Source organism: Carassius carassius, chromosome 21 (assembly GCF_963082965.1).
Source record: "Carassius carassius chromosome 21, fCarCar2.1, whole genome shotgun sequence".
NCBI classification, from domain to species: domain Eukaryota; kingdom Metazoa; phylum Chordata; class Actinopteri; order Cypriniformes; family Cyprinidae; genus Carassius; species Carassius carassius.
The window spans coordinates 19,857,790-19,996,972 of record NC_081775.1 but is presented as its reverse complement, the minus strand read 5'-3'; the positions used below and the strand labels follow the sequence as shown (position 1 = coordinate 19,996,972).

The following is a 139,183-nucleotide window of genomic DNA, read 5'->3' as shown; positions in this document are numbered from 1 at the left end:
CTCGATGACAAGTTTCGTGAGGTTGAGTTTCTACATGGTTTAGAGGATTTTCTTGGGATATTGACCAAACACGTTCAGCCACACCCTGTTCCACACATTGAAATGAATGCTGTATGAATATCATCAATACATGCAGCGGAAACAAGTTACTTCAGACATTAGTGGCTATAAATTGACATTTTAGTTATTCTGCTCTTCTTATTTTATGTCTCTGAGCTGATAAGCCCAGTAAACACGTTTTGAAACAAGTGTGCGAAACGTGATTTTACTCTTTACTGCAATCCCTAAAATCGACTAGCTGAAAAAAAAGTGTGCATTCCGGAAGGGGCTTATAAAAAAAATATTTTGTCTGTCGGTTAGGATAAGATAGTAACATAAGTTGAACTCATCATCAAAAGCGGTAACTAAACTAACTGCATCAGCCTTTTTGTTACTGCATTAAACCAGTCATGCGTTCCTTTTATTCCAGTGTTTTAGGCTGCAGCGCATTTGGCCGTCCACGTCCCTGTGGTCTGCGTAGAACAACACCATATAAATAATCATAAAAATTCCTATTTTTTTTAAGTAGAACCAGTGGCTTCTATTGTCACATCTTGTACATACAAGCCTATGTCTCTTGGAACATGCTAAGCATATTCAGTCACGTAGCACATGTAGGCAGTTGCCAGGTCGTCTGACCAATCAAAAGGCATGAAATATTGCAAAATTTTGATCAGGCAAACGTATTGGTTGGACTGGCATGTAAACACGTTTTCCTCTTAAACCAAACCCATAGATAAGCGACGCAGCAGAACCCTCCTCTTATTGGTTTAACGAACTGTCAATCATTACAAGTATGGCATTTGATTGGTTAATAAGACAGCTTGCGCCCGACCACCGATGCCCTCAGCGAAGCAGTATTAGTTCCCACAGAAGCTATCTAGCACGCTGGGCAAGTACGAATGAAAGAAGTAAACAACTTTGTTAGTATAGTTTAGACATGGCTTGCAAAAAATTAGGCAGTTTAAGTAACGCAATGTGGCAAAGAAGCACCACATGCAGAGTTTCGCTGTGCGCAGGATTGAATGTTCCTGCTTTTGCTTGTGGAAGCTTCGCCTCGGCTGGTGCAACAATGAACGGACAGAACTGCTGCAAAGATGGACACAACTGTGGACCCACGAGAAATTTAGCAGCTAATCATAGCCCTGTTGCAGCCGCGGTCACATCACACAGACACCAGATCGTGGGCAAAAATAGAGGCGAAGAATCTCTTACCAAATCTGGCAGGGCTTTCTCATCCACGGCCCCGCAGATCAACAATAAAACGTACTTGTGGGCGAGATACAATGAGATGAAACGGCTCGTGCACGGTATGTTGATTTAAAATGTGATTTTCTGTAATCTCTGCACTCATGGCAAAACATTCGTGTCCACTTTTCCTCCGCTCCAAAGAGGCGCTGGCCTCTGGACATTTTGTAAACAACTTCCAACTGCCATTTACATGTCCAATGCATGATCGACATTTTGTTCATAACTTTTTCAGGTGTAGAGACATGGTTTTTCATAATTATCTTGTTTGTGCACATAAGAAACAGTATTTAAAACATAACATGCTTATCAAAATGTAATAATAAACCTCAAATCTCCCTTTGCCGCCCCACAGATTTGATTCCTCCTGGGGTGTGCAGTCTTTTGAACCCTTCCACCATCTATGCAAACAATGAGGTGAACCTGGAAGAGGTGGACATCTACGGCTTTGACTATGATTACACGCTCGCGCTCTATTCCAGCGCGCTGGACGAGATGATATACAACAAGGCGCGAGAGTTTCTCGTCCAGCACTACAAGGTCCGAGAAAGACATTCAACTTGATGCCTATATAAAACTGTTGATTTTAATATTTGTTTGTTATTACACCAAATAATTATAATTACCAAGCTTTATTATGAAGTAAAACTCATAACCAGTAAATAAACACTTATGGTCTATTCACACAGAACCCGTTTTTGGCGATTAAAAACGCGAGAGGCGGGGCTGTGGAATGAGGTCATTTAAAGAAAATAAAAAATGTTAGCAAACGTTCAAAGTTGAACTTTTAACAATAGCACGACGATTTTAGAACGCTGAAAAAATGCAACAACAGACAGCGTTTTTGTTTTTAAAAAAGTGAAATTTTTCTTTTTAAGTCAACTTCTTTTAACTTTAGCGTCACGTTTTTAGAGCGCTGTGACGCAACGGTCAAACGGGTCTGTCTAGCCAGCGTGTTTACATCATAGACTGTATAAAAAGGTTTACATAGAAAAAGAATGGAAAGCAGTTGAATGCTAAACGCATTCTGTGTGAACGGTCCCTTAGAACGTCTAAGAGGACATTGTAAGGAATACGGTTTTTGCTTTTAAAATGCGAGATGTAAAGTCCTGGAATATGAAAAAAATTAAACACAAGGTCTCAATCTCTTCTCTTTTTAATAATAATAAAAAAATTAGGGCTGTTATGCTTGAGGCGCTGCAAAAGACGCGAGCGAAACAGTCAAAACATGTCTATCTAGCTCATATTAGTGTAGAAAAACAGTGTTGTGGAACACAAAAACGTTTTTTGTGTGAACGGCCCCTAATGCATCAGATGTATCATGGGCTTTTGGCTCAAGTCTTCAGATTATGTGTAGTTCTGTTATGCTTAATTCTTCTAATGATGGTCATGTGGAGTGGTGAGGGGGTTAAAGGTTGGCATGTTTGAGATAACTCAACTTTTGTTTCTTTCACTAGTATCCCGAGGGAATTAGTAAGTATGACTATATTCCCAACTTTGCAACTCGGGGACTTCACTACGACATCCAAAAGGTGCATTTAGCATTCTTTGTTTGAGTTTTTGCAGTGTTGTTTAATTGTAGTTGTGCAATAAAATGAATACAATTTTTTTATTTATTATTATTATTATTATTGTAATGACACAGGGACTACTGATGAAAATTGATGCCTTCCATTATATCCAGTTGGGCACTGTTTATAGGTACATTGATCCTCATTTGATCAATTTAATCAGTGAGTTTGTATGGAGAATTGTGTTATTTAATTCTCAGGCTTTGTTTCTTGTATTCGCAGGGGTCTGAAGCCTGTCCCTGATGATGAGGTCATGAAACTTTATGGAGGTTCAAATCATGTTCCCCTCCACCAAGTCAGTGGATTTTACGGCAAGGTGATTGTTCCACATTGCATTTTCATTTAATTAAATTTCAGTTCAATTTACACTCGAGAGAGAGCCCATGTTTACATGGTGTTATTGGCATGCTTACATTTTTGTGCCTCATTACAAAGAGGTCAGTAAGGCTAAAGTGGTGCCACCCTGTCAGGAGCTCAGATCTGATTTTGTGTGTCCAGTCACCATGAGTAAGTGGCTGTGCGCTATATATCTACAACAAAAACATTACAGTCCTTTTCTTTATCAGATGGCTATCAGGCACGTTCTTTTCTGCAGGATTTCAATGGTCATGGGAAACACAAATGTATAACGGAATTAATAAAATGTTTTTTTGCATGCTCATAAATATTAATGAGGATTTTCCTTGTTATGCTCTGTTTCTAAATGTTTCATTAGCTAAATATTGCTTTTGGATTCAGTAAAACTTGCTTGCCTGGTATTGTCTGACTTCGGAACAACATATTTTTTTGTCAAACCTTTGAAGTGGTTTGCAAATCTGTATGAATGATTCATTAGAGTAGTGGTTCTGATGAGGTTACAGGAAGTATTGAAAACATAAATAATAAAATGCAAACTTTGTTGTGAAAAAAGGTTCATCCACAACTATCCTGTTAAATTTTTCAAGCTATGATTTTTATGTCAAAGCAATGTAGTTTAAAGTAGTTTAAAATAAATGAATATTTTTTTATATGTTAGATTTTATGGACACACATGGTTAAATTTTTTAACAATACATTTTTAGCAGTCTGTTAGATTGTCATTTAAAGTCAGTCAAGAACTAATTAAATGAATATTCGTTCAGAATTTATTTAATGACTGATATGGTCATGCACATTCATGGCTCTGGAAATGTTTTTGTTAAATACTGGTTAACGTTTTTTGGTTTGTGTGAGGTTTTGCACCAAAATGGTCATTAAAATATATGACCTGCAATTTCCTCGCAATAGACCAACAGTCTTTCAACTTCTCTTAGAGAAGGCATGTCATTTACGTATAAAGAAGCTTCACTTATTCATTACTGTTGTAAAATACATATGACTCATGCTTTTTATTATCATCTGTTCCAGGGCCCCAAAATGAAGCAGTTTATGGATGTGTTCTCCATCCCTGAGATGACTCTCTTGGCTGCTGCGAACGATTACTTCATCTCAAATGACATAGAGTACGACCCAGTGCATCTCTACAAAGATGTCTCAGTACGTATGAAGTCAATATGCCCTTCATGAATCCTGATCAAACCACTTGTGTTCCTGATGATTAATAGCATTTGCACAATAAAGCCAGACTGTTTTTATGGACTGTGGGAATAGTTTACAAACTGCTTTTGTAATTTAAAACTGTGAGAGCTGCTTCTTGTCTGTCGATTTGTAAACTCTGAAGTCAAGCCGAGTGGATCCTTTCTTCTGTCTGTGGTTAAGTGCAGCTGACTGATTTGTTTTCATTCAGCCCAGATCACGGTGGTCCTGAATTGGGTTATAGAGCCAATTCGTTTTTTTCATGCTGTTTTGGGTCAGTTTACTTGGAGAATGTAGTCTTGTCTTTCACTTCTGCTTTTCAGCCCCACTCTAAACTCCTCCTTACTCAAGATTTGGCTAACTAGTAGCAAAGAAAAATCGTAACTGAGCAACAAATGGCCAAAGTCGAAAATTTGTCAGAGCTCCAAAGTTTGTCAACAAGAATCAGATGATTTCTTTTGCAGTATGTGGGTTTGCCGTATTAACACTTTCACCGGAGTGCTTGTCAGGAAGTAAAGCGTCAGCTGCGCTTGTTTATCTTCAAGCGCAGCTTTTCGAACTGTCCGCGCTGGTAGAACAGATTGTACTGTACCCGCAGTGTGACGTGTGGCTACGTAAGCTGTGATAGGGAACAGGAAACCTGGCAGCAGATGTAAATAAAGTTTGTGATTTAGATCTGTTTTAAAATCATTTTTGCAAACAAAGGGGGAAAAAGGAAATAATAAAAAAAGAGAATAGAAAGTGTTACCCACTCCAGGGTAAGGCTAAAATTTGTCTAATGTTAGTTTAATATTATTAACATGCACATCATAACCCTATCTTCTAGGCAAGCACAAATGGTACCCACTAAATAAAAAAATAAAACAATGTAATTGCGACTTTTTATCTCGGAATTTCTACTCTCGCAATAGTGAGTTTATATCTCGTAGCTAATTTTGACTAATATTGTGCAATTACTCTTTTTTTTTTATTTTTTTTTTTTATTTTTTTATTTTATTTATTTATTTATTTTTATTTTATTTTTTTTAATGCTTCCATTTACCAGATAGGCCTATGGGTGTCAAATATAATAATTTAATAAAAACATTGTAAGTTACTAAGTATAACACTTTCATTTCCATGGTTATTCAAACAGCACAAAAATTATACAAAAAAAAAGTTAAAAATACAAGACCATTACATTATCCAAGAACATGATGACTGGCTTCATTCTAGCATGAGTTTAAGCACGCTCAAAAACTCTTAAACACAAATCGACTCGATCTCCATTGACTTTCTATAGCTTTTCAATTCTGACTTAGAACAAAAAAAACAGAACAATGTTTAAAAACTGCTATGTGACTAGGTGTATAGTAAACAAGCTAAAAAACACGAAGATAGAGCGCAAGTGTAATTTTACTCTGAGAACTGAGCCCACTGGAGGGAAACGTTATCTGTGACAAGACCCTTCATTATTTTTAACCCTGTCAGAGGATCATTTCACCACCCTGTGTGAATCTGAGAGGAGGAGATATATTAAGAAACTAAATTTTATTGGTCTGTCAGTGCCCCTTTTCCTAACCTTCCCTTTGTTTGAGAAATTATCCAACTGAATACCCCGACATTTGTGTCCTAAACACTCATTTATTTATTTTTGGACAGCTTATAAAAATGTAGTTCTGGGTTATTCAGATTGTTTACCGTACACTTTGTCACATAGCAGCTTTTAGGCATTGCTCTGTTTTTTGTTTCAAGTCAGAAATGACAAGGAGGCAGCTTCCTGCAATTGAAAGTCAATGGAGAGTGTTGGATTGCACACCCACCTACCCCCCCCCCCCCCCCCCAAATGCGCTCTGTCTCTATATGCCTTCAGGAGGAGTGGCTTTGGATGGCAATTTGCAGGGAGGGTGGGACATTCGCCCTTTAGTGATATATTTTCCAAAATCTCCTATTGCACCTTTTAAGCACTGGTTTGTTAAACTCTTATAGTTTGAGAAATATGAGCACTGAATTAATGGACGAATTCTGTCTTTTCAGGATGCAATTGGAATGGTGCATATCAAAGGTTACATGTACAAGTGGATCATGCAAGATCTCGGTGAGTATGAACATGTGACACAAAAATGGCTTAAAATCTTAAAGTAAGATATGCACTGAGCCAAGTAAAAATCATTTTCTTGAAACCTGAAGCTAATGACAACCAGACTAGAAGTAGACTCTCCCCACCCAGTCTGTGCAGTGCATTTATGTGGTGTGTATATGGGTGGAAAGCAGTTTTTTTTTTTTTTTTTTTTTTTTTTTTTTTTTTTTTGAGCAAACTGTTGCATAATCCTACCTCTATGGAGAATTAGAATTTGAAGCGAGCAGTTCTGCTGGGTTAGCACAGTCTAATCTTTGGTTTTAATGTTTGTTGTATCCCTGTGGACAATCACAGATTTCCCATTGCAGTATAAACACTTTGTAGGCAAACAGTAAAATTGCTTTGATGCGATTCTGTATTCCATTCATCATAGTCTGCAAAAAATGACTGATTTGTTTTAGTCAGAATAGAATAGACTTGGTTTTAAAAGGCACTCTTTTTTTCTTCTTCCTTTTGTGGGCCCTTTTCCTTCCTTATTCTGTCCCCAGAGAAATACATTCTCCGAGGAGACGAAACGTACGCTGTGTTGCACCGGCTGGCCAGTCAGGGGAAGAAGCTTTTCCTTATTACCAACAGCCCATTCAGCTTTGTGTGAGTTTCTTTTCTGTTTCTGTATTTTATATTCAGCAGATTCATTCATAAAGGACATCAAAGTAAAACTCAGAATTTCTTTAACATAGTCATAAGTTTAAACATTAGCTTATTTATTTATATTTATTATTTATATTTATTATTTTTTCACTGTAATTGTTATGTAATTGTTTTTTTTTTCAGTGATAAAGGCATGAAGTACATGGTTGGAAAGGAGTGGAGGGACTTCTTTGACGTTGTCATTGTTCAAGCTGACAAACCTCATTTTTTTAATGACTGCATAAAGTAAGTCTGCTTTATTTATGAAAAATATCTCGTTAACAGTCATTTGAGAGTTCTGCTTTAAATGTTTCATTGTGCACTTTAAATGAGGTGATTCATATTATAATCCTATTCAAACATGTAAGGCTGCATTTATTTGATTAAAAAATGTACAACTGTAATAGTGTAAAATATTAAGTTTTTGTTATAATTCATTTTTAAATTCAATTTATTTCTGTGATGCAAAGCAACCATTACGCTAGTCTTCAGTGTCACATGATCCTTCAGAAATCATTCTGATATGCTGATTTTGTACTTGAGAAGCATTTATTATTATTAGCAATGTTGAAAACCAAAGTGCTTCTTAATATGGTTGTGGAAATTGTGATAAAGTTGCAGTATTCTTTGATTAATGGAAAGCAAATTTGAAAAGTATTTTATGAAATTATAAATATCTGTCGCTTATGATCAACTTACCATCCTTGCAAAATAAAAGTATTTGTTTCTTTCTTTTTTTAAAAACTGACTGACCCCAGACTTTAATGGATAATAAACAGTAATGTACTGGTTCCCAATAACGTTTTATTTTCTCCAGCATGAGTGTTTTTAGTTTTATACTTTGCAGTGATTCAAAGCATCTCTATCTCTTAATTTTCCAGACCATTTAGACGTTTGGACAGCAATGGAGACTTGCAGTGGGATAGAATCAAGAGTTTGGATAAGGGTCAGATCTATAAACAGGTAACAAATTAGTTTTGCCCTGAATCACGTCTGTTATTCTGGTAAGATAATTATGAGCAATATAGGCAGATGAGAAGCTTTCAGTTGGTACATAATTTATGCTGACTCATCTCTGAGTCTGGGTAAAGTCAGAGATTACAAATACATCTGGTAAAAAAAAAATCTAAATTAAAGGGACATTTGAAAGTCCTCAACGTGCAAAAACATGTTATTTTAAAGTTTACATGCTTAACATTTTCCTCTCCCTGTGAGGATAAACCCAAAATCTTTCCAGCTCAGCAGTGAGTGTCTGTTAATTGTAGAATGATTTATCCACTTAAATTGGCTCTTTCATTTGGAAAAAGTAGAAAAGAAAGTGGCTAGGTCAACTTAAAACTGAATGGAAAATCAGTTGAACACAGTTTAATGTTGTCAGACACATACAAACGGATTCGGCTGACGAGAACAGAGTCTGAGCCTGACTACATGTCCACCCTCAGGCAAGATGAAGTTAAAGAAGCATATGTAAACCATCCCAAATTGGGAAAGACTTATGGGAAAGTTCCTTGGCAGGAAACCTAGAGCAAACTGTTCCTGCCATACAAAACAACCAATGAAAAGTCTGTTGACTCGTTGCTTCCAGAAATCCGAATAAGTAAAGAGGGGAAAAAACTGCAGCGCGTTGTCATTTCTAGTTCAAAACCTAGAAACTACAAATCAATCGCAATATTAGCAGCTGGTTAATAAAACTGCCATTGTTTTGCTTTGTTTCAGGGAAACCTTGTGGACTTTCTGAAGCTAACAGGATGGCGAGGATCCAAGGTTTTCTATTTTGGAGATCATCTCTACAGTGACTTGGCAGTGAGTCATCATCACACTTCTGTTTTGTTCACAATTGTTGCGCATATGTCTCTTCCTTTTGTTTTTACTTTTAAAGCTCAGTGATTCCAACGACTCAGCCTGTAGTTTTCATAATCACTGGTTTCCAGAGTCAAACAGGAACAGTAAACGTTAAAATGTTCTTGAAGTGGCTTATAGTCTAAACATCCTGTGTTCTGGCATTTTAGGATCTTATGCTGCGTCATGGGTGGAGGACGGGAGCGATTGTGCCTGAACTGGAGGTGGAGACGAAGGTGGTGAACACAGAGCAGTACGCTCAAAGTCTCACATGGTTGCAGGCGCTCACCGGACTGCTGGAGCGCATGCAGGTACACAGTGTGGCTCTGAACTTCACCAACACTCTTCCTGTTTAGAATAGAAAAATATTCATCCTGATGAATGTCTACTTTTCTATTCAGTTTCATGTTAAAGTAAAATATATATATAATTAATTATTCAAACTTTCCTCGTTTTCTTAACTTTAAAAATATCTCAGTATATCTAAATATTATACTATCTCTGTAAGCGAGTTTCTGGAGGACAAATCAGAGCAAAAGAAACAAGTTTGCATTACATGTGCTTCTACAGTATATGGTTGCATAGGAAAGACCTGATAGGTTTGGCAACGGTCCATTCGCTTTACATTGATCTAAATTGATTGTTCTCAGTGTTCGTATCTAAAGTTAGATCTCGATGTAAGAAAAGTTTGGTGTGATCGGTTTTTCTGTTTACGTAATCCAGAATGCGTTCAACCCCATATTCTGTCAAGGTTTTGGGGGATAATTGTTTTAAATATAGAAAGGTTATAAAAGGAATCAAATGTCAAATTGAAACAGACATTGTTACTATAAAATCCATATCTGTATCACCTTAAGTGATCAGTTTTCATGCTCAGCAAGGTTGTCTCCTTGTTGATCTGCAGAAAAAACATTTTCTTTGGACAAGTGACTTATTTCTGTCTTGGTTTTCAGATGTATCGGGACCCTGAGTCCAAGAAGGTTCTGCAGGAGTGGCTGAAAGAGAGAGAGGAGTTACGGTGAGTGAAACAAGACAAAAAGACAAAATCTTGAACTCACTTGATGAACAGATCAAGGACTATAGCCATTGTAACCGTCTCCCAATTTCCTTTCACAGGGCAGTCACCAAGAACCTCTTCAACCCTCACTTTGGCAGCATATTCCGTACCTGTCACAACCCCACATACTTTTCCCGCCGCCTGTGCCGTTTCTCAGACCTCTACATGGCCTCTATCAGCTGCCTGCTGAACTACGACCTCTCATACACCTTTTACCCTCGCCGAACACCCCTGCAGCACGAAGCCCCCCTCTGGATGGACCAGCTCTGCACTGGCTGCATGAAGACTCCCTTCTTAGAAGAGATGGCCCATATTCGTTAAAACCACCAAAGGTTTAATGTGCAAATATAAACTGGAAATTGAAAGGAGGGGGTGTGTGTTTGTCTCTGTAGCATTGGAGACGTGGCACTTTTTGCTTGAACGCCACATACAATGGGGCCACCTCCTGGATGTTATGTTACAATGCATCTCAGTGTTCTCAAGCCTTGGACAGCTTAAAACAGGCTTGTTAATGAACTTAACCTTGTGTTCTTATCTCTAAATTTTTATACATTGGATGCTATTGCATTACGTCTTACTAATCATAGTTAGATGATAAGTGGTTTACAGTTCTCTCTCTTTTTTTGGTTTTATAGATTAAACCTGTATGTTATGAGTTTTGTAGTTGCAAAAGGGTGATGTTTGTATTCACATGAATCAAGATAGCAGGAGGAATGAAACTATACTTGGGGTACACAGACTTTTTTTTTTAATTCTGGTAGGCCAAAGTGTTAAGCCGCTGGCCAAAAATGCACAATATGAGTTACAAATACAGTAGATCTAATTACAAGTAATATTAGGTCAAATAGCTAAATAGATTTGGTGTTTTAATGTTACTTACCTTCCCCACACTACAGTAATAATGTAGCCAAGCCTCATAAAAAAGTTTAAAGTTTAAACATGCGCAAGTAATACCAGCCTCCACCACTTATTATTTAGTACAGCCATTATTATTATTTTTAATGACAGCTGTATTTACATACATGGAAGATCCTGGAGGGCCAAACCAAATGCTGTTGTTATTTTTGACTTTGCAAGCCCTCACTGTTTGTGGATTTAGACTAAGCTCCTGTACAATCAGAGCATTGTTTGCTTACAGTTAAATCTGTGTATAGCTATGCTGCTAAATTCAGTTTTCCAGGAGCAAGAACAATGTCATCATTTGTATGTACTTGCTCTACAATTTATAAAATCAAATAAAAGGCTTTGTATTAATATTGGTCATGTTGGTTTGTTTAAACTATAAGGAATGAAACGCAGAACCCACATCTTTTAAAAGCTGTGAAATAAAAAAGGCGAGTTATTACTAAAATAATGATTTTCAATGTAAATATTGTTTTATAATGTAATTTATTCATATGATAGAAAAAGCCATTACTCCAGTTTTCAGTGTCACATGATCTTTAAGGAATCATTTTAAAAGATGTAATATTGTCAATGTTACAAAAAGCTTATTAGTTTTGAGAAAAAAAACCTTGATGCACTGCCATTCAGGAGTTTGGGAATTTTTAGGAAATTTATACTTTTATTCAGCTAAGGTAGAAATGGATCAGAATAGAATTTCATCAAAGAATAAAAAAAAAATAATAAGTGTAAGTATATTAACAGGTATAAAGATTTTTTTTTTTATATTTGACCCTCTAACTTTAGCACTCACTATTCTAATTCTATTCTTAAAAAAAACTAAATACCTTTCTAATCTTTTTGTATTCTATTTTCTTTTTCTTTTTATTATATTATTTAAAAGCCTTTGCTACGTGTACTGCGTTTGAGCTAACTGAGACTTGTTATAGCACTTATATATCAATGCTCTTTTGTTGTTTTTGATTGCTTCAATTGTCTTCATTTGTAAGTCGCTTTGGATAAAAGCGTCTGCTAAATGACTAAATGTAAATCAAAGAAACTGGTATGTAAACAGAAGAACTATGTTGCGTTTAATTATATGGTCTACAACTGCGGTGAGTGCGCAGCTTCTGCTAAGTAGCTCGCCGTGATCGTATAGTGGTTAGTACTCTGCGTTGTGGCCGCAGCAACCCCGGTTCGAATCCGGGTCACGGCAACATCATCAAGGCAAAGCTCAGTTGTTTTGACTGTTTGTGCTATGGATGACAAAATGCCTAATGCTACTTCATGATGTAATCCAAGTCAAGTCAAGTGTAGATATATCTGCTTATAAAAATACTTGAGAATATTTTATTTATTACCATATAGCTTAATACTATTTGCCATCGGTAAAATGTAAGACATATAAAACAACCCAATTCAAATAATAGATAAATGTCTGCATTTGTCTGCCCGTAAATCATCGTTGAATATTTTGTTTTCTTTTTGTTCCCCGATGAATCCAATGATGTAATGCCAAAGTGGCGTCATATCCTGTTGCTGTCATCTCACGTAGCAAACGCAATGCCTTTTTACTTATGTCACAATTATTGAGCCAAGGAGACGAAGCTCTGAAACCTACCAGAACTGTCATAAAATACAGTCAAACATTCAAAATTTTAAGACACGAAAGCCTTTTGCTGTCTTGCACCGGGGCTTTTATTTTGAAACGTGTCAGCAGGATATTCAATGTTTTCATTGAACCTGCCTAGCAGTGAGAGAGGGGTAACGGGTAACCGCATCCATTTGTTATTGTACTTTTAATTTTTTTTTATTGGATGACGACAACACATCTCTGAACGGGACCCCCAAAGCGGACTGTCCATCATGTCGGCTGAGGAGGAGAGGGAGGTAGTTCGTGTCAAAGTCAAGGTGAGAAATTGTGTGGGATCGAGCAGCGGCAGGTACAAACCCTAACCACACAAACACACACATACACACACACAGCGAGATGAAAACACAATAACACACACAGTCCAGCCAGGCCAGGAGACACTGTCTGGTTGCGTGTCTGTGTCTGTCGAGGAGCTTTTTTAACAGCCCTGGTCTTCATGTCCATCGCTTGACTTGGCTGGCATCTGTTTACAAATAGTGATCGCATCTTCATCATTCGTTTACTGGGCAGACGTGCATTCTTTAAGGGTGTGTGTAATAATCGTATTGCTTTTATCCTTAGGTGACAGACTTTTTGTAGAAATATGTTCATTTGTTGTTCTATTTCATTTGTTTTAGTTATGTTTTGTTGTTCGTGTCATATAATTGTTTGACATATACACGTCAATCATAGACAGTTACGTCGTTATCTTTCTGTTATTGTAATAGTGTTTATGTTTGTATATTTATTTGTGAAGCCACGTCGTAAAGAGAAAAAAATACACCAATATATCCCGCTGATAGTGAGTCATGTTTGCTCTCAAGTGTCACATGATCAACCTGCCATGAATTCCCTCGCTTGTTTTTCAGTCGTTTCTCAGGTCTGCTGTAATGAATACGAAAAGCAGTGTATCCGCTTTTTGAAAGGTATGTAGGTATTGTTTCAGATACAGACCTAAGACAACCGCCATGAATGATTAAATGGCACTTAACATGTTGGCCCATTTTTAAACAGCACCTCTATTTCTTTAAGAAGTCTGTTTAGACCATAGACTGTATAAAAACAGGTTTAGACGAAAATGTAGGTCACTGGATTTTAGTATAATCACAGTGAACTTTTGATTAATTACTGCCACGACTAATTCTTGAGACATGGGATAAAAATGATCTGCTATTTTAACGGCAAGATTTCCCAATTGCTCAGTTATATAGTTGTAGGCTACATGCATGTTTTTTTTTTCTTGTCAGCTGCCATGCAGCTTGTACATAAGTAAAAAAAAAAAGCAATTTAATACCTATGAAATATTAATATGTAGGAAATATGGTTATGTCAGTGTTTTCAAGATTTTCTGTGCCTGACTGATGACTATCAGTTTGAAACCACCCTGTAACATCAATTTATTAGTTCATGAAAGTGAATACTAGATTTAATATGATGATAGTCATGATTTATGCCAGATAACTTGTTTCTCACAGTGTCGATCCATAATGATACGTAGTTATTGTCAACTAAAACTATTCATTTTCAAAAACTAAAACAAAGCTAAACAACACAAAATAAAAATATTATATAAACATTTTTAGAAATTAACTAAGGTTGTGTAACTATTAAATTATAAAGTAACTATTATCATTTTAAGTACTAAAACTACTAAAACTGAAATAAACACAAAGTAAGGCTTAATAGAAGTATATAAAAACTAATAAAAATGACAAAAAACATACAAATTGACTAAACTTAAAATATAAAAATAAAAGAATTCAAAATATTAATAAATGCTATAAAACTGAAACAACAAGTAAACCACATTTTGGCATGGGAGGGAAAAAAAAAGCTGGAGACCCACTTACACACAAGTGATTATTTCTGAACAATTAGATTTTTTTCCTTGAATAAGTTTCATATCTTGATTTGTCCCAGAACTCAAGAGTCAGTATCAAATGGCAACAGAAGTTACACATTTTGGAATAATAAAATAATTTTGGTTCAGTGTGAACCTGCACAGATGTGCTGCAGTATGGTCTGCTTGGGACAGATGACCTTGTCATGCCGTGTTCTGCAGGTGTTAGTAAAGATCAAACTCAAAGCAGTCTGTACAGCCAGAGTCAGTTTCCCATTGTTGGTTGCAACATCGATAGAAACTCAACAGGCAGTAAATCCACCTGAATAAATAATGTGTCACCTGATTAGGGTTATTTGCATTTCAGAGGATAAAGTGATTAGCCTTTCGGGACCTTGAGATAATTAACAAAGCTGGGTTATGTAAAATAGGTTGTGTTACCAGTTTCCTTTGCTTTTCTAAACTTGTACATTTAAAATGTGTCTGTATGCAGAAGTGTGAAGGGGTGTTACCAGTGGAGTTCCGCTCCTTTGCTGTTGATCCTCAAATAACCTCACTGGAGGTATTGCAGCATATCCTAATACGAGCATTTGAGCTCAATGGGTGAGTGTGAAATTGCGAAATGTATTTGTTTTGTGCTAATTGTCATTTAGATCTATTAAAAAAAATACAGTGGTAACTTTTTATGATTGTTTAATAGCAATGATAAGTCAATGAATTGCAGTTAACAGATGGATTATTATTATAATTTTTTTTTGGTTCCCTGTAGGAAACGCAACTTTGGGATAAGTTACCTGTCCCGTGACCGCGGAGGTGTGGAGGTTTACGTGTCTCTGCTGTCTGACTGGGATTTAGATGCAGCGTTTGTCAGTGCAGCAAAGCCTTTCCTCCAGCTCAAGATGGACATCAAACCATCAGAGGACAGTGAGTGAACTCCACATCCTTCTTTTTTTTGGAGACTATTGAAGGTCTATCAAACTCAGTAGATTGTGAAAATCTTTGACTGCTCTGCCTCCCTTATGATTTCTTCAGTTTAGCTACTCCCTAACCACAAATCAATAATCGATCAATCAAATAAAAAACTGAGTAATTATAAGTTGTTTTTGGTAGTTACTGTTCATTTCAAATGATTGTGTATTTACCTGAGAATATGCTTATTTTTCCACTATGTTTGTTGTCTACATATTGTATTTATTGGTTACAAGAATTATTATTTTAACATTCTGCATTTACCTGTAAATAAAACAAATCCAGTCTCTGATGCTTTAAAGGAGTCATACCCTCGTATTACCTTGGATACCTACTGCTGTATTATAGTCTTTCAGGCCCTTCTAAAAAAGAAAAGTGGAAAAAAAATAAACACAGAGCTCCTCAGAGCCTTATTTCTGTAGGCATTATTGTCTCGCGAGATCTGATGCGATATTTTGGCTGTCGTGGACGGTCATTATAATAATGCAAATGAGGGGCGCGTTGATTGGTTGCAGGAAGGGGGGGGTTGACAATGCAGGTAACGCTTTAGCATATTATTACAAACTGACATCATGGCGCAAGTTGTGAATGAAGGCGCCGTTTAGGGCTTAAATCAAACTTCATTCACGCACACATATGAAACACGCTTGCATATATACTAAGTACTAGTCACACATACATGTATATGAACTCACGCACATAACGTTACTCATATGAGACACGAGCACAGCACACACACACAAATATAAGACGAGCACGGTACACACACACAAACTAGACGGCGCCTCATATATAAGCGTTAGGCAACAAATAAACAATAACCGAATTCATGATGATCTCAGTCATTTGTTTTTTGCAAAGTACGTTAGCAGCCATTCCCCATACCTCGAAGCTAATACTCCTGCCAGTGTTGTGCCTGAACGCGTTCATTGAACGATAGTTCATGAACTCGTTCATATTTTGGGCGAACATGAACTGAACGTACCGCATTACTGCCTGATGAACGTTACTGTGAAGTCGTTCATTCTGGTGTCTGTGAACGCCACGCTCTCTCTCAGTTTAACTTCGTTCAGTAGGATGCCAGATTTCTATAAAGCCTTCTAGGCGAAAACACACCTAAAACACACCGTAAACCGGCCTTAATATGTAGCGGAAAAAACACCCAATCTGGCAACCCCAGACTCTCTTGTTCAAGCTCGTTCATCAAAATGAACAAATCTTTTTTCGAGTCATTTCGTTCACTTAAGGTGCTTTAAATGTTACTATTAACTGGCAAATTCCCCGAACACCTCAACCTACGCAATCTTGATCATATTCTGAATTAAGAAATCATTATAATGCAGTCAAAAGTCCGTTTTTGCAGTCAGTTTACAGGGAACATAAATAATTACTTCACCACGAGTCTTTCGTTTATTTGTCTAGTGACAGACGCAATAGCATAGAATAGCCGCATTAGCAGTTAGATGCTGTTTGTTACACACAGTAGAGCAATAAAAAACACAGTCTTAACATTTCAATTGCATGCAATTTTGTTGGAATGGCGCTTCTCCTGAGCTTCGATGCCAACTTCGCCTGATATAGCCCCACATTTGTAAAGGATTTCAGCGTACAATGTGTTTAGCACAAACACGTAACGATAAGCCAGTGGGAAGGGTTGAAGGAACCGCTTCATTAAAAATGAATTTAATCCACTGGTCTGTGATAGGTAGGTCCGTTCTTGGTAGAGAAAACACATTTACATGTTGATTCTGGCAGTCAACCACAGAGCAACTCATGTGTGCACTAGTTCCAGCGTCTTTCTCGACTGAATATGGGGGGGAGAGGGGAAGGGCGAGCTTCCTGCTGCGGTGTCCATATATGGTATATCCTGCCCCGTCTTGACGTCAAGACGGGGAAGAAATCAAAATCTCGTATTTGAGTGCGCGTGCACGTGGGCTATTTTACAAACCCTGAGGTAAACAAACGCTTCACTTTTAAATATCGGCTTCCCGGCCAGTGTATAATCGTTAGGCAATCATAACATACATTGATTCTCCTGGAAAAGTGCAAATTGTGGGTCATGACTCCTTTAAAAAAAAAAAAAAAAAAAATATATATATATATATATCAGTATTCTTTAATGATTTCCCACCATTTTCTTCCTAAGGTCCTGTTTTGGAGGATTGGGACATAATCAGCCCTAAGGATGTGATTGGCTCAGACCAGTTGCTGGGAGAGAAGAGGTCGTTGGCTTCTGCCGCACTTCCTTTCACACAGTCCCTGCTGTCCCAGGTTACTCATGATGTTCTTCACCCTATCAGCCAGCTGTTTTACCAGCTTGTGTCTGCTACAGTCAGTCAGATTCACAGTCTACTGCCTTGATACTGTAATTAATGGCAATTACCCCCAAACAGGTGAAGTCATTAGATATTTCAGTCCTTGTGCTCAAGACTTGTGCTCTTGTAAGAAGCAGCTTTATGCTGCTTTTGTGCTTACAAAATGATATATAAATTTGAAGATAGAGGGAATATTTTCTGCATTTCACTGATAGCTAATAAATCATGGGCCAGATATCTTATGTGATAGGAGTGTTTGTTTCCACGTGTCTTCCACCTAATACCATAGATTTCTGCTAGAAGTGGTGAACATTTTTATGTCTGTTTCTCAATTTGTAACTACCTTCACATTCAGGTGGGTCGCACTCTATCACGTGTGCAGCAGGCGTTGAGTTGGTCCTATGGGGAGGAGGTGAAACCATTTAAGCCTCCTTTAAGTGATGCTGAATTCCACAGTTACCTGAACAGCCAAGGTCAACTGACCCGACCAGAGGAACTTAGACTTCGTATATATCATGGTGGAGTTGAGCCATCCTTACGCAAGGTAACCAGACTAACTTTTTTAATAATATTTATTTAATTAAAAGCTAATATAACACTCAATCATTTGTTTTCAGGGCTGGAATAATATTTTAGATAATTTATTACCATAATTTAAATTATGGTTGATTTTCTATCATGTGTGCATAAAATAATAAAGTGCGCATTTAAAAAAGCATTTTAAAGAGTCTGATGTATTCAAACTTGAATTCTTCTCTTCCATCTCTGTATTTTTGTGACAGGTTGTTTGGCGATACCTCCTTAATGTTTACCCAGATGGTCTGACAGGACAAGAGAGAATGGACTACATGAAGAGGAAGACAAGAGAGTACGACCAGCTGAAGTGCGAATGGACAGAACGGGTCAGCGCAGAGGACCTGGAGTTCATCAGGGGAAACGTTCTGAAAGATGTTCTTCGAACAGATCGGGCACATCCTTACTACGCAGGCTCAGAGGACAGCCCACATCTCACTGCCTTGACAGACCTCCTCACCACCTTTGCTATTACACACCCACAGGTAAACACGCAGTAATACCCTTCGATAACACTAGGATGTGCCTTTACCTCTGCGGGAAATAATCGATCCTCGCTTACATTCACAGGTGTCTTATTGCCAAGGCATGAGTGACATTGCCTCGCCAATCCTCGCCGTCATGGACAATGAAGCTCATGCCTTTATCTGCTTCTGTGGCATTATGAAACGTCTTGAGGGCAACTTCCGCCCTGACGGACAACTTATGTCCATTAAGTTCCAGCATCTCAAGTTGCTTCTGCAGTACTCAGACCCTGAGTTTTATGCCTACCTAGTCTCAAAAGGTGCAGACGATCTGTTTTTCTGTTACCGCTGGCTGCTTTTGGAGCTGAAGCGTGAATTCGTGTTTGATGATGCCCTGAGAATGCTGGAGGTCACCTGGAGCTCCTTGCCACCTGATCCACCTGAGACAGAGGTGGAGCTTCTGGGGCCAGCGCTTGAGGCAGATCAGTCCAATGGCTCACAGAATCTTCATCAGAATGTGGACATGGAGGAGATAGAAGAGAAGCAGACAGGAAGGCAGAGGAGACGTCACATGCTAAGACCGTCCCGAGAGGAGGCAGATGGGGGACGTAACTTCATCGTAGAGGAGGAGAAGGGGCCTCGGAAGGAAGGTGAAGGAGAGTACAGTATAGATGAAATGGTCAAGAATTATGTCAAAGCTCCAACTCCCTCATTTGAGAAGCAGGCAAGTTTTGGGGAATTCAAGTACTATAGTGGCCGAAGCGAGGACAGCTTTGAGATGAATGAGAACGATTGCTCTGATCATATTTTATCTTCAGTACAGTTTCAGTCTGCACACTCCACATTGCCATTCTCGGTCCGTCAGTCCACAGAGGAAAGTGAGGATGACCCTGGAGAGCAGGAACCTCTTATCTGTAATCATACACCATCTTCTCCAGGGCAAAGAGACTCTCCCAATGGGCAAGCAGCTTCCCCAGCATCATCTCTTCCTTCTGGTCTACCAAATTGGAAGAGTAGCTCAAATCATTCACCGGAAGCATCTAATTCTCCATCCAGCTGGAGAACAGCGTCTCCTGATGCCCTTTCAAAATGCACATCCTCTTCCTCTAGTGAAGACAAATCCGTGTCTCCTGATAAACCTCCTGGGGGGTTCATGTCCTCACAAGCTGTAATAAATGAAACTGGGGTTCAATCCCCATCAGTGGTCCCAGGGAAATCTCGACTGGCGTCTCCGTCGCAGGGTTCCAATCATTCACTTCTCTCTTCTCCTGTTTTATCCTTTGGCAAGTCGCCGTCTTTGCCCAAAGCGTTCTCTAGCAATCTTCCCTCGCCATGCAGACCCACTGGGTCTGGCGTAACCTCTCCAAACACAAACAAACCAGAAGGAAGCACAATTAAACCCTGCTCGCTTCCTCCTCCTCAAGAGTTTGGGAAAGGGAATCCCTTCATGCTTTTCCTTTGCCTGTCTATCCTGCTGGAACATCGTGACCACATTGTTAAAAACAGCCTGGATTACAATGAGCTGGCCATGCACTTTGACCGCTTGGTCCGTCGCCACAACCTTGGGCGTATTCTGCAGCGAGCTAAAGCCCTCTTTGCAGACTACCTGCAGAGTGAGGTATGGGACTCGGAGGAAGGGGATGAAGTAAGCTTAGACTCCCCGACCACAGCGGCAACATCCCCCCAGACACCCACAAGTAGACCTCCTTTCCTCAATGTACAGCCCTCTCAGGGTACCTTCCCGAATTCAACCTATAATCTGGCCAATACCATTCCCTCTCCAGTAACTCCTGTTGCACTCTCTCCATCTGATTCCTGATTCTGTACAGTAGTAGATTATCTTCAGAAACCAGCTCCACACCACAAACGGACCCAGAAGCAAGTTTTACTGTACCTTTCCGAGTCACAGCATACCTTTGTGCTTTACACATGCTTAATAAGACTTGTATTGTTTTATGTTACCAACCAAAACTTAGTGACTTTCTCATATCTCCTTTTTCCTGTCCAACAAGGCAAGCCCCTTTCATTGTACTGTATCTTTTTTTTAATTGCACTTTATTGATTGTCCTTTGGAAGGGCAGGCCAGTTTGTGTCTCGTTTCACTTTGTAAATACTTTCAAAAGGCACATTATGGACTTGCCTAAAACAAAGCAACAAGAATATACTGTTATTTATTTCTCTGTGTGTAATCTTTATTTTGGCAAAAATGGTGTTATCAGCATCCTCTTGAGGTTATCGTGGCTCTGTTGTTGTAGGGAGGAGAATGTTTACTCAAGTAAAGCTTTTGAGATGCTCTCTGAAATGTATTCATGAATTTGTTTGACATTGCCAGCAGCAAAGGTGTATTTGTTATACTGATATGTGTCATTTGTGCTTTGTGAGAACCTTAAGCCTTGACTTTTGTTTGTACGAAACATTTGACCAGAGATGAAGGTGCTGATGCATTATCCAGTATCCCATCAATGTGAAACCACCTGTTGTAGAACAGGTAACATTCAGCCCAATCTTGAATTGATCGCTGAACTACCAGTGGAAAACTTCTCTAGTGTCCAACAGCTATTTGACCTGTCAGCTGTAGGTCTACATGCAGTGGATGTTTTGGTAAAGCAGCACTCAACATGGAGAATGGCTGGTAATTTGGTTTCACTTATCCTCGCCTTGGATGGAGAAGTGCCTCGTTTCACTGAATTAGGCAATTTTGTCTCTCTTTCTTCTGTGTTAAAATATAATTTAATTGCTTTTATCCTTCTTCCACCAAAGGTTTGTCTGTTCATTCGTTGCCATAACAACTTTATCATTAAGAGGCAACAATCAAGGATCGCTGCTTTCAAAAAAAAAAAAGTATCGAGTATTACAAAAGTGTTTAATACCTACAGCAAAATGCATTTCATTGGAGATCTTAGACTCATTCTTCTTGTCTTAATATCTTCTTTTTTCTAAGTGCTAAAATTATAAACCTGCACATGGACTAAAAAATGATTTTCCTGGAAAGTGGAACAGTGATGAGTCCTTGTACTTGTATGTTTGGATTGGTCCTGTATGGTAGTATTTTATTGCTAGATTGAATGCTTGCAATATTCCTATTTGTACAATAAATTCACTGAATATTAATTGATCAGTGACCTTTCTTTAGAAATCCCTGCTGGAACTGCATCTTAATCTGTGAGTGTTGATTTTTTTTGGGGGGGGGGGTCGATACTTTTAGACCAGCAACAAACCTGCAACTGACTTGTCAAGCTTTTTTTTTTAATAGTTTGATAGCTGGTCACTCGGCTAACGACCAGCTACCATGGTCTAAAACACTGCAGTCCATTATAGAAGTGTTCACCGAAAAATGAAAATTATGTCATTAATAACTTACCCTCATGTCGTTCCAAACCCGTAAGACCTCCGTTCATCTTCGGAACACAGTTTAAGATATTTTAGATTTAGTCTGAGAGCTTTCTGACCCTCCATTGAAAACGTATGTACGGTATTCTGTCCGTGTCCAGAAAGGTAATTATTAAGCCATTACGTAGAGCGCAAAAGAACCGGTGAACTGTTTTCTTCAACCGGATTTTTGAATCGAAATGTCTGGAAGAATCAGTTTGCGGAAAAGAACCGAACTTCTCATCACTACTGGTGATCTGAAAGCCGATGCAACCGGTTCTTGACTCGTGAACGAGTCAATCTTTCGTTCGTTAGCTGGTTCAGCTCGGTGTTCATCTTCAGTTCTCTCTTCACAGCAGCTCCAACCTGTCCTCCAACCAATACGCTTGTATAGGTCATTTATCCAAATCCCTGAAATACGACCCATCAGAGCGTATACTACAATTGAGCCCCTATCGGCAAAAGGTCGTTTTCATATTAATGTTTTGTACTCTTTTATTTGCACTCTAACTTGCATTTTGTGTAGCTCAGTTGGTAGATTATTGCGCTATACATTGATAGGTAATCATGCTATCATGGGTTCGATCCCAGGGAACGAACATGCATGAAAATGTATATGCTCAATAAATCATAGTTTAGCATGATTTCTGTGAGGGTTAGGTTTAGGGGTGGGGTTAGGTGTGGTCATTCGAACGAATAAGCCACCTAGTAAAATATGTAGGAAATACTGTGAGATCGGTCTAAAAAGCCCACACATTGCATTTAAATAAACGTGTATTTTGATTGGTAATGACGTTATACCTCATTTCATGACGACAGACGCAACGCGATACTGTCATTATTTTTACACCCGCTAGAGGGCGCTTAACTTTAAAACGTAAATATAGGTTGTTATAAGGTGCTTGCACAAAAGACCTATATGGTCGTTTTTTGTTGGAGGACAGGCTCCAGCCACGTTAAAAAAGTTAACAGCTTAAGTCATTTGTGGATTAATGCTTATTGGAAACGAGAACTGTTTCAAATGATTCAGTTCGATTTGGTGAACTGGTTCAAGAAGATCCGGTTACATCGAGTGATTTGTTCGTGAACCGGATATCAGTAAACTGCTGTTTTGAACTCGCTCACAACAGACATGGAAGAGAAGACAATGATGAATAAAGTAGTAGTTTTTGCTATTTTTGGACCAAAATGTATTTTTGATGCGTCAAAAACTTCTAACTTACCCTCTGATGTCACATGGACTACTTTGAAGATGTTTTTATTACCTTTCTGTGTACAACTTTGAACATGGACAGTATACCATACATATGTTTTCAATGGAGGGACAGAAAGCTATCGGACTAAATCTAAAATATCTTAAACTGTGTTCTGAAGATAAAAGGAGGTCTTACGGGTTTGTAACGACATGAGGGTGAATTATTAATGACATAATTTTCATTTTTGGTGAACTAACCCTTTAACACTGTTTCAGTGTTTCTAATGTAATTGTGTGACCTAATCGTATTTTATTAGATGTGTGATTTCCAGCTTCCACTATTGTGCAAAAATTTCAATCGGGGCAATGCTGTAGTTTTCTACTAGCTGGCATGATTCTACTGGGATGGTCATAAGAATTAACCACGGCGCTAATGTCGGAAACGTGCGTCTCTAAAATGAGGGCTGGGTTTGTAATTCATACATATGTTCTTGTTAGAAATGGAGTTTGATTGACAGACGATCTAACCAATCATAAAGCCGAATCTGCTATTTTTGTCCGATTAACAAACTAGGCCGGTCTGGAAAATAGATTTGACTTTGGTGGATTTGAAATTGAAAACTTGTCTATATTGGCGGTTGAAACAAGAAACCTTTATTATGATCATTCATGTTTATTTCATGCTGTAACAAGTAAAGAGGAAGAGATGATCGTAACGCTTTATCTGAGACGCTTCAGCGATGTTTCGCTACACATTAAAGAGCCATGATGTATTATTATTAATGTATATCATAAAGAGCCGGCATGTATTGTTTGAATTTTCTTTAAAAAAATGACAACATTTGAGAGTGGAGGCTTTGTTTCATACCAAGAGTTTTGTTTGTCGCCACGCTGTCAGTTTCCTCTTTGCACCGCGATGTCAGTCTATGTTTTTGACCGAATGAAAACATGATGTAGGCTTTGGCGAGAGAGCCATGACTTTGTTGGACATAGCAACAGTAAGGGGCGGACCTTTGCGACGGGTTTACGTTATGTGAAGAAAAAAAAACTAAATCAACAACCATCAACTTAAACTCAAAGAAAACAATTTAATTTGGGATGTTTATTGCACAAAATAATATACACATCCATTCTGTTCTCTCGTTTCATATTACAAGGAACAGGTTTATTTCTTGAGACGATTGGAGGTTCAAAATGCCGAAACCCGGGATCGAACCAGGGACCTTTAGATCTTCAGTCTAACGCTCTCCCAACTGAGCTATTTCGGCTTATTATGTGTCTGTGGGATAGTCGTCCAAAAAATAAAAGTGTCTTCCGAAAGTATATAGCGTTAGTCAATTTGATTTCAATTTAAAAGTACTTTATTGGCTACTTTAGTGGCGCTCCTGTGTATTGACAATATTGTCAAAGCATTACACATTAAACAAGTCGCTGTCTCATTTCGAAGAGCGCTGCGACCTCCTGTGGTCGCAGACTTAATCGAAGAAGTGTCACTTCAGAAAAGTAACCGTTATAAAATTGGTTGTTATTTGACTTGGGACATAAATAATACTTTATTTAGGGCCCGAGCACCGAGGTGCGAGGACCCTCTTGTATCTGCTTTGTTTATTATTATTATTATTATTATTATTATTATTCTCCCGAATGAATCGCATTTTTGAGGGCTTAAACATGCTCAAAAAGTCATGAAACTTTGCACACGCGTCAAACCTGGTGAAAATTTTCGTCTGATATAGGATTCAGAAGAGGGTGTGGCAAAATGGCTCGACAGCGCCACCTATACTAAGAAAATCAACAGCCTTCCAGCTATGTTTCACGTACATGCACGAAAATTGGCACACATATGTAACACACCAATACCTACAAAAAAGACTCTTGGAGCAAAATTCTAAACCCAACAGGAAGTCGGTTATTTTTAATATTATGAGCAAATTTTGTGTAATTTTGGTCATTTCCATGTGTTGTATTTTAACGAACTCCTCCTAGAGATTTCTTCAAATCAACACCAAATTTGGTATGCCTAATCTAAAGGCCTTTGCGATGTTAAATTGCGAAGATATTGAGTTTTCGTTGAAGGGCATGTCCGTGGCGGCCTGGCGAATTTCGATGATTCGCCATGAAAAATGAAGTTGCTATAACACACACATACAATGTCCAATCTGCCCCAAACTTCACATGTTTGATGAGACTCCGAACCTGAACAGATTGACATGCTCATATTCAGTTATAGTCATAGCACCACCTATAGGCAACAGGAAGTGACATATTTTACACTGCGACTAACTACTCCTAGAAATTTTATGACATCAATGTCTTTTTTGTGGTCAGTCTAATCTAAAGGCCTGTGCGATGTTAAGTTGTGAAGATCTTGAGTTTTCGTTAAGGGGCGTGTCCATGGCGCCGTGACGAAGTTCGATGTCTCGCCATGGGAATAAAAGATGTTATAACTCAGGCATAAAATGTCCGATCTTCCCCAAACTTCACATGTGTGATAAGAGTCCTGGCCTGAACACATCTGTAGGCCAATATTCCATCGGGTGTGGCAAAATGGCTCGATAGCGCCACCTATACACTTTCAACATAGCGCGCCTCGAGCTCCGTTTCACGTACATGTACAAAAATCGGTACACACATGTAACACACCAATACTTACAAAAAAGTCTCTTGGTACGAAATCCTAATCCCAACAGGAAGTCGGTTATTTTGAATTTCCCCTGCAAAATTGGCGTTGTTTTTGCCATTTTCAGGGGTTGTACTTTAACGAACTCCTCCTAGAGATTTATTCAGATCAACATCAAACTTGGTCAGTTAAATCTAAAGGCCTTTGCGAAGTAAAATTGGGAAGATCTTGAGGTTTCGTTAAAGGGAGTGTCCATGGCGGCTTGACAAATTTCGATGTTTCGCCATGAAAAAGGAAGTTGCTGTAACTCAGACATACAAAGTCCAATCTGCCCCAAACTTTGCATGTTAGATAAGACTTCTGCCCTTAACAGATCTACATGCCCATATTCAATTATAGTCATAGCGCCACCTGCTGGCAACAGGAAGTGACATATTTTACGCTGAGACAAACTACTCCTAGAGATTTTTTGACATTAATGTATTTTTGTGGTCAGTCTAATCTAAAGGCCAGTGTAATGTTAAATTGTGGCAATCTTGAGTTTTTGTTAAAGAGCGTGTCCATGGCAAAAATGACCAAATTTGATGTCTCGCCACAGCAAGAGAAGTTGTTGTAACTCAGGCATATGTGTGATCTTCCCCAAACTTCACATGTTCGATAAGAGTGCAGCCCTGAACACATCTGAAGGCCAATATTCCATTATAATGATAGCGCCACCTGCTGGCAACAGGAAGATTGGCACATATATGGAATAAACATTGATATATTCTACTTATATTTATGAGTTTAAACGCATATTTCTCACCGTTCACCTATTTACTAGAGCCACTCGCTGCCGGTGAGCCCGGGTGCGAGGGCCCGTTCATCGCTGCTTGCAGCTTTAATTTGGAATGTAATTGTTACTTTTGTAAAATGAGGCAGTCTTTATAGTTGCGACCATTTAATGCGACCACAGGAGGGCGCAGCAGCCTTCGAAATGAAAGCTAGTAGCTAGTAGTGTCATACTACTAAGAGTCACGTAGTCATTTAGTGTACTTTTTTTTTTTTTTTTTTTTTTTTTATTCGAAAAAATTATAACATACAACATGTTATCAAGAAACAAAAAAGTTAAAAAAGAAACAGAAAAAAATGGAAATACAAATTACAACAAACAAAACAATTGCCAGGGGGAGGAAAGTATTATACACGCATATATAGAATCAAATAAACAAATTGTAAAATTTACAAATTTTCAAAGTTCTTACAGCTTTTTTGTTCACAGAGTCTCTGATACTGTCAATATAAATACATATTTCAGTTAACAAAACCATAAAATTGGGTTTTTTATTGCTAAATTTACATTTATGTATGTGAAATTTGGTCAACAGAATAAGTAAATTAATTAAATAAAAGCACTGTTCTTTTTCGTCAGGATAGTCAGTTAAACCAAAAAGTATATTTTCCCATAAGAGTGAAAAATGTTTTAAACACTGAATATTCTCCCTAATAAACTTTTGGACCTCACCCCATAGTGTAACTGAATATGCACAGTGCCAAAATAAGTGCAAGGCAGTTTCCTCATATTCATTACAAAAAGTACAATTTACATTTATACCTTTTTTAAATTTTTGTAAGTAATGACTTGCTGGATAAAATCTGTGAATAAGTTTATAAGAAATTTCTTTAATCTTATTTCTAAGATGATACTTTTGTGGTAATAACCACACTTTCCTCCAGCAAATACAATTTCCATTTAATAAGGAGGCCCAGCGAGACAAGATATAAGGCACAGTAACAATTTCTTTTTGGAAAAGAGTACGAATAGCTCTATTATTACTCTTGAGGTATGATGCAAAACAAATTTTACCAACATAAGATTTAGTAACATCAAAAGATACTGAACCGGGAGAATGGTCTTTATCAATACCTCTAAATAGCATCTGTGTACCAGAAGGGATTGAACCAAAAACCATTGCAAATTCTTTTTGAGTGACTGGTATTTTATAATAAGAAAGGAATTCATCATAAGAAAAGAGTGTTCCTTCTTTATTATATAACTGACTTATCAATTTAATATCGTTGTCAAACCAGTTATTTAAAAAAAGAGATTTGCGTTTATAAAGAATGTTTCTGTCATTCCAGATGAAACAGCGATGCGGAGAAAAATTGTGCTTATATATTAGTGACCAAGATAGGAGCACTTGTTTGTGGAAAGCAGATAACTTAGCTGGAATTTTATCTATATTATAATTACACAACAAAACAAAACTAAGACCACCAATATTTGAAAAAGCATAGTGAGGGATAAAATTCCAAACAGAAGTGGGGTTTTTTAAGTGATGCTTAATCCAATTAATCTTAAAGGTATGGTTCATTGTGGTGAAATCTAGAAAATTAAGGCCACCATTCTCATATGAGTTCATAATTACAGTCTTTTTTACATAGTGTGTGCGATTTTTCCATAAGAAATCAAATAGCATTTTATCAATATTTTTACTAGTAAGGTTATCAAGATACAAAGATAAGGATGCATATGTTAGTCGGGCTATACCTTCAGCTTTCGTAAGAAGAACTCTTCCCTTTAAGGAGAGATCTCTTTGAAGCCAGAAATTAAATTTTTTTTTGGTTTTGTCTATTATGGGGTTGAAATTCAAAGAACATCTTTTCAGCTGGTCTTTAACAATAATGATACCCAAGTATGTAACACTCTCCTTGACAGGAATGTTACTAATACTTGTTAAATCACAGTCTTTAACAGCCATTAGCTCACACTGTCATTTAGTGTACTTGTCGGGCCAGTGGCGCTCCATGTCACCTGTAGGTCGTGGTTATTCTTTGTTATGACAGCCAATCACGTTCCCGGCTGCAACCATGAAATTTATGTTTTAGCCAATCGGCGCTCGTATCGCAACCGCGAATTGGCCAATCACCGCTCGTATCGTAACCGCGAATTAGCCAATCAGCGCTCGTATCGCAACCGTGATTCGGCCCGGTAACAACAAGAAATTGACCAATCAGCGCTCGTTCCTCAACCGTGATTCTTCATAGTAACAAGTTATCAACAACAATTGATAACGTCAAGAACCCCCGGAGACTTGCGGATCACGGCTGAAGAAGAAGATAACGGTCATCGATTAATTTCTAACCAACATTTGCAATGTAAGTGAATCTTTTATCAATAAAAAAGTAACACTTACAATACTGGTGCACAAATATCCATTAATTTATACTTAACGAATGCACAGATAATCATGAGTTAATGTTAACGAATGAAGGACTAACTTAAACCATTAATTAATGATTACTACATCAGCAACTAATAAACATTCTATATGTTTCATAGATAAATTAATAAATACAATTGTATAAGTTAAATTTACTTTAATGTATTAGTTCCTTAATAACATTATATTAACTAATGACGTAAATGTATATTTTAATTACTACAGTGGCCAAAGCTATTTACTTCAACTTCCAGTTGTCAGCTTTAATTAATCATTAGCTAATGATTTTCAAAGGAATCATTTTATGACTTTACATGTTGAGGTAAAGAGCTATTAACCAATTGTTAATATGTTATTGTGGTTATGGATTTTTTTAAAATTAGTCATGTACCTCAACAAGTTAAGTTAAAGTAATAACATAATGATATCTTTACAAATTATTATCTAATGATTCATTAATGATATAATTTTACACTGTTAGTTAATATAATATGTTATTAAGGAATGGATACATTATGACACATTTAACTAATAACAACAATTTATTGATTTCTTTATCTATGAATCATGTGAATATTTGTATTCACTGATGCTATCAAAAGTTCCTAAATTATCTTTCATTTTTTATTATTTTTTTCATTTTTAATTATTAGCTGAAATATCACCTACAACTTTTTTTGTTTAGTAACCTGACACCTTCATGACTAGCTTATCTTGGTTATAACATAAATTATTAGTTGTGATTTACGTTTAATTCTGAATATATATTAGGTTGCTAAGTATGTTACATTCTTAAATCGGTAAAATCATTTTGTATCAATATGTTGTGTCAAATAATTTGTCTTTTACTGTACTTTAGTAAGTAGCCATGTAATAAGCGGGATAATATGCAGTCATTATTGTGAATAAAATCTGACAGGCTGACTAACAACACCCTGTAATAATTCCACAACACAGTAATCCAGTAGAGACCTGATTTATTGATATGACATTTTAACATCAATCCAAAAACAAAACAAGGAAAGAAAACATAACTATGGGCAGATATTATCAATGAACATTTAGACAACACAAAGCAAAACAGACTAGGAAAGGGAAAATAAAAATAAGATCACACAATGAAAACAATCTTACATTAATAATATGTATCCTGTTGTAATTTGCAGGTGTTTCGTTGGGGCTCATAGTCCTGCACAGTGGCCTGACTTCAACCGAGTGGAGGCCATTTTCACAAGGCTCTGTGCTCTCTACCCAAACGTGGTGCGCTGTGACGGAGTGAGGGTGTCCCGCTTCACTGTGGTAGCATGTGCTCACAAGTACATCCAAGAGTGCATCCTCACCAATGCTAAGGTGATGAGTGAGACCACCATCCAGCTCCCAGAAGTGAACGCTGCAACAGTCACACAATGGTGAGTAAATAAGCATTGTCACCGCTAAGCCTAAACTTAAAGCAGCTAAGGGCTGATGTTACACGGCAACTTTTTTTGATCAATGCTGCTGGGCAACTTTGGTTAATATTGCCATCAACAGGCAACCAGGTAAGACACAGAGCGCAAGATTGATCTGAAGTATCCAGATTGAAATTTGTTACCCATTCTCAGTGGGGAACGTACCCAAAAAACACTTCTCAAATTTTTTTGTATCATCAGCCTTAATGTAACCATGGCTGCTTTGCAGGTCTAGAAACAAATCAACAAGAGTTCAACTTCTGTTTTCTTCTTCATTATGAAAGATAAGATTTATGACATGGATCAGCTGTCTTCAGCAGACTGCAAGAATCAATAATTCATAATACAATGTTAATCTCAATAAAGTAGCCATTTCACAAAAGCAGTAATACATTAGACGACTGCTGTGTGATCTCAGCTGTGTCATGCTGCTGCGTCATAGTCATGACAAATAGTAGTTGATCTTTTGTATTGCTTAAATGTTTATTAATATCTGTTGTTTTATGTTTCCCAGGTTCAGCAGGCGTGGCAAGTCACTGGAACAGGAGATTTTGAAGCAGGGTATCCAAGCCCCAGACGCACCCATGGCAGGACCTGATATGCTTCCTGCAGCTATGCAGAAAGGACCAACTCTGTATCCAGGCAATTTGGCTGAGCCTCACCTTTTTATCCTGCCACCAAACACTGCTGGGAAGGCAAAACTTAAGGGGAGGTCGCAACCCCAGGCCATCTCCCAGGCTCCAACATCACATCAAGGCCTTCCTGTCATTGCATCAGCACTACTCATCTCTCTCCCTTTCATTTTACCATCTGTGCAGCTTCCTACAGTGAAAGGCACTTAAGCGCCATCCTCTACAGGTACCTCACAGGTGATGTTCTTCAACCTCCCATTACCTTCAGCTTTGCAACCATCAGCTCAGACACAGACATCCGGTCAAGATGTTCCTTACTCCACTCAGCAATACAGAAAGAGAAAACTGGAGAGGGAGCGCACTGGAACTGTCACAAGAAAATATGTGAAGAAGACAGACATCATTCTTTGCAGAAAGTGTAACAAAGAGAGAAAGCCACCATCACATCTTCAGTACTTTGGCAACTGGTTCTGCAAAGAGTCTGAGACTCAATTATATGGTGACTGGAGGGCTGTGCTGCAGGAACGAGGTTATAGATGAACTATTTATTATTTTCTTAGTCTGATGTCAAAATTGCACTGCAAATGTTTGTTTTGGTTTGATATTTATTATATTTTTTACACTGATATGTAAACATTTTACTACTGTGGTAAACATTTTTGGTTTACTGTTTATTATTTTTAATTGATGTGTCAAAATTGCACTACTGTTCTAAATGTTTTATTGGCTTTAAAATATATATGGAGATTAAAAGGATTGTTAATATTTGCCCTCACACTATTGTTATTGTGCCTTTTTGTATTCTCACAATATTTGTAAATGCATATATATTTGCACTGCTGTTATAATTTTTTTATTGACTTTATATTTGCAAATTAAAAGGGTTGTTAATCTTAATCTTTGCACTAGTAATGTTTTTGTGCCTATTTCTCACTGAAGTTGCAAATTTTTTTAAGTATTCCAGTATTACATAACAATAAAACACACACACACAAAACAGGGACTTTCAGAATAAGTCAGAAAATATAATAATATAATGTTATACTGTAAAAAATAATATATTATACTGTAAAAAATGAGTTAGTTAGCGCTGCGTTATTCATGTATTTTGTTGTGAAAATGCACAAAAACACAAATCATGTATTTGTTGCAATGAATATTCACGTTTTGTCTGTCAAATCATTTCGACTTTTTTTATCCAGTGACAGCTTGATGCTTTTGTCCATATAAGGTATTTCCTGTAGCGTGCGTCACATAGTGGTCACGAGCTGGTACTTTTACGAGTCTGTTTTGGACTTTGTGCGAGAGAGCGCCCTCCGGCGTCCGGTATGAATGAAACATACACAACGTGAGAGTGTTTACTTTGGACAGTTCCCAAATTAAAGTGGGGGGGACGAATTTACGTTCGATTAAATTACGGGGGAGAATGATGATTACGTACGCGTGCATCAGCAGCGTCAAAGCGGACACATTCCAGGAATTCCATCACTGTTCGGAGTGGGCCGCGAACTCGCGTCCCTATGCGTCTTTTAGGATCTTTACCTCGACTAATGGGCGCCGGCCTTGGCGCAATGGATAACGCGTCTGACTACGGATCAGAAGATTCTAGGTTCGACTCCTGGCTGGCTCGTAGCTTTTCTTCTTTAGAATAACCAGTAATTTATTGTTATGTTTATTTTTGCAACAATTTTTTCTTTATTGTGGCAGCAAAGCAGTTTACAAAGATGTGCATCAATCAACACTCAATCCAATCCACATCACAAAGGCCAATAAAGCAAGTAATTCTCTGTTAGTAGCACATTTCCTAATAGAACAGCTTGGCATGTTGAGGTCCTTCCAGTTGCGGGTGAGGTTACTGTGTAAGGCAGCTGGTCCTCTGGTCTTCAACAGCTACTCTGGAGACTGCTCATTCATCCAGGAAAACAGTAAGAATATGTTGTTAAAATGTATTCATTTTAATAAAAATAAAAAAATTATATACATAAATTCTGAACATAAAATTACATCCTCATCCTCGCACTCAGGAACATTTGTACATCGTCTTCTCTCTGTTTGTGTTTCCAAACCCTCACAGTTAACATCTGGATCCCCTGCAAAAATACTACGGTCTTGGGAACTATAGGAGATAAATAAAAAATAAAAAAGGAAGAAAACTGATTATTAAACAAAACACAACCTACAGTATGTATGTAAAGAAATTGCACACCTATGATGTATTATAGACAATGTCTTATGTTAAGAGCATTCTTTTTTTTTTTCTCCTACCGGTATTTAGAGATGTCGGCAACACACTTTCTTTCTCGTGTTTGTTTAGAGTCTTGCCCACAGTCAGGTTTGCAGTTACTCCACTCACTCCACTCAGACAAGACGCCCTTCACTGGACACAGTCAGGGAGTTATTTGTTACTTTATACCTACAATACCTTACACCTGCGATGGTTTGGAAAATGCTAATTTTGTCTGAAGCTAGGAACAACCAGCCTCTAATATTATCATTAACAATATGTAGAGAATATAACATTAGTTTGAAGTGCTTTAAGAAATAATCTTAAACACTCACTTTACAAAATGTAACACAATTTAATGCAAAACAATAAACATGAATATGCCCACTTCAATACTATTTATAGTATGTGGAAAAACAGTACAGCAAAAGAAGAATGTCCAAATCCATAGCATGCAATAAACGGTGGGCAAAAAGTATCTCTCTTGAGATTCTGAAGAAGGCATCCAATGAACACTTTACTGTCCCATGAAACCACAAAAAAGGATTTGTGAATGGCAGTGAAGGCTGGTAGGTCACGTGCAGAGATAGTATGTCCTAATTTCATTCATACTACCCCGTATTTATTCTATACAGTGCATACTTTTTTAATGTCATAAAAGTAAGCTTTAAACTAAATCTATTTCCTACTAGACGGAATGCAATTTCGGACACAGCTATGATTTTTCTTTGCACTTACTGTCACAGTTGCTAATGTCATAGCAGTTGCCATGTTGAATAATTTCTCCTTCACAGGCACTTCCATTGTGTTTTCTATCAACACAGTCCCTCTCTCTCCTTCGGATTCCCAACCTGGTATTGCATGTAATTTTTCTAGTGGATGGAGCTCTACATGGACTCCACTCATTCCATTCAGTCCACATCCCATTTACTGATGAAAAAAAAAAAAAATACAAAAAAAAACACAAAGAGAAAAATTTTAAACTTTAAACAATCGATTATTTTTTATTGGTTTAGATAAACCATGTCACTGTACTTACTTGGACAGGGTACAGCAATGATGCAGATACCAGTTTTTTGCTCTTCACCTTGGCACTGTCTTCCACCATATGCTGGTTTAGGAGAATCACACATCCGTCTTTGAGTCTGCTTGCCCACTCCACATGTCACAGAGCAGGGTGTTGAACTCGTCCAAGCGCCCCAGTTTCCATCAACTGTAGAGCAGAGACATAAATCTGTGGTTTCTAAAAACCACTTGTTTGTTTGGCTGTTTTATATAAAACAACAAAGTATATTACCTAGGCAGAAAGGTAGTCCGCTGCAAGGACGGCCATCTGTGTCAGAGCCTTTGCAGTCATTGCCAGGTGGAACCAAAGATGGAGGAGGGTTGGTGCATGTCCTTGTACGGAGCTCTTTTTCAGGTTTGCGTCCTTCATAAAGACAAGTAACTGGACAGGGACCCCAACTTCCCCAACTGGACCACCCGCCATGAGCTAGACATCAAATGAGAACGTTTTTCATTTTCTATATCTTTAGTAAGTAAAAAAAAAGAGAGAAAACTATACTTACTTGGACAGATTACTTTAGTGTAGCAACTGGTGGTTTCTTCCTCAGCACCGCTACAGGAGCCCCCACATTGTGGAATTGGTTCAGAGCATGTTCTTCTTCTCTTTCTTATTCCATTGCCACATGTGACTGAACATAGCTGCCAATTCCCCCACTTTGACCAGCCACCTTCAACTGGACAATATATATATATATATATATATATATATATATATATATATATATATATACAGAAACATGAGAAAAGACATGGAAAACTTTATGTTGAAATGTAACAATTGCTCTACAATTTTCCTTTCTACCTGGACAGCAAACTTTTTTCACACATGGCTTAGTTTGAACGGGTCCTATTCTTTCAGGGTCTGCGCAATCACCAATTCCATAACAAGACCTTCGCCTTTGGCTGACTCCCTCTGAACAACTCACCGAGCACTCACTCCAGCGAGTCCATTCAGACCACGTTGGCCGCCTGGAGGTCAACAATAAACATGCGAGACATTTTTAAGGGTTATGCTCTGCACATCATTTGATCTCATTCATTTCAGTTCAGCTAATTCAGCAGCCTGAAGAGTTACATTATCTGAAAGGTCAAATGGTGACTTGCGAAAGACTCCAATGTATTTTCTTTTCATAAATAATGCAATACTGTTTAGGTATAATTGAAGTAGCATCAGATCGTCTCTGCCATATTGTGACATACATCAGAATGTAACGGACTATAGAAAAAGGGAAAATGTAGACATTTAAAAAATAAAAAAGATTTTTTCAAGACCTATAACATGCATTTACCAATAACAGATGAATTTTAAATGCATGCTAATTTATTTAAAGTGAAAATGTCTACATGTTATCAGCTTTAAGGAAAACTTAAAATTTATTAAGAAATAGTAAATAGTAAGTAGTTCTCCCATTTTAAAATTAAAATCTGTTTTTTTTGTTTTTTTTTGTTCTAATAAAGAATAGTTAAACTCGATGTGACATTTATCTGTTTTTGGACATGACCATTATAAGCATCACATCATTGAAACTCACCCACAGGACCTACAAACTCCATCTGCTTCTTTGTAGCCATAGCTGGGGTTCAAGCAACACTCATCTTTTTTAACTTGACCCAAAAGATCACTACATTTCCCAGTGGACAGGGTAAATGATGCAAAACAGTCCGCTAGCTGTGAAACTTCAGAAACACCACATTTATTAAAAAATTAAATACTTCTTCTGTTATTACTACCATGGCACAGATGATCAGGATGCATTAATATAAATATATATATATATATTTGCATGATTCAGTTGTTTAAGGGATTTACTAACTGATTATAATTTACAAAAACAGATAATTTAAACATGCAAAAAAAAAAAAGTCGGTACAAAAAGTATTTGAGAAAAAAGTCAGTCAGCTATTAATATTTTTGCTTATAGTAATATTCATGTAGATATGACTGAATATTTATATGTAATCACAAAACATTTCCAACCTGATTGCTGGACATAAATCCCAAGGAGCACAATCCCCCAAACGATCAGATTCATGGCTGAATCAGTGTGACAGAAAAGCTTTCTGAAATAGAAGGACTTGTAAATAAATAAGTTAAATAAGTAAACACTTTAAAATTATGAATAGTCAAACAGTACATAATGTAGGTGTGGGTTATTGAGTAATACAAATTAATTGATAAATTGGTCATACAAATTAAAGGTTCAAATTCTAATGAAGGTAGTTCATACATTATGAATTAAATATTTTAACCAATATAAGATTAGACCACTTACCTTACACACTTCCCTTTATTGAGACAGTTTAAGAGACAAGAGGTTTTGTTACACCCTGCCTAGGTTCCTCAAATGTGACTTTACAAAAACCTTAGAGAGATGTTTATGAAAAAAAATTATTAATTGTGTAACAGGTTAACCAGCTTCCCTTATTTGAAAATGATTTAGCAGATTCATCAGCATTACATGCTGGTTTGTAAAAGAATAAAATAGTTTCAGTTCCACCCCTTCAGCAGGTCAGGGGTGCACTTCTCAATTGGTAACGACAGAACTTGCAACCATTTGCTTTTGGGAAAAGAACCCCAGAGCAGTTGTTGAGCACAGTCTTGTACAGTCAAAGAGTATCTCTTTGCTAAATTCTTTAAAGTGTCCTAACCAACCAACAAGCATATAACATTATTTCAAATAAAAGCTGCATAAGTTGCGTGGAAGTCACCTAATGGTTAGAGTTTGACTCCTAACCGTAAGGTTGCGGGTTCGAGTCTCAGGCAGGTAATACCACGACTGAGGTGCCCTTGAGCAAGGTACCAAACCCCCAACTGCTCTCTCGGGCACCGCAGCATAAATTTTTATTGCTCTGTGTGTGCACTTTGGATGGGTTAAATGCAGAGCATGAATTCTGAGTATGGGTCACCATAAGAGTCAAGAGGCATTTATTTGTCATTAGCATAGTTAACACTGGGGAAAACTGGGCTTTGAAATGCTTGTGACAAGGCTCAGACATGCAGTGACAATAACAAGACATAAGACATAGACGTACGTGGAGAGCACTGAGGTTCTTGAGTGACTACAGTGCCCATAGACAGAAAGACATGGACAGAGCATTATATGCCCATAAGTGGGAGTAACAGATACAATAAAGGTAATCGGTGTTAAGAGTTATAGTGTTGATAAGTAGTCCTGAGGTAATATTATGATCACTGGGGTAGAACGGTGTCTAAAATGTCATTGTAGGGTGACGTAGAGCTACATGGAGGAAATTAAAGTGGCAGTGCAGATCCAATAAATAAACTTAAGAGCAGCACACATTCAGATGTATTCCTGAGTAGAGCAATGTCCAAAAGGTCATTATAGAGTGTCACAGAGAAACATGAAGGAATTTAAAAAAAGTGGCAGTGCAAGTACAATGAAAGTAAACATAAGAGCAGCATGTATTCCGTTTTTTTTAGATGGAGGACAGCTGATTGTTAAATAGTCTGATGGCTTGAAGATAGAACCTGTTCTTCAGTCTGGTTGTCCGTGATCGGATGGATCGGAAACGTCTGCCAGATGGCAGTGTGGCAAACAGGTGATGAGCAGGGTGAGTGCGGTGCTTGATGATGCTGCGAGCCTTTCTCAAGCAGCGAGTCTGATAGATGTCCTGTAAGACTGGGAGTTTATGTTCAATGATGAGCTCTGCTGTTCTCACCACTCGCTGAAGAGCTTTGCGGTCCAAAGAAAAGCAGTTGCCGTACCATACAGTGATGCAGCTGGTCAGAATGCTCTCAATAGTGCAGCGGTAGAAGTTTGACACTTCAATCTCCGCAGGAAGTAGAGACGCTGACGGGCTGTTCTCACTATGGTCTCTGAGTGAAGGCTCCAGGAAAGATCCTCAGAGATGTGAATGCCAAGGAACTTGTAGTTCTTAACTGTCTCTACTAACTGTCTCTACTATCTCTCCATTGATGTGAATGGGAACGTGACCCTCTCTCTGTGACTTCCTGTAGTCCACAATCATCTCCTAGGTCTTGCTGACCACCATCATCCCTGTTCCCAAAAAAACAATGGTCTCCTGCCTGAACGACTACCACCCTGTAGCACTGACATCAGTCATCATGAAGTGCTTCGAATGGCTAGTCAAATATTATAAGATATCTGTAAAATAATGAAGACAAACTGAGATCGTCTTGATATGAGAAAGGGGAAATTATTTAATGAGATAAAAAAACAAATCTTTATCATTATAAGGTGGCTGTGTAAAACACACTGCCAACACACATTTCAGTTGAAACAACTTGTAAAAGTGCATGTAGCATTCGATGACCCCGTTAAGTGACTTAGATTTTAGACACAGTAGCCTGTTGTCTGTTTTGCTCTATATCTCCAGTGAAAATAGTTCAAAAGCAAGTAACGTTAAGCAGAAGCATTGCGTATCTCCAAGCAACACAGATATTCGCTTCACATCCCACTTAAGATGTTTATTTGAAATATCTTAAATGGCAGTTTGCATTGTCATGCTTGCAGGCCCATGGGTCGGCACTGACAACTCAGCACAGCCAAAAAAGGAAAAAGACTGCTACATGAAATGAGAGCGTTGGGGTTTTTCGAGCTGCATATTGCACATATATTTATGTATGGCGCAATCACATTAAGGTTCTTACTTCTTAGCGGTTATGCACTAAATATCTATATATGTATGGTTATAAAGAATCTGAGAGCAGATTTCTGCTGGATTGTACGCTTGTGACTCACAACTACATCATGATACATGCATGATATTGTGTTAAATATTTGAGCTAATTTGATTATGCTATATTTTACCAATAGGTGCCAATAACATATTTCACCTGTTACAAAAATAGCATTGCAAGCTATGGAACAGGTTACATGTTTCTGATGCAGAAAAGCTAGTTCATGCATTCATGACCTGAAGACAGGACTAATGTGTTGATATAATGTACTGCTAGGTGGTAGTCCTGCATCTTCAATATACAAGCAACAGGTAGTCCAAAATGCAGCTGCTATATTCCTTACCAGGTTAAGAACATTATCAAGAAAAATATGTATCAGATGCAAAACATTATTACTTAGAATTATTTAAATCCTGTGTATCTAACTAGTCGTCTATCATGCTACCTTCCATCAGGTTGCAAAACTTGGGAATTTTGGTAGGACCTACAATAGCAAAGTCTACTAAAAGAGGTAGAGCTTTTTCGCATTTGGCTCCCAAACTCTTGGAATAGACTTCCTGATAATGTTTGGGATTCAGACACACTCTCTCTGTTTAAATCTAGATTAAAGACACATCTATTTAGCCAAGCATTCACATAATGTATCTCACATTCTTGTACTCCAGTTATATCTGATCAAATGCACAATATCATTCTTTGTTTGGGTTGAACAGCAGCTACACTAATTGTTCTGTGTTTGCTTCTCTTTTTCTGCTATGGGATTGGTATCCTGAGGTAACTAGGAATTACACAAGCTTCGGTATGGATCCAACTCTTGCAGAGATCTGAGATGACCGAACACCTGAGAAGAGATGACCCCAACCCCTCAGAGGAACTCAGATGATGCCAACCCTGAACCAACATACAAAACTACCAAATAGCTATAAGTTTGATCTCAACATATAATCATTGTTGTTAATAGTGTTCACTGTCTGTTTGAATACGTCATTAACTAACTGCATGATTTTTACTGTACATTTCTGCCATATAGTCACTACTGACGGGCTGATAAGTGGTAACTTTAATTTCCTGTGAAGCTGCTTTGCAACGATGTGTATCGTGAAAAGTGCTATACAAATAAACATGAGTTGAACTGAATTGGAGTGTATGTTTAAATGCATTTAGTCCCACAAAACATGCTATGTGGATGTGGCATATGGCCAACATCTGTATTTATTGTCAATATTTCATGTTCATTAATTGCTCTGTAGTCTTTTTATTTACTAAAAATCCTTATACAAGCAATAGTATAACACCATAGAAGAAAAGACATTAACACAAACTAGCCCTCAAATGCTTTGAAATCAATATACAAGATGAGACTTGAGAAATAAAACACAAGACAAGATCATAAATGAATGACTTGTTCGATCTATTCAATATCTATCACTGCTGTTTTGTTGTATAGAGCAGGACTGTCACGCTGTCTAGTCTCTGTTTCCCTGGGTGTCCACTAGTGGGCTCACTTCCCCTTAGGCACTTCACCGTAGGCACTAGAATTCCTCTAGTCTTGTCCTGTCATCACAGTAATTGCATTCTTGTTAATTGCACCAGGTGCAGTCACTTTATTGTCATTAGCCTCCCTATAAATACCAGTCTTTTCCTGTTGTTTGTATGGAGTCCTTACCCTTCATATATCCAGCCTTCTCGTTCCCCGAGAGTCATCCCAGTCTGCTCGTCCTCCGAGTCCTCTCGTTTCCTGAGTTCCCTTTCCTGTTCCTTCCCTTTTGTTTGTTTATTTTGGACTGTCTTTTGGTATTGACCTTTGCTTGTTCTGACTACGATTTGGATTACCCTTGATGAATAAATATCTGCAATTGGATCTTGCTATCTCCCTGTGTCTCTCTGGGTACACGAACGTCACAGAAGGACTCCGTCCAAAAAGAGATCCAGCGCTATGTCTGTTCATATTTGCTCCCCAGTCATCGAGCGGGAGAGGAATGGCTTCGAGGGTACCCGCCTGGTCGTGTTTCGTGGGACCAGGGGAGGTCGCTCAGGAGAGAGTGGTCGAGAGGAGGTCCGACATCACTCTCCACTATGGCCGCCTGTCGACCCTGGGTTCAGGAGGAACGGATGGGAGCCGCCGTCTCACCATTGTGGACGGAGACGGGAAAGAAGGCGCAAGTCTGCCAAGCCAGCGCCACTGCACAAGATGGCCGCCAGCCCAGTGCCGCTGCACAAGATGGCCGCCAGCCCAGCGCCGCTGCGCAGAATGGCCGCAGACCCAGCGCCATTGCACAGGATGGCCACCAACCCAGCACCACGAGGCAAGATGGCCACCAGCCCAGCACCACGAGGCAAGATGGACGCCAGCCCAGCGCCACAGAACAAGATGGCCCCCAGCCCAGAGCCACTGCGCAGAATGGCCGCCGGTCCCGCACCACTGCCCATGATGGCCGCAGGTCCAGCGACACTGCACAAGATGGCCATCAGCCCAGCGCCATGAGGCAAGATGGACGCCAGCACAGAGCCACAGCACAAAGTGGTCACCAGCCCAGCGCCACGGTGCAAGATGGCCACCAGCTCAGCGCCAACGCCCAAGATGGCCGCTGAGACGTTTTTGGATTATTTCTCCATGCTGTCAAAGATCCTAGAGATTCCCAGGAGTGTTCACGTCCCGTCTGCTGATCCAGAGACTGTTCACATCACGTCTGCTGAGCCAGCACCACAGTACAAAATGGCCACCAACCCAGCGCCACTGCACAAGGTGGCCGCCAGCCCGGAGCCATTGCAGAGGATGGCAGCTACAGTGGGCTTTCCTGAGTTGAGTTAAGTTCCCGTTGACTCTCCAGAGTTGAGTCAGGTTCCGGTTGACCTTCCAGAGTCGAGTCATATTCCCGTTGACCCTCCAGAGTTGAGTCAGGTTCCCGTTGACCCTCCAGAGCTGAGTCAAGTTCCTGTTGACCTTCCAGAGTTGAGTCAGGTGCCCGTTGACTTTCCAGAGTTGAGTCAGGTGCTCGTGGACCCTCCAGAGTCGAGTCAGGTGCTCATGGACCCTCCAGAGTCAGGGTTAGTCACTGTCGACCTTCCAGAGTCAGGGTTAGTCACCGTCGACCTTCCAGAGTTGAGTCAGGTGCCCATTGAATTTCCAGGGTTGAGTCAGTTTCCGGTTGACCCTCCAGAGTCGAGTCAGAGGCTCGTGGACCCTCCAGAGTCGAGTCAGGTGCTCGTGGACCCTTCAGAGTCAGGGTTAGTCACTGTCGACCTTCCAGAGTCAGGGCTAGTCACCATCGACTTTCCAGAGTCAGGGTTAGTTCCTGTTGACCTTCCAGTCAAGTCACCGGTGATCTTCAGGGACAGAGTCAAGTCACCGGTGCTCTTCAGGGACAGAGTCAAGTCACCGGTGCTCTTCAGGGACAGAGTCAAGTCACCGGTGCTCTTCAGGGACAGAGTCAAGTCACCGGTGCTCTTCAGGGACAGAGTCAAGTCACCGGTGATCTTCAGGGACAGAGTCCAGTCACCGGTGATCCTCATGAACAAAGGCAAGTCACCATTGATCTTCATGAACGAGGAAACACCATGGGAGTACCAGAGTCTCGTCACTTCCCTGTGGAACTACCAGAGCCTCTCAACGTCTCTGATGAACTACCAGAGTCTCTCCACATATCTGATGATCTACCAGAGTCTCTCCTCGCTTCTGCGGAACTTCCAGACCTTCGTCACGTCTCAGTTGAACTCTCTGAGCACCCGACTGATCCTGCTGTGTCCACGGAGGCTACCCTTAACTTGTGCATGTTTTTTGTTTCAGACTTGCCCAATCAGACTTGTCCTCCTGTTTGTCCAGCTGCACGGAGGTGGTGGTCTTCCGCACCACCCTGGGGGTCTTCCGTCCAGACCACACGGTTGTGGTGGTCTTCTGCTCCACCCTGGGGGACTCCGGTCTCGACCACACGAACGTGGTGGTCTTCTGCTCCGCCCTGGGGGGCGTCTGGTTCGGACGCACGGATGTGGTGGTCTTCTGCTCCACCCTGGGGGGGGGCATCTGCTTCGGCCGCACGGATGTGGTGGTCTTCTGCTCCGCCCTGGTGGGCGTCACGTGATGTCCTTCTTGGACTTGTGTTTTTGTGTTTGTTTATTTTTTTTGTTCTTCTGTCTGTGTCTTTTTTTCTGTTTCCTCCTATGGCCCTCCATCCCTCCCCCTGATCCTCCGCCGGTCCACCTCCCTCCTGGGTTTCCTGTCTGTGTCTTTCGTTCTGTTTCCCTCTAAGGACCTGGCCCTCCATCCCTCCCCCTGATCCTCCGCCAGTCCACCACCCTCCTGGACTCCTTGTTTTGTGTTGCACTTCTCTTGTCTCTGTTTTCCCATTTTACCTGGTCGTCTTGTCTTGTCTCTGTTTCCCCATTCTACGCGGTCCTCTTGTCTCTGTTTTCTCCATTTCACCTGGCCCTCCGTCCCTCCCCCTGGTCCTCCACCGCTCCACCTCCCTCCTGGACTCTTTGTGTTTTTGGTCTTCCCTTGGGTTTGGGTGGAGCATCTGGCAGCTGCTCCGTGGAGGAGGGGGTAATGTCACGCTGTCTAGTCTCTGTTTCCCTGGGTGTCCACTAGTGGGCTCACTTTCCCTTAGGCACTTCACCGTAGGCACTAGAATTCCTCTAGTCTTGTCCTGTCATCACAGTAATTGCACTCCTGTTAATTGCACCAGGTGCAGTCACTTTATTGTCATTAGCCTGCCTATAAATACCAGTCTTTTCCTGTTGTTTGTATGGAGTCCTTACCCTTCATGTATCCAGCCTTCTCGTTCCCAGAGATTCAAAAAATCCTTATGCAACACTGATAGGAACACTAAGATAAAAAAATCAGGAACATTTGAATTTTTCACTTAGTGCAATATTTTGTCATTGCAACATTTTATTGATATTTTCACTAGCAACTGCAATTGGATTTATATTCTATAGCTAAGTTCACTGTTATGCCACCGGTCACTATCGTGACCATCAACATGTTTACTCATTGTACGACCACACTCAACAAAACTAAATCTATGTGAATGCATATATTAATACTAGACACCCTAAAGATCATGTGTACCAAAAATCTTTGTCATATATTTATGTTAGGACATTTTACAAGCCTTTAGTTTTAGCGCTTTGAAGCAACCATCATCTTCTCAAGGCACTTGAGAACTGTTTGTAAGGTGCTCCGCTCATGTGACAATTTGCACTAATCATGTGAAACTGCCACTGATCCATATGTGACCTATTATATATGTATTATAGATCGGTGGGGACTACACATAATTGAGACCCTTTTCCATATTTGCAGGAAGTGCACTACAACATCAGTCAGTAAGGTTTTAGTTAGTTTAGTTTAGTTAGTTAGAGCTTTATAAATGAAAACCTTTTTTACGGTCACTATTGTGACCGGTGGGATTAAACGGGGTAATGTATTAAAATTAGCTTGTTTTTTATCATTTAACAATATTTATTAACATACATGGAATTTCCCAGGAGATCGGAGCACAGAGTAACTAGCCCGTTTCGGAACGCTTTCAACCCTCGCGGGAAATAACATTTATGATTCATACAGGAGTATTAATATTCATCTATTTCCTACTGGCTGAATCTAGACACCTTGTTTTACATAACATTCATGCCACGCTTTTAGATGTCAACCAAACAACTGCCTGTAAAACCTAGAAAAGAAAACAAACCCCTCTGCTCGAGCTGTCATTGGACAACCGCCTATCACGTGATTTGGTCATACATCAAACCGCGGTGAGGGACATTTATTACACTCAAGCAGAAAAATCGACTATAGAGGTGAATTGTTCTACGCGTATTTTAGTTATATTCACATTTTTATACATTTTGAATACTGCTGTACTTAATGTTATGGTAAAGTTGAGTTTGATTATTTGTTTTGCTTAGGGATATCATGGACTTTGGGCCAAAGAGCGACCCCTTCAGGATAAATTATAAAGAATACGCGCATCTTTTCTAGTTCCTTCACTTCTGTCATCCCTGACAACCGAGTAATCAAAGTGAAGGGAATTACTAGAACAGATTGAGCAAAAGTTGGTGTAGGAATAACAGCGCGATGGTCATCGCTTGATCCGTTTTCTGATTGGATTTTAAAACATAATGGATATAACAGAAATCTGAAATGAACAATCCCGTATTTGGTATCTTAAACCTATTTAACTTAGCCGTAGTTATTTTGTCGGGAGAAACCTGAAAGCGTATACAACCAAATAAAAACAAAAACATGTTAGCGTTAAGCTAGCTTGTGCCAACCTCGGACTAGCATGTGTGGAATAAGAGACACAAGGACGCAGTGATGACAAAACCGATGTAAACCGACGGACTATGAGCTCAGTTGAGTCTCAAAACAACTTCACTTCACGTACGAAGAGTATATTTATATTTTATCGCCCGTTGGGAAACTTCGAAGCTGGCCCGTAAACACCAAGGTAACGTAAACCAGAACAGCTACGTTAGCCAAAACTCGCTCTTTTGCTTAAAGTGTCATATCTACTTCATCCGATTACTAACAAAGTAAACGTGTCTGTATCAGAATAAGTGTATGTTGTATGTCTGTTAAACAGTTGATGTCACCGTTTTGAACTCATGTTTTTGTCAGCTAGCTAGATTTGTTTATCTGTCAGGTTGATGTGCCACTTAGTCTGCCTAGCTTTTTTATTTTATGTTATTTGTCAACGTATAATCGTTAAAATGAATCAGCAATGGTCTTCATGTCAGTCACGGTTTCTTAATTAGCTATGTTAATGTTAACTTCAAGTTAGATTTTCAACAGCTATCTTATTAACAATATAAGGAACGAGGGATATAACGTTACAAGGAATACATTAGTAGGTACATTTTACAAATATTTTGACTTCATCTTATTGAAACGTTTTAGTTCTAAATATATATATAAAAAATTGTGACAAGGCAATTAAAACAACATTATTATAAAACATTTAATTAAATGTCAATTTAAGCAATTGTGTGACTAGTAAATTAGTTTTATGAAACAAACAGATGGTATAATTTTTAAGAGAAAGAAGCTTTGAAATGTACATTGTATTGCTAAAAATGTTAAATGTTTGTTTTGTGGATTTGAATGGCTTCATGTTGAAGTATCAAGTGTGACCTTGAGTACAAAGACGGCCAACTGCTTTCACTCTGATTACAAGGTTAAAGTTTTAACAAATAATGTGAAGATTAACTGTGTATATAATTTTCAGCAGTTGTTTTGTAAAAGCTCAGTATTAATTTTGTAGTGAATAGAGACATCACAGGTGAAAAAGGTCACTTGAATAATTTGTTTTAGGTTTTTAAAGAGGGGACATTGGATCTCTCTTTTTGTCACTCAAAAAATCAGAAAATATATAAATTAGGGAATACTGTCAAGAGTCAGAAAAAAAATCATGTTTTCAGGCAAACAGTGTTATATAAAATAAATAAATTATATATGAACAAACCCCTCTGTAAAAACTTATAAAGGATAAAGTTAAGTAGTACTTAAGTGAAGTTATTTAGGATAATATCAATGGTTTTTCCTGTGATGTCTTGCCTTAAAATTAAGGATGAAGCAACTGAGAGGTCCAGACACTGGAATGCGTGTCTGTCAAAACCTCCACACACTGACTCATTTAGTTCCTCTGTGCGGGTCGCCTCTAGCATGCAGCCTCAGTACAATGCAGATAGGTTGAGAACCAGAACGACTGGTGGCTGACAAGTCTGAACACTGGCTCAAAGCATTTCTGATCGCTTCATTTACTGTGCGTGTGAATAAGTTAACATAAAGCCTGCACATATATGGTAGTGCTGTTTTATTCATGTATTCCAGTGTGGTTCAGTAAAGTTTTTATTCTTTATTTTTTTTAGTGTATTGTCTTAGTTTGTCACATTGATGTGGCTACTGCATAATCCTCTTGTCAGAATCCACGGATTACAAACGCAGTCTGTCTGGTAGGGGTCTCTATCCTCCATATGACCAAACACTCACATCTGTTATCAATGTTCTCCATGCTGAGAGCTATGATGGATGTGACCTTATTCAGCCAATGTCTAATAGTTTTCTCCCTCATGTTGTTCCAAAACTGTATGCTTTTCATACACTGTACAACTATTAATAAATGTTATTTTTATTTATTTTTTGGTCTGTAAAAGAAAAGTCGTTGTAATTCAATGTTGTTAGGACTCCAGATTTCTTTAATATATATCTTTGTGTGTGTGTGTGTTCCCCAGAAGGTGTGGAAAGACAGGAGGGTGAATAAACGATGACAGGATTTTCATTTTTAGGTAAACTATCCCTTTAAGACATTCTCTAAACACCTTGCAGTCTGAGGAAGTACACCGCTTAGTAGATGAAACACAATATGTCTTGACCTTTGTGTTGAAAGATTGTTTTTTTTTTTTGTTTGCTCATGCAATTGGGTCATCATGAGTGAGAGCATGGATTTCTTCAGTATTTTACAAATAGCATTTATTCAGGTCTTAGTGTTTGACATGGTTCATTGCCCAGCTGTTGTTCTCTGTTAGGATGTAAGTTATGTGACCTGTGCTTAACATATATGTGCACAGTCAGTTCTGTGTCTCTTGAGGAAGGAAGATCACAATTATTCTTTCTCTTTTCATTCTGTTTTGATACACTAACACCAAAGTCTTTTGCTAGATCTTTTTCTATTGGTCATACAATCTTCCCACAGCTGCTTTCTTTTCAGGGTTATCTTATCTTTTTCAGTAAACAACCTAGCAGCGTCTCGTAAAGGATTTATCACCTTTCATCCTGTATGTGTAGGCTAAATATACCACAGACCTGTAATTGCTGACGGCATAGTTTGCTGTGATCTGACTCCCTCAAAAAGATAAAGGTCACGTAATCGGAAGTGGTAATTGAATGAAAGGCCAAAAAAGACAAAAGCTACTTTCTGTTTTTTCTCTACATTTGAAATCATTTGAAAAACATTTGAACCAGGCTTGAAAAAAGATTCACATTTCATGTGGCTAACCGAGTGCAACGGTAACCTCCCACTTTTTCTATAGGCAGTATTTTCACATTCATTTTCTTCATAGATATTTCAAAAAAGAGAACAACCAGCTCTGGAGTCTAGACATCATAAACTGGAAGCACAAAAGAAGGCATTTAATAGTCTTTTATAAGGGTATGAACTACTCATCAATGGAAGCACTGCAATTGATGTAATTTACTGCAATATAAAACTTGCATTTTTAATTTTTACATCTTTACATACACTACTGTTCAGAACTGTCAATTTAATGTGTTTGAATGTCTCACCAAGGCTGGATTTATTTAATAAAAAAAATATAGTAATTATTCTAATATGCTGATGTGGTGATTAAGAAACATTTCTTATTAGAGGTGTTGAAATTGCTTGTATGTTATTGCTTAAAATTTTAGTGGAAACTATGATGCATCAGGATGCTTTATTAACTGAAAAACTGCTTAAAAAAATCTTTTGTAATAATTTGAATGTTTTTACCGTTTCTTGATCAATTAAATGTGATTAAATGTGTCTTGATAAAAAAAAAAAGTTTTGTTTATTGTTAAAATCTTTGAGGAAAATTATTATTATTTTTACTTAAACCACTTTTTCAGTATATGTTTTGAAATATCAGACTCTGCACAAGATTTTTTTTTGACACACACAGTACTGGATCTCAGGTCAAACTCAGGTCATCCGTGTAATCCCTAGAGCATGTGCACTGCACCCCGGGTCACTTCACCAGCGATGATGGTTATATTCTGATATCGTGTTGTATTGCATTGCTCTTTTGTTGATTTTGATTGCTTCCAATGTCCTCATTTCTAAGTTGCTTTGGATAAAAGTGTCTGCTAAATGTATTGAAGCACCATTGCAATAATTCACACCTGTTTACTGGTCTTTTGTCTTCTCAGAGGCAATGTCACGTGATGGATGGTTATGAGATTTAGCAACCATACAGGAGAACCATGGAACAGGTTGAGCAACCTACCTCAAAAACTAAATGTGATGGTCCAATAGACGTTGTGGCAGCCCAGGAGCCCCTCGTGCTCACAGGAGTTACAGAGGGCCAGTCGTCTCCACGGACAGACTTGAACCCTGTCAAGGTTCTTGAAGACTCAACATGGATGGCAGTGCAGGAGGGTGAGTCTGCATCCTCAGACTGTGGAGGGATGTCAGACCTACAGGAGCCAAGCTCAGCATCGGGTGAGGAGGTGGAGGGTAGCGAGACGTCTGATGCCACAGGATTAGAGGTCTCACCCAGTAGCAAGGGATCGTGGGGGGGCACTCTACAGAATGGAGATGGGACACCGCAGGAGAGTCCTCAACAGAATAGTGACACTCCTGGAAAAGCTCAAATGTTTCCAGGTTAAACTGCGCTTCTACGTCAAAGCCAAGTATTATGGCATCCTGACAGACATATTTTTAGGACTGGGGGAAGGGGATTCTGAATGTATCAAATTTGATACATAGCTTTCAAAGGCTTCTATATCATTAATACAGTTAATGTATTTCTAAAAAACATATTTATGTTATTATTGATATTGAATATTTACTGAATTTATGCAACTATGCAAACTTGTACTTTATATTTCATCATGTTTATATATATATATATATATATATATATATGTGTGTGTGTGTGTGTGTGTGTGTGTGTGCGGGCGCGTGTGTGCATATGAATGGCAGTTTAAAATAGCAAAACATAAATATGTTTTATTACTAATAATAAAAGTATTTATTATTATTATTATTATTATATGTTATATTAATGTAATTATTGTTTATATAGTATTTTTTATGACTTATTCATGACCTGGTTTTATCCTTCAATGGATTTGAAACTTAAAACAACATTAATAGGAGATTAAAATCAATATATCAATAGTAACATATAGAAGATAATTGTTTTCTAACATTTCAATAGACATTCATTGTCAGGCTTTCTGATGTTAAAATAAATAGTAATATTTTATAAAATATATACTTTTGCAGTGCTCTGATAAGATAAGATTCTGTGTCTGTCTCATGTTTATAGATCCGTCACAGACACCCCCTCTCTCGCTGTCAGACCAGTTACGGCTGGGTCGGGAGGACCCCAGTAGTATGGGCCTGAACGTTGAGTGCCGCATATGTGGAGATAAAGCCTCAGGATTTCATTATGGAGTTCATGCTTGTGAAGGCTGCAAGGTAATTTTGCTGAACTTGTCCAAGCTACTACAGCCAAGGCTTTTCACAAACCTTGGGTGCATTTGTGGCCTAAAATAAAAAAACATCTATAATATACTAATATTAAAGGTGCCGTAAGCGATACTATCTGACATATCACTGAAATAGATGTCCTGAAAATTCATATCTGGCTCTGTAAACGGCCAATGTTTGTTTTTCAACCAATTAGAAACCCAATCTGCATGTGAATTGACATGAATTTTGGAGGGTTTTTGTGTTTGAAGGGATGAGGTATCCTAATTCAAGACTGTAATTTTTACGAAATTACTGAAATCGAAATTACTGAAATCATTTGAATAAAACCACTGTTGGCTTCCAAATGCATAAAGTTGCATTTCTGTGGTGAAATAATTCAGCAATCCAAGCACATATTTGCCCCTCTGCTTTTCAACGAGGAAGTGTCATCTTTTTTTTTTTTAAAGGGGTTTTTCAGACGCACCATTCGTATGAAGCTGGAGTATGAGCGGTGTGAGCGTGCCTGTAAAGTCCAGAAAAAGAGTCGGAACAAATGCCAGTACTGTCGCTTCCAGAAGTGTCTGGCATTGGGAATGTCACATGATGGTAAGCAGCCTGCATACATAACCACAATTTAAAGCATTCAGAATTTTGACTCATTTTCCATCCACTTAATATCCAAACCGATTATAGAGGAATAATTCACCCAAAAATGAAAAACTTTACTCACCCTCAGGCCATATAGATGAGTTGCAAACAGCTGATAAAAACATCCAATAACCCATAAGTACAGTAATCCACAGGATGCCAGTTCATCAGTCCTGTGAAGTGAAAAGTTGTAATCCACAGGATGCCAGTTCATCAGTTCATCAGTCCTGTGAAGTGAAAAGTTGTCTGTTTGTTAGAAATATATCCATCATTAGTGTGCTCTACTTTACACCACTGTTTAATGAGCTGTTTGAATTATTATTCTGACGGCACCCATTCAAATCATCTTTTCTGATGATGAAACAAACTCATCAGCATGTGGGGTCTGAGGAGGGGTATATTTTCAGAATATTTTCAGCTATTCCTTTAATAGTCATGCTTAATAAAACTAATATACCAGTGTTTATTAATTGTTGCTTCATTTTAAAATGTGTGCTGGGTTATGTTGTGATAAATTGAGCTTGTTTTGGTTTCTTTTCCTCAGCGATCAGGTACGGACGTATGCCAGAGGTGGAGAAGAAGAAGCTAGTGGCAGGGCTCCTCGCTGGGGAGAAACTGCAAAGCTCTAGTGGAGCTGACCTCAAAACACTGGCCAAGCATGTCAACACATCCTACCTGAGGAACCTCAACATGACCAAGAAAAAAGCACGGAGCATCCTCACGGGCAAGACGAGTTGCACATCGGTATGCGCTCTGCTTCCAGTGAGATGCCACTAACAATTACAGTTTTCTTAAATGGTCTATTTTAGAAAGTTTAAGGATGCATGTTATTGACGTTCCAGCAGATACGATAAGCCAACAGATATTTAGATGTTAAAACTGATTTTATAATGATGTTCTTGTTGGTTTGTTTGTTTATTTATTTTTACACAAAATAGGACATGATTGATTTGTAGTTATTCCAGATGTTTTTAATTGTTCTCATTTCATCTCCAGCCTTTTGTGATCCATGATATGGACTCACTGTGGCAGGCAGAAAACGGGCTGGTCTGGAATCAGCTTAATGGAGCACCACCCAACAAAGAGATCGGTGTCCATGTCTTCTACCGCTGCCAGTGCACTACAGTTGAAACTGTACGAGAGCTCACAGAGTTTGCCAAAAACATCCCTGGCTTTGTGGATCTCTTCCTTAATGATCAGGTGAGAGTGATAAATGTTACTTTACTACCTTGTAACCTGTTAAATCTACTGTTAGTGGTTTATTAAAGGGTCATATGATGTGATTTCAAGTTTTTCTTTCTCTTTGGGGTGTTACAAGCTGTTCGTGAATAGATAAGATCCCTAAAGTTGCAAAGACTAAAGTCTTAAACCTGAAGAGATATTCTGTATAAAAGTTAAGACTTGACCACGCCCTCCTAAAATGTCTCGTTTAAACATGCCCCCACATGTCTACATCACTATGTGGGAAGATTTGCATAACACCTCCCAAATATTCATGCAAAGAATTGAGTAACGTTTGATTCTCGCTGTAGTATTGTTGCTGCCGCCGCCATGTCATGGTGATGCTGTGTTTCGTTGTAAAAGCGGAACTACTTTGTTTGGTCTTCCAAAAGAGGACATGACTAGAAATCACTGTTCCACAACAGTTCAACCCAAATATCCTTTAATGGATTTGCCACTGGTGATTAAAAACGTGAGTGTAGTTTGATCGCTTGTTTGTCATTTCTCTGATCTAAGATGCAGACATGGATTTATGTTTATGTGGCGCGATGCAACGCAACACGTAAAAACACATAAGTTATTATAATCAGTTATTATGTCCCCACTGGATGCTACAAATGTCTCATTCATAATGGTTTATTGTTTTTGTCTTGTCGTGCCGGGACACGGCACCACAGTATGGTGAGGGGCATAACATTTCAATCACACGCTTGAGGTATGTGGCCAATCACAACGCAAGGGATAGCTGGCCATTCAGAGCACACCTCGCTCTTCCGACTGATAAGCTTTGTACAAATCTACGTGTTTCAGAAAGGCTCCGCCTAGAGAAGCAACAATAATGTACATTGTTGAATATGTGCTTTTTGAACCTTAAACTGCATAAACCCATTTCATTACACCAAATACACAAAATAATGTTCTTTTTTAACAACATCATATGACCCCTTTAATTTCAGGCTGTGACTGCTAGGATTGATGTTTTTTTTTCCCCTCATTAGTTAAAAAATATTTATTAGAATTTATTATACATTAATTAAATATTGATGCATATTCAGCCACTAAATTCATCACCCACTTTTCCTCTCAGGTAACGCTGTTAAAATATGGAGTCCATGAGGCCATATTTGCCATGCTCCCATCACTCATGAATAAAGACGGGCTGCTGGTGGCCAATGGGAAGGGCTTTGTGACGAGAGAATTCCTGCGTAGTCTACGCAAACCTTTCAGCGAGATCATGGAGCCCAAATTTGAGTTTGCGGTGAAATTCAATGCCCTGGAGCTGGATGACAGTGACCTGGCTCTGTTTGTGGCAGCCATCATACTGTGTGGAGGTAAGGCCGTGGTTTGTTTGACCAGTATGTTTTCAAATGTCCTTTGTTTTTGTTTATACACTTTACATCCACAAATGAGAACCAAACATTAGAAGATATCTAAAGCTTATTTATCATAACTAGAAAAAGCACACTTTATACTGGATGTAAACCAATTAACTGTAATGTGCTCCAATGTGTCAGGGCTCCAGACTGTGACTAAAACATGGTTAAATGGAGGTGTTCACTTGCAAATTAATTAAAGCAGTGTCTATCAGAAAAGTTGAAAGATGAGACATAAATACGACAGTATGACTGTGTTAAAAATAAATAAAACGTGTTTATTCTGTGGCACCTAAGAAAATAATGTTTTTTCTTTGCTCTAGATCGTCCTGGGCTGATGAACGTGAAGCAGGTTGAACAGATCCAGGATGGCATCTTGCAAGCTCTGGACCAACATCTTCGGGTGCACCACCCTGACTCCCCTCATCTCTTCCCCAAACTGCTCCAGAAGATGGCCGACCTCAGACAGCTGGTCACAGAGAACGCCCATCTGGTTCAGATGATCAAAAAGACTGAATCTGAGACCTCCCTCCACCCACTTCTACAGGAGATCTATAAAGACATGTACTGACGTGCAAGGACCTGACTGAAAAATGGACTTTTCTAACTTTTCAGTTTCCCTCCTGAATGGAGAGAGTGCACAAATCTTAATGGCGCTGCGCTCCTGTTGTTTTTTTTTAATTAAATTTTTGAAAAAGGACTTTTACAATTATTGACTTTGAATACTGACATTCTCTCTGATTTTTGCGGAGTGTTTTTTTTATTTAAACTCAAGGATGCAGAACATCTAGTCACCGTTTACTACTACTACTACCGTCATGTTATTCTTAATTCGCTTCATGAGGGCTAACACCTTTACAAATGGTCTTTTCCATCATGGTTTATGGTTTGCAAGTGATAGCTAGTATGTTTCTTTGAGGAGAACGGAGCACAGTCAAGCTCTTGTAATGCCACTTACTGTATGTGTTTGTAGGGCTTTTATTTTGTAGTTCTTCTTTCCTCCTGATTCTGTTTGATTAGGCACTTTTGCTAAAGTAAAAGGTAGACTAAACACAAAAGTGTACAGCAGTCAGTTATATTATTTTGGAATTATGTTACTTTGTTGAGGGTGTTGTTTTCAGCGTCAGCTTCTAAAAAAATATATTTATATATATTGGTATTGAAACTGAAGACAAATGTTTAATAATTCACTCTTTGGGATAAACCTACAACAGTGTGATAATTTCTGCTGTATGGAAGGAAATGTTTGTTCACATGATATACGTTTATATAATTCTTCTGTATTGATCTCTTTAGATCTGGTACCTTGATGGTACTTGTATTTTAACATACTGTCCGGTACCAGTCTTAAAGTCATATTTACTGATTTGAGACAGGAAATCATTTAGATCTCAATGTCTCCTTTATAAGCAGTTGTATTAAATTAGGTCTTCCATTATATATTGATTGAACATGTTTTTATGAATATATATTGAGTGATTGAAAGCAAGCAGGTTGTGGTTACATTCAAACTAGAATATTATGGTCAAATTGATGTGGAGTACACATCTAAACTTAAATTCATTCTTTAAATCAGATGCATTAATTACTGAATGACCATGTCATGATAGTTGTATTTACGTGGATGGCATGGATTTTGAGTAAATACTTGCATTGTCCTCTATTGAAGTAACTTGGACACCACTGAAGTTTAGAACGGGTCTTGTCAAAAACAGCGCTGAATAATTTGGGAATTCAGTGTTTCCGCGTTATAAAGCAGTTTTGATGTTGAATTACATTAATTGGTATTGTTATGATGTGCAACACATCTACCATTTCACATCCAGAAGTCTCTCAGAAATATCTGAAATTTGCTTTTCTGATCTGTTTATTCAAGATGGAACGTGATGTCTGTGATCATGCAGAAACCTGTTACTGTGAAACTAGAGAGCACAATAATATGAAATTATAAGATTTTTTTTCTTTCCTTCTTATTTTAGAAATACTTTTTGTCATCTATTTTCACACCACATGGTTACCAATATTGTTCTACCTTTCCAGTCTGGCCCATTTCAGCAATGTCTTGCTTCATTGACAAGAGCGGACAAGATGCACAAGTTTTGTGATTTGTGGGATATTCTTTTGATCACAGTAAAACAATTCCAGACATCTCTCAAGTCTTTTGTGATTTATGAAAAGCTCCATATACCAATATTTCACAATCATTTTGAAAATATAATATATATGTCAATGTAATCATTTTAATAACTTATGGTTTACCTAATTAACTTTTTTTTATTAATTTAACTAATTAAGTGTGTGAAAAATTATTAAACATTTTAATAATAAACTGTTGGCGTCAATGAATAACTGTTTAATGAGTGGCTAAACCTTCCGTTTTATCGGGTTCAATATTTGATTTCACGATTAATTTAAACTCATTTGTGAGTCGAATCGGTCCGTTCGGATCTCGAGTCATATTGAACAGAGAACCGACTGATCAGAGCTGATTTTAGCAAATTGTATTAAGTTATGTTCATCATTATATTGTATTCATTATTTAGGTTCAGGGGCATATAAAATTACAACAGGCACTAATAATACAATTTAATATGAAAGAAAGGAAAGTATCGCGTTATGACCTGTTTTTTATGACGCAATTTGCACTATAGAAGAATCGCTAAAATGATAATCTGAACCGATTGTGTTCGAAAGAACCGTTTGCTTGAATTGATTCAGACCCTCATTGGGCATTGCGTTTTAAGATGTCCATCACACGTCCAAATGGGAAGGCCCCGCCCAACAATTATAAAAGCGTGCATGCCATTAGCCATCCATCAGGCACAGAGGGACAAGCGCGAGATGGAAAGGCACGCACAGTCATCCAAAGGCCCAGGAGACAACGGTGCAGTTTGTAGGTGGGTAAATACACCCTTCAGATCTTAACATTTTGCACTATTGGGCAGATTACTTGTTGTTGGATTGTTGCAGTGCCACCAAGCAAACAATTAGAAGAAGAATTATGTTATGACAAAGATCTGAAAGTTTATACGAACTGTGAGACTCAAGTCTCGTTTGTATAGATGTCTCTCACCAAACTCGCTGTTTATTCTGTAAAAAAAGACACGGGCGTTCCTGGTTGGTCAGCGCGCGTTCTGCGTGACGTGGGTCTCCAGCGCTTCACTCTCTCTCTCACCAACTCCTCAATCCGTTTACTTACTCTAACAACTGCATTAAATCAAGTTTTTGGAGGATCTAAAAATGGATCGGTATCGCACACCGTGTAGACAGTCGAGAAAAGGCAGCTCAAACGTGGAAAGAGAAGTCTGCAGGTAGTTTCGTGTTTTTGATTGGACGAAAAGTTCGTTTTAGCCCCGATCATCTGTTTGAAAGAGTGGCTTTTTCCTGCTTTAACGTTTCTCGGCGCATATGTTTACATCCGGTTTTGGCAGCGAGCGATTTGTTTGTTTTTGTAGAAAGATTAGTGCAGTTACAACAAACATCGTGACTTATTATACTTTAAACTAAACTACAACGTAGTTCGAAATGACCGTTGCAAGATTTTTTTAATTCTTTAAAGTCCTACGGATTCCGTGTACTGCCGTAGTAATTAACATTAACTAATAATGCTCGAGGGGTTAAACCTGCTACGGTTTCCTTCTCTTTTAATTATGTTGCAGGTTTTCAAAAACTTGTGAAAGTCGTGCTGCAGTTGTCAGCAGATGTATGTGATTAGTATGTTGTGTTTTGCAGGCAGTTCATCAATGGATCTTGTCGCTATGGTCCGAGCTGTTACTATCTACACGAGTTTCCTGCAGCACCGTCGTTTCAGGTTCAGTGTAGGTACTTCCAGAAAGGTGGCTGCTGGTTTGGTGACCGCTGCAGGTAAGGAGCCAGCTGGCCCGTTTTGGACACCTCTAACGTTATATGGAAAAGAGGTTTACGAGTTGCGTGTCTTGCAGGTATCTCCATGTTCCTCAAGCGGGTGAAGGTTCTTCAGGGAGCAGCAGACGCGGTTCAGCACCTGCAGTGTTCCCCTCTGCACTGGCGGGACATTCTCTGGCTGACCGTCGAGGATCTGAACCCTCTCTTCTCCCACAAGGAGCCTACAGCCTGACTCGAAGGGGTTCAGAGCCTCTGGTCACAAGTACGAGCGTGCTGCAGCAGAACTTTGAACACTTGACTACAGGCATTGCAGAGGAGGAAGAGTTGGGTGTTGGGGAAGATGGACCTCCCCAGCAGGGTATTCTTGCTTATTCAGGCTCTTCTTTGAAACTACACCTCACATTGTCCTTTTATGAATTTAATTGAATTGTCCTTTTCAGATGCAACAAGACCAATACAACAAATCAGTGCTACAGACTCCAGATCTTCAGATAACTACAGTTCTGCAGCTTTTGTACATGGCGCAGCACCTGCCGAAGTCCAAAAAGTAACTATCTGAAGCCAGACATTTCTGTAGCTGATAGATTAAGTTATCTGGGTTTAATGAAGTGTTATTGGATTACAGGTGACTGGTTCACCAGAGACACCACATCGGGGTGGTGCTGCAGTATCGACGGAGCAGCAGCATTCAAGGGCCTTTGACCAAAGCAAAGATGTGGCCTGTGGCATTTGCATGGACAAAATTTCTGAGAAATCCACCTCTCAGGAACGGCGTTATGGCATCCTACCCAACTGCAATCATGCTTTCTGCATCAGCTGCATTGTTACATGGCGGAAAACAAAGGACTTCCAGGAGGATGTCATCAAGTGATTTATTTTTCTCCACTTTGCATATACAAAGCCGAATTGTTGTTGTATATATTCATTGTTAAATTACTATTTTTTTTTTTTTTTTTTTTTTTTTTTTTTAAATAGGGGCTGTCCGCAGTGCAGAGTGAAATCCTCCTTTTACATTCCCAGCAAGCACTGGGTCTGTGATGGAGAGGAAAAGGCATCTTTGATTGCTGCTTTCAAAGAAAGAAGCAGGTTATAATGTTTCCCATTCATGCTGTCAAATCTCTTGTAATGGTTTTTGATCCTTTACATTTGATTCTGGAATTATTTTGTTTATCTCTAGTAAGTTAAAGTGCACTTTCTTCATGCGTCATGGATGCTGCCCCTTTAAATCTGAGTGTATCTACAGCCATGACATGCCCCCTAATCACACACACCGTCGCAGGCGCTCGGCACCCAGGGTAATGTTTGTATTATAACAAATTTTACTTTTTGTGTCCCATGTTTGGAAACTGCAGTTTTATTTCAAATAAGTGTGAAAATGTTCTTTATTCTGCATTGCAGTGTTAAGCTTGTTGTATTGAACAACATCAGTTAGCCATTTCAATCTGATTTGTTTTTAGGACACTGCTGAGATGTTGGAGGATTTGGGCATTGATGGCATCCAACTTTGGAGCTACATTTTTGCCCTAACTCTCTTGGATGAAGATGACGATGACCTTCTGGATTTTCTTGATGACTAAGGACCTTCTAGTCCTGTATATGTTGGCTTAGCCTTGAGTGAGCTTTGCTTTATCTTCTGCACTGAAATCTAATGGTCCCTTTTTAGGGTTGGCTTTACTTTAGCTAGCCCTAAATGTTTGGCTAATTCTTTAGCCGTGTAGATTTACTACTCAAGTTTTTGTAGGAGCGTGAAAGTCTTTTTGCCTTGAGTTTAAGGGAGTGGTGGGAGTGGGTGGGAGAGGAAAAAGTTTGAATGCTCTAATCTCAAATTGAGTGGCTCTTCAGGTTATGTTTTGGGAGAAACTAGGGCAAAAAGTTAATGTTAACAGAATGCCTGGTCACTTATTCAGCTTGCTCTTCACTTGTTGATCGTTTAGTACCTCCATCTGTGCCTATTCCTGATTGTTGCACCCTTGTCTGATACCTTTATATGAAATCATTTTAATTTTGTATACTTCGTGTAGTAGTTTATTATATTGCCAGTATTTTGTAAAACACTAAATGTGCAACCTGTCAGCAGGCTTTTGTATTGTTCTCCTCAGCAGTGTTAACAGGTTATACCAGGACTTGAAGTCACATTTTTATTACTTTTTAGTACATTTATATTCAAAGAAGAGTGAAAATAAAAAAATGTTCCACTGTTTGCCTTACCTGATCCTGTCTCTTTCATTTGTATGTGGGCTGCCAGTAATTTAGCCACCGCTGCTTTGAGATGGGTTGGGGGGGCATTTCAGAGAAGTTCATCTTCCGTATCTTACCCAAACCCCCCTAAAAATTATTTGTGACAATTAAGAAAACTCTTTAAAAATTTGGTTCAGAAAATCAAGAGGGTTCCTCGATTGCAATTCCGCTCCAAACCTGCAGGGGACTTCAGTGTACAATAAGCGTTTGTTTAGAGCCACAAAGAACTGAATCGAAACTTGGTACACACAACTTCCTCTAGTTCCTACATGAGCTGTCATTGTTTTGATAATCTATATTTTTACCGTTTCTGGGAACCGCTACGACTACCATTTTGAAGTGACCGTAGTAGCAGGCGTCGTTGATATTTGTGACTGAGGTCCAGTGATGGATCTGAAAGCTCTGTTGCAGCGTTTTGACGGACGGTCGCGGTTGCTGCTTCATTCGCTGCATTCAGGAGCAGCCGGGGCGAGCAATGCACAGAACGTTTTCAATAAACAGCGCAGATCGGATCCAGATTTCACGCTAAATCCGTTTTTAAAAACTTTGTGCAAACAAGAAGCATGTGTGCACGAGGACGCCCACGTTCTGTAAGTAGACAGTCAAAAATGATCCTAATTCTGTTGAGAATAACATTCACCTCACCTGGCAAACAGTCATAATCATGAAAAATTTTAATTATTCACAATAGTGCTTTTTATATTCGTTTTGGACAAGTAACTGTCTTGTGTTAAAAAGCTGTCTGAGATTTAGTGTAAATGACTTAACTCGATTGTTCTGCTGTCACATGTCATAATTCTAAAATAACGTGATTTTTTTTTTTGTAAGTGCATATTAAAAACCAGTTCATTTAGAAATTGCCGTTTACATATAATTCATTATATATATATATATATATATATACATACACACACACACACACACACTGTATATTATGTTGATTATGCAATCATATTTTAAAGAGTAAAATGACAAATAGCACCACTATTTTGAATTCAAAAGTAATTTTTAATGAGTCCTCGTTTTTGGAAAACAGAAATACATTCATTATGTTCCTTGCCTTTTAAGATCGATCTAAAGATCTGTCCATTGTTAAACGATACACTGAAATCGTTTAATTCGTCTGTTTTTTTTTTTGTTTTTTTTACAGTAAACCTTTGGTGTGCCTGTTTTCTGAAGGCTTTAAACGAAAGCTGCTGTGTTTTCTACATCTGCTTCACCCTGGACTGCCCAAAGACCATGTTCTCCATCTGCTTCAGTGTCTGACTCAGGATGACGTGGAAAATCAGTGGACTTGTGTCTTAATCAAGCAGCTCCAAAGAGATATTGAGGGCACTAGGAAAGGGACCCTCCTCACCTCCGATGGTACAGGGAAACTAAAGAGTCTCTGTGAGAGATTAAGGAATACTAATGCAAAAGGAAAATGGGCTTATTGTTTTGAGGATCTTGAAGCAGAGGATAAAGAGACCAACATGCCTGTTTTATCTCAGAAAAAGAGAAAAAGTGACAACATGGATCATGATGGAGATGACCAAGAAGATCACCAAAGTAAAAGGGTAAAGATGGATTTCTGTCCAAGTGAAGAAGAAGAGAGGTTGACTGAAGAGGAGGAACCTAAAATCAGAACGTCACAGCTGCAACAGAGTGTTGCTGCTGTATCACAGGCTCGCTCTGATGTGTTGGGGTCTTCAACAAATCTGCCAGACCACATGAAGGTTAAGTGGAATTCAATGCAGTTAAACTGATTTTCATTCAGACATATAGCCTATTTGACATAATTTGACAGTTAAAAGTTCATAGACAGATAAGTTATTAAAGTCTCTTCATCTATTAACCTCGGAAAAGATACTGTTCTTTCTGGATAAATCCAATTCTAACATTTGAACATTCCCTTTTTAGGCTGCTGTTCCTGTGATCAAAGAACTACTAGATACAGAGTCAGCAGTAAGAATTCTTCTTTATTATGCCAGTGTAATTGCTTTTATTTTTAAAATTTGTTTAATTTTTACATCTTTTTCCTTCACAGTGGGATGAGAGTTCTGTGTCTGCTCTGAAAGTATTTCATGAATGTGACCCCAATGAGGTTTGTGGGTTTGCCTTGAAAATGAATTGCTTTTTGGATTCATTGCTCCAGAAACGTTTCCATTAGTATGGATTTGTTGCATCTGATCACAGGTGGAGGTATTGTGTTCGATGCTGTGTTTGTCTGAAGCGACTGAACAGAGTTTACCTCAGTTCTGTAGCTGCCTGCTGGAACTGTCTCCAGACCTCAGTCACAGCACTGCTTCTGCTGTGATCACACACCTTCTGCTGCCAAAAGTTAGTATGTTCACAAACTTCACACTTGTCACAGGTTACCTTCTTAAAAAGATTTTAATCATATTAGACCACAGGGGGCGGGGGACGGTTTATGTTATTAAATTAAATAAATTTTTGAGTAGTAGTGTAATCGCACTTATATATATGTATTTCTTTGCCTTAGATTCTGTCCCTTGCAGAACCTGCCTCTCGCTGTTTGGTAACAGCAGTAATGTCTCTTTGCACTCGTTACCCCAGGCCGACCTGTCAGGCTCTGATAGAGCCAGTTTTACGGAAGGGTCAAACTGGTATGAGTATGTTTTTTTTTTTACCTGATTTAATTAGCAAGATTGTATTTACCATTTTTATTTCTTATATGCTTAATTTCTGGCATCTTTTCGGTAAACTCCTATTCTATATATCTTTAGAAAGCGCCCAGGCAGAGGTACTCTGTAGACTGGTAGTGGACTGCCTTGAGCCACATCACAGACTGCTTGTATTTCGGTCAGTCTAAAGATCACAATTCAGCTTTCAGAAAGAAATGGGTCTTGGTCCTTTCTGGAATATATTATGTTTGAGTAATCGGTTTAGCTGATCACAGAAATTGACTTTTAAATCTTAGAACAATACTTGGAGTGTCCTGGGATGAGGAAGTGTTATCAGTCATCCATGCACTGCTGGATTCAGAGGTACTTCAGAAAGCTGTTTTGAATCTTTAAGGGTCTTTTAGTCCTATGTTAATGGTTTCTGTTGTTATGCTCACAGCTTGAGCTGAGTGAGGAGGATTTCTCTATCTTCACTGATCAGCTTTGCAGTCAGTCTCCACATTTCAGCAAATCTATGAAGTTTGCCAAGATGTTGCTGAGTGTCTTGACCAAGTATCAGTCACATGTGAGTATAACTGTAATGACTGGAAATAACTCATTCAGAAAGTAAAAAAAAAACATCTCAACAAAACCTACAACCACAATATTAAGTATCATTTTATGATCCTCACAGCATCTAGACTACTATGACAAAGAATTATGCTCCATACGCAAACTAAAGAGGCATAGAATGTAACCAATAAACAACACAATAATACATATCTAGATGTTAAAGTGTTTTTTTTTAAAGCTAGCAAAACAAAACAAAAAAACTGCTGATAGATAATTTTTTTTGTATTGTTTTTTGCTTTCAGGTGAATCCTGCATGCCACCATGCACTTTCCAGTTGCCTGTCTTTCAATGAAACCTTCCTCAAGAAATCATTGCAGGCTGCATTAAAACGGATTTCCCTTTGAATCGTATTATGTCCATTTTAAATGCCACTTTACTAGTTTCAGTCATTCTGATTGTAAAATGTTGTGAATATATTTTGTAAATGTAATAAAATGTCTTTGTATTGTTTAGCTGTATTGAGAAAAAAATTTAAATATTGAATTGGATAACTCTTCATATCAACAGGGTTTAAAGGTTTCCGGGGTGGGGAAGAAATGGGAATAATGATTCATTAAAAAAAAAAAAAAAAAAAATGTTCACATACAAGAGGAGCAGCTTTCACTCTCAACCAAACTAACATTACTAGCCAATCAGAATTATTTGCTCTTATAAACATGAGATGCATAATTGTATCCAATTGCAGAGTCTCAGCCCTGATGAATGGAGAAGCATGACGTATAAAAAAAATCTGCTGCGAGATGCAAGATGTCTATCTAGTGCGTATGTAGATAGAAAAACGAATTAAAAGCAGCTGATTCTTGTAAACCTCTCGGAGTAATCATGTCATCTCTATAATTGCCAGAACAAATTTACCAGGATTTTTGAAAAGCTCCTGTTCACACATGATCTCTTATAATACTCTTAATGTTAACTTATATCACGCGGTAAAGTGAAACGTCACCAGGCCTCTGGAGGGATTTGCTATAATACATAAAGTGCTTTAGTTGGTTATGTTCATATTATGTATTTTAACTTGGTTTTGATATTTTATCTGAGCCAATCCAATCTAACAATGCCTCATCGTTAGTTTATATATAAATAATCATACTAATGCGAGGTCACCGTAGCCACCAGATCCAGTCTGTATCCAGATCAGAGGGTCACTACAGTCCCCCGGATCCAGTACGTATCCAGACCTAGAAAGGACATCTCCTGCCCTGAAATACAGCGGAGACAAGACCACAGGAACCAGTTGAGTCCTCTGTACAATGTGACTTTGCTGCAGCCTGGAATTGAACTGCTGGTTTCGTCTGGTCAGAGAAGAACTGGCCCCCCGACTGAGCCTGGTTTTTCCTGTTATGGAAATTTTTTATTTTGTTATTTCATTGCATTTATCTCATTTAAGTATATTTTAAACATACAATGAATAAGGTAGTATATTTACTCCATAGGGATATTGAGTTGTTTTATGTAACTTGTGCACGTAACTGCTTTAGGTTGAAAAACAATATTTAAGGGGAAATTTTGTACCAGGGAGAGGTGAATGAGATGTACGAGTTATGAAGTGATGTGCACTGAGCAGCATGATTGGCTCAAAGGTCCGAGTCTGTCCTTCAATGTATCTTTTTACATACTATAAAAAGTTGACTGTGACTCTGTGTTATCTCTTTGCGTTATTGACACACTGTTTACTTAATTAATGGTCAGTTGCTTTGACACAATCTGTTTTGTTTAAAGTGCTATATAATTAAAGGTGACTTGACTAAAGCCTGGTTTTCACTTAGGTAGATTTGTGTTGCTAAAATATCAGATTACTTAATTGTCAAAATAATCAGTAGATTATAGTACCAAGTAGACTTGATTACCAAAATAATAGATTAGTTAAAATATTTCAGAATACAACTGCACTGTTTTACTTTTTATAATTAAAAAACAAATATTTTTTTATAAAATAAATTTTGAAAATTTCTTAAAAATAGTTTTAAAATATCGTCTCGTTCTAGTGAACCAAGTTTTGTCTCATCTCGGGAACTTTGTCACACCCCTAGTGTTGATAAACGGTTAAATATAGCTCATAATTTTTAAAGTGCATGATACAGCTTTCATTCTTCAGGTCAACCAATATTTATGAAAAAAAAAATCTGTAAGAATAAGGAAAGCAATAACTTTGAGAAAGTATCCTTTCAAATGTTAAATTTGCATGCTACCCCGCCCCCGGTAAAAGTTCAATATTTATTTATATTATTTATTAAAGGTTATAGTTTAAATAAATCTGGATTCGTATTGTTTAAATGTTATGTCCTGGACAAATTTGAATGCTTTAAGATGAATTATGTAAAGTTCTCTGCTTGTTACATATTTCTGTGGCCACAACAATCATGGCGACTCCGGAAGTACGTTTTTCACACTCAGGCCCATATATTCGACGCAACTTCCCTTTGTACTTCCTTTTTCGAGCTCCGTGTGAAAGGAGAGTCATCGCGGCAAAATGAGGCACGTGAGAAATGTTCATATATAAATTATTTAATCATGTATAATATTTTATTTCACATTTAATAGCTATATAAGCAAATGTATCATCAAGCAATGTCAGCCGGAGAGCTTGAGATTTGAATTCCTTGACAAACTCGAACAGTTCTTGAACGCTACAGCGCAGCTCACCGGGACACCTGGATGCAATCCAGTTTAATCGGACAAATATTTAACTTAATCTGAAATTATAATTATTCATACGGTTATTATTCATATCTAACTTAAGGTATATAGTTATATTAAGGTTTGGAAAACGAAGTTTGAATGTGTGTTAGTGGTACAGTCAGATCTTCGCGATGTGTATGGAACAAACGTCATGGAATCATTTTACTTGATGTATGTATTTTATTTATATATTTTTTTTTAACAGCAAGGTCTCAAGAGACACTTTGTACGAGGCTGTTCGGGAGGTTCAGGCTGGTTCCCGTCTTAAGAAGAGAAAGTAAGTCTGGTTCTAGTGTTTATTGGCTGACCGCATAGTCAGATTAGTAGTCACTAGTCATTTCCCGTCAGCACAAACTAGTTATTGTTACTTGCAAGTATTTAAATATCAATTTATCAAATTGATAGGTGTTTTATTGCTTGCCATATCAGGTGTATTTTTGTTAACTGCACCATGTTTACTCATTATGTAGCAGCTACTTGTATAGAAGGTATTTATTTTGACTTGTATTTTTTAAGGTTTCTTGAGACTGTGGAGCTGCAGATCAGCTTGAAGAACTACGATCCCCAGAAGGACAAGCGATTCTCAGGCACTGTCAGGTTCGGCCCTTTACTGTATCGCCCAGCCTTCTATCTGCCTGCCCTTTGCTATGCCTGAATAAATATCTGGATATCTTGACACTGAGGTAGTTATTTGTTAGATTAAATTGCTTGACCAGGCAGGTTAAAGGCAGGTAGTGTAGAACAGCCTCGGGTAGTCTGTCTGAACCGTCCATTTTCTGGCTTGGTGAAGCAGGCGGACCCCTACCCTGGGTCTTAAAACATGAGGGGAGGCTATAGGTGATGTCATTCATGCTGTCATACCTAAGCCGACCATTTTATTATATGCCTGTGCTATCAACACCTGATTCCAGCTGAGGTGGTATGGGTAAGACTCTTCTGTTCTGCCTCAAGTTTTTATTTTTTATTTAACCTTTATTTAACCAGGAAAGTCCTATTGAGGTTAAAACCCTCTTTTTCAAGGGAGTCCTGGCCAAGAGGCAGCAAAAACAATTACATTTATAAAAGTTATACAATACAAATAATTAAAAACATTTACAATTTAAACAGGTCATTTCAGGTTCTCTCAATCTGGACTTAAAAGCATTTAAGGAAATAAATTCAGATAATTTCAAGTCTTTTTTCAAAAAGTTCCATGCAGAAGGAGCGGAGTAGACAAAAGCCCTTTTTCCCAGTTCTGTACGGGCAAATGGAACAAAGCAGCAAGTGATCATTTGATCGCAATGAATAAGAACCAACACTTCTCCATGTGATTAAACTACAGATGTAGGATGGCAAAAGACCAAGCATGGCCTTATAGATAGGTACATTTACCAACTGGCTAAGACTGACAGAATCACAGAAAGATTTAAATTAATCAGAAACAACATTTAGCCAGTCCCAATTCAAGTCCCCGGCCAGTAAAAGTTCCCTATAGTTTAATCTGGACAAAAGAAGCTATAAAGATGATAGATGGAGGTCTATAACACCCCACAACAGTTATTGAAAGGGACTTAAATATTTCAACATTTAAGGCCAAAAACTCCATTTGCTTACAGAGAGACTCGGACAGAACAACTGATGCACCAAATCTTGACTTAACATAGATAGCTACGCCACCACCTTTCTTCGGCCTGTCACTGCGAAAAACATTATACCCATGCACATTTATATCTTCATTAGTAATTGATTTCGTCAACCATGTATCCGAAATTATCGCTATGTCTGCATCTGTAGATTCAATCCAAATTCTAACTATGTCCATTTTGGGTAGTAAACTACGAACATTAAGATGAACAAATTTAAATCCAGGCATTGATTTTAAATTCAGCAGGGGTCAAGACACATTGCAAACAGGGGCCAGGATTGGGCTGCACATTTCCAGATAAAAGTAGAAGTAGTGTAATAATCAATCTGCATTTCGCAGTATATTTTGAAGCCGGCCTATCATATGCTGAAACCAGGCAATGCCTGTCATTAATTGAGAGACAAATTATACAAAGCTAAAAAATTTTGCAATTTAGGCAAATCCCAATACAGATCCATCCAGAAGTCCAGGTTCCAACAAAAGTGTAATGGTTCCTGGTGCATGTCAATACTGTATGCCCACCATATTATTAAAACAACTCACCCTAGGATCAGTGCCCGGTTTCAAGTTCCAAGTGACCAACAGGGATAAGAAAATTAAGAAAAATCGTCATTAATTTACAAATAGTAAAGTTGACTAATAACAGTACCAGTTTATCTTGTAGAGTATGGCCCAGCTTGCACAAGGCTTAGGCTTGTTAACCCAAGCTCCAGGAGAATGTAGCAGGCCAGGCCCGCTAGCCTAGCCTCCAGGATGATGGGTGAGACTCAGGCTGGTTTGCCCAAGCTCCAGGAGAATGAAGCAGGCCAGGCCCGCTAGCCTAGCTCCAGGAGTATGTAGCAGGCTCAGGCTGGTTAGCCCAAGCTCCAAGAGAATGTAGCAGGCTCAGGCTGGTTTGCCCAAGCTCCAGGAGAATGAAACAGGCCAGGCCCGTTAGCCTAGCTCCAGGAGTATGTAGCAGGCTCAGGCTGGTTAGCCCAAGCTCCAAGAGAATGTAGCAGGCTCAGGCTGGTTTGCCCAAGCTCCAGGAGAATGAAACAGGCCAGGCCCGTTAGCCTAGCTCCAGGAGTATGTAGCAGGCTCAGGCTGGTTAGCCCAAGCTCCGGGAGAATGTAGCAGGCTCAGGCTGGTTTGCCCAAGCTCCAAGAAGATGTAGCAGGCTCAATGCTGGTTAGCCCAAGCTCCAAGAGGATGTAGCAGGCTCAGGCTGGTTAGCCCAAGCTCCAGGAGAATATAGCAGGCTCAAGCCCGTTGGCCTAGCTCTGTTTAGCCTGGGCTAATAGGATCAGTTGGATCAGGCTCAGGTTAGCAAAGTTAGCTCAGAGCAGAGGTATAGTGTCATTTTTAAACTCATAGTAGTCCAAAATCTTCTTAAAAGTTCAAGATGAAATTTCCATATAAATGACTTGTACAACTTAAAAACTACAACTTAAAAGGAGTAAAATACTATGAAATCCATTTAAATGGAATCAGTCCAGAGAGAGACACTGAGCAGACCTTAGATAGCTGCCATCTTGGTTTGTCAAAAGTTAGTCAAAAGGGGTCTGATATGCTTCTGTTTCTCAAGCAGTCTTTTCCGTTGCCCCTCACAGGCTGAAGACCACCCCACGGCCCAAGTTCTCCGTGTGCGTCCTTGGTGACCAGCAGCATTGTGATGAAGCCAAGGCCGCTGAGCTTCCACACATGGACATAGAGGCTCTTAAAAAGCTCAACAAGAACAAGAAACTGGTCAAGAAGCTGGGTGAGTTTCCTTTTGAGAGAACATTAGCAATAAGACACGTTTTCAGAGCTATAGTTTGTTCTGGATTGAGTCTAAGTGTTGATGCATCTTGTTGGTTTTCTTTTTTAGCAAAGAAATATGATGCTTTCCTGGCTTCTGAGTCTCTGATCAAGCAGATTCCTCGAATCCTGGGACCTGGCCTCAACAAGGCAGGAAAGTTCCCCTCTCTGCTCACCCATAACGAGAACCTGGCCACCAAGGTGGATGAAGTGAAATCAACAATCAAATTCCAGATGAAGAAGGTATGTTTTTAAAAGTGTTTTGGACATTCAATTTATCAAAAGTGACATTATTTACATGCTGTTACAACAGATTTCTTTTTTTGCTAATTTACATTGTATTCCACAAAAATATGTAAATGAGTAATGGCTGCAGCAAATTCAGCTTGATCACAGGAATAAATTTAAAAGTGAAATCCTTTTTGTTTTATTTTTAGTTGTAGTATTTTAATACAGTATCCCAATATTACGGTCTTTGTGTTTTTGTTCAAGTAAATGCAGCCTTGAGCATAAGAGAGACAAATCTTATCAACTCTATTTTCCTGAACTCCTGAATTTGTGTTAGTTCAGTTGGTAATGGTCATCTGTCATGTTCAGGTTCTGTGTCTGGCTGTGGCTGTTGGTCACGTCAGGATGACTGAGGAAGAGCTGGTCTACAACATCCACCTGGCTGTGAACTTCCTGGTGTCTCTGCTGAAGAAGAACTGGCAGAACGTGAGGGCGCTCTACATCAAGAGCACCATGGGAAAGCCACAGCGCCTCTATTAGAGACTGTTCCTCAATTTTCTACAATAAATGTGGAGTTGATCCAAATCTCATGTCTTTGTGTCTTTCCTAATGTCCTTTCAAATATTGATTTTATCAGTGTAAAAACTTCATTGGAAGTTTTCATACACCATGCAATTATACATCTGTGTGTAGTTCTTAGAAAAAGCTTGATGTGAAACCGCTTCACATACATTAAGAATTTTATATTAAATTGGTTACAAGATTAAAAGCTATTTTTGCAAGATGGCTCACCTTCATGGTGTTTTGTAGTATGCACACCAAGCTAAATACATGTAGCAGGTGTTTCGTTGGTGGGTTTCCATTTGACTTTTTTTTTTTTTTTCTCGATTCTGGTGTTGTCAGTTGTGTCTGTGGCAGCCATTACTTGTCTAAAACAGCCTCATTAATCTGCCAGACAGTTTACATCACTATATATTTATGTGATTAGAAGTGTGGAGAGCAAGAAATCAGCAAATGTCATAGTAAGCAAGCATAAGTTTTAACTTTATTTAATCATTTGTGAACGTTACACTGAACAGAAGTGGTAAATCTGTATTTTGGAAAGACTTAATTAGGTTGGATTGAATTTAAACTAGTAGAGGGTTTCTATTCATCGACAAGAAAAATGGAAATAACGTTTCAGTTAACCTTTTACAGTCTGGCTATTTTAAGACCAATTTCTTGTTTAATTCAGGAGTCGAAAGTGAACCATGCAGTGGAACTGATGGTTGCTCATGTGGAGAACCTGAAGCACTGTCATGCTGTCATGAGAGGAATAGCATTGAACTGTAGTAGATGCAGAGAGCGACAGGTCTGGGAGCAGTGGGGTAAGAAAACACCCATTCAGTTCTTTCAGTGTTAAAGTTGCAATTCATCCACTAGCATTTTGAAATAATGTATCTGTGTCACTGCAAAGGAAACTGACGCTATTGAAAAGCTTGAAAAAGACTCTAAAGGTATTCCATACTTTGGCTTTATCCTGAAAAATGTGATTTTGTTGTTTGTTTTCTTAATTTACGTAGATATATGAATAATTTATAGTTCAGAAGTGTATTACATGATTTGTTATGAGTATCATTAGTCTCATTCTTTTGTCTCATTTACAGCATAGAATCAGTACAAACATCATTGCAAAGCAAATCCAAGTTGATCTCAACCATTCCTCTTAATTTAGATTAACTGCACTTGTAATTTTCTTTTCTTTTTCATTTAAAGATGCAAAAAATAAAGGAGTCAGAAGCTGTATTATCTTCTGTTATGTATGAGAATTGTGAAGAGATAAAATCAACCACAAAGAAACCAGACCACACGGATGACTGCCAAATGAGCAGAGGGTAATTTGGATATATTTGTATATTTATAGTTGCGATGCAATAGATGTAGTTTCAGATCTTTTCTCTTCTGTATAGACAGCTTAAGGGATGATGTATTTTTGTTGGTCAAAACCCAGAAACAAGTTAGCATTTTAGCAGTTTGGTTCTATCCTCCTGAAGTCAGTGTTTGAAGTCAATTGTTTTACTGGGTTTTGAGTAAAAGCTTCAAATAAGGTCTGTGGTTAATACCAGTTAAAATTATTTTCAGTTAGTATTCTATGACCATAAATATTTAAAAGATTAAAAGCTTTTATTTATTTTGAAAAGGTGCTAACAGCTGGTTAAACGGGACTGCATGTTAAATGCCATCAAATCGCACTGGTAAACTCATCTAATCACTAGTCCACTTTCACAGCTTCAATGCGTTTATAATCGCACTCTTGTAAACTATTTTATCTCAAATTTTCAGAGTAAATAAAGACTAAATAAAAGAGTTGTTGACAGCTAAGTAGTTTTTTAGTTAATTTATAGCCTACATTTAGCATTTTACTTCGTTGTATTTACTTCAAATTAAATAAAAGTTGTGTTCATTTGTGAATGTTACAATGATGAACAGAATGTGTAAGGATCGTAAACTTTTGTTAGTTTGAGCTTATTTTCTACAATAATTCAAAATCCCATTGGGTTTGGGAACCAGTGTGATGCTAACTTTCAGGTTCTGCAAAAATACATCAGCACTATAGTCAGTGATGTACATCAGAGAAAACAGATCATCGAAAAAAAATATGCTGGAGACTTGATTCAAGTCTTTTATTTAAACCAATGATATACACAGATGACCCATTCACAATAAAATCATTTATAAAATATATACAGTGAATTTGTCTCAATGTGAAATCGAATTTTAAACTATTGACTGACTTTATACACATTTCTAATGTCCTGCCATTTTTTCTTGTTTCATATCCTTTTTTTTATTTTTTTACTTGGGAATACATACAATTTTGGAATAAAATGGGTTGTGAATGATGTTTTATGCTGACTTACTGCAGTGTAAGTGTGATTAATAACCACATCCATGTCTCACATTTCTTTAGGCAAGGAGTACTTGAGCTGGACCCCACATTTGTAAAAAAGCAGGTAACCTTAAGCATGGGCAAATAGTTTTTCAAAGTCATGGGGAAAAAGTTTAAAGAATAAACCTTTAATGTGTCATTACAGACATAAACAATCCACAAAGTTTGATTTAGTGCTAATATTCACTCTGCTACAGTTAGATACAGATACAGATAGTGGTATATTAACCATTTCATAATTATGAAAATAACAGATACACAAGTTCACTTCCAGTGTTAACTCATCAAAAGCTGAGGAGGAAGGCGTCGCTGGAGCACAGTCATGCCTGGCTGAAGGAATCTGAGACAGCGTCCTCTTATGCAGTGGATGTATTGTTGCTGCTGGAAAGTCATTTTAATTTACCTAACTGTTCTTTGCTCAGTTATTATATTAGCCATATAGGTGTGGTTGCTGCAACCCCCCGTTTTATGGATGTGAAAATAATAATAAATATGTACAGAAATGGAAATGTGATTAATATATTAAAAGCACTGTTGATAGATTTTAGTTACCATTTGGTAGCTGTTTTAACTTTGTTTTAGGGCAAACTGTATCATGTATAGTTGGAAATGGTCTCTTGCACTGGCACTCATGTCAATGTATGCTCTACGTCTGTTTTCAACCATGTCAATGTGAAATATCTGAAAACATAACAAAATGCACAAGGCAATAGTGAGGATCTGTAATATTGTTTATTAAAGTGTGTTATAAATAATATAAAATATATTTCATAATTAGTTAGTGTACAAACAGGAAGTAAAACATCTGCATTTTGTATCATTAAAACTCACAGATGGATTATTCTGAAGATGCGTATTACAGTAGCAGAGCAACACTTCACTAATTTAAAAAAAAATGTGTTAGGAAAAGGGCAATATTAATTCACAAATAAAAAATATGGACAAATAATATATTAATTCATAATGTGTTAAATTAAACTCATGGGGAAACGAAGACATTCTGTAATACATTAATTATGAAGAATCGTGTACCAGACACAAATATATACTAAATGATGTCATTTCCATGAGGGCATTCATTTGCAAAAGGTGGGTCCCACTTTCCTGACATCAATAAAATAACAATTATATTATACATTCATCATAAACAAAAAGGCATGATGCCTTACAAGGAAGTCTTAGACTTGATATTTAATCACAACTGTAGGCATATGGAATCGAGGCATACACTGGCTCAGCTCCAACTTGGTCAAAAAGTCTCGAGAGAATGAACATAAACAGACTACATCGGTGAGTCCATTGGCTCAATAAATAAAAATAAACACATGTACAATGATAGTTCACTTATTCTTTGTGTCATCTCCTCCAGGGTTTCTTCTACCTGGTTACACCTGACTCACAATCTCAGAGTCTTCTTCTTCGTACCACTGCAGCGGCGTTCCATCTGAAGCCCTTTGCAGAATCACCTTCTGAGAAACATGGATAGAAACAGGTATGGTCATCATTTAACAAGAATGGATTTCATTTACGAAACTGGTACTAAAAAATAAACATATTATCCACATCTTTACCTGTTTTTGAAAGGGAATCTGGTGGTAGGGCGGCGGCTCTGGACGCTTGATTCGAATCGAGCCCTGCCGTTCAAGTGAGCGGGGTTTGGATATGCCTATATTGTTTTTCTGGTGCCAGGTTTTTAGATCCCCTGATACCAAATCTCGAGGAAGCACACGGCTGGGGTGGTTGGGATATTCTCTTAGTGATGTCGTGCGGACCACCTTTGTGTATGGCGGGGGAGGCTTGAGCATTTGTTTGGGTGAGGTAACCTTGACTTGTTGAGGTTTATTAGTATGTACAGGATCAGATTGTGAATTCTGTCTGAGTTGCAGCCTTGCCATGTCCGCCTGAAGAGTCCCATTGATAATCTTCACTCGATTGGGGCCGGGCAAAAGGTGAGGTGGGTTTTTGTTGTTGTTTTTGAGTGTGCTGTGGGTGTGGATCTGGCTTGGTCCTTTATTTGGAGTGGTGCGATGGTAGCCATATGGAGGCGGACAGGATTTAGGTGCCTCTGTGGTCATCTCTCGGCTGGAGGAACTGCTGTATGAGGAAATGGAAAGCTCTGAGCTGCTGTCTTCAGAGCTGCACTGATATAAACGTTGAACTGAGTAGGCTAATGTGAAATCGGTCACTCGTCGTCGTGGCAACTTGGTCCGGCCCCGTCCCAGGTCTGAACTGGCCTTGGTCAACTCTGGTTTGCTTCTGGGAAGCCTATTTGAGTGGAGATGATAACAGATTAGTAAGGTAAGACACCGCTGTACAAATACAAATGTTGCTAGTTAATAAACTGAAACACATCAATTTAAAATATTGGTAACATTTCTTTTTTTAAGGAGTCCTTGGTACATGTTAAATGTACTTACTATAACAATAAATGATGCATAATTACATGCAAGTAAACCAAATCCTAACCCAACCCATGTAACCCATGATTACACTGTAAAAAGGACACCTTAAAGTGTAACATTAAGCATCTGCTTCACTCATATATTTTGGTTAGTATTTCCAAAAATATATTTCACTTTCACAAGTTTTAAAAACAGTCTATATATCATTTTGAGCCATGTATTCAGGCAATCCTAAAGTACATTAATTACCTGAAGGACTGTGAGAACTGTCGGCGCAGTGGCAGCTCTGGGGTGGAGGGGGCGCTGTTTGGCTGATTGTTTCGCAGACTCTTAAACACAAACTGGGGTGCTGGAGGAAGTTCTGCCATTCTTGTGTCTGTTGGTGAGCCTGTTGGACTGCTGCTAACAGAGAAGAACAACTCTTTTAAATATTGATAATAATGTTTCTGCACCCAATCGGCATACTAGAATGATTTCTTATGGAGCTCTTAAGACTGGAGTAATGGCTGCTGGAAATTCAGCTTTGCCATCACAGGAATACGTCACATTGTAAATATTTAAAATAGAAAACAGACCTTTTAAATTGTTATAACATTTCACAGTTTTACTGTTTTTACTGTAAGTTAAATAAATGCATCCTTGATGAGCACAAGACACTTCCTCCAAATATACAAAAAAGGTAACACTTTACTTAAAGCATTTATGTATAATGCATAATAAAAGTAGTTTTAATGCATTAATTATGCCTTGTAATGCAGTTTATAATCTCATTAATAATTGTTACCATAGTTAATAGTGCATTTTAAATTTGTTTATAATTATGAAAAGATATAATGTATTACAATGCAAGTTGTCAATAATTATAATGCATTATACACTTTTTCAACTCTTAAACTCTTTTTAATGCATTATACATAAAGGCTTTAAGTAAAGTGTCACCAAAAGTCCTACCAACTCCAAACATTTGAACAGTAAGGTGTATGTTAACTAAATACTCTATAGAGTACCTTTAAAACAGCTCTTATCTATAAGGTATGTTTATATTGCGATTAAATATCTACCATGGGACTCAAAGCTAGACTATCCCAGCGTACCTTGAGCGGCTGCTGCAGACAGAGTGAGAAGGTTTTTGTTTCTGGTAGGGCTGGTCCAAGCTGGACTCCTTCCATGGAGAGTTCTGGATGGGTGAGGCATCATAGTCCAGACTGGAACTGGAGCTCGATTGCTTTGGGCCGTTTTTGGGCAAGAGAGTCAGACACTGGAAACCGCTGTCCATGGAAGACCCCAGAACGGCTGGAGAAAAGGGAGCAGAGTCTGAGTCTGTAGATAAAAGACCATTTTTCCACATTAGCAAACTCCTAGAGAATCCTAGACATCAAATTTTCACATACAGTGGAGTGTGAAAGTTTGAGGAAATATAGGGTTGCTTGCTTACCATCATCTAAGGCAACAGCATCAGACAGTGAGCTGTCATCAGACATACAAAGATCTGGAATGGACCAACAAATATTTGTTCATTCAAATCATCAAATATTTTTAGTAATACAGTCAATCACTGGTAAAATGCGGAAAGTTTAGTTTATATGAGAATCGACTGGCTGACCTCTCTGTCTGGAAGAATAGCAGTTCTGTGGAGAGACACAGACGTGGTTGATGCGGTGTTTCAGTATCGCATCCTGCAGCTCTTTCAGCTTCTTCTCTTCACGTTTACACTGCTGCAGTCGGCTTTTCTTCACCGGTTTGCTGATGTGCTCCTCGAGGGAGAGCTTTCGGGCTGCCTCATAAATCTGCCGCTGCAGGGCGAGATCAGCCTCAAGCGCGTGCAGCTCAGACTCCTGGAGACAAACATTTAATGGGGTAACTGCATGCTGAAAATGTGGATTAAACTCACCTCGTAAAAATCTTTTTCCATATTAAGTGGAACCGTTTCACCACCATGAATAACATTTAAAACTAACCAGGTAGGCTCAAATAACAGTCAGTTGCATTAAAGCTATTAAAGTAATCTCTGTGTAGAAACTGTGGCCAATACCTCGCCATCTTGTGAAATAAAACCCTCATCCAGTTTGAAAGTGGCTCCGATGCGTCGCCGGACTTGCGGAGGCTTCTCATCCGGCAGGAGAGGGTAATCGGGGGGAAGCTTTCCAGTCAGCTCCTGTTTAAACAAAGGGAATTTTAATCTCAAAGAAAACAAACCTTATGTTTGTTAGTCAATACAAAACAAACCAAAGAAATCTTTGAGCAAGCAGATGCTCGTCTTTATATTGTCGAAATGTCTACAAAGAGGTTTCTATGGTGTAATGATTGGGCCCTTAAATCTTCTCCCTGCTTGGCCAATAATGAATGACAGACATGTGGGCTAACATGCAAAGAAGCATCTGTTTCTTGGACATTGCTTTAATGTCTCTATTGAAGGGCTGTATTGAGAACAAGAAAAAGCCCAGCTAAATCAGAGCAATCAGATTTACGGTTATGGGCCAGCTGACTTTCCTGCTTAAACTTTCCTATTCTTTTGAAACTACGACACAATGTGTTTGCAAAGGAACTTATCCTTGTATGTAATACAAACAACTTTTCAAAAGTTTGGGATTAGTAAGATTTTATCATGGTTTTCAAGCAAGAAAAAACATTTTCAATATTGATAAACATAAAAATTGTTTCTTGAGCAGCAAATCAGCATATTAGAAATTTCCGAAGGATCATGTGACACTGACGACTGGAGTAATGACTGCTCAAAATTCAGTTTTGCATGACAGGAATACATAAAATATATTCAAATAGAAAAAGCTATTTTAAATTGAAATAATATTTCATAATATTACAGTCTTATTGTCATAAAAAAAACTTTTTACCAACCCCAAACTTTTAAATGGTAGTGTAATTGTTAGCCTAAATAGATGTCATTATGCTTCATTAGTTAATTAGGCCAGGCTTAAACTGCTCTAAACCAAGAAAACCCTTTTATGGTCCCAACGTACTGGCAGACCCTGGTTCATATTGTTTTTTCAAATGGAAATCAAGCGTTTTATCTTGTTTTTAAGCTATCTTTTTGGGGTTCATGGCTTTTTTTTTTGGTTCATGGCTTAAAAATCTGAAAGACTGAAAATCTTTAAAAAAAATAAGACGTTTATGAAATTTCTATGGAGAAAATGAATGGGAAATATCATATTGGCTGGTCACAATTCAAGAATTTTCCACAGACCCTCAAGCTATTTGTGATGGTTTGATTTACATGTAAATATAAGCCCCATGCTTAAAAAAATATACATATATATAATTATAATACATGATGTTTATGAAGCAGAGATAGCAATACTGATGGCACATTCGTTGGACACTCACAGCCTCTCTAATGCAGAGTTTCTTTAGCTCCAGGACACAAAGCTCCAGTCTGTCCTCAAGGGCCTGCTGCTTCAGCCTCATGGCACGTGTGTGAGTGCTCAGGTCCTTCACCGGAGACGTGGGACTGTCTGGGCCTGGATAATCACAACAGATTTCATTACACAAGAGAACACACATACAGGGGGCTAGCAGTTGGCCTGCCCTGACACAATGAACTCTAGCGCTCATGTAAGAAACTAGATTCTGAGTATAAGACTTCCCTCCAATTCCTGTGTTTTTAATATGATCTATTATAAACACACACAAAAGAATACATTTTGATAAAATAAAGCTAGAAAATTTTAGCTAATGTTAATTAACTGGTTTACTGATAAAAATGACTTTTTTGGGGGACTACAGCACCAAATTTTTGTTACTGATATGCATTCTCCTACCTCCTTAATATAATTTATCATAAAAAAATAAAATAAAAAAAAGCACTCACCAGAGTTTAAAATGATCCCGCTGTCAGAGTCACTGATCTCCTCCTTACAATCCATGTTTATTTTTGTTACTCTGCAGTTTTCAACAATATCCGAGTTCAGTCTGCAGCTGTGACCTGTTGATGGGGAAGAGAAAAGACTGAAATCCGTTGTTTGATTTCAAGAGCTCTCTATTTACTACTGCTATCCAGTCCAGAAACCACTAAGTGAATTTGTCTTCCAAATAGTGGCTTGCGGCCATGCGATTATGAAAAACCGAACCTCCTGAGGAGAACCCTTCATAGGCACCTCAGCGTCTCCTCCACATCTGACAAAGATGTGGAGGTCTTTTGCCTCATCCACCCCTATTTCAGTCTGGGCACACACACACACAGAAGCAACCCCCCTTCAAAATGTTTGAATGTCTCAAAACACAATAGCCGCGCGCCCAGAGTTGACCGCACACATGTGGAGGTCTTATACTTCCCATACAGCACCATAGCAACCTGAATCACTATGAGCAAACAGGCGTGTGTGAATTGTGATGAAGTGTGTTTGGGGGAAAACTAGAAGTCAACAGATGGCAGAAGGGACTCTCCTCCTCCCAAAGACTGCACCTGTTCTCTCCAAGACCCCCTCTCTTTCTTTCAGTGCCCACTCGCCGCAGCTTTGAAGTGGAACAATGTCTCCATGCTGATTCAGCCTCAGGCGGGACATGCTGATAGCTTAGATAACCATGTCAGGGATTCTCTTATTTCCATGAAGAAAACTTACAGGCTATGTTTTTCTAAAGGATTGTTAGAAATAACGTTTAAAGATCTCTGACTGTGACGTCTCAGATTTTGCCGGCTTCAGTATGGAGAAAACAAGATGAGGAGATACTGCTGTGACATTTTCATAAAGTCTTGTTCTGTTATTGTAAAGGAACATGTTAATGCATTGGGCAGAGTTTGAATGACAAATCGGGTCCTCATACAGATGTAAAAGGAATCAATCAAGCAGGAAATGTTCTATTGATCTGTTTAAAGGTAAAGTTTACCCAGAAATGAGAGTGAATATATTATGGCAGAACTGAAATGAAACTCATTGGGGTTCAAAACAACACTGGACTCTACTGACTTTCATTATATGGAAAACAAGTAATAATTAGACATTTTTGTATTCCACAGAGGAAAGTGGCCCAAAGTTTGGAACAGCATGAGGATGAGTAAATTATGACTGAATTGTCATCATCATCTTGAGTTCCAGTATTACAAATATGCTTTCATATCCAGTAATAAGATTTGAGGAAAATATTAGTTTAATTTATGACATTTGCTACACTACTTTTTTTAAAGTTTAATTTCCTGAGAAAGAAACGGCAAGTTACATCAACCATTATCAAACCTAGGACTCATTTATAAAGATATGCTTGGAATGATCCTAAATGTGAACGTACAACAGTTTTTTTAAATGTTCCTATGACTGATTTATGACCCACTGCTCTGGGTGTATGCTCACAGTGTGTGTGTGTTCATGCTCTGTGTGTGTGTGCATTTCGGATGGGTTAAATGCAGAGCACAAATTCTGAGTATGGGTCACCATACTTGGCTGAATGTCACTTCACTTTCACTTTCACTTTCACTTTATAAAACATTAATACAAATTGCACAAAAGACATTTCCTAAATATATCCTTCTCACATGTACACATAGACATTTATTTATTTAATTCATTTTATGATATCAGTAATCTATTTAATGAATTAAATTAAATCATGTAAAACCCACAACACATTTAAAATGACTAATGTGCACATATAATCATATTTATGCATGTTGTGATTCTTTTTTTTTATCTTTACATTTTCATAAGCAGTGTTGGTCTATTTGAATTACTGGTATATATGGAACAAAACATTTGTATGGATGTTATGGAACAGCTTTGACATATTGGGTGAAATCCATGGAATTTAGGATCAAATCTAATCATATGCGTGTTTTAGAAATAGGGCCCATGGCTCCTTGTTATATCTAATGAGCGCTGATGTCAAGCCCACAAAAATCTAGGACAGACACTGTATTTATATAAATGCTATTTTGGGGTAAAATCTAGTTGCCCACCCACATCACTAGGGACAACATCCAAACTAATGAGTCGGCGTGGATCATTATCATCCCTCTTCCTGAGTTCTGAGGGGGAAATTTTGACAGGATGTGATTGTGGAGCTTCTAAAGGCTCCATCCTAGTTCAGTTCAGTTCAGTAACTCATGCAGATGGATGCAGCTCAGCACAATAGAAAGCAGCCTGCTCCATCAGACACTCCAACGACTGAAAAAACACTAGCGAAGCTCTGTGTCAACAAGCCCGAGTGGCCAGTTTGCTAAGAGGACAGTATCTGCTGATACAACAAGACTTACAGAGGGCAAAAGAAAGGCTGATGATACTGCAGCAGGAATTAGGTCACTGTGACAAACGGTGCTTTATTAAACAAAAAGCAACTCCCAATTTTAGTTGCAAGCACTTTAGTTAAATTATAATTCTGCCAACATTGACTATCCCCCAGATCTTTGAAAACCTGTATGACTTTCTGCCATGGAACAAATGCAAAGAAATATTGAGAACTGTGCTGGCTGCTCTTTTCCTTGCCATTTCAAAGCAGTTATTCAAATAAGTGTCTTGAATTGGTCTTGTTTCTCACACAAAGAAGATTAACATGTTTTTGTAATGCATGGAACTTGTAAAGAGTAAAGACAAACAATAACACTTGTGTTTCCACTGCAATAAGTATTTTATCTAATAATAATGTAAACATGCCATGTATATAAAGCACATGGGTCAATGTTTATGATCAATTTATGGTGCTTTTGCATCATTTTTGAAGCTTGAAATCTTCACTTTCCATTAATGAAGACTAGACTATATATGCACCAGGACAGTTTACTTGTATTACTATAAATGGGAAAAACTGCAATGCACAATATAGCCTTCTAAATAAAAGAGCTAAGTGACACATTGCCACAATTTCAGGATACATTTTAGTACATAATTAGTAAATCATCAATTATTCATGAAAACATTTATTCACACACAAATTTGTGGGAACAGTTCATGTTTGATTTTATTCTTGATTTGAAATGTGATTTAAATATGAGCTCGGCAAGCAGTTTTTGAGATCCACCATTCAAGTAGATGTCACTACATGCCTAAAATTTCCCAAATGGCCACTAAGTGACTTTCCTTGAAAGTGACTGTTGAAAATGTGTTAAAAAGAGCAATCAGCACAATCTTCAGAATTTCTCTTTTTTTGTGTTCCACATAAGAAAGGAAATCATAAGGGGATGGGATGAGTAAATCATGACAGATTTTCATTTTTGGTTGACCTACTCCTTCAAACCCACAAACTGCACTCGCAATGCCCTCCACCCTAAAAACACCATAGGTTTGTCTTGATTACAAAGCACATTAAGCCCAGAAGAGCAGACAGGATGTAGTCTTCTTGACAGCGATCTCAGCAGCAGAAGAATAACACAACAGATCCACCCATCCTCTCTTGCAGTCGAGCGTAAAGATGAGACATCAGCGAATAAGCCTATTTTCAATTCTCATGTCACCTCTGCCAGATTCCCAAACACCCTTTCCCATGAGTCTGTGGGGCTGTGATCTATTGGAATGCCTACTCGGCCAATTTCATTACCACTGCGGCCAGGTCTGGAATTCCCAGAGAGGGCCAGAGCTTGGAAAGTATGACGGGAGACTTGAACACGACCCAGATTGTATGCAGAGCCTGTTATTATAGAGATGCTGAATCGTGTGGATTCAGATGTTATGGGAGTGACAGAATTTAGTGTGTGACTTATTTCCAAAGCTGGTGCAAAGCCAAAAACCAGTTGATTGTTAATGAAGCCATGCAAAACATGGCAGAGAGCGAGAAGAGAGAGAGAAAGAGTGAGTTTTTGTAATTCCACTTCTCTCCCTTCATTGTGCCACTCAATGAAAATGAAGCGATTAATCAGAATGCATGACAAAACCCTCTCAAAGATGAAAGCACCTTTGCCTAGTAGATTAAAGAAAGTTTCTCAGCCAGTGTAAACACAGACTCATTCTCCTTTATGAATGGAAATCCACTTCAATCTGTATTCCACTATAAAGTTAATTAAGATATACCATGGATTTCTGGAGAAAGGATCAACCCTGTATGCCGTTATACAAATAATAATGGCTTGAACTGTAGGTAAAATGTTCATTTTAGTTAATTTTTAACAGACCTAATGTCTAGAATGGCTATACCAATACCAGTGGATCTGGCTCAATGGTAAACAACACTCACAAGCACTAAGAAACATGTCTTTTAAATGCATGGAGCTTGTGAAGATAATTATTTTAGTAGGTATTACATTTAATCAATCATAATGCAGTTATGCCACCAGCATCTAAACCAACTCGGGCCCCATAAATATCATGCAATCCAGATTTAATTTTACTAGTGACCGTCTATAATAATCTGCATGCCTTGAAAGGGTTGGATGACCTTATAAACAGCACTAGTCCATAGTCTGTTGTAAATGTAGGTTTAAGTCCCAAAAACATAAATGCACTCAAAACATACTTAAGAACAAGAATACAGAGCTAATCAAAGATCTGGCGCATGCCTTCGAATGAATGATTTAATGGAGTCTTTGTGCAAAGCTTTAATAAAACAATTTTACATATAAAATCAATTTATGCCACAAAAAAGATAACACAAATGTCATTTCTTAATATAAATATTTTTTACCATACCTTTCTTTGCAGTATCCAGCCCAATACACACCCTCCGTTCACTCCATTCCCGCAGATGCGCGCGTGCCGGTGACTCCACAGTGCAGCTGGATGTGGAGTCTGCTCAAGCCAGCCAAAAGCCACTGGACTATACCAACCGTATATGGGCGGGGGGTCGGCTCACCTTGTAGCTGAAATAGTCTCCAATTTTTATTTAAAATAACATACATATTAACATTGATAGATGCCTATTTTACATGTTAATGAGGATTTTTTTTCCAACTGTGCTTTTTAAGAACTTTAAAAAAGAAGGAAGAAAGAAGTTTAGAGGTACAAAACCGGTCGATACCACTGAAACTGCACCCTATCGCGAATGAAGCAGCACACGCTTCTTCTGCCATAGGCGTGTCTAAAAGAGCCAGCGGGAGAAAACCCACAGTCTATAGAGAGAAAATCGAGACAATAGGAGTAAAACAAGAGGACAGCTGGCGAATAGTCCTCTGGACTGTATGAATGGTGTCTGGAATGGCACCCGGCCACAACTTGATTGTTTTCCTGCATGGCGACATGACAGATAATGTTCAAAATAATTTGCTGAAAGAGTTATTTGTAGTAACTCTCGTCAGCTTATAAAGATATACATTCTGAGAGCACAACATGACTCAAGTTTCTTCCTACAAACGTTTCTTTGTCGATTTGATTCTCATTTGCCTCTTGTACCTTCCTGATAAAGGCGGGCTATGGCAGATGGTCAGACTTTCTATCCTCGTGCCTCTCTCTGAATTTAAAGATCAGCTAATTAAACCGGGACATTTCCATGTGAAAGGAAGAGTCCGTGGAGAATTCTATCCGCACTGGCGAGGTGCAGAAGTGGCACCTGTAAATGCAAAGGCAGCGAGACAGAATCGTCTTCAGATTGTATAAGGATTTTTTTTTATTATTAAAAGGAAAAGACCATGTTATATTACGAATGAGATGTGACTGGAGGTTGTCATTTGATTGCTAGAAAGATTTTTCCAACATGAAAGTTTCATTTTAAGTATGACAAAAGTTGTATGTCAAACAGGTTATTGAAGTCATAGTATTAAAAGTATTGGGCTATTAATGGTGGAAAAAAAAAAAAAAAAAAAAAAAAAGGCCCGTAATGTTATACAAGACATTAATGGCTTTAATTTGACTCAAGTTTACAGAACAATATAGGACATTTAAACAGAGGGCTTAATTACTAAACTACATTATAGCTGTATGAAACTTCACTTCATAACATTCTCTTTTATATGAAATCAGTAAAAATTACAAGGCGGATCTCTTCTCCATATGTCCTTTCAGTGGTTTTATTCGGTCAACTGTATGCGACGCAGATTTTCTTTCACTCGGACAAATTCTGGAACATTCTTCTCATCCTCTATGCGCCTCTGTTCCTCTATCTCATACTGTGGAGGAAAAACAATTTTACAAGACACTAAAATATGACATGCGCAATTCCATAAAACAATACATAGCCACAATAAATTCACTTCATACATATATATATATACATATATATATATATATATATACATACATACATACATACATACACACACATTTCTTAAAAAAAAAAAAAAAAGGGGTATGGTCTTGTCTCTGGCAAACCTCTTGACCTCCATTTCAGTAATGAGGAACATCAAGCAGACAGAGATTGGCCAGTACCTCTTGCAGTTTCTGCTGTCTCTTACGGAGCTCTTGTTCCAGGTCAGAAGGAGGTCGGAGGGCAAGTTCTTCCTCTCGGTGCAGGTCAAGCCGCCTCTGCTGCAACACACGCTGCAGTTCGGGTTTCTCCTCCAACAACAGGCCTCTTAGAAAAAAAAAAAAAGGGCCACAGTTTGCATGGATAAGTGCAGGCTAGTGTAGGCTTTTATTCTTTGTGGGTTATGTTGGTTTACTTCATTTGCAAAGTAAACATGTCTGATGTTACTCTTCTTTACCTCTTGTGGCTGAGCAGAAGCTCCTTATGGAGATTCTGGCGACTGGGACACTCGCCGGGTGAGCCATTTAGTTTCCGGAGCGGAGTGAACTCATCTCCACTGTCTGTGCTTTGCTGGGACACAGGAGAATGACACTCATAATTCTCTGAAAAGATAGCAAACATTTTAGACATGAACACCAAATCTCCAGTTATGACTTGACATTTGTTTGAGAGGCAAATTGTAAGAGGTCTAAAATTATGTAGACAGGTTTATGACAACAGATTAAACGGAGCATAGTCAGTGCCTGTACCTTTTCGGTGATGTCTGAATCCTGGCCGCTAGAGAGAAGAAAAAAAAAAAACAAGTTAAATTAAAATACTGATACACATTAATAAAGTATAAGTAAATACATTTACCCAAATGAATGAGTTACTTCTAGCATGCAATTAAAATAGTGTAATGTGCCAGCATGTGCACCTGCTGATGAAAGCGCAGAATCAAATCAGCTCAGTGGACTGAGATGACATGCTCTGCCTCCTAATGCATGTTGGCTTCATTTACCAACAGAATGAATGAAGCAAAGAGGGCCATTTATAGCTCAACACTGAGGCTCTCTTAAGTTATTTTTGACCTCCTGACCTCTGAAACACAGGCTCCAAAATGATGATTATAGACAACAGGACAGAGGAAAGAGGTTCAAAATTGGATTTCTTAGCAAGCATTAAAATTTACAAACTTAAATATACATAGACTTGCAAAATTACTTCTAACACCAGCACCCTTATTATATAAACCATTATGTGGATCAAGACAATAACCATTTACTTAAGCTGCGTTTAAGACTCTTTTTTTGTAACTAAATGGTTTAATCCAAATCCACTTGCATTATACTCTCAGGACATGCATTCCACGTGAACCTATGATTTTGGCATTGTTAGCGCTAAACTCGACTGTTTGGTCTACAGGAACATTTTAGGAACCTTGACGAGTCCACCTCTTAATGAGAGGTTAATCTTCTGGGCATCCTGCCAGAGTATAGAGTTTATAACCAAGACTGGGTTAAACCAGCTTATTCTGGTCCAACAGTGCCACGCTCAAGGGCCATTTGTGCTTCAGCCACACCAAACACACCCCGGTCCCATCTCCACACTCCTAAACCAACATGACAGTCTATTTACTGAAGTACATGACTCATGCAAGTTATGATCATATTGTAGAAAGGTTTGTGAGAGTCATAAAAACTACTTGCTGGTAGTGACACCATTAAATGGGAACAAAATTTACTGTGAAGACTGTGCATTGTTAAACCAACACAATGAATAACTCCAGAAACATTTTATATCCGGAAGACAGACTTAGGGTTGTATTCAACGTTTAATTTATTAATTAAACACGTTTAATTGCCCGGATCATAATTTTTCCCCCATTTAAAAAAAAAAAAAAAAAAAAAAAAAAAAAACACCCCACACACACACACACACACACACACACACACACACTAAACTCATTTATTAAAAGATAGTGACTTCAAACACCAGCAATCACTCACATACGACTCGTCGAAGAAAATTAACTACATATTTATTTATTCTTAGACCACTCACCTCCACGCATACAGTTGATTGTTTTTTTGTTGTGTTCAGGTCCAGCATTGTTTGACCAGTGTCGAGGCTACAGCCTTCGGTCAGCGTTTGCTCTGTTTATGTTCAGTGATGCTTGTTGCAGACATTACGTTTAAGCTCATTACGCCATTGCAGATTAACCTGAACCTATACGAGGCACGTAGGATGTCAGATTAACTAATTACCGTGTTGATTTTAACTGTATCCCTTCCTTGGGAAAAAAAATAACTCTTGATCTCTTTATATTTTCCCCAGCAAGACAAATGAAAAGACCGACAGACATCCGTCTCTGCTAGTTAAATAAGCAAATGTCTGTTAAGAGGTAGACTATTTGTTTTCTGAACCAATGGGGTTATTGTTCTATCAATATAAAATCTTGTCCAAATTATGTAGTAATACGCTTGGTTTATTACTCTACATTTAAGTTACATCAACTAACAATCACTCATTTATAAGAATTATAATTTTATAATATAATTAATTGAACACTATATAAATATTGCCCATGTTCCTCAATTGATAAAGTCTTACCTTAAGCAGTCACAAGAGGGCAGTGTGATTTTTTTTAAGGGTTGTTTAAACGCTTCCCATGAGTGCTTACTTATTGACGTCAACCAGGATGTGAGCTCATTGAGTAAATGTGTGTTCGCGTGTGTGTGTGGAGTGAGTATGATACTGGCTGTTTGTGTTTTTGAATATTTGTGTTTTATGAGTGAGTGAGTGAGTGAGTGAGTGAGTGAGTGAGAATTAGATAATTTTAAAAATCTACACCATGATCTTATTTGATCTGGTCCGTGTTGTTGCCCCGCTCGGATACAGAGATGATAATAACCGACCCGGGAGCTTCTGTAGCGATGATCGTGAGGCTTTTCACTAAACTCGGGGCATTCACAGTTGAAACTGTGGTAAGAAGTGATGAATCTTATCAGATATACTAGAACAGGCATGGTGCTGGATCTCGGTCCAGTATGCTCTGTTTGTTCACTGAGTATAACTGCGATTCTGATCTCACCATTACTTCTAACAGTGTGCGAGTCCTTGAAGTCAGTGAGCATTACAAATGTAACTTATTGTATTAATTTAAAGAAGAGACCTCACGGGCATTTCTACGGTTCTTTTATTACCCCCCGGCCCCCACCCCCTCAAGGCTGATACCCTTTGTTTAACAACCGACTGGTGGGTGTACGGGTAACCCATCTTAAATTGTATATCATGTGCATTGTGTTGTGCCGAGTAAAAGCCGCCATCGTGCTTACGAGAGTAACCTCGGTTTGTAGAGGCGGTGTGATGAGACTCTGTAAATAAAGAACAACACACACAAAACACCGTGGTTAAATTCTGTAGCATTTTTAAAAGAATATCTTTCTCTAGGGCTGAGTATTAAATCTTACCTATGGATCCTTTAATACTGTATATAGAAGCCTTCTGGCGGTCGACCCACACTTTCATTCGTGTGTTTTCAGTCTCACACAACGATTCTTCGTTTTTCAGTGTCCTGTGTAAAAAAAAAATCAAATTGGCTGAGAGTTTTAGCCTTAGGCCTACTGAGCCTCCAAAACAAACACTGCTGTTTAGGTGTCTTTTTTTATTGTACTGAAGTTCCAATAAAAGGAAAAAAAGTAAAGTTTTAATCATTGTATATTATTATATGTTAATATAAAATATATTAAGAGTTTATTTGCAAAAAACGGATAACTTCGTTTTAATGGTTAGAAATTATGTTTTTTTAATTCAGCATTCCAATTAATATCAATCAAACTGCAGTAGGGTTCTTTTGAAAAAAATAATGACTAAAAAAATACAGCTAACTAAGACAAAAATAAAAGTTATGCGTTTTTGCAAATAAATCTATTTCATATATTCAGTATAAATTATTTGGAGGTCTTACCCATTATCCAACGCAACCGTTTCCTTCTGCGTCACGATTTGATTTTTGTTTTGAAATAATCCTAGATGATGATCGTATGTGGACTTTAGATTAATGTCCAGACTGTCCTTTGGTGCCTTGTGACAACATTTTAGCAGTCAGTACATTTCAAAAACACAGCTTTAAAAATCAGAACGTGTTTGGATTGACTTAAGGCTGCCTATGTTAATTTTTAAGTAAGTTAATAGTAAGCAAATTAAAATCTTCCTTCGAGGTAGGTTACATCAACTCACTTTCATTTCATAATGAAAGACATTTCGGCGAGAGCTGGCCTGTGTCATCCTGTTATGGAGTCTCCTCCAGGGTTCGTCATTTTGCGCGAGGTGGGTTGGCTTGTCGTATGGCAGTATCTGATCAAGCAAGGTTAAAAGTAAGAAATATGTAAACACAAATGTAGGCTACAATCAAAAAGTGTACGAATTAACGTTAGATGTGTGAATAGAAAAGAGTGCCATCATAATGTTTGAATTACCTGCATTTCCTTACTCCCTGTAAATGTATACTTAATCGTTCTCATATCGCGGGAATGGAAAAGGATCTCGTTCTTGTGGCATATTTTCACAATATTTCCAAATGAGTCTGGTGGAATGTAAAAGATCGATGGTTTGAGATCTTGCAACTTTTTTTGTTGTCTCTCCTACCGTTGCCTAGAGTCCAATTTAGTGAGCGTCAGTCTATGGGTCTGCAGCACCACACAGCTCCAGACGTAACTAACCTTACAGACAAGTGCATTTTAGTGTAAACCTTTATATTAACAGTTGATTGGGTGGCTGTTAACCGTGTTGTTGTTTTTTAGAACAGCCAAAAAAAACTTTTAGTTTCCCCAGAATTTGCTGCTACGTACTAAAATGTGTTACCCCCAAATGTAGACCTCATATAATTAGCATACTATAATGTTTTTTATTCAGCCGTGTTATTGGTATTTAATGTAATTTTTGATTATTTACGGAAATTAATGTCTTGACTTGTATCTATACAAGAGGGACACGTCTGCAGTTGGATCTCAATCCCAAAGAGGCTGACCAATAGGAGAGCTGAGCGCGTTACACGCGTAGTATGTGCAAACAGTGTCTGGATAAAAGCCCTGCAATATTTACAGCACGTCTGTTACTGTCACACGCCTTTCCTAAATGAACGGATCTTTTGGGAAAAGAAATGTATTCAAGCCATGCGATTTTCAGTCTTGGAACGGAAAGCGTTTTTGTTGTTTTTCTGCTTCACTTACCTTTAACGGGGGCAACGGAATTACCCAGCTGCAAAGAGGTAGGTGGTACTTTACTGTGCATTTTACAGATTTTCTGAGACTGTAACTTGATATACTACAACAGTCTTTTAAAATAACGTGATTTCAAGTAGTTTGAACTATTTATTATATGCTGTTTATTTCTGACAGCTGCTAGAACTACATAATGCACTGAAATGATTGGCTGACAGACTGTACCATCTAAACACACAATAACAGATTAACACATTTCTGAACTGATTCTGCTGCTCATGGAATACTGATCATTATAAACACACAACATTATCCTGGAGGACTGGGCCAGTACATTTTATAAAATATATATAATGTACGGTCCATTAACAGTAACAGAAAACATAATTTCTCCCCATTGATTACATGCTGAGAAAATCGTATTGTATACATCATCATACACAGTGATGCTGCCCCTTTACAAATAAGAAACCATAAAAAATTTCATCCAGGAACAAAAAAAAAAAAAAGAAGCTTGACAGCTCATATCAGTTAATAAAGCAAATAAAGGATGTGGACTGGATGTTGTCTTAGTTAATAAAAAGCTCACATGCATCATCAGCATTAGCTTTCAGTAAACTTGATTCCTTTCTGCGATATGTATGTTTTAGCTCCCTGTCCTTTTTTCCCTCAAGAAAAGAATAATGTTTGAATAAGAGTGAACATAATCATGGAAATGGTTGACACACTTACTTTATCATTTATAGATAAGCTTGTCCGTTGGCCATAGAGAGCTGTGTGAATGGGGCATCTGCTGTTTTGATCAGCCGACAAACGGCTGCATTGTTGTTGGTATACTTAAACTGATATAGCGGCTTATAATAATAATAATATAATTTTATAACATTTTATTATTGCAAATATAATTGAAAATAGACCAAGTGAAAATTGCCTTTGACCTTGTGAGAAAAAACAAAAACAAACTTGTTTTCTGTGCATTCATCAGTTAATCTGACCCCTAAGAGACACCATAGAAACAAATGTCAGTCTGTTCTGTTGCCTTGGTTTCTCAGTTTCATCATTTATATGGATGTGGGGATTATTATGTGGACTGGTTGCTCAGAACAACATTCTTTCTTTCTTTCTTTCTTTCTTTCTTTCTTTCTTTCTTTCTTTCTTTCTTTCTTTCTTTCTCACTAAACGTTGCTTATGTTGCTGCACTAACACAAAGCACTTAGGAAGCACGTCCATTCATCACATTGAGGTCTTGTTAACTATTAATCTTGTTTCATTCCACATGGGTCATTCTGATTTGCTCTGTGAAAGTGAGGTGTCTGCTGTTACCTCAGGTGCCATTCTATCAGCTTAATTTGGTTCTTGTTTCTTGCGAGCTGTCTGTTCTTTGGGGGAGTTAGCTGTCGACATTTACAAACCACTTTTAATTTGAGTCTAAATAATTGTTTCATTTCAACCACACCTTTAAGCATTTAAGTATCTTGTTACAGATTATTATGTCCTTAGATAAATTAGGATAAACTGATAAACAGGATGTTTGGAGATGTTAATATATATTCAAGATTTTATTTTTTCAGACTCTCTCGATTTGCATAATGGTGAGTAAATAATATCTGCTAAAGACTGTTTGTTTAGACAAGGATTTGGAGACTTCCATGAAGTTGATCTCCAGTGGATCCGCCTACTGTGCAAATATTGATCTGACACAGTATTTTAAAAGGAGATATAATCCAGAAGAACATTATAAACAAGATGTTGGAAACTACAATTTTATATTATGTCTGTGAAGCACAAAATGACAATTTGTGCATCTTAGCTATCAGCTGTAGAGAACATTTCTTAAAAGCACTCAGAGACACACTTTGGACCACTGCAGTTTTAATATTGCTGAAATATAGTATTGCAATGAAAGCTTTTTTCTTAGCAGAAGCTTTATGCTAGTATAAATTACAAAATATAAAATTATTTCAACTTAAATTAATATTTAATTTCCTTGTATTTATTTATTTGGGGAGTAGTTACCCGTTAAACACTCCACGTCAGCTTGTTTATCATTTAATCTGTTTTTTCTACATTCATTGGATAACTGTACAATATAATTTTCTTAAACACTAAATGAATCATTACTGAATAAGGTTTATGTGGTTGATATCTCCAGTTATGCCAGCAAATGTACTACCCTGCACAAAACTCAATTTTGCAGTGGTCATTTTGTCTTGTTTTCAAAATGAATGACATTTCAATGCAGTTGTTTTTGTATGTTTCATTATTTTGCAGTCCGATTATCATTTTGAGTACACAGACTGTGATGTTTTGGGCTCTCGATGGAGAGTAGCAATACCCAACAAGCCTGAGACCTGCACTGGTCTTCCTGATCCAGTCAAAGGAACCCATTGCAGTGAGTAACTGCAACACATACACACCGTCACTACTAGATAACGCTCTCTAGCATGCTATGTTACCAGGTGAAAGGTTTTTAAAGCTAGAAAGGCATTAAGATACTTTAATCTTTGTTGTTGTTTTTTTCTTTTGTCAGCGTTTAGTTGTAATGAAGGTGAATTTCTGGACATGAGGACTCAAGAGTGTCAGAAATGCGTTGCAGGGACCTATTCTCTTGGGACGGGTGTTGCTTTCGACGAGTGGGACACTTTGCCCTCTGGCTTTGTCAGCCATGGCATCAGTATGAACTTAGGAGACACTCACACAAATTGCTCCAAGTGAGTGACTCATACATGTATGAAAAAATAAGAGCTACAGCATTTCAGGACATGCAAACAGGTGCTAGTGCTTAAAATTCAAGATCAAGTGGATGGCGGAGCCATTTAACATTCACTTAACCGTAATTGCATGCACAGAATGTTTATGCCAAAGTGCTTGACGAGTCAGGACCTTGAATTTTTTGGAATAAAAATGAAACTGAAGAATGGACATTTGTGGAAATTTGCTTTAATGGGGACCCATTGCATATGTCTCTTGCATCTGTGCAGCTCAACGTGGATCCCTAAAGGTGATTATATTGCATCTAACACAGATGAGTGCACTTCAACTCTTTCATATGCTGTGAGTCTAAAGAAGCCTGGATCTGTGTCCTTCCAATACTTCTATCCAGACAACCACATGTTTTTTGAGTTTTATGTAAGTACTCTGGCTATATTTTTATATATATTTCCCCAAACATATACAGAAAAAAAAATTGGTTTAATAACAACCACAAATTTGACAGTCTTAGATACTGCATTGATATGGGATATGATATGCATGTGCTAACAGGTTCAGAATGACCAGTGTCAGTCTACAGACTCTCAGGGTCGCTGGATGAAGATATCAGAAAGTGATTGGGATTACCATTATGTGAGTCTGTGTGTGTGTGTGTGGTCCTGGTAAACCCTACATTATGGGAACAAAATTTCTCATAAAATCCTTGTCCTTGTGGGGACATTTTTTCTTCTTCTATCTAACCAGGTGCAGCTGAGTAGTGGTAACAATGTCTTGTACTGGAGAACAACAGGTTTCTCTCTGGCTGCCAACACTGCCAAACCGGTTCTACTGAAGAACATTGCCATCTCAGGTATTTATCCATCACAATTCATTGTGCACTACCTTCAAAAAGACTGACTAATTAAATAACAATCAACCTTTTCTTCAGGTGTCTCGTATACATCTGAGTGTTTTCACTGTAAGCCTGGTACCTTTAGTGATAAACCAGGGGCTGCCCGCTGTGTGCCATGCCCTGCTAATTCATACTCTAATAAGGGAGCCACTGCGTGCCAATCCTGTGAGGCAGACAAATATTCAGGTATGTGTCTTAGCATTTTTAAAGCACTGTTCATGTTAATTCAGGTCAGTCATCAGCTGCTATTGTTATCATTTCACATTCATTATTGCTCATAGTTGTGTTATTTTCTACCTGTGTACTTAGACAAGTACATGAATGTTTACAGGATGTTTTGTGTAAGTCGAATATTGGAGTACTTACAACATATTTATACTCCTTATGTAGGTGCATAAATGATCCTAATGAAGTCTTTCAATTGAAAGAAGAAAATATATATAAACATTACATTAAACATACTGATTAAAACAATTATATAAAAACATGAAAAGATATTGAATTATTTGTGGTTAAACTAACAAATACATCAGTCATATACTAGAAAATCATAATGCATGTAAGCATAGTTATTTTAAATGACTGGTGGTCACCAAACAAATGCCTTGTAAAAGTATTTAAACGTTATATCTGCATAGATGTGAGCAAGCATGTAAATGTAAGCTCATGAAAGTAAATGTTCATGTAAATGACCTGCACTCACCAGTGCATGTACTCTATGGGATTTGCCTACTGTGTTTTATCACTTAATCTAAATGAGTGTGTGTTTTTCCTAATGCCACGGGCATTTTCCTCTGTGTGTGTTACTCCAGGAACTGGATCTGGAACCTGTCTACAGCGACCGCCTTGCACAACTACTGATTACTTCTATACTCACACACCATGTGACTCCAGTGGTCAGGTACCACAAAAAATCCAACAAATCTAGAGATTTATTTTATTTTATTTGTATAACATCTCAAGATGACAAGTGACTGTTTATGTATATATTTAGACACAACTAATGTATAAGTGGATCGAGCCTAAGATCTGTAGTGAGAGTGTGGAGGGGGCAGTGCAGCTTCCGGCTTCAGGGGAGATGATGGCCTGCCCTCCCTGCAATCCAGGATTCTTCTCCAACATCACCTCCACCTGTGAACCCTGCCCACATGGCTTCTATTCAAATGGGACAGGTAGAGAGAGAGCCAACAGCCAAAAATTAACGATTTCGCTCACCTATGGCAGCATATGCATCTCTGTTCTATCTCTTGATGGCAAAACTACATGTGTATATAACACTAAATGTATGGTTTAGTACAATATTGTAGTGCCTTAATAACAGAACCCACTATTATAAACAATCATGTTACATGTGTTCAGAATGCTCAGAGTGTCCTGCTGGAACGGAACCAGTCGTGGGTTTTGAATATAAATGGTGGAACAAAATGCCCAGCAATATGAAGAGTTCAGTCTTCAGCTCAGAATACAGAAGCATGGAGAGGAGCACAGGTATATCTCCTCAGTAGCTCTCCACACAATTTGATGTAAATTTTATATAATCTTATAATTCAATAAAAAAAAATGTAGACATTGATTAAGGCACATGCTGAAGTTTTTGTAGAGAGAGTCATTCTTTCATAGATGTATGTGAGTTATTGGGGTTTTGTTGGAACAGGCTGGGAGGTTGCAGGCGAGTACATCTACACCACACCAAGCAATCAGGACTCTGACTACATGATGCTGACACTCACAGTACCTGGATACAGGTGAGCACATACATGTGATAACAATTAGCTGCAGAATTTTATTAATGGTCTCAGTATATCATTATGAAGACAACATTAAAGCTAATACAAGAGACATAAACACGGGCTGATAATTTACTCAATATATTTTGTTTTTCCTTTTTGCAGCCTGCCTCATTCCCTCAGTGAAGACAATGAGAGAGTTCAGCTTTCCAGAATAACATTTGTTTTTGAAACAAAGTGTACAGCTGATTGTAAACTCTATTTCATGGCAGTGAGTTTGACTGTATTTTATAGCATTGTATATATGACATTTACAATTACAGCTTCATGTCTTATGTTCACCAACACTACATTTATTTGATCAAAACAATACAATTAGTAACATTGTGAAATATTATTATAATTTAAAATAATTGATGTTCTATTTATATCTTGCTTGGTGCTTAAGTGTTTTATTTTGTTTTTTTCAATTTCAATATCGAAAACAGTTTTTGCTGGTTAACATTTTTGTGGAATATGTTTGAATGGAATGTTAAAAAGAACAGCATTTATTTTAAATATAATAATTTTCTAATATTATAAATGACTGTCACTTACTGTCACTTTTGATCAATGTAATGCATCATTAATAAGTACAAGTATTCTTCTTCTTTTTTAATCTTATCACAAACTTTTAAATGGTACAATTATTATAATTTCTTAATTCCTTAATTTGCAGGGTATAAATCGTCTGAGATTTGTCTTTGCAGGGGCAAAAGGAATGGAGTAATATTGTGGAGAGCTGGTCTGGCACTATAGGGAAGCAGTCCTACTCTTATATTATTAAAAGCAATAACACTGTTAGCTTCACCTGGGGTTTTCAACGCACTGGGATCTTCAGTATGGTATGATTAAACTAGAATCTTTCACTTTTTCGTTTTGTTTTAACTGTTAAACAGAGAATTTAAACTCTTTTGATGATCTATGGCTGTGTGTTTGTCTTACAGAAAAATGAATACAGCTCTGACTATGCTAAGATCTACTCTGTTCACATCACTAATGTGATTGGGGGTGTGGCGTCAGAATGTCGTCAGTGTGCTCTGGCTGCCGTTGACTCTGAGTCTGCATGCGTCCCCTGCCCTCCAGGACACTACATGCTGAACGGCACAGGAGTGTGTAAAAGCTGTCCCTCAAATACCATCATCAGGCCCGAGCAGCCAATCGGAAAGCAAGCCTGCATACCTTGCGGACCCAATACTTACAGTAATGAAGTAAGCATGATTTATTAAAACAAAAGAAGTACAACTTTCAAAACTGGTCTCTAGACCATGTGCTCTTTTCCATAACACAAACGCTGTAGTCTAAGGCATTGATATAGCCAGCTTTTACAGTATCAGTAACAGTATCTGTTCCTGCCAGTAGGTGGAACTGTTGTCAGTTGACGGGTTTCAGTAAACATTCAGGAGCTAATAATAAAAGTGTTCAGCAAGCTTGAGAACTTATGTATAACTTCTGTGCTAAATAAATTGTGCACAGTTTACAATGTAACCTTGTAAATGTGTAGTTTTGGGTTAAATTAAAAAAAAAAATAGCAATAAATGCATCTTGAATGCATTGGTATAGATTATAAAATATATGATCATTCATATCATATTTGTTTTTATTTTCTGGCGATAGAAATAATAATTTTGCAATGCACTGTATGCACAAATAGTCAAACAAATAAGACAATGGTAGCAAAATATTTTAGACCTTGTGTTTTAATGATTGTTAAACATCCCTGGCATAATTATATAATTGCAATGCATATTAGCCATACACTATAATTTTTGCCGCTTGTATAAAAGTTCTGGTCATATATAAGAATTTCTGTCATAAAATGAAAATTTAATTCCCTCCTGCATACTTGGTAAAGTGAAATGATTAATACTTATAATTTTTTTTTTATTACATTACAACATAACTTAGCATATACAAATTATATATATATATATATATATATATATATATATATATATATATATAAATAATAAATAATTATATATATATATATATATATATATATATATATATATATATATAAATGATTTATTAAATTAAATTAAAGAATATTCTTATTTTTAATAATGATTACATTAGTATATTTTATTATTGTGTATGCATATTGTAAGTTACTTTCTTTATATTGATTTTCACAAATCATGCACATTCCAACTATTTTATATATCTATTCACTTCTGTTGCACATGTTTGTCCTCTCTGTTCACAGGGCCGTTCTGCGTGCATGAGTGACTGTACATTAGCACTGCATTATAAAGGAGAAATGCTGAATTATGATTTCTCTCTGCTGGCAAATGTCACTGGCTTCCAGAGCAGCCCACGTTTCACCAGTAAAGGGCTGCAGTATTTCCACCATTTCAATGTGGCGCTGTGTGGGACAGAAGTAAGAGAAAAAACCAGATTCAGTTTTTATGAATGACTAAAGTGTAAAGTATGCACTGATGTCTGAGTTATAAAAGCTCAGCATGAAACATTAAAGTGTGTCTTTCTCTCATTTAGAAGAGAGCTCTTGCATCCTGTGTGGAAAATGTAACTGAAAGCAAGAGGGATGTAAAAGGCTACATCTGTCAGTCTACCGTAGTACCTTCTGAGGTCAGGGGTCAGAGTGTTGTGTCCTCTCAGCCCTTCAGTATTGGAGAAACTTTAATCGGTGAGTGCTACCACAGCTTTGAAATCTCTATCAAACAGACCTATCCCACTTGGTCCTGTGGATTTATCAGATGCAAACTTTTTATACTAGGAGTGACAACTGACTTCAAATTTGATGACATCTTGTCATTGGATGGCAACTTTCCTGATGAATCAGAGCTGCCTGATGTCATATTCTATTACAGGTGAGTGTAATTACTTGCAGTGATCTCTGTTAAGTTTATTCTAATGTTAAGTTCATTCTAATCATGTTCACAAAATTTTTTGTTGACCTCAACTCAGAATCTCAGTTGATTTAGTTCAGACTGATCTGCAATGATGTTCTTCCCATTATGGTGTCAACAGATCTAGAGAAAGGACACAAGCATGTAAAACTGGAAGATCAGCCTCCATTAGGCTCCGATGTGCTCCCACTGTAGCACTGAAGAACCATGTTTCCCTACCAAGGTACAACATGAAAATATGTTTTCCTTTTGGGTAGGGTTGCCCCATTATTCAACACAACACCAAAACTGCTTAGTGTGATTATGAAATCACAAAGGCTGTGATTTCATTAAAGTGATGGTTCAGCCAAAAATGAAAATTCAGTCATACATTACTCACCCTCTTGTCGTTCCAAACTCTTACGTAGGGCTGCACGATAAATCACATGCAATATTTAATGTGCATCTTGTCAGTTAAGCCGGTTCTTTAATCATCTGTAAATCTCCATCACCTGCGTGTTCACATGGAGCAACATTAACTACATAGAGCCGTTGTTCACTGACAAGCTGCGTATTCATATTTTGCATTAGTGGTTCAACCACTAAGGTTGACTATTTTGATAATGTCCTTACTACATTTCTGGGCCTTGAACATGCTAGTTGCCTTGCTGTCTATGCAGGGTCAGAAAGCTCTTTGATTTAATCAAAAATATCTTAATTCATTCAGACAATGGAAGAATATTGCTGTTTATTGCTAGTTTTATTTATGTGTGTGCACTTAATATAGCAACTGTTCAGAGGGCACCTGTGATGGCTGCTCCTTCCATTTCCTGTGGCGGTCCCAGTATGCCTGTCCTCTCTGCTCTGAGAGGAACTATAAGGAGATTGTGAGCGCTTGTATCCAAGGAATTCAGGTACATGTCAATTCACATAATGATAGACCACACAGTTTGTGAAAAAGGCTCTTTTTTTCTGGCGCTGAATGTTTTTATTTGACCATTTATTAGATGACTTAACCACTTCAGCTGTTATTTTGATTTTTTGAGAATTAGGCATATGCAATATTGGACCCACCGGTGGGTCCCCAGAGTTGATGTGGTTAAGTAGCTTAAATGTGTTTATGTTTCTCAGAGGACTACCTATGTGTGGCAACAACCTCTGAGGTGCACAGGTGGGGTGTCACTGCCTCCTCAGAAGATCAGTGCCTGTGTGACGCTTGACTTCTGGCTGAAGTTTGGTGTCTCCATCGGAACTGTAGCTGCTTTATTTCTCATTACCATCAGCTGCTACTTCTGGAAAAGGACTCGCAAGTGAGAGTACATTACTGAAAGTCATCCTTAAAAATGGGACCAAAAACTTTACTTTGTACTTTCTTTCATAAACATATATTCATATATATTCATAGATTACAAATTTTGATCTATTCATTGCCACTCGAAAGTAAAGTGTAGTGCTCAGTCTCATTATTCAATGAATTTAAGTGTAAATTCATAGTTGATAACTGTACTGTACAACACTGACTTTGTGAAATTAAGACAAAAAGAACATACAACTTCATACTGCCACAAAGATGGATGTGAATGTGTTCTTTTATCTCTATAAGCCCAACTGTAGATAAATTGGGGATAAATGTAGGCTGCTGTATGTATAAAAGTATTCATACCCTTTCTTTAGGCTGCAGTATAAGTACTCAAAGCTAATGATGACTGCAGGAGATAAGGAGTGTGAACTTCCAGCTGCAGATAGCTGTGCCATCATGGAGGGAGAAGATGCAGAGGATGACCTCATCTACCTCTCCAAGAAATCTTTCTTCACTAAGATCAAGTCATTTTCCAGAGAGGTAAGGACAGACAAGACAGACTTCAGTTTGGCCGTACTAGAAACTCTATAGCTATATTCTTGATGGATGCTATACATGTTTTTAATGTTACAGATATATTAGCATTAACCGGCAGATACAGACATTTTCTTGACAAACTGCTGTTATTTTACAGAGAACGTCAGATGGCTTTGATTCTGTTCCTCTAAAATCATCAGCTGCACAGGAGATGGAGATGACCTAGAACTTCTGAGACACAGGGAGAGCCAGCAAGAAATGTTTGGCCTGTCACAAGCCATCTTTGATGCTAGACCTGACAATATAAAATCAATACTTTTATTCCCAAAAGAGACACTGAGCAAAGAAAAAAAATATTGATAAACATGTCTGCCTTATTCAAGTCACCTCATAAACATATGATGTGATTTCAAAACTGGCTAAAGAGGAATTTAAAAAAGTTTTTTTTTTTTTTTTAAATGATGTTAGTTTTTTTTAAAGACCTATATCACTGTATATATAGGTCTATAACATTTTATACCAAACCTGTATGCTTGTGAAAGATAATTCTGAAAAATTTACATTGCATTTGTTTGAAGTTATCATGTGATATATCAAATATGTTCTCTTTCTTCTCTTAACTTGGGTCAGTGAGAGTTGAGAGCTAAACCTGCCTTACAAGTGGTTACACTATGTTGCAGACCATTTTCTTTTTCTTTTCTTTTTTTTTCAAATGTTTTGGCATACTAGCATTTATGTTTTGTGGACCTCTTTTGTTATCTTATTTGAATTTTGTAAGGTTTTTCTAAATATAGCCTACTTGATAAAGCTAATGTGTCTATTCTTATTAAATCTTGATATTAACTATAATTACACAAAGCTACAGCAAGAAATAATATCGATATGTACAAAAAATAAAAAAGCAAATGTCTATCTTTTATTTGCTATTTAAATAATGTGTTTTATGTTGCGTCAATTTGTTCAATCCAGTGGCTCAGACGGTGACCGTTTCCATAGTAACGAATGTAAACAATTAAACAATGAGCCCGTGCAGCTTCAAAATCATCTGATAGTTAACGTTAGTCATCTGAAGCGCCGAAAGATGCCGAAAAAGAAAGGAAACAAGGGCAAGGGAAAAGGGTAAGCATGAAAGGTCTGGGTTTAGGTTTGATATATACAGTAAGCATTTGAGGTACTTGTTTCTCTAATTGTCTTTACACGTCACGTCTTTACAGAAAAGGTAAGAAAGAAGGCAAACATGAGTCTAAAGCCGACAAGAATTCAGAGATCGAAAAGTTCAAATCAAACGCTGATTTATGGGAGGCGAAGTTTAATATCACGGAAATTTCGCGTGTCGAGTATCGCGAAGCTACTCGCGCGCTCGCCAAAGCCAACGAGGAGCTCGCGAACCAGCAATACAGAGCCGAGAAAGACAAAAACGATATCATTACTTTTCTGAAGAGAGAAGACCGTGAAAAGACAGCAACGGTTAGTCTGCTTTTGCCATTTTATATTTTAATCATAAAAATCAGTTTATCCACCAGTGCTGTTAATTTTCTACTAATTTGTCTACTACAAGATTGCTGCATTAGAACAACAACTAAAAAGAGAAAAAGAGAAGGCTTTACAGGAGAAAGATCTTCTGGTAAGCACTGATTTAATTTGAGTTATTTTCCAAATTAATTGGCATTGTGTTAAGATGTTACAACTGAAATTCAAAGAGCTGTTATCATGCTAGACTTGAATTTCACCCCTCATTCGTTTGAACTGACTGGCTGTTACAGGTGGCTGAATACATGCAGAAGATTGATGCTTTAGAAGAGAGGTTTAAGCAGAGGTCAAGCGACTTCCAGAGGATGCAGGGCGAGCTCAAAACTATTAAGCATTTTCGCAAAATAAAGGCCAATCTGGAAGAGGACCTGATCAGTGTACTGCACAGTCATTACTAATAACTATTTTATGCAATAAGCAATGTAGATGCATGAAAACTCCAGACATGTAATATATAATGTATTTCTTGTGCTTCTAGATGAGAGAAAAAATGTATATTGCTGATCGTGGACACCAAGAGAGTCTGACAAGAACAGAGTACAAGTTCTACACAGCACGAGTGAGAAAACCCAGATGCAAAATATATTATGCATCCATTGATAAGAAAGACATAATGCATAGAAACGTTTCAGAAAGTGCATTTAGCATCATATTTAAAAATCCATTTGTTACAGATTTTTAGATACTTTATTACGACCATATGTGCCATTAAAATACATGCTAGAACAGTTGGTAATATCTTCTTCTATATAGATTCATCTTGAGAAGGAAGCAGAGCAAAAGATCACTCATCTTGCAGAGCAAGCACATCATGAAGCTATTGCGTGAGCAGCTATTCTTTTAATTTTATTATTGAATACATTACTTGTTAGGATTTACTCATCCCCATTCATATATGATTTTTGCATGTCTATCATTTGTGTTTATTGGAGTCAAATCTTCAGTTTTTGCTTCCAACAGGCAGCTCGGTACAGCGTCACATACTGTTTTCAATGAGAATGTACGATTGAATGAGGCACTGAACTATTATGTGAAAGAGGCGGAGGAACTGAAGAGGACAAATATAACCTTGACAGAGAAGAATGCTTCCCTTGCTCTCTTAAAGGTGCTACCCCAACAGACTATCAGGAATTTTAAGAGACAGTTTCTCTGTCTTAATTTAAGCATACGTTTAATGAAATCGAAGTACAATTTAACCTTGTAAAACCTGACATTTGAAAAAATTGTCTAGTAAATCTAATTTTTAGAAATGGAACAGTTTATTGAACAGTTTATTCACACTCAAGTAGGAAGAGAACATAGAAGTTTTATTAAGAGGCCAGAACTGCCCAAAATATCCATGGGTGAAGATATTGTTATTTATATGGACAAAAAGTATTATTTTGAAATTCTAATAGCTTAAACAATACACTATACTTCTCACATAAAAAGCGTATAAATATCAGTTGTCACTCTTTATATCCCAACAATATTTCTTAGTAAAATTATTTTTAAATGCCTAGATTCTGTAGTTAATGTGGAGGCAAAAGATATAATGACATAGAATTATGACTGAAAGAAGTACAAACATTCCTTAAAAGCCTGATGTATCATATTTGATACTTACTTTTTAACTTAAATGTGTGCATCAGTATGATAGACTAGGCTTTATGGAGTTAACTAGGCTTTCTTTCAGAGATGCTCATGTTTTCCATTGTGTTCAGCACATTAAATCTCTCCAGCGATGTAGACTGACTCTCAAACTGATTCATTCTGCAGGAGACGAATGAACTGATAAGAAAAGAAGTTGATTCCCAGAATAAGTCCCAACAAAATGAGATCTCCGAGCTGAGGGCTAAATTGGTCACACTTGAGCAAGCTCTGGGCATCATGTCTGGGGAGTTTCAGCAGGAGAGAGAAGAGGTGGAGCAGCGTGCCATGGTCAGTATACAGGCTGACAGCGCAGACCTTGAGAGATTGGAAATGCTTCTAGCTGCCCGCGAGAAGGAGCTGGGCCAAGTGAAACGGCTGGCTCAAAGCATCATTGAGCAGCGCAAAGAACTTGAACTCTTCTTTCATGAAGCTCTTGACCATGTGAGGAAGGAAATAGGAACACAGCAACACCTCTACAGGTTTGCACAAGTTATGAAAACTAAACACTGCTCTGTGAAATATCCTTTAATAGGCCATCTTGAAGATTGAGCTTCACATTTGGGAGTGCTTCACATATTTGAAGATGATCTTGTATGTAGACAGGAGGCTCTGAAGGCCTATCGCTGGAGAATGAATGAGGCTTGGGCTGGAAGGTTGGAGTATCCTCGTATACGGACCTTCTCTAATGCCCCACACAGCACCAATGATGTTCTGACTGACCTGGAAGAAGCTGACAAATGGTGTGAGAGCTTTAAGTGCAGAATTACTAATTGCTCTTAACGTGCATCACTAATCAAGATGACTATGATGATGAAAATGGTCTGGTGTATTTTAGGAGCAACTTGAAAAGCTCCAGTGTGGATATTTCTGATCTAACATGGGAGCAGAAAGAGAGACTAATCAATCTGCTTTTTGCTAAATTGAACAGGCAAAAAACAAGGTAAATAGATTTATAATTGTATTTGTTTATGCACAAGACAACATTTGAAGTGGATCAAAACCTTTCATAAAAGTTATCCTAAAACCAAAATGCGTTCTTGCGTTTTTACTTTTTTTTATCCATTTCAAATGTTGACTACTGTATAAACGCACACACAAACACAGACATTATCTACATTCATTCAAATAAATAAGTTAATGCAAAATCTTTGTTGATTTTATTTATTTCAGTATTTATTTTTAATTTAATGCAAATGATGTCCATTGGAATTTTTGCTGGATCCGAATGAGTAAAAAGGAATTTGGATATCGAATTGCTGATCTGTATGGAAGACATTTCAAATGACAATACCAAGTAAAAGAGAAGAAAATTAATCAACAACACTGCACCATTTGTTGTTAGCATTGGCATAACGTCACTCAAAAGAATCCAGAAATCAGATTTAGATTCTATTTTGCCTGGATTTCTTTGCATTTTAAAAATTCCTTAAGACGGTTTAGGATTGGATGCGTTTAGGACGCATTGTTTCATCCTTGTGTGAAAGTGTTCTTGTTTCTGTAGTGACAGACAACACAGTGCCAAATAGTTTTCATGGCCCACCTCAACTCTACAATGAAACATTTTATTTTATTTTTTACTCCCTGACAGGAAACCAACCCATCTTCCATCTCTATCAACATCTACCTCTGAGAAGATCCAGTTTAGCAGTAATGCAGGGTAATGGATAACACTTATGATGTTATTTTACAATTTAAAGTTTTTTGTGGTCTTATATGTGCTAAGTCAAACCATTTTTCCTTCATAGATTTACTGAAGAAAAACGTAGCCTGACCTTTATAACTCAGATGCCCAGTATGACCTCTGACTCCTGTGCTCTACCAGCCCTTAAAAGCACCTGACTGTAAAACTTTTCATATTGTGTTATAGTCAAATATTTCATTTAAAAAATATATAGAACAAGACTGCAATTCCCTGAAGTAAAATCTTTAAAATGTATTTCATCCATCTTCAGACAAATATCTTCCACTTCCTTCTCTATCCACTGATTTATTTTGTTATTGTTCTATTAGGTTTAGTCTGCAGTGTTAATATTAGATTTTTTTTCTTTGCTCATTACTGCATTCTATAGCTATATTGTTCTTTCTCTTTTTATGTCAATCATGATGATGTATAACAATTCTTATTTTCTTTGTTCTTATAAAGTGAATTTGAGTTAATGTTTTTTGTATACATATATTGTATGTATTCATGTCAAATAAAACTATAAATAATAATATTATAACTATACACTATATTTTTACACCATATTCCATTATGTACAGGTACAGCAGTATCTTCTCTGATGTTATTATGCAGTGTAAAGTTAAAACAACCTAAATCGTTTTAGTGTGGTATAAATGTCGAATTCAGAGAGATGTTGAAAAAATGCAGGAGAAACGTTGTAGTACACCAACAACCTCGGTGTGTGTGTACGTGTAAATGTGTTGCAGGGGGCGCGCTTGGGAAATCACTTTGCATGTTTTTTACACTGTGTGTGACTTTCATTTGTAGCAGCAGGGAGAGACGCAGACGGGATAGTGCTCGAGATCACCGCGACCCGGAATCGAGCAACTTCTCAACACTCACATTCCAAGAATATTTGGAGCCGCTGGCATGAATTAAACACAACGAAGTGGTTCGCTCTTGAGTATTGGTCGTTTACTTTCCACTTTTGATTTTTGCAAGAAGACTTGACCACCTTGAATCACAGGCAGGGAAAGCAGAAGTCTCAACTCGCCTCGGGCGCTCGTTCTGCAGGCATGTCGCAGAAAGAAAGACCAACTTTTTATCGACAAGAGGTCAACAAGACGATATGGGAGGTCCCTGTGCGATATCAGAACTTATCTCCCGTCGGCTCTGGTGCATACGGATCTGTTTGGTAAATATGTATCTGTTGTTTCGATGGCGGAACGATGTGCCCCATTCATTCTTACGGGCCCGCACAGCATTGCAATGCGTTAGCAAACTTGCTAATAAGACCAAAGTCTGTTGTTTGTTACGCAAGAGGGATTGCTAGTTACAAAAATCGGGTTAACAGTGCTTGTAGTGCTGCAAAGTGTTTTTAACGTGTGTGGTATATGGTTTATAAACATTTAAAATCACGTATGTTGCAAATGCCACCTCGCGTGCACGCACGCATGCCACTTCAGTTGCAAAGTGATAACGTTAAATATTTTGCGTTGGATGAGCAACGAGATGTACACGTTAAAATAGTCGAAGATATGAACGCGGTACACTGTAAAGTTGTTTTCCATGTGAACTGCGATGTTTGTTGATCCAGAATTACACGTTTCTTCAGTTGTCCTACTTAATGGTGTAGTGTGGTCTTAAAGCGGACATCTGGTGGGGTCTGTCCTGAATGAGGTCATCCCACAGATGAAGCATCGTGACTGTCTCCAGAAACAAGGGAGCTGCCGCTTTGGGCTGCTTAAGTGCGCTTGCTATGCGCCAAGTTGCTGTCTTCGTAGGTAACTCGATAGGTTTTGAAACGCAGCCAGTGTTGAGTCAGAGCTGTTGTCAATGAGTCATAGCACTTAATTTTCTAGTAGTAAAACCCTGGATGAGGTGCAGCACTGGGTTTGTCTGATGTTATTGTCTTAATATCTATTTATTCCCCTGGATAGCTTGTTTGGTGTGTTTAGCTGCGATGAGGAAGTTTGTCGGTGGTTTTCTGACAGTTGGATTTATGACTCACTTAAAAGTGCACTCAGTAATTTGTTGCTAATAACAAAAACTCACAGGTAAATAAATGAACCACACGTTTGAGAAAAATAATTACAATGTACAATAACAGTATAAAAAAGCTTTTTTTATTCTACACGGAACGGGTCGCCCCATCATGATGTTTACATCACGTGAGTAGTCTGCCATGCAATCAGTTACTTTAACGTTATATAGCACTTTCAGTCAGCACTTAAGATAACAAAGAATTTAAAAGACTAAACAAAAGATGCATAAACCGATTGGCTTTTGGTTATGAAGTGCAAGACTGTAATATTGAAATGAAAAAAGAGTGAAATATAAACAAAAACTTCTTGCAACTGTAAAGATAGACCTAACCTTTATTTTTTTGTGCCACCAAACAGAATTGGCAAAATGACCTTTTCCCAAATTCACTATCATTGTGGCGACAGATGCTCAAAGAAGCACTCAAAAGCAACATACTGTTTTCAAGGAAACATTCTTCAAATTGTTGTTGTATATTAAAGAGGAAGACATTTTACATTGTAAAATTGCACATTTCAGCTTCTGTATTGTTGTGATCAGCAAACACACTTGTAACGACATAATGTGTTTCTGAGGAGATGTGACCTTTTTTTTAACCAGTCATGTTTGTGCACATCGAGAGACTTCTTTGGTTGCTTTCTTAAACTCAAAACAAGTGTTACCTCAGTCTTTAATGTTGGCGAATGATTTTCAAAAAGGTATCTGTGATATTAAACAAACAGGTGTTTGAAGGCCAGGCTCATTTTCTAAATTACTCCTACTCCGGGCAGACAGGTTGTTTATGCACCAAAGTGACTGTTAGAAGTCGAAATGCTAGGCAACCATGCTATCTAGATTATATTTCATGGGCTCCCTTATTGTGTCTGTGTAATTGAATATCTGATGAACAGATTGCACTGGGTTTGAAGTGCCAGGCTTATCTTTCAGCTTATGCAGTGGTTTTAAAAAAAGAGAAGCACTGAGATTTCCTTTGATAAGATCTTTTAGTTCTCTCAGTCAAGTCATAGCTTACATGTAAAAAAATCCTGTGGTTCTTGAAAAGTTGTATCTTGTGGTCGACCGATATGTTTTTTGACTGCCGATATCTCGGAAAGCAGGGGGGTAATTGCCAATGTAAAGCCAATGTGATTTTTAAAAATTATTATTAATATTTAAGAAATTTGAAATCATTTCACAATGGATTAAAAATTAATTTGTAAAAGAAACATGCTTATACTTTAGATGACAGTATTTTTCACAAATAAATAAATATTTTATAAAATTATATATATATATATATAAGTAAACACTGTAACCAACAGGGCACTTGGTATTCTTGGAAGTTTTTGTGCATTGGGAATCATATTTTTCAAGTAAAACCAGGGTAACCCTCATTTTACATAAGGCACACAGTAAAAATGACATGAATATGACAGTGGGCACATGCATAAAGTGCAGCATAATTTGAAATCACAAGATTATAGTTTAAAGCATTTAATTCACACAGACTGAGCATAACGTAGAGAACACATGATCATGCTGGATAAAAATGCACACAAAATGCACATTTCACAAGAGTTTGCAAGAACTCTTGCAAGTTTGTGAAATTAAATGTTCATTAGTCATTAAAACATTTGTTTCAATTATAAAAAATGCGTACTTGCTTAATGCTGACGGCAAACAAGAAAGTATTAGAATGTTTACCTTTCTATTACTAACAGGCCTAATATAAAATAAATAGTTATAATACTCTCTGTATACATTAATTACTTTGTTTAACCGTACTATCTGATTATTACACAGACTTCTGTCAGTGTTAGACAGAACTGTTTACAATGACCATAAACAATAGAGAGAACGTGAGCACTGTGTTCTCAGGTGCAGCCTTTCTCAGCGCCATAAAAACAAAAGTCCCACCTCGAGCACATCGGCCAAGCATAAAAACATATCGCTCGATGTCGATATATGAAAAATGCCAAATATTGGCCGATATATCGGCCTTTACGATATATCGGTCGACCACTAGTTGTATCATGACCCTCTCTAAGAATACTTCATTGTTGTGGTGGTTAATGTGTGACAAATTATTAAACAATTTTTCCTTGAAAAGCTTGTTTGTGATTGGTTGCAATAAGTATTCAGTGCCTTTCATATGCTGACTCCTGCTTGCAACTGTCTTGAACTTGGTCCTGTTGTAGCATGTTGGAGTTTCAGTTGTGCAACAAAGTGACGGCATGTTTGAATCATGTGTGTTTCAGCTCTGCATATGATGAAAAGACCGGATTGAAGATCGCTGTGAAGAAGCTGTCAAGGCCGTTTCAGTCCATTATCCATGCCAAGCGAACCTACAGGGAATTGCGGCTACTCAAGCATATGAAACATGAGAATGTGAGTTTGGATCACAGGTATTAATGATCAAACTGACAAGGCTAATATGCACAGTGGTGTATGGTAATCCCAGGTTAAATGCTTAGTTCATCCAAATATTTAAAATTCTGTCATTATATACTTTTACGTTTTTCTCTCCTCAAGAAAAGAAGATCTATTGCTGATTTCCATTAATTTCTTAATTAGGAAGACCGAGCTGGTCAGGGAAGTGGCAAATTTAATTTTTAAAATGAAAAAATATGCCACACATGCCATTGTAAAGTCTATCCCTCACAGCCTTGTTTTTCATTTGCAGAAATTTCAGTATGTCTTCTAAGCTTAAGGTCAATGGGGCAACACAATGACCACGAGTGAGCTGGCAAACTAGAATTTCTAAATTAAGAGGATGTTAACTAGTTACTGCACAAGACAAAAGTCCTTTTTTCTGTTGGGTCCCCAACATAATTCACAGTAAATAATTATTGTTGGAAATCATAAAATAAAATAGGTAAATTATTGCATTTTTTACTGTAAAATACCAGTGATTTTCAATTTGAAATGTGGGTTGTTATACCTTTAAATCAAACCCTGTCATTGAGCTTTTTGTTTGCTCTAAGGGCTCTGGAACATCATTTTTCTCACTGTATCCTTGATAACGGCAGCAAATTCTGAGCAGCTCTCCTCTGACATTTTCCAGCCATTATTTTGTCTGTCAGAATCAATCTGGTATTAAAACATAGTAATACTGTCATGTTGGGTTATACAGGGAATTCTTAATTCGCTTAATTTTAGATTTTCCTTGCCAAGTTATGCAATTAAATCTTGATGCAAGACTGCATGCTGTACTAAATTATCCTGATTCATGTTCTTTGCACTTTGTGCTTGCAGGTGATCGGCTTGCTGGATGTTTTTACACCTGCCACCAGCCTGGAGGAGTTTAATGATGTGTGAGTCAGACAATTACTTCCACCCTAAGAGATCTTTTCACTGGACTTGATTGATTTTTTTTTTCTTGAATATGACTTCATGTAAGTGTTAATTAAACTAGAGGAAATAGTCCACTCAAACATTTGGGGTCAGTAAAATTATTCCTTTATTCAACAAGGGCACTTTAAATAATTTAAAAGTGACAGTAAAGACATTTATAATGTTATAGAACATTTTTTTCAAATAAAATGTATAGAATCCTGAAAGAATCCAGAAAATGTATTTACATTTATTTACAAAACTTAAGCAAATTATTAATAATAATAATAATAATAATAATAATAAATATTTCTTAAGGGCCAGATCAGCATTTTAGAATGTGTCACTGAATACTGGAGTAATGACTGAAAATTCAGCTTTTCCATCACAGGAATAAATTATGATTTAAAGTAGTGATGCAACGAAATGAAAATTCTGGGCCGAAAATTTAGGATGCACTTGGCCGAAAACCGAAACTGAAGCCGAAAATGGCTTCTTTTAAAAATGTATTGCTTAACTTTTAATGGATCTGAAATGAAAAATCACAAACCAATAGAATAATCATCAAACTTTTATTAACATTTACAGTTACATAACAAAACCTAAAATATTTTTTAACAATAAATAAATAATATTATTCTTTAAGTTTTCATCCATTGAATAAAATAGTTTAACATTTGTGGGGGAAAAAACAATCCACAATTATCTCAATAACTGCACACAAAAATCACAGAATGGCAGTGGGCCTTTTAAATTTTAATTGCATTTTAAATTTGTGCAAAACAATGCAAAACAACAGTGCAAAAACAGCAATAGAACTTAATCCAAACTCAAACTGTAAACAACATTTAAGCCTATGTAGCCTTAGGGAACACAGTTGTGCAGTGCTACGCAAATTTTAATGTAACTATATAAACAGAAAATTTGACTTCTGTTTATTTAAGGAAACGTGTCAGGTTTCTCTTTAAGAACAAAAGTTGCTCAGCTTTTTGTTTTCAGGTGGTGTATCAAACCTGTTGTCGAAAAGTTATTTGGCACTGTACCCCCTCTTGAGACTTTTGCAGAACAAACGTTACATATTGCAAGTTTGTTGTCCTCATCTGAAACTTTAAAATACTTCCATACCGCTGACATGCTTAATCTTTGCAGACGCGTGCAAACAGCTCGACCGTGAGTGAAACCTGCTTGAGCACGGAGGGGAGCAAGCTGATAACAGCTTGACCATGAGTGAAACCCAAGCGCTAGCGCACAGATGGGAGGGGCGAGGTTGACATTCATTTTCGGTTGACATTTTGGCCTGATTTTTTTTTTTGGCCCGAAAACGATAATGCCATTTTCGGCAGAAATTTTCGGCGACCGACATTTCGGTGCACCCCTAATTTAAATTTTAATGGAACATATATGTTCGCTTCGAACTGGAATCGTGGCGGAATATCCTGTGATGTCCACTTCGCAGGGCACTTATGTTCAAATAGAACAAACGTCTGAAGCAATAAGAGAAACGTACAAAATGTGCAGAGCAGTGGGGCGCGAGGACTGGAATTGAGAACCGCTGGTATAGCTTAATATACCACTAGGTGTTTAGCGTTTATTTCTCATACAGAATACTGCATTATTTATCTTGTACTATTTGTTACATGACTAGAAGCATGTTTTCAGGCTCTCGTGGTTTTATGGAGCTTCAGGTTTCCACAGAGACTGAGCTTTTTGTGCTGTCTGGCTCCAGCCTAGCAGCCGTGGGTTGGTGGGGAATGCTAAGGATACAGCCAGGTTGTAAAACCAGATGCTGTGGTGATTTAGCATCGATTCTGCTGCCAAAAATAGACCTGACGCACAATGATGGATGAAGGGCATCCGCACTTTGCTTCAGTTTTTCATCTGTCTGTCCAAGTAGAAATGATGTATGTTTGTTTACTGTCTCGGATCTGCCCCCCCCCCCCCACCCCCAAATCTTTGTGGGGGTTGGATGTATTTGTTGATTATCTCTAATGCTGAGTGTGTCTATTGGATGGAGAGTGTTTCTGGGATTAAGTAGCGCTTATTTTAAGCTCTGCTGTGTCATACCATAGTGGCTCTGTTTGACCTGTAGCTCCACCCTCCTGCCAAGAGTCAGTGCTTATTTAGACTATACTGTTGGTTACTATGAAGTGTTTGTTTGATAGGTTGAAGACTAGAATAAAATCTGATTGTTAATGTGTCTAAATATACTGTGAGCCAGGTTCAATGGTCAGTACAGTTGCACATTGGCAAAATCAAAGGACTTATTTAAATTAACCTTTGCATCTGTTCTTTCAGTTCTACCTTTAAGGGACCACTTGAATAGAACAGTCTTTCTTAAGTAATAATATATTTATTAATTTATTATATGTGCACAACCATTTAAAACATATTTTTTGGCTGAATGTTATGCTGCCCAAGGCTGCATTTATTTACAGTAAAAACTGTAAAAACACTAATGCTGTCATAAGACAAAACACACATATTTTAGGAATGTCAAAGAAATTTAATTCAAAAAATGTTGTTGTAATTTTTTGACAAATAACAGTCTGAAACAACTAAATAGTATTTATTCACATAATAACAAAAATGGGTATCTAAATAAAAATACATTTACATTTATTCATTTAGCAGACGCTTTTATCCAAAGCGACTTACAGATGAGGACAGTGGAAGCAATCAAAAACAACAAAAAGAGCAATGATATATAAGTGCTATAACAAGTCTCAGTTAGGTTAACACAGTACACCTAGCATGGGATTTTAAATTATATAATATAAAGAAAACAGATAGAATAAAAAAAGAATAGAGCAAGCTAGTTAGAGGTCTTTACACACACACACACACACACACACACACACACACACACACACACACACACACACACACACACAATTGCATAATAAATGAAAAGAAAATAGAATATAAAAAGATTAGAAAGGTAGTTAGATTTTTTTAAGAATAGAATAAGAATAGTGAGTGTTAAAGTTAGAGGGTCAAATAAAGATGGAAGAGATGTGTTTTAAGCCGATTCTTGAAGATGGCTAAGGACTCAGCTGCTCGGATTGAGTTGGGGAGGTCATTCCACCAGGAGGGAACATTTAATTTAAAAGTCCGTAAAAGTGACTGTGCTTCTTTGGGATGGCACAATCAAGCGACGTTCACTTCCAGAACGCAAGCTTCTAGAGGGCACATAAGTCTGAAGTAACAAATTTAGGTAAATGGGTGCAGAGCCAGTGGTAGTTTTGTAGGCAAACATCAATGCCTTGAATTTTATACGAGCAGCTATTGGAAGCCAGTGCAAATTGATAAACAGAGGTGTTACGTGTATTCTTTTTGGCCCATTAAAAATTAATCTTGCTGCTGCGTTCTGAATTAATTGTAAAGGTTTGATAGAATTGGCTGGAAGACCTGCCAAGAGGGCATTGCAATAGTCCAGCCTGGACAGAACAAGAGCTTGAACAAGGAGTTGTGCAGCATGATCCGAAAGAAAGGGCTTGATCTTCTTAATGTTGAATAAAGAAAATCTGCAGGATCGGACAGTTTTAGCAATGTGGTCTGAGAAAGTCAGCTGATCATCAATCATAACTCCAAGGCTTCTAGCTGTTTTTGAAGGAGTTATGGTTGATGTGCCTAACTTGATGTGATGAAACGATGGGTTTGCTGGAATCACAAGCAGTTCTGTCTTTGAGTTAAGGTTGAGTTGAAGGTGATGGTCCATCATCCAGGAAGAAATGTCTGTTAGACAAGCTGAGCTGAACAAAATAAATAAATAAATAAAAAAACAAAATAAATAAATCACTTGACAACAATTTTTGCCTTTCACATATAACAGCAATAATTATATTATAGCATTAAAAATAGCTTACTATTATTACTAAAAAGCTTATGCATATAGGAGGTCTAACCAATACAGAAAGCTAAAAAGTTATTTCTTTTAATTACCCATACTGTAAGTTAAGAGCAGCAGTGGCACAATCCTTACATTTTTAAAATAAATTTGTTAATCACAGTAGGCTACACAGTGAATACAGTTTAAATCTCTAGATCCAAAATTACAATAATAAAGATAACAAAGACGAATAAAATCACAGTAATGCGATGCAGGAACACGCGTCGCGTCAACTTTGATTACAGTCAGTCTCCTCTTATTGTAATTTCTTTATTCAATAAAAGTGTCTGATATTTATATTCAGACAATTACATGCTGCTGTCCCTTCACAGTTTCTACTCTGCATGTTGACTTTTAAACCTAAATATAAATGTTAAACAACAGATATTTCAGCACAACTAATGTTTTGTTCTGTTTGTCTCCCACGCCTCTGTGTTCTGTCTGTTTAACGCGCACGCTGCCCTCTTTCTGTAAGATTTGAACTTAATGCAGTCAGTGCGCGCCTTTATGCAAAATTGGAAAGGCTGACATGAATTTGTGACATTTACTGATAAGGATATGACCGTTAACACAGTTTTTTTTGTTCCGATTATGCACACACATATCTGTAAAAGCGACTAACAGTGCAAGCCATTACGCTAATGCATCAGCTTGAAGCTTAAAATAAAGATTAATCTTGTTTTGGGCAGCTTGGACCATGTCTGTTTCCAGCAGGAGCTCATTTGGTTTCCTCCAATAATTGTAGATAAATTGATGTGACCGGCTGAAGTTGTATGTACACTGTGGGCAGACCCGACTAATCGATAATCAGAATCGTTGTCTATGATTTTCATTATCGATAATAATCGATTTTATTGATTAGTTGTTGCAGCCCTATAACCTATTTTAAAATGTTATTTATTCCTGTGATGGCAAACTGAATTTTCAGCAGCTGTTACTCCAGTTGCTAGCGTCACGTGATCCTTAAGAAATAATAATTTAACAAAGTGAAAGTTTTTACTATCACTGTTGCTCATTTTAGTGCATCCTTGATAAATGAAAGCAATCGTTTATTTAAACAAAAAATATCGCTGGCCTCAAACTGTAATGGTCGTGTAATTTTATTTAGAAGGTCATTATATTACTGCCCATATCAATAAATAATAAATATAAAGTATTTAATCACTATTGTAAGGAAAGCAGTATTGTGAAATATTGATTATATGATTGTATCAGCACAGCTCTAGTTTCTCCCTGTGGTTTCCTGTTTCTTCTCTCGCAGTCACAAAATAATCATTAAAATATGTGTGAGCAGCTACCCTTGGATATTTACATGAAAACTGATCCAGTCGCACATCTTGATGTTGACCGTAGTTAGAAATTCCTCCATGGCCAACATTTGTGTCAAGTTGTTGCTTCACTTTGGAAGCACAGTCGGCCTTCAAGAAAAACAAGATTATTAACAGAACTAAATGTTCCCTACCTTTCAGTCTATGCTGTCACTCCCAACACCAGGTTCAACAGTTGGCAGGAGACTAACATTCCTGTGTTCTGTTTGGCAGGTACCTGGTGACTCATCTAATGGGTGCTGACCTGAACAATATTGTGAAGTGTCAGAAGCTGACCGATGATCATGTTCAGTTCCTTATTTACCAGATCCTGCGAGGGCTTAAGGTGAAACTGCACATTTTCAATCCTGTAACAAACACAAACAGGAAGCTCTTAAATCTAATGTAAATAAGACTTAATCTGGAACTTGATTCTCTCACTTAACTTAGCCTTTTCCCCCCTATTTTTCTTTTAATTTTACCAGTACATCCATTCGGCTGATATAATTCACAGGGTAAGTGTTCGCTCAGGCATTTAAGAAATGGCCTGCAGGCTTTTTCCACCTTAAAAAATGTTGTGTTTGTTGCCGTGTGGAGCAAATTCTCCCTGGCATCACCATTGCTGCATGCTCAGGCCTGCTGTTGTGCAAAGACTAAAGCTAGAAATTGCTAGAAATTAGTTCTGTCTTAAAGGAATAGTATGTGTTATTTTCACTGTCGATTACCACAGAAGATAATTGTGATTTCATTTTTTTTAATTAGTTTCTGCTCCACAGAAGTAACATAGGTAATTTAAAAGATTTTGACAGCATTACAGCTCAGATAATGTTTTTGTTTTAAAATGTATTCGTTTAATTCAATGTGTTCACACATTGCTTTTTAAAAATATACAGTTTTATTTGTTTTAATGAACTTGAAATTTAATCTATACATGTAATTCATAAATTGATGCAAATATTCATTTAAAACAGTTGGTTGTTGTGGTATAAAGAAACTGTAAACTAATTGTTTCTTAGGATTTGAAACCCAGTAATCTGGCAGTAAATGAAGACTGTGAACTTAAGGTGAGTGTCTTTTTTTTATTATTATTATTTTAGTTATACTTTTGCTTGCCTGTAAACATAAATAGCCGCCGCCTCTCTTTTTTGTATATCAGATCCTTGACTTCGGTCTGGCTCGACACACAGATGATGAGATGACAGGGTATGTGGCCACAAGGTGGTACCGTGCTCCAGAGATCATGCTTAACTGGATGCACTACAACATGACAGGTAACACAGCTACACCCACATCTGATGCAATACAATTCAACTCATTTTGAATCAGTGGAGAAAACTGCTTTTCAAAATCGGTGTCGATCTCTTATGCACAAGTATATTTTTAAATGCAATTATTAAAGCTGAATTTTCAACAGGCATTACTCCAGACTCCATTGTCACATGATCCTTCAGAAGTCATTCTAAAATGCTGATTTGGTGCTCAAGAAATATTTTTTCTATAATATCAATGTTGAAAACAGTTATGCTGCTTAATGCATTTTTTTAGGTTTCTTTAAATATAAATGTTAAAGAACAGCATTTATTTGAAATATAATTTACATTTCTATAATGTAAATGTCTTCACTGTCATTCATCCTTGCTAAAAGAAGCAAGATTAAAAATAATTTTACTGACCCCAAATGCTTGAGTGGGAGTGTAGTTATGACAAATACCAAGCAAACTGACTGGCCAAATCTTGATGGTTCTGCCTAAATGAGGATTGTGGCTGTTGATCCGTGCCATTTGTACAGCTCTATGCGTCATAACTGGGTCAGGACACAAGAGAGTGAACATGTGCTTGCTGCCTCTCCAGTAATGTTGTTTCTTGATTTCTTTTCAGTGGACATTTGGTCAGTGGGCTGCATCATGGCTGAGCTGTTGACAGGCAGGACTCTGTTTCCTGGCACAGATCGTATCCTTTTCCTCTCATTTCCCCCCTCGCTGACCTGCAAAGAATTCTCTGTAAATTGCACCATGGCTCCAATGCGTGATTTAGTACTTTTAAGTGCGCATTAGCTCTCATGCTGATTTAATGTATACAAATTATGGATAAATGTTTTTTCAACACCACATTATAATTTGTTTTCTATGTTTCTCCCAATTTTTTTGTTTTGTCCTTGCAGTGTGTATTTGTGCTACGGCAGAAGCTCTTGTCTTAAACTGAACTTTTGTCCTTTCTGCTTAAGCTCTGCCTTTAAACTAAAGCTGCGGCCCAAGACACAACAGTGATTGGAAGGATATATCATCCATCATTATGAGAATGCAATAAACTGCCCTGCAGGAAATTACATGCCTCTTTCTCAATTCTAATTTCCAATGACAAATGTTTTCAGGTTTCGGCTTTTGCAGTGTGTTTTCGCCTCTGGCTTTGCATATTTGACACACTGTATCTTGAACGGCTGCCACTCTAAATGCATCTGGGAACAGAAATACTTGCCAAATATTTTCCCCCTCTTACAGTCAAAAGCGCACCTGTGCAGCTTCTTCTGTCTTGCTTTTGCTGGGCAGGCTGATAATATTCAGCTTGCTCGTCTTTCCACAGATGTGACTGAAGCGTCTATGCTTTCCTGTTCTTTAAGTACACAGGAAAGCAGAATAAGCGTTTCCAGCTTTGTTTTTGTTGCCTGTGGCCACACTAGTTTTCCTTCATCTCACTTTATTAGACATCGATCAGTTGAAGCTTATTATGCTTCTGGTTGGAACTCCAGGTCCTGAGCTGTTAATGAAAATTTCATCTGAGTCTGTGAGTTTGATATATTTAGGAAGTGTGTACTTGCTAAAAGCACCTGTCTGTGTTGATTTTCAAAGTGGAAAATCCATTTGAAGCTTGCAGCTGTAATAGCTTTTCTCTGGTCCAGGCTGGATGAAGATTCTTTGAATAGGAAGTTCAAAAGAACAGTATTTATTGCAATAATAATTTTGTACTATTTTATATATATATGTATATGTGTCATTTTATGAATAATTTCTGAATAAAAGTACTCATTTCTTAAATAAGTAAATAAATACTGACCCCTCCCCCCCATTAAAAAAAAGACCATCTACAAGACTAGTTACCAGATCTTAAAGTGAGAAAGCTAGTTTTTGAGACATGTTGGCTGGATGACCAGCTAATGATCTGCTTGGACCAGTGAGAAATCAAAATACAGTTAACACTATAAGCTGGATTTTCCTACAGGGAATGTGTGTTGGTTGTCGCTAATTGAAAAGTATGCTTCTCCAGTGTTCTCTAACTAAACGTTGACCTTTTGGCTTCACTTTTAGATAAAAGACTGATTTGAGGTTCTGTTTGGGACTGAATCATTCTGAAAATAACAAGCCTGAGTTTTGTCTTCTTGCTCTGCTGATGTATTTCTAAACTGATTTGAATCCTTTCAAAATCTCTCAAGCATGACATGCTTCTCTGCTGTATATGAACACATTTTGCATGCCAATTTCTGCTCTCTCCTTCTTTGATCATGTTTCTCTCCTTAGAGCAGTGGAGAAACACAATATATAATGTCTACATAGCATTTGACAAATTAGCATTTTTACTAAACTTGTTGACCGTGAGCTCCTTGACCCAGCCTTCAAAGATATAAACCAGCTTCAACAGATAATGCGACTTACAGGAACTCCGCCTGCCTCTCTAATAAGCAGGATGCCTAGCCATGAGGTGAGCTCGATGTTGCCCAGCCCCTTGTTTGCAGAATACCCATCATGCCCTTTAATTAGCAGACCTCATTTTGGAAATAGGGACTGCATTAAGAAGTATTTAAAAAGTACTATTAACATATAATAAAGCGATATCCCACGATCAAGAGAGAATTTTGTATGTCCCAGATAAGCACAGCCATGCTTTCTATAATCACTCCACTTCCAAACATACAAATAGTGATGTTGGACTGAAAACGCACTCAGCCAATCAGATTAGGGGAACAGAGCAAGCTGATAGAATATTCATTAGAACATTTTTCAAGTCCAGTTAAACCATTATTTTATTTGAAGAATACAAGCAAAAGTAATAGTGGTAATAAAGGCAACCCAATAGAGTTCCTTTATCTTCTCCACTTTCTCCTTTGCTCACTGCTTGCGGCTGAGCTGTCATGCAGTTATTCACTGATCCATGCGAGCTGAAATCACTGTCTGTCATCACCAGCACATCACAGACCCCTCTCCCTTCTGAAGCTGTGTGTTTGCTGCATTATTCAAATAGCACTGCATACTAACACCACAATGTTATGATTCACAGGGTTAGCAATGTGCGAAACACAAGCAGTTGTCATGGTGATCAAGTCAAGAATTGTAATATTAATAATTAACTTTAAATGAGTATAGCTACTACCTTGATGATGACTGTAATCAATGTTATTTCATTACCTGACTGCTCATGGTTCACCTGGTTATTTCCACAGGCTCGTACTTACATCAACTCACTTCCTCAGATGCCCAAGAGGAGTTTTGCTGACGTGTTTATCGGAGCTAATCCACTAGGTAAAAGTGGCAGATGTGCTGCTTATTATTTTTGTGGAAAAAGTGATACATGTAGTGATACATGTTTCTGTTCTTGATGAACAGAAAGTTCAGAAAACAGAATTTGAAACATTCTAATTGTCCTTACTGTCACATTTGATAAATGTAATGCATCCTTGCTGAATACCAAAAAAAACCCTAACAAAATTATTTTTAATGGTTGTGCATGTGCAAATAGAGTGTTGGTATATTTAGTGTAAGTGTACACAAACAGAGCAATGAAATATTTAGAGAAAAAAAGCTGAAGGTATTTGTTTTTGATTAAATATTTAATTATTTTTGTTTTAGCTGTGGACCTTCTAGAAAAGATGCTGGTCTTGGACACGGATAAGCGCATCACGGCAGCGGAGGCTCTAGCTCACCCGTACTTTGCTCAGTACCATGACCCAGATGATGAACCCGAGGCAGAGCCTTTCGACCAGAGCTTTGAGAGCCAAGAGCTTGATATTGAAGAGTGGAAACGTGAGTCAAAAGTTTTTGCTCCATTTATAAGAAAAAGTGCTTTAAGCAATTTTAGTAAGCAATTTTAGCAGGTTTGTTCACTTGAGGCATTGAGTTAATATTGAGGTATTTTCATTTTTGTTTTAGATCATTTTAGGTTTTATTAATATCAGTATTTTTATTGCTTCGACAGTAGCCTAGGCACTATTTCTATTTGTAAAGTTGTTTTTCATCTAATATAAATATGTATCAGTTCGGATAATCTAGATTTATGTTTTAATTTATATTGCAGTCACAACCTTAAATGTTGGTTTCTGTTCCTGTTCAGGTCAGACATATGAAGAGGTGATAAGTTTTGAGCCGCCAGTCTTTGAAGGAGATGAAATGGAATCTTGACCTTCTCTTCTGGATGGCAATCAAACCAACTGTACTACTTTTAGAGTAAATGCTGTCATTTTGCAGTATTGTAATCAGCCAGGCAGTAGGTTGTTTGACTGTTTCTTTTCTTTTTTATGATGTCTGCTGGGCCAGACAGAAGGAATAGATGTCATGGAAAATCCTTATTTCACACATAGAATCTCTTCAAAAGATTCTGATAGTAATACTGTCAACAATTTTATTCATGCTAATCCATTTGTAAATGTAACATCTCCCTGAAATGTCTTAGTTGTGCTGTCATAATGTTCTTTGTGTACAGTGCATTACATTTGCAGTACTTTTAAAATGTTCAGAAAACATTGTTCATTTAGTTTCTGTTCATATATTTTTCCAATGATATAATGAGCATTGTATTTAAAGAATGAAAGTATGTTGCTCCTTAATCAGTTTTCATAAAGATGGGATTTATTGGCGTGTACTTTGATAGAGCTAGGATGAGAAATGTAAATTGTTGCATTGGGTATTGGTGATACATTTAGGCTGATTGTAAATATACGTTCTATAAACCTTTTCGAATCTGTAGCGGTTTTATTACTGATCTTTTTCACATTGTTTGTGTGTGTTTCCTAGGGAGGGAAAGTGTCTGTTTGTCTTTCTGTCTGAGGTTACTACTATGAACTGTATGCGACATGATAATGCCTCCAATAGCTGTTTTTAAAATGCTATTAATTGAATGTTCAAATATGAAAGTAGAGTAAAATATTTATATACTGTTGAGGTGGTATTTATTAACCTGAAAAACACCTGACATAGAACACAATGAATCAAACACACCATTGTTTACGGAAAATAAAGGCCGATATTTTTCTGAAACTTCTGCTTCTTTGTTTTGATCGTTTTATGTTTATCAATAGAGAGTGAGGTCATTGACCTTCTCCACCCTAGGTCTGGATTTCATTTAAAAATGTATTTTATGACCAATGCGCCTTCAAGAATTTCTTTAATCTCTTATAAAAAAAATTACCACAGAAAACATAATTTACAATAGTAACCGCTGTAACTATGGCTACCATGACGCATTCTTTGTTTTCGTGTTAAGATGCGATCGTCTGGCTATTTCTGTCACACCTTTCGATGAATAATTGCGAAAAGCACATACATTTTAAAAATGTGCTGTGACGAAAAAAGAAAAAATATATGACATTTTGCACTGTGAACGCGCAAGTCAAGTCGCGCGTGCCCGCAGGTGCGCGCATGCGCAGGGCCAGCCAAGCCGCCAAATAAGGGGCCAACATGGAGAGAAAAGGTAATCTCTTCTTTGACTTTATTATTTGCCTGTTTTGAAGCTATAACGTTTATACATTAGGCAAGGTGACTAACGTACGTTCTGACTCAAACGAGTAGTGTAATATTAAAGCATAAAGGCACATTTTGCCTTGTACTGGGACGCATGGGCTGGTGTCTTTAGCGTTAGCATGTAGCCAGTCAGTCTGCAGATGAAGTGATCTAAATTTACTTTCATCACGCCCCAGAGGCATGTTTTACTGTCGGTTTGTATCGTCTTCACTTTAAGCGATTTCGCTTTTCTTTTGATAGATAATGTTAGACGTTAATCTTATGAGTAGGCGCGTGCACGTATCAGCTGGATGAGAGTGGAAATCGTCTGCTTTCCTCTTTGCTGTCGTGGAAACTTCAGGAATTCATTTCCTACAGCCTCGTTTTTGGCGTTATAAAAACAGATGAAAAATGCATGTTATTAAAGAGCCACGTCTGCACTCATGTAAAGGGCTCAGTTCCTGTCACACTATTGTAAACACCCAGCTGTGTATTGTTTATGTGCATTACATAAGATTACTATCTCCGGTATGTGTGTGTCCTGTATTATTTCAGGCTATGTTTGGCTGTTTTTGAATAACTGAGTTTAAGTGGTATTTTCTTAAATTAATAGTTTCATTGTCGTATGTTGCACTTCATTTGTCACACCAGTTCTGGCACTTCAGGCGAGGAAGAAAAGGGCCAAAGCCAAGAAGTCGACCAAGAAGTGAGTTTGTGCTTTATTCTCTTGGTTTTTTTTTCTTGCTAGTTTCTATTTATTTGGGTGTTCGTTTTAATTAACAAAATGACAGTGTTAGACTAGACCTAAGAAGGACTGCCTAAATGTATACTGGGTTGTGCATAGTTAAACTGTTTTCTGGGTAAGGAATCATAATATGGGATTCTGTCTGTTGGCTTTTATTTATGATGTTCTGGAAGTTGCTAAGAAGGATGTTAAATGCTGTCTCTGTTAGGTGCCACTGTTTTGATGTGTACAGAATGAGTTATCTTGAGTTTACTCTGATTATTAAGTTTTAGTTGTTGAACCATGTTCATTTGATAATATCTCTTAACATTTCTGTAAATTAAGTTATCTTTTTGGCATGCAGAGTATCAAGTTGCACTTTCTTTCACTTAGTTTTTGTGATGTAAGACACAGGTGTTTTTCTTGCATTAGTTAAACCAAGCATGCATACATGCAGTCTGTGAAATGCATTGAAACTTTTCTTTTTTATTTGTCAGCATTGTATTTAACAAAGGGTCTTATGCGGTAGAAACCGAAACACTAGCTGTGTGCACATTGTGTTTTTTTTTTTAATTTAAATTCAGATGAAGTTTAAAAAAAGATTTTTACATTTTGTTTTATTTATTTTTTAACATGTCAAGTTTATTTACACTCTTAATACATATGGTACCAAAAGGAGATTTGGCCATAGATTAATAATTTTTGGTTCCCCAATCGACCTCTCAGTTCAAAAGTTATTAAAAGAATCTTTTTTTTTAGTGTAAAGAATATTTGAATGATCTAAAAAACCCCCCCATTTTTTTCACTATAAAGAACATTTTGTGGAATGGAAAGTTTCTTGGAACCAACAATGCCAATTTTTTACAAATCAGGATACCAAAATTTTAGTTATAATTGCAACATCGGTTTCATTTATTCTAAGATTATTAGCTGCTTTATTCAGGTCAGTCGAGTTTGGTTATTCTGTGAGCTCATTGAAGGTGTTTTTATGTAGTAAAATTTAGTCTATGTGACTGTAGCGTGTGAAAAATCTCAATCGCATGAGACGGTTGTCAGAAAATATTATGTGAAATCAGCATCAAAGAGAATTATGTAAGATGTTTGGCTCTGTGAGTGTTTATACTGTTAGAGGACCGCCCTATATAGACTATACTTTAATGTGTGTCCATTGACCTAAATGAAATGTACTGTCATCCCTCAGGCCAGCACATCCTCCACGCGGGGCATCACTACAGCAGCCCCCTACAGAGACCCAGATACAGGAGCCCGATGAGGAAATCCTCGGCTCTGATGATGAAGAGCAAGAAGATCCTAATGACTATTGCAAAGGTTGGAGACAAAGCTCTAGAAGTTATTTTTGACAGCAGAAGTTACAGCTTGATTATTATAGACTAGACTTAAAATTGCTGAAATGACAAGCTCAGTCTGAGAAAACTAAAAGGACTAGAAGCACTTCCTTGTTTCACAGTTGTTGTTTTTTCTGTTGATGAAGCTACAATTTCTTCTTAGAAGTGCTACACATAACTACTGTAAACTGCAAAAGTAATGGATATTTTGTACTGTAAATACAGGAATGTCATCATCCTCTGTTTATACCCCTATCACTGTATGTTTCAAATATCTATGTGATTTTAAAAGGGAAGTGTATAAAAATTTATATTTTTGGTTTAAACATCCTTTAAATTGATTGCTTAAAATCAGTCCCTAACAAAATGACAATCAAACCAGCCCTAAAGGACAATCGATGAGCTGTCTGAATTGCTGTTCTTCTTTGGTTAGGAGGATATCACCATGTGAAAATAGGGGACCTATTCAATAGTAAATACCATGTGATCCGGAAGCTGGGATGGGGGCATTTCTCCACTGTGTGGCTGGCCTGGGACATCCAGTAAGAGCTTTGTCATTTTGAATAACACAACACTATAATATGCTAGAATCACATGTGCATTATACAGTTTTTCCTCTTCATTCTTTCCTTCTCTGCAGAGGGAAGCGGTTTGTTGCAATGAAGGTGGTAAAGAGTGCAGAGCATTACACTGAAACAGCTCTGGATGAAATAAAGCTACTCAGATCTGTAAGTATCAAGAAACCACTAAAAATTAAACGCTTTAAATAATCATTTCAGAAAAAGAAAAGGCAAAAACAATGAAACAGTGAAATGTAGACTAATTCTAATCGAATCCTAATAATTTTTAATCAGTTATTTTAATTAATTTGAATCTAAATCCAGATATTATTGATATTATATTGTTTTGTTTTGTTTCCAGGTCAGAAATACAGACCCTGATGATCCGAACAGAGAGATGGTTGTGCAGCTACTGGATGACTTCAAGATCTCAGGGGTCAATGGGACTCGTATCCTTGAATATGAAGAATGTTAAGTGTGTCTGTGTGTGAGAAAGAAAATGGGTTAAGAAGTCTTCAAGCAGGTGTCCCATGCTATTTTAAGATACCCCAAATTCTTTTACAAAGGCACATTGAAACAGTTGTTGCGTTGTAGTGATTATACTGAGAGAAGCTATCCTGGTATTATGGTTTTCATGTTTGTTAGAACTTCTACACTTATTTCTATCAACAGCTTTTTCTGTTTTAAAAGCGTTGAACCTTTACTTGACCTTTCAGATGTCTGCATGGTGTTTGAGGTTTTAGGACACCACTTGCTTAAATGGATTATCAAGTCCAACTATCAAGGCTTACCTCTGCCCTGTGTCAAGAGCATCATTCGACAGGTAACACAGCTCGTCACCGCAAAACCAGATCGGTGTTCACGTAATTATGGTTTGACTAATTAACTGCTGTCCTGGATTCAGTGGATCAGTTACAGATAATTTATTTTGGGTTTACAGTCTTGCTGAACATTTTTGTTGTATTAAAAATTCAGAATGATTTGATAACAAAAGCATGTTTAGTTTCTGTCACATCTATCACATCATCTTTTTTTTTTTTTAATAAAACCATGAGAACAGACATGTTTATAAGGGATGATGTACATGACTGTCAAAAAAGTCTTAAGTTCTTAACCTGTTAACTGTCACTCACGTTTTTGAAGATAGACTTGAATGTGCATGATACAAGCCTAAATTTTTATAATTCATGACTGAAAACATTTTGTAACATGATTTTGATGTGCCATTTACATGGTAATGCAATGTCTGATTTTAAAATGGGTTTTAAAGGATAAATTTTGAGATTTTATGTTTTCAAGTGATATATAACTTCTGATGATTTCTAAAATGTGATAGAGAAAAAGGCAACGAGGAAGTTTTTTTTTTAAACAAAGGTCAAAACTCCTTTTGTAATGTAGATTTCTGAGGGTGCACTCTTGTCATAAATTAATCTATTACTTTTCCTATATAATTTTTAACAAAAAATATTGGTAAAATATATATTTGGGAGTCTTAGACCATTCCAACGATATATAGTTTGTCAAGATTAGATTAGATTTGATTGTAATATAGTATAGTCAACGTAGGCGTCCCGTATACAGGACGGGGTGACAGTTAACAGGTTAAAAGAATAAGTTCTTTTAAATTGTGGTAATATTTCAAAATAGTACTGTTTTGCTGTATTTTTAATCAAATAAATGCAGCCTTAGTGAGCATAAAGCCTGTCTTATACTTTCCGCATGAGCAATCTGGACCCGTACGTGGACAGCACTGACTATTTGTATTTATACTACCGAAAACGTATGCTGATGGTCCGCTTTGCAATATACATGAGGACAAAAAATAGCCCAGAATTATTGCACATCTGGCTGTCTTTATATTGTTTTATTGACAGATTGTACTAGTTCGAGTAGCAATGGGCTTCTTCAAACAGCCTTCGCCATGTGCAATGGTGCTTTTGAAACCTACTGACAAAAAATGGAAGGCACACAGTCGTGCACTCAGAGCCTCCACACACACTCTCCGATCACATTTTTTCCGTCACGCCTACCATAGCGGACTCGCAGACGTGGAAATTATAACACTGGCTTAAGAGACTTCTTTTAAAAACAAAGTTAGAATCAGAAGCAATCAGGATTACCTGTTTTAGAGAACTGTGAAAAAACATTAATAATATTAACAATGTAATTATGACATTTCTGTCTCTGTTTTTGAAATCTCTCAGGTTCTTCAAGGTCTGGATTACCTGCACACCAAGTGTCAAATCATCCACACAGATATTAAACCAGAGAACATTCTCATGAATGTGGATGAGCTGTATATCAGGCGGTTGGCTGCAGAAGCCACTGAGTGGCAGAAAGCTGGTGCTCCCCCTCCATCTGGGTCAGCAGGTACAGCAGCTCTGCTAACTCACTCACTCATGATGAAGGATACTTATTACATGGCTTCAGTCAGTTTCGAATGATTATGTCAACTTTTCCCCACTAGTTTTTGTTTAGCCAGTCCACATTCTCTCATTAATACAACTTGTTGGTTAGCTTTCTTACCCTCTAGCATACTTCTCTTAAAATTGTTGTGTTGTTCTTTATCTTCCAGTGAGCACTGCCCCAGCGCCTAAACAGGTATATTTTCCTTCTTTAGCAAATGTTTTTATGCCTTTCATTTTTGAAAAATTTAATTGTTTTATTTTCACCTTAATACCTTATATTTATATCACCTTATATTAACCTTAATGTCCTGAAGAAAACTATTCAGTTATTATCATTCTTTCTGTAGTTCTCGGAATATAATCTTGAGCTGTCGTTCCCAATTCCAGGAATGTTCTGGGGTATTTGCAACTTAATATTTTGCCCACGTGACTAGGAAGGCATTTATAATGTTACAAATGATTTAAATAAATAAAAAAAAAAGTGTTCATCAAAGAATACAAAAAAACAAATCAAAAAATGTCATAGTTTCCACAAAAATATAAAGCATTACATGTTTTCAGCATTTATAGTAATACATTTTTCTTGAGCAGCAAATGAGCATATTATAATTATTTCTGAAGAATCTTGTGACTCTGAAGACTGGGGTATAGGCTGCTGAAAATTCAACTTTGCCATTATAAGAATTAATTACTTTTGAAAATGTTTTAAAATCGAAAACGCCTCTTTTAAGTAGTAGTATTATTTCTCAATATCACTGTTTTTAACCACATAAATGCTTCCGTGTTAAGACTGAGAGTCATGTTTCAAAAACATCTTGGAAAAAAACAAGTGTTTGCATGGTAGTGTATGCATAATTGTCAAATAACCTGGAATATTTCAGCTGTCAACAAAATGCTTTTGCTTTTTAGCATTAAGATGATTACCCATCTTGCTCTTCCTCAGGCACCAAAAATGTCAAAAAACAAAAAAAAGAAACTAAAGAAGAAGCAGAAGCGTCAAGCGGAGCTCCTGGAGAAGTGCATTATGGACTTGGAGGAAATGGAGATTGGGCCTGAAGGCAGAGAGGAAGAGGAGGATGACCCAGAATCCCCCAAATCCCCCTCCTGTGCCCCACTCAGACAAGCGTCACTGCAGGACATTGCTACTGAGGACACAATAAGTTAGCTTCTATTTGTATCAATAATATTTTATAGTGCTAGTGTTAATTAAAGTTGTTTAGAATTTGCTATTATTTGTGATTCCATACAAATCAGCTGCTATTAACACTTCGCAAACATATTTCTATTTCTCTGAATCTCGTGTAACAGTGGGGCCTAGAGAGAGACTAACCTCTGATGCTTCACTTGAGGTCAACTGTAACGGCTGTATGCACTCCAGTCAAACACAACCTGAGGAGGATGATCAAGGAGACCAGCGACATGGCCAGCTGCAACAGGAGGACGACCATAATGCAAACACAGGCCCAGAAGACACTGCTCAAAGCATGTACGAGTACTGCAATGGGGCAGAGTCCCCTGAACTGGACCAGGCCTGCTACAGTAATGGCACCTCAGGACGAGAGCAGCCAGAGGAGGGAGAGCTGACACCCGGAGAGAAAGATCAGCAAAAGACTAGAACTAGAGCCAGGGAACAGAACAAGGATAAGCTAAAGGACGGTTAGTGAATTTTCTATGGCTTTTAAGAGGATTAAAATTAATAGGATTTTTACATTAAAGGGATAGTTCACATAAAAAATGTAAAAAGTGTCATTATTTGTTTATCCTCGTGTCGTTTCTAAACTGCAATTCTATTATTTTCAGGTAAACACAGAATTTTTGAGTAATTTTACAATGAAAGTTTATAGTGACCACATGTCTGTTTTTGTTGAGCTTTTTCTTCCTCTTCCAGATAAGTTGTCATCTGGAAGCCTATTGGTCAATCCACTGGAGCCAATTAATGCAGACAAAATCAAGGTCAAGATTGCTGACCTTGGCAATGCCTGCTGGGTGGTAAGAATCTTAATTGTAGTCATTTATCTGTAAAACGCAAATAAGAAAGATTTTTGAAGGAATACCTAATACTAAAGTAATATGAGTAATGAATGATGAAAATTATGTTTAGCCATCACAGGAATAAAATAAAGTTATTTGAAATCGTAATATTTCACAATATTACTGGTTTTACTGTATATATAATTGTATCATATATATATATATATATATATATATATATATATATATATATATATATGTATGTATGTATGTATATATATGTATATATATCAAAACCTTAAAACAATCTTACCAGCACCCATGGGTTGAATGTTAGTGTAAGTTTATTTGGTGGACTGATAAATGGTGCACAGACGTTTATTAAATCTAGAAGTTGATTTCATCTTTTAATAAATTGAATAATCTGACTTTGTCCAGAGCTGAGTATTGCTATGATTTTTCTGCTTTTCAGCACAAGCACTTTACTGAAGACATTCAGACCCGGCAGTACCGATCTCTGGAGGTGCTGCTGGGATCGGGGTACAGCACACCCGCTGACATATGGAGCACAGCCTGCATGGTGAGAAGCAACACATGATCTGATCAGTTTGTTAAATTTGCATTACTTCTAGGCAAGGCAGGTTTATTTATATAGCACATTTAATACACATTGGTAATTAAAAGTGCTTTACGTAAAAGAGAAGAAAAAAAAATCACAACAATCAAACAAGGAATTTAAAACCTTTGAAAAGGATTTAAAAGGTTAAAAATGAATTTGAAACCATTAAGAATAGAAAAAGATTGTACATAAAATAGAGTGCAATCAGTTCGGACATTGCACAGTGCTCATTCAATAAATGCAGTTAAACAGATGAGTTTTGAGTCTGCATTTTAAATCTGAGTAATGTTTTAGCATATTTGATATCTTCTGGAAGCTGTCTCCAACTGCGGGTGGCATAATAACTAGAAGCAGACTCCCTTTGTTTTGTGTGAACCCTTGGTATTTCTAACTGACTCGATCCGTTATGATCTGAGTGGTGTGTTAGGTTTATATTCATTAAACATATCTGCTATGTATTTTGGTCCTAGGTCATTGAGTGATTTATAAACAAGTAAAAGTACTTTAAAATCAATTCTAAATTTAACTGGAAGCCAGTGTCCTGAGGACTGGTGTAATATACTCAGATTTCTGGCAGCAGCATTCTGGATGAGTTGCAGCTGTCTAATGGTCTTCTTTGGAAGGCCGGTGAGGAGACCATTACAATAGTCTACTCTGCTTGTGATAAAGGCATGAACAAGTTTCTCCAAGTCTTGACTGGAAACAAAACATCTAATGTTTTTTAGATGATAGTATGCTGATTTAGTTACTGCTTTGACATGACTACTGAAACTAAGGTCTGTCTCCAGAATCTCACCAAGATTCCTGACTTGATTTTTAGTTGTTAGACCCCTAGAGTGAAAGTATGCATTCACCTTGAGCACTTCATCTTTGTTTCCAAATGCAATGACTTGGCACATCCAACTGTTAATTTCATCAGTACATGTACAATTTCATCAGTACAATGGGAGTGTAGTCATTTGGCGATTAAGATTCTGGGTATCATCAGCATATAGCCAATTTGTTCTCTCTCATTATTTGACTTTAGTGGGAGCATATACAGGCTAAACAAGAGCGGTGCAAGAATTGAGCCTTGTGGGACCCCACATGTCATGGACGTTCACTTGGACTTATGCTCTTCTATATTCACATAGTAACCTCTCCCTTCTGAGTATGGCCTGAACCATTTGAGTACCATCCCAGAAAGCCTGACCCAGTTTTCAAGTCTCTGTAGAAGTATGTTATGATCGACAGTGGCAAATGCAGCACTGAGATTCAGTAGTACCATCACTGATATTTTGCCAGAATCAGAAGTTAAGTTTTTTTTTTTTTTTTCCGTTTGTTTGTCAGTCTCTCAACAGTAGCAAAAAAGAGTGCTGTTTAAGTTACTGTTTATGAGGTATGAGAAAAAGGTCTGTCTAGCTGTGGCTAGTTCCACATTTAAAAAAGCACGAAGGCTATATTTATTGATGCTATAGTGCATTTCAAGTTTTGTTTTCCGCCAAATCTACTCAGCTTTTCTGCATTGTCTTTTCATACTCTGAACTGCTGTACATAAATCGACAGGCACCGTTGTGAGATCAGGTAAATCAAATTGGTAATGATTCAGACCTGATATCGGATACTTTTTCTCTTTTCAGGCATTTGAATTGGCCACTGGTGATTATTTGTTTGAGCCCCACTCTGGTGAAGATTACTCCAGAGATGAAGGTAATGCAATATTTTGTCTCTGCCTAAATTACAAAAATGCGGAATGTTTCATGCATTACATTTGAGGAAAGATGGTACAGAGATTATTCATCCGGATTACAGATGCATGTACATACCTACAGTAAAGGAAATACCTAATGATTTCAGTTTTAATGTCACTGACAATTTACATTGCCATATTAATATCTCACTACAGACACTATGTAGTTAAATTGAAATACCTAATTAATTATTTATTGTATGTTGTTTTCTTTATTTCTAATATGTGTATGTTGTTTTTCTTTAATTCTAATATGTAGTGAAATGTCAGTGCTTTAAGAGTTTTGTAATCCTGTGGTTATTTCCCTGCTAACAATCAGAGCCTGCTGTTAAAACACATGGAGACCCTATCTCTTCTATAAACTTCCTCTTCATATTCACTTCCTCCTCCACCTTTCGCCCACTACTTCTGACTCTTTCATTGACCCATGTTTCTTTGTTCCTCCTAGTCTTTTATTCTTAGTTGATTCTGTAACTAAATGGACTAAAAACAGACAGATGCATAGTTTGCATGCCTTAGAAACTGATTGCGTGTAGGAAGAATTTGTAAACTTAAAACCTAATTTATTACCAGTCAGTCAAGCTGTGTTATCAGTTTCTAAGGCATTTTGTCATCTGTGATCTAATTGTGTTTACACTGGAGTGTAAATGCTGTTTTAACAGATTATTTGGGAGTTATGTTAGTCATGATCAGAATTGGCATGTTTTGAGCCACTATGTGATGGTTTTATATTTACTCATTACTTATCAAGTAAAATTTCAGATTATTCTATTGATTTAAAAGGCGAATCATTGCATGGCATTTGACAAGTATAAAGGTTCCATAGATTAAGCATCTGGTTGTAAACTGTGCATTGTGGTGCTTAAATTTACTGTATTTGTATATCTGCAAGTTATTTAGCAGAATCTGGTCAGACAAGAAGTCAAACTGGAGAGACCGCTATAAACCAGTAATGATTCATTATGCTCCTGCTTAGAACATGCTGTGTTCTGACTCTTGTGGTACACCACATTGCATTGGAATAACCTGATGTCATTTTCCTAAATATGGAGTGAGCAGAATTAGATCACACTACTTCCAGTTTAAGTCATCTCAAAGAGGAAGGTAGCTATTGAATTTTCCTATTGGCATAGAGAACATTGCCTGTCTGTGAGTCCCATGTTTTTTTTTTGTCACCATCCCATCCTTCGTGTCCTTCAAGTCATGCCTCTGTGGTCGGGTTGGGTTTTTTATGTATTTATTATATTGTTTAGTCTTTATAATAGCATTTACAATTATTATTTTTCTATATTTTATAAGTTGAATGATATAAAAAGTTCAAATTAAATTCAAAGGTCTAATATATATATATATATATATATATATATATATGTATATGTATATATATATATATATATATATGTATATATGTATATATATATATATATATATATATATATGTATATATATATATATATATATATATATATATATGTATATATATATGTATATATATATATATATATATATATATATATGTATATATATATATATATATATATATATATATATAAATAAATAAATAAATTATCTACTTTTATCTAAATTAAAATTTAAAATTAAAAAAATTAAAATTTTATTTATCTGTACCTGCCATCAAAAAAAAATCCATATTGGTCGACAATTAGTCTCTGTCTGTCAGTCAGTCATCTTTTTTTGTCGGTTCTGTGGTATTAACCTGAATTGTAATATTTAATGTTCCCTTTATAGTTGGTGTGTCCCAAAGGTTTAGTGGTCATAATGCAAAAATATAACTGGATTTCCATCTGAATCAAATATGTATATGCTGACTGGAGACACTGATGTAAAACACCCTGTTCAGCTTGTAATTTCTCATTCTGGCCCACTGTCATTTGCCTTGAGTTTGTCCTTTTTTCTTTTTGGATCCTCTCCATGTTCTTTCTGCTTTCCCCATTCCATGATCATGTTCTCTTTCTGTCTCTGTCTTTCCCCTCTCTCTCTCTCTCTCTCTCTCTCTCTCTCTCTCTCAGACCACCTAGCTCTGATTATTGAGCTTTTGGGGCATATCCCCCGCCACTATGCTCTGAGTGGGAAATTTTCACAGGAATATTTCAGCTGTAAAGGTACGCCTGTCAGTCAGGGATTTGAAGGGAAAAGAGGAGATCCAGCAGCTCCATTGACAGCACAGCCATGTCACACTTTTTTTGAAAACATTTTTCCGAAGGTTTTGCTCAAATCTTCAGCAAATGTCCAGTTGTTCACAAGAATGCTTTCTTACGAGTCGGAGGCAGCCCTAATCACAATAGATGAATTGTTGTAGCTTCAAAGCCACTGAATTGCAGCATGACTGAATTAGCTTGAAGCTCCACCAGAGGCAGGAGAATCTCAAAAACACTTCTGCATTACACAAGTCCAATTCTTCATGAAATCTTTCATCTGAACCTCTGATGTGAAAATAGATCACTATGTGACTGCCGTCTGTGCTGTCAGGACATGGTTGCGTCTCCTTGTTTTCCCTCTCGTCTCTCTGCTCTCAGGATGGGTGAATGACTGTATTAACACTATCTGATCAAGTTGTCCAATGTGTGGTCCTCCCCTCTATCTCACCACCCCCTCCCTGCTCGACACTCTCTGTGTGTGATGGTAGACCACATTGCTTTGATCATTGAACTGCTGGGGGCCGTCCCACGCAAACTCATATTGACTGGAAAATATTCCAAGGAGTTTTTCACCAAGAAAGGTAATGTGGCAATTATGAATGCAATGCATTTTATACCTATACCCATAATGCTTTTATTAAAAACAAGTATGTACACTCCTGTTCAAATGTTTGGGGTTGATAACATTTTTTTCACCAAGGCAGCATTTATTTGATTAAAAAGACAGTGAAAGCTATAATATTGTGAAATATTAAAATTTAAAATATATTTTACATTATATTTTAAATTATAATTTATTCCTGTGATGGCAAAGGTGAATTGTCAGCAGTCATTACTCCAGTCTACAGTGTCACATGATTCTTCAGAAATCATTTAATATGCTGTTTTGGTGCCCATGAATCATTTTCAACTCAATTAACTTGTTTGGAAAGTATTTTTCTTCATTAACAAGTCAAGACTATAGGGGTGCAACAGATTACAAATGTCATGGTTCGGATCACATTACAGGTTTTGAGTCACAGATCAGATTCTTTTGGTGAGCAAATTTGTATTCTTTTTTATTTAAAGGACACTTAAAGTATTTCTTCAATACCACAGAAAAAGCTAATAGCATAACTAAAAAAAGTCTAACAGTATTAAAGACAAGTGAATGCTCAGTATTAAAATAAGAACATAGATGAATAATATATAACCAAGCTACAAATAAAGTTACGTCTAACATTTGTTTTCAGGCACTGAAATGTAAGAAGTGTAAAATAACACTGCCTAGTGTTTACTGTATAAATTAAATAGAGATTAATATTTGCCTAAGCAGTGTTTTGTTGTTTGATTAACATTACTGACACGGACATCAGCAGGTATTTATAAGCTGCTGGCCCTTTAAGACCTGACAATCTAATGTAAAGATACAGTGGGATTTTATTTCACTATTCAAGATAGAGCAGTGATACATTTTGGTGACCTGACTGGAAAACACAGTAGCCCCGGGACATCAGGCTAGCCATTTTGCAAGGCCTGCATTTTTTGTCAATGTTGAAAATGGTTATGCTGCTCAGTGTTTTGTGGAAACCATGATGGTTAAAAAGAACTGCATTTATTTTAAATGGAAATCCTATGGAACAATGTAAAAGTCTTTTAGATCAATTTAATGTGTTTGCTGAAAATTATTTTAAAAAATGCCCCGACCCCAAACTAATTCTAAGCAAAGCCTCATTGATGGATGTTTTTTTTTTAACGTTTAGATTTCCGTACTTTTTACAGTTAACATGCAATCAGAATTTTGAATTTAATGCACATTTCTACACAATTTACCAGTGCCTATTATTCCCAAAAAGTTTGTCTTTGTAATGAAAAGGTTTTTTTTAATTTATTTTTTTAATCACTTTAAAATGAAGTTTAATGTTGATTTTATGTGGCTTTGTGGGGCAACATGTTAATGCCAGAAAGTTAGAAGGGGTAAAAAACAGTACTATACTACTGCATGGAATGAGAAGCCTAGACTCTTAATTGTGTGATTTCTGTAGGTGAGCTGAAGCACATCACTAAACTGAAGCCGTGGGGTTTGATGGATGTTCTAATGGATAAATACGAGTGGCCTCAGGAGGAGGCAGAGATCTTCACTGATTTCCTGATTCCAATGCTGGAGCTCCTGCCAGAGAAAAGAGCCACTGCTGCCGACTGTCTGCGACACCCTTGGCTTGCCCTCTAGGGGCCTCTAGCTGCCACTGCGCCATCTCTCCCTGAACTCAAGAAACTGCAACAGATCACTTTCCAGTATTTTTCTTATGTTAATCTGAGTGATTTCATTTACTTGGCTCACCAGAGGAATAGTAAATCTGTCTGTTTTTGTTCTAGCTGCTTAATTCTACTTTTTATTATTATTATTTATTTCAGAGTTGAGAGGTTTTTAGTGGTGAGGATCACACCCATCTTGATCCCACTGCCGTCCCTTTTATTTTGGCAAAGGATGAATTTTAGACCTAGGAGGAGCCTGTTTAGGTATTTTCTGAATTCTTAAAAAATGAAGATGGAGGTCTGTTTTTTTTTTTTTTTTTTTGCAGTACTAGCATGAGATGCAGTCCAGTCCTCCCGATAACTGACGTCTCGTACTGCAGTGCGATGCACAAGAGATCATTTTGTTACTCATAGTTTTTTGAGTGGGAAAGGAATGGTGGTTTATGGAAAGGGAATTGTTTAGTTTACCTTTATGACTGTAGAGTATAAATTAAGATGTTTCTGTTTTGCTTTAAGATTCGCAACTCTGTGTTTCTCTCTCTACTATACAAGTGTCTTCTCTGTGTGTGTGTGTGTGTGTTTATTAGTTCAGTAGGTTTTGATCTTGTCTGTCTCAGATTAGATTTTAAAGAGCTGAAGTCTTCTCACTCATGGTCAGTGCATTTTGTGTACAAGAAGCGTCCACATAAAGTGACTAACTGGGCCACCAAAAAAAGTGATATTTTGGGGGGGGGGGGGGGAAACATTTGTGAGTGTGTTGTATGTATGATTTATGTGTGCACGCATGTGCATGCGTGTGTGTCTGTATATATGTGTACCAAAGAGTTTGCTTTGATCTGTATATTACAGCCATGTACAGTTTTTAAAATAAATCCTACTATTGCATCTAAGCTAAGATTATTTAGATAGATAGAAGTGTTTTAATAAAGCATTTGGAAGATGGGTGCACATGTGGGTCTGATTTGCTGTTTTCCTAAAATGTTATAAAATGGAGGTGATAAGCAGATTACTTTTCATTGTAATGTGCACTGATCTTTTGTACAGCTAAAAGTTAAGATTAAAAAATTGTGTTGCTAAATTGTTGCTAAAAAAATTAGGTAAAGAGTGCACAAAAACAAATGTGTATGTTTTGTTATTTGCTAACATTTTAGTACATGAAATGCATCGGAACCGGTGGTTGTCAATCTGGATTGACAATTTTACTTTATAACCTTAGGTATGAATGTATGTACATTTTATAATATCCAAGGTACACATTTCTAGTAATTGTGCAGTTCATTCTCATATTGTATTTTCAGAAAGTTTAGATGTTTTGGATAATTTTAAACCTTGCTATTCAGATTTTCAAATTGTGTTACATTGAACACATTTACCTCAAAATGATGGGACATACAACTTGTAGCTATGAGAGAGGGGGATGTATAAATATTTTTTGATCATAAATTTAGGGTTGTGGTTAAAATCAGTCTCAGTCCAATTGACTGAAACATATACTGTCTTGGAAGTGACATCACTTTTTAAAAAATTTTTTTAATACATTTTATAATTGACAGAAATTATAAAATACTTTTTAAACTGAACTTTTCAAAATAATCTTAAGAGATGCTTTTAAAAACAACAATGGAAAAAATGTAATAAAAAATATTACTATCATTTTTTAATGAATTGAAATTTAGGGGTTAGGGTTCAGACAGCCACCTCGCAGTTGAAAGTACCCAATAAATGATGATTGTATATATATTAAGTTTACTAATATTTTAAATATTATTGTGGGTTTCAATAAATTCTAAGATTTGAATACTTAGGTTTAGCATTAGGCTTTTTAAAAAAAAGTTTTGTTTGTGGGACGGCAATTTGCACCAATTCTGTAGGAAATTATATATATAAAAATATTAATAAACTATAGTTTATTCAGGTTTATTAATATTTTTTATATATACATTTCCTTTAACTAACTAAAGAATCTCCAGTTCCATGCCTACTGCAGTTCAGATCTGTTGGATTCAGGCTTTATCTATAAACAAATGGAAACAACATCACTAAAATCATGCATTTTGTATTTTTACAGGTTATAGTGCATCCTAAATATAGTCATGAAAAATAATTTAGTATAGAAACGTATTATTTTTCCATATTATTTATGGATAATTCTATTATTAATCTTACATTAATAATACATTCATCGGCACATTCTGGCTGTGTTTTCAAAGTTAGAATCTATCTAGCTCAAAGTCAGTGTAACTTCATGTTCTGCTCTGAATTAAGAGTAATGAATACATTCTGATAAATCTCCAAATCATTCCTTAAGCAGTGATTCTCTTACAGTTATTCTCCACCTCAAAGTCGTCTGGCAGCAGTTTGTCTTGCCGGTTGCCCAGAGTGAAAGCAAGCAGTGCCAGTAACGCTGCGTCCAGGACGCTGATAATGCCAAGAATATAAACCCAGCGAACGGTGCAGTTCACCAGCGTGTACTTGTCCGTCCGCTCGCCACACATCCGCTTTACCTCCGGATAAATCACACAACCCGGCCACATCAACACAGCTACAACATCAAGTGCAAAGATGACATTTTTTGACTTCTTATTTTAAAGTGTAATTTATTCCTGTGATAAGTTAATTTTCAGCATTATTACGCCAGTCTTGAGTGTCACATGATCCTTCAGAAATCATTCTAACATGCCGATTTGCTGTTAACTGTCAACGGACGCCTACGTTCACGTCACTATATTAAAATCTAATCTAATCTAATCTTGACAAACTATATAACGTTGGAAAGGTCTAAGACTCCCAAATATATATTTTACCAATGTTTTTTGTTAAAAATTATGTAGGAAAATGGATTAATTTATGAAAAAAGTGCACCCTCAAAAATCTACATTATAACAGGAGTTTTGACCTTTGTTTAAAAAAATGACTTCTTCGTTTCCTTTTTCTCCGTCACATTTTAGAAATCATCAGAAATTATATATCAACTGAAAACTTATTACCATGTAAATGGTACATCAATATCATGTTACAAAATGTTTTCTGGTTTGTATCATGCACATTCAAGTCTATCTTCAAAAAAGTGAGTGACAGTTAAGGGGTTTTTAACTATGTAATACTTTTATTAAGGATGATTTAAATTGATCAAAAGCGATGATAAAGACATTTATAATTTTACAAAAGATTTCTATTTCAGATAAATGCTTTTCTACTGAACATTCTATTCATCAAAGAAACCTGAAATATTCTACTCGGCTGTTTTAAACATAATAATAATAATAAATGTTTTTTTGAGCAGCAAATCAGAATATTAGAATCATTTCTGAAGGATCATGTGACTGGAGTAATGATGCAAAAAATTCAGCTTTGAAATCACAGGAATAAAGTAGGCTACATATAGAAAATCGAAAACTTTTTTTTTTTAATAGTAAAAATGTTCTACATTTTTACAGTTTTTGCTGTACTTTGGATCAAATAAATGCAGGCTTGGTGAGCAGAAGAGAC

The 139,183-nt window shown here is 37.4% G+C and overlaps 12 protein-coding genes, 3 non-coding genes and 2 pseudogenes across 28 annotated transcripts; 12 read left to right on the top strand and 5 right to left on the bottom strand.

Moving 5' to 3' along the window:
- Window positions 1–863: 863 nt before the first annotated feature.
- On the top strand, window positions 864–11,311 carry LOC132097778 (5'-nucleotidase domain-containing protein 2-like). Its single transcript, XM_059503706.1, has 14 exons — window positions 864–1,349; window positions 1,643–1,827; window positions 2,745–2,819; window positions 2,933–2,988; window positions 3,081–3,174; window positions 4,245–4,373; window positions 6,429–6,489; window positions 7,020–7,122; window positions 7,306–7,407; window positions 8,043–8,124; window positions 8,878–8,964; window positions 9,171–9,311; window positions 9,954–10,018; window positions 10,117–11,311. The coding sequence occupies exons 1-14, from the start codon at window positions 980–982 to the stop codon at window positions 10,376–10,378; spliced, it is 1,812 nt and encodes a 603-aa protein (XP_059359689.1). The 5' UTR covers window positions 864–979; the 3' UTR covers window positions 10,379–11,311.
- Window positions 11,312–12,083: 772 nt separating this feature from the next.
- trnah-gug (transfer RNA histidin (anticodon GUG)) lies at window positions 12,084–12,155 on the top strand. Its single transcript has one exon. It is a non-coding gene; the product is annotated as a tRNA-His (tRNA).
- Window positions 12,156–12,228: 73 nt separating this feature from the next.
- Window positions 12,229–20,864, top strand: LOC132097777 (TBC1 domain family member 25-like). Of its 3 annotated transcripts, none has more exons than XM_059503705.1 (8): window positions 12,230–12,850; window positions 13,442–13,498; window positions 14,906–15,015; window positions 15,182–15,336; window positions 17,528–17,652; window positions 18,052–18,240; window positions 18,479–18,754; window positions 18,840–20,864. In XM_059503705.1, exons 4-8 carry the CDS (start codon window positions 15,312–15,314, stop codon window positions 20,550–20,552), a joined length of 2,328 nt encoding a protein of 775 aa, XP_059359688.1. In that variant the 5' UTR covers window positions 12,230–12,850; window positions 13,442–13,498; window positions 14,906–15,015; window positions 15,182–15,311; the 3' UTR covers window positions 20,553–20,864. The 3 variants fall into 3 exon arrangements, with proteins under 3 accessions (XP_059359686.1, XP_059359688.1, XP_059359687.1); XM_059503704.1 differs by lacking the exon at window positions 12,230–12,850 and adding an exon at window positions 12,925–13,120; XM_059503703.1 differs by lacking the exon at window positions 13,442–13,498 and having other exon boundaries at window positions 12,229–12,850.
- A 3,628-nt stretch (window positions 20,865–24,492) lies between these two features.
- Window positions 24,493–24,565, bottom strand: trnaf-gaa (transfer RNA phenylalanine (anticodon GAA)). Its single transcript has one exon. It is a non-coding gene; the product is annotated as a tRNA-Phe (tRNA).
- Window positions 24,566–32,871: 8,306 nt separating this feature from the next.
- Window positions 32,872–36,851, bottom strand: LOC132097183 (properdin-like). Of its 2 annotated transcripts, none has more exons than XM_059502809.1 (11): window positions 36,763–36,851; window positions 36,468–36,550; window positions 36,022–36,166; window positions 35,292–35,458; window positions 34,993–35,163; window positions 34,722–34,916; window positions 34,464–34,637; window positions 34,163–34,354; window positions 33,466–33,577; window positions 33,205–33,316; window positions 32,872–33,102 (listed from the first exon to the last, which is right to left on the bottom strand). In XM_059502809.1, exons 2-11 carry the CDS (start codon window positions 36,520–36,522, stop codon window positions 33,091–33,093), a joined length of 1,335 nt encoding a protein of 444 aa, XP_059358792.1. In that variant the 5' UTR covers window positions 36,523–36,550; window positions 36,763–36,851; the 3' UTR covers window positions 32,872–33,090. The 2 variants fall into 2 exon arrangements, with proteins under 2 accessions (XP_059358792.1, XP_059358793.1); XM_059502810.1 differs by having other exon boundaries at window positions 36,468–36,564; window positions 36,763–36,793.
- Window positions 36,852–45,140: 8,289 nt separating this feature from the next.
- On the top strand, window positions 45,141–55,716 carry ppardb (peroxisome proliferator-activated receptor delta b). Of its 3 annotated transcripts, none has more exons than XM_059503702.1 (9): window positions 45,141–45,601; window positions 47,388–47,438; window positions 49,057–49,510; window positions 50,181–50,332; window positions 50,794–50,932; window positions 51,519–51,718; window positions 51,971–52,174; window positions 53,283–53,526; window positions 53,892–55,716. In XM_059503702.1, exons 3-9 carry the CDS (start codon window positions 49,111–49,113, stop codon window positions 54,137–54,139), a joined length of 1,587 nt encoding a protein of 528 aa, XP_059359685.1. In that variant the 5' UTR covers window positions 45,141–45,601; window positions 47,388–47,438; window positions 49,057–49,110; the 3' UTR covers window positions 54,140–55,716. The 3 variants fall into 3 exon arrangements, with proteins under 3 accessions (XP_059359685.1, XP_059359684.1, XP_059359683.1); XM_059503701.1 differs by having other exon boundaries at window positions 47,385–47,438; XM_059503700.1 differs by lacking the exon at window positions 47,388–47,438 and having other exon boundaries at window positions 45,144–45,601.
- Window positions 55,717–56,315: 599 nt separating this feature from the next.
- LOC132097775 (probable E3 ubiquitin-protein ligase makorin-1) lies at window positions 56,316–59,639 on the top strand. The gene is made up of 8 exons (XM_059503698.1): window positions 56,316–56,465; window positions 57,301–57,432; window positions 57,510–57,790; window positions 57,873–57,979; window positions 58,058–58,299; window positions 58,408–58,518; window positions 58,610–58,727; window positions 58,890–59,639. The coding sequence occupies exons 1-8, from the start codon at window positions 56,332–56,334 to the stop codon at window positions 59,007–59,009; spliced, it is 1,245 nt and encodes a 414-aa protein (XP_059359681.1). The 5' UTR covers window positions 56,316–56,331; the 3' UTR covers window positions 59,010–59,639.
- A 270-nt stretch (window positions 59,640–59,909) lies between these two features.
- Window positions 59,910–63,251, top strand: fance (FA complementation group E). 3 transcript variants are annotated; one of them, XM_059502808.1, is made up of 10 exons: window positions 59,910–60,260; window positions 60,821–61,385; window positions 61,570–61,614; window positions 61,697–61,753; window positions 61,846–61,989; window positions 62,153–62,276; window positions 62,397–62,472; window positions 62,591–62,657; window positions 62,734–62,859; window positions 63,149–63,251. In XM_059502808.1, exons 1-10 carry the CDS (start codon window positions 60,058–60,060, stop codon window positions 63,248–63,250), a joined length of 1,509 nt encoding a protein of 502 aa, XP_059358791.1. In that variant the 5' UTR covers window positions 59,910–60,057; the 3' UTR covers window position 63,251. The 3 variants fall into 3 exon arrangements, 2 of the variants coding, with proteins under 2 accessions (XP_059358791.1, XP_059358790.1); XM_059502807.1 differs by having other exon boundaries at window positions 62,153–62,282; XR_009422684.1 differs by lacking the exon at window positions 62,397–62,472.
- Window positions 63,252–65,300: 2,049 nt separating this feature from the next.
- On the top strand, window positions 65,301–69,801 carry rpl10a (ribosomal protein L10a). Of its 2 annotated transcripts, none has more exons than XM_059503697.1 (6): window positions 65,301–65,385; window positions 65,795–65,862; window positions 66,102–66,182; window positions 68,802–68,950; window positions 69,059–69,231; window positions 69,586–69,801. In XM_059503697.1, the coding sequence occupies exons 1-6, from the start codon at window positions 65,377–65,379 to the stop codon at window positions 69,754–69,756; spliced, it is 651 nt and encodes a 216-aa protein (XP_059359680.1). In that variant the 5' UTR covers window positions 65,301–65,376; the 3' UTR covers window positions 69,757–69,801. The 2 variants fall into 2 exon arrangements, with proteins under 2 accessions (XP_059359680.1, XP_059359679.1); XM_059503696.1 differs by having other exon boundaries at window positions 65,344–65,381; window positions 65,791–65,862.
- A 3,057-nt stretch (window positions 69,802–72,858) lies between these two features.
- On the bottom strand, window positions 72,859–83,329 carry inavaa (innate immunity activator a). Of its 3 annotated transcripts, none has more exons than XM_059503695.1 (10): window positions 83,112–83,329; window positions 78,374–78,487; window positions 77,890–78,023; window positions 76,580–76,702; window positions 76,151–76,382; window positions 75,983–76,036; window positions 75,642–75,840; window positions 74,797–74,949; window positions 73,717–74,410; window positions 72,859–73,614 (listed from the first exon to the last, which is right to left on the bottom strand). In XM_059503695.1, the coding sequence occupies exons 2-10, from the start codon at window positions 78,426–78,428 to the stop codon at window positions 73,531–73,533; spliced, it is 1,728 nt and encodes a 575-aa protein (XP_059359678.1). In that variant the 5' UTR covers window positions 78,429–78,487; window positions 83,112–83,329; the 3' UTR covers window positions 72,859–73,530. The 3 variants fall into 3 exon arrangements, with proteins under 3 accessions (XP_059359678.1, XP_059359676.1, XP_059359677.1); XM_059503693.1 differs by having other exon boundaries at window positions 75,642–75,867; window positions 83,112–83,327; XM_059503694.1 differs by having other exon boundaries at window positions 74,797–74,946; window positions 75,642–75,867; window positions 83,112–83,323.
- Window positions 83,330–84,235: 906 nt separating this feature from the next.
- Window positions 84,236–86,798, bottom strand: LOC132097770 (protein FAM107B-like; annotated as a pseudogene).
- Window positions 86,799–87,305: 507 nt separating this feature from the next.
- LOC132098296 (small Cajal body-specific RNA 2) lies at window positions 87,306–87,672 on the top strand. Its single transcript, XR_009422863.1, has one exon. It is a non-coding gene; the product is annotated as a small Cajal body-specific RNA 2 (non-coding RNA).
- Window positions 87,673–87,741: 69 nt separating this feature from the next.
- On the bottom strand, window positions 87,742–89,157 carry LOC132098273 (protein CFAP276-like; annotated as a pseudogene).
- A 39-nt stretch (window positions 89,158–89,196) lies between these two features.
- Window positions 89,197–100,775, top strand: elapor1 (endosome-lysosome associated apoptosis and autophagy regulator 1). The gene is made up of 22 exons (XM_059503687.1): window positions 89,197–89,851; window positions 92,076–92,196; window positions 92,335–92,515; window positions 92,786–92,933; window positions 93,069–93,149; window positions 93,261–93,366; window positions 93,445–93,594; window positions 94,221–94,309; window positions 94,403–94,580; window positions 94,768–94,896; window positions 95,063–95,153; window positions 95,301–95,406; window positions 95,885–96,019; window positions 96,122–96,385; window positions 97,384–97,557; window positions 97,674–97,824; window positions 97,915–98,008; window positions 98,169–98,270; window positions 98,814–98,940; window positions 99,158–99,336; window positions 99,701–99,866; window positions 100,021–100,775. Exons 1-22 carry the CDS (start codon window positions 89,744–89,746, stop codon window positions 100,087–100,089), a joined length of 2,949 nt encoding a protein of 982 aa, XP_059359670.1. The 5' UTR covers window positions 89,197–89,743; the 3' UTR covers window positions 100,090–100,775.
- Window positions 100,776–100,797: 22 nt separating this feature from the next.
- si:ch211-163l21.10 (basal body-orientation factor 1) lies at window positions 100,798–105,227 on the top strand. Its single transcript, XM_059503689.1, has 12 exons — window positions 100,798–100,982; window positions 101,078–101,330; window positions 101,422–101,487; window positions 101,627–101,770; window positions 101,872–101,952; window positions 102,147–102,217; window positions 102,354–102,498; window positions 103,152–103,504; window positions 103,625–103,765; window positions 103,861–103,965; window positions 104,614–104,682; window positions 104,771–105,227. Exons 1-12 carry the CDS (start codon window positions 100,798–100,800, stop codon window positions 104,862–104,864), a joined length of 1,707 nt encoding a protein of 568 aa, XP_059359672.1. The 3' UTR covers window positions 104,865–105,227.
- A 431-nt stretch (window positions 105,228–105,658) lies between these two features.
- Window positions 105,659–121,481, top strand: LOC132097769 (mitogen-activated protein kinase 14A-like). 2 transcript variants are annotated; one of them, XM_059503690.1, is made up of 12 exons: window positions 105,659–105,883; window positions 108,969–109,098; window positions 109,966–110,024; window positions 115,474–115,585; window positions 115,725–115,754; window positions 116,256–116,303; window positions 116,396–116,510; window positions 117,118–117,189; window positions 118,853–118,932; window positions 119,672–119,750; window positions 120,078–120,251; window positions 120,559–121,481. In XM_059503690.1, exons 1-12 carry the CDS (start codon window positions 105,765–105,767, stop codon window positions 120,624–120,626), a joined length of 1,086 nt encoding a protein of 361 aa, XP_059359673.1. In that variant the 5' UTR covers window positions 105,659–105,764; the 3' UTR covers window positions 120,627–121,481. The 2 variants fall into 2 exon arrangements, with proteins under 2 accessions (XP_059359673.1, XP_059359674.1); XM_059503691.1 differs by lacking the exon at window positions 118,853–118,932 and adding an exon at window positions 117,941–118,020.
- Window positions 121,482–121,792: 311 nt separating this feature from the next.
- LOC132097766 (SRSF protein kinase 1-like) lies at window positions 121,793–136,642 on the top strand. 3 transcript variants are annotated; one of them, XM_059503685.1, is made up of 16 exons: window positions 121,793–121,914; window positions 122,595–122,649; window positions 123,869–123,996; window positions 124,447–124,555; window positions 124,654–124,741; window positions 124,935–125,022; window positions 125,290–125,396; window positions 126,778–126,943; window positions 127,149–127,174; window positions 127,925–128,141; window positions 128,290–128,637; window positions 128,870–128,970; window positions 129,425–129,532; window positions 131,191–131,260; window positions 133,331–133,423; window positions 135,484–136,642. In XM_059503685.1, the coding sequence occupies exons 1-16, from the start codon at window positions 121,902–121,904 to the stop codon at window positions 135,666–135,668; spliced, it is 1,902 nt and encodes a 633-aa protein (XP_059359668.1). In that variant the 5' UTR covers window positions 121,793–121,901; the 3' UTR covers window positions 135,669–136,642. The 3 variants fall into 3 exon arrangements, with proteins under 3 accessions (XP_059359668.1, XP_059359669.1, XP_059359667.1); XM_059503684.1 differs by lacking the exon at window positions 133,331–133,423 and adding an exon at window positions 133,948–134,040 and having other exon boundaries at window positions 121,802–121,914; XM_059503686.1 differs by lacking the exons at window positions 133,331–133,423; window positions 135,484–136,642 and adding an exon at window positions 132,306–132,612 and having other exon boundaries at window positions 121,797–121,914.
- Window positions 136,643–139,183: the final 2,541 nt, after the last annotated feature.

Bases quoted from the DNA above. Each gene is read 5' to 3' on its own strand.
- LOC132097778 (XM_059503706.1), top strand. From the start codon at position 980: ATGGCTTGCAAAAAATTAGGCAGTTTAAGTAACGCAATGTGGCAAAGA. The intron at 2,989-3,080 runs GTACATTGATCC...TTGTATTCGCAG, and splicing joins CAGTTGGGCACTGTTTATAG to GGGTCTGAAGCCTGTCCCTG. The intron at 7,123-7,305 runs GTGAGTTTCTTT...TTTTTTTTTCAG, and splicing joins AACAGCCCATTCAGCTTTGT to TGATAAAGGCATGAAGTACA.
- LOC132097777 (XM_059503703.1), top strand. From the start codon at position 12,806: ATGTCGGCTGAGGAGGAGAGGGAGGTAGTTCGTGTCAAAGTCAAG. The intron at 12,851-14,905 runs GTGAGAAATTGT...GTCTGTATGCAG, and splicing joins TAGTTCGTGTCAAAGTCAAG to AAGTGTGAAGGGGTGTTACC. The intron at 18,755-18,839 runs GTAAACACGCAG...TTACATTCACAG, and splicing joins TTGCTATTACACACCCACAG to GTGTCTTATTGCCAAGGCAT.
- LOC132097183 (XM_059502809.1), bottom strand. From the start codon at position 36,522: ATGAATCTGATCGTTTGGGGGATTGTGCTCCTTGGGATTTATGTCCAG. The intron at 35,459-36,021 runs GTGAGTTTCAAT...GTTGACCTCCAG, and splicing joins GGAGTTTGTAGGTCCTGTGG to GCGGCCAACGTGGTCTGAAT. The intron at 34,917-34,992 runs GTAAGTATAGTT...TTTGATGTCTAG, and splicing joins CACTAAAGTAATCTGTCCAA to CTCATGGCGGGTGGTCCAGT.
- ppardb (XM_059503702.1), top strand. From the start codon at position 49,111: ATGGAACAGGTTGAGCAACCTACCTCAAAAACTAAATGTGATGGTCCA. The intron at 50,933-51,518 runs GTAAGCAGCCTG...TCTTTTCCTCAG, and splicing joins ATTGGGAATGTCACATGATG to CGATCAGGTACGGACGTATG. The intron at 52,175-53,282 runs GTGAGAGTGATA...TTTTCCTCTCAG, and splicing joins ATCTCTTCCTTAATGATCAG to GTAACGCTGTTAAAATATGG.
- LOC132097775 (XM_059503698.1), top strand. From the start codon at position 56,332: ATGGGAAGGCCCCGCCCAACAATTATAAAAGCGTGCATGCCATTAGCC. The intron at 56,466-57,300 runs GTGGGTAAATAC...TGTGTTTTGCAG, and splicing joins GACAACGGTGCAGTTTGTAG to GCAGTTCATCAATGGATCTT. The intron at 57,433-57,509 runs GTAAGGAGCCAG...CGTGTCTTGCAG, and splicing joins TGGTTTGGTGACCGCTGCAG to GTATCTCCATGTTCCTCAAG.
- fance (XM_059502807.1), top strand. From the start codon at position 60,058: ATGGATCTGAAAGCTCTGTTGCAGCGTTTTGACGGACGGTCGCGGTTG. The intron at 60,261-60,820 runs GTAAGTAGACAG...TTTTTTTTACAG, and splicing joins CACGAGGACGCCCACGTTCT to TAAACCTTTGGTGTGCCTGT. The intron at 62,860-63,148 runs GTGAGTATAACT...TTTTGCTTTCAG, and splicing joins TGACCAAGTATCAGTCACAT to GTGAATCCTGCATGCCACCA.
- rpl10a (XM_059503697.1), top strand. The intron at 65,863-66,101 runs GTAAGTCTGGTT...GTATTTTTTAAG, and splicing joins TCCCGTCTTAAGAAGAGAAA to GTTTCTTGAGACTGTGGAGC. The intron at 69,232-69,585 runs GTATGTTTTTAA...TGTCATGTTCAG, and splicing joins TCAAATTCCAGATGAAGAAG to GTTCTGTGTCTGGCTGTGGC.
- inavaa (XM_059503693.1), bottom strand. From the start codon at position 78,428: ATGGATTGTAAGGAGGAGATCAGTGACTCTGACAGCGGGATCATTTTA. The intron at 76,703-77,889 runs GTGAGTGTCCAA...TTGTTTAAACAG, and splicing joins AACTCTGCATTAGAGAGGCT to GAGCTGACTGGAAAGCTTCC. The intron at 75,868-75,982 runs GTAAGCAAGCAA...TTTTATCTACAG, and splicing joins TGCTGTTGCCTTAGATGATG to ACTCAGACTCTGCTCCCTTT.
- elapor1 (XM_059503687.1), top strand. From the start codon at position 89,744: ATGTATTCAAGCCATGCGATTTTCAGTCTTGGAACGGAAAGCGTTTTT. The intron at 92,516-92,785 runs GTGAGTGACTCA...GCATCTGTGCAG, and splicing joins ACTCACACAAATTGCTCCAA to CTCAACGTGGATCCCTAAAG. The intron at 98,941-99,157 runs GTACATGTCAAT...TATGTTTCTCAG, and splicing joins CTTGTATCCAAGGAATTCAG to AGGACTACCTATGTGTGGCA.
- si:ch211-163l21.10 (XM_059503689.1), top strand. From the start codon at position 100,798: ATGTGTTTTATGTTGCGTCAATTTGTTCAATCCAGTGGCTCAGACGGT. The intron at 100,983-101,077 runs GTAAGCATGAAA...ACGTCTTTACAG, and splicing joins AACAAGGGCAAGGGAAAAGG to AAAAGGTAAGAAAGAAGGCA. The intron at 103,505-103,624 runs GTTTGCACAAGT...TCTTGTATGTAG, and splicing joins ACACAGCAACACCTCTACAG to ACAGGAGGCTCTGAAGGCCT.
- LOC132097769 (XM_059503690.1), top strand. From the start codon at position 105,765: ATGTCGCAGAAAGAAAGACCAACTTTTTATCGACAAGAGGTCAACAAG. The intron at 115,755-116,255 runs GTAAGTGTTCGC...ATTGTTTCTTAG, and splicing joins CGGCTGATATAATTCACAGG to GATTTGAAACCCAGTAATCT. The intron at 118,933-119,671 runs GTGAGCTCGATG...TTATTTCCACAG, and splicing joins GCAGGATGCCTAGCCATGAG to GCTCGTACTTACATCAACTC.
- LOC132097766 (XM_059503685.1), top strand. The intron at 124,556-124,653 runs GTAAGAGCTTTG...CCTTCTCTGCAG, and splicing joins TGGCTGGCCTGGGACATCCA to AGGGAAGCGGTTTGTTGCAA. The intron at 131,261-133,330 runs GTAATGCAATAT...TCTCTCTCTCAG, and splicing joins AGATTACTCCAGAGATGAAG to ACCACCTAGCTCTGATTATT.